Source organism: Salmo trutta, chromosome 18, assembly GCF_901001165.1.
Source record: "Salmo trutta chromosome 18, fSalTru1.1, whole genome shotgun sequence".
NCBI classification, from domain to species: domain Eukaryota; kingdom Metazoa; phylum Chordata; class Actinopteri; order Salmoniformes; family Salmonidae; genus Salmo; species Salmo trutta.
In genome coordinates this window covers 45,497,436-45,606,656 of record NC_042974.1, presented here as the reverse complement: position 1 = coordinate 45,606,656, position 109,221 = coordinate 45,497,436, and the positions used below count along the sequence as shown (strand labels likewise).

The following is a 109,221-nucleotide window of genomic DNA, read 5'->3' as shown; positions in this document are numbered from 1 at the left end:
CTCTCTCTCTTAGGTTTGTAAGCTTTAGCAAAGATAGTTACCAAGATGTATAGAATCGGTCTACCTACTGGAAACACCTCTTTGATCACACAAGTGTCATGGCAGCTGGACTCTCTCCTATTGACATGAATACAAGCAAATACAATACAACTCTACTGGCTTGTTGGCCAGTACTCCAGGCATAAGCAGTCCCTTAGGGCCCCCGGCCGCTAGAGGCCCCTTACCCCTCCAAAAAATAACTCAGTCGCGGACTCAACTTACTGTGGAGAGTTAGAAGAGTAGAATACACAAAGTGCAATTTTGAAATTTGATTGCTCATCAGCAGTTTTTCCTCTTGCTATGTCAGTCACTGACAGTCCCTCAATTAGCCATGTCAGCTAACAATTTTTAGATTGGTAAGTTAGTCTAGCCAGCTATCATGGCCGAATACCGACGAGGCACACAGGGCATGTGCCCAGGGGCCCTGACCTCTAGGGGGCCCACATTTATTTTGTTAGTCACTCTCACTCAGATATCATTGACATGGCATAAGTCTAGTCAAAATGTGTAGAATTGCAGGAAATTAGCTTTAAATCTAGAAAATAAATCTCTACCCGATGGCAAAATGAGAAGAATGGACTGAAATGCGTTATAAAATTGCTAAACTTCTCTCCACCCCATGGCAAAATGTGTAGAATTGCAGAAATCTTGCTTTAGAACTGCAACATGTTCTCTACTCCCCATGGCAAAACACGTAGAATTGCCGGAAATAAACAAAATAAATCCAAATGTTTCTCTCCGCCATCAAGAAGGGGGCCACTAAAATGTCTTGCCCGTGAGGTGTGGGGGTCCCCCAACCAAAGCTCGCTGAGGGCCCCCAAAAGTCTAGGGCCGGCCCTGCATAGCTTTCAAACATAAGCATTCAAACACACCCATCTAAAATAGGAGGAGTCTGAGAGGAAAATGGTATAAGAATAAGGTTCCAATTGAGGTTGATGAAGTCCAAAGCACAGCAGTAAATTAATTGGTGACAGGGAAATGGCAGCAAATGAAGTAAAACGGATCCAACCGCCCATCATGATGAAGTGATGACGAAATAAAGAGGAAAGAAAAACATGAGTCCACAGCTGCTGTGGTGATTTAAGGACACACACAGAAAGGGGGAGAGAGCGAGAGACAGAGAGAGAGAGATGCACAGCATAATGATAACAGACTATGCACAAACCTTGGTAAGGATACAATTCAACAAACCTTGCTTTTGTAGGCTTGGCTATCGCGCAGCAGCGGCGCAGAATAGAGGTGTCTCGCGCAGTCTGAACATTTGGTTACGACAATTAAAATATGAAAATAAAATGTAAATTCTCATCGGTCATCGACCTATGTTTTATCTAATTATTATTAATGCACACCAACATGTATGGAATCACAATCACGCCACAAATATTTCCTCATTTGTTGCATTATGTGGAAATGTCCATCTATCCACATTGAAGAGATTAGCACAGCAGATCTGCCAGCAAATGTGTGGCGAGCTGGCATATCCCCCAGCACTTTTTATTTGGTTTGATAAAAAATATTGGCACAAAAGCTTTGAAAAAACATTGGAAAAGAGGGACAAAGTACAGTTGCTTAGACTGATTTGCCTCATGATTTAAAATGTATGGGAAACAAAAACCATTGATTTCCAAGTTTAAAAAACCATACAACTCTATGCACAAGGACCACGCGTCCACGTTTTCAAAAAACTCTTAAATATCTGCTCCGAATTAAGATTCAACGATGTCTGCAGAAATCATTTTGTATCATCTATGACTTGACACACTGACTTTAAAAATATATATTTTTGGTGATTGAACTACAGTAAGTGAAGTGGATTTACACCTTGTTCCAGAATTGCGTAACATAATTTCATCATAGGTCCCTGATCTGTACTACACAGAAATGGGGTGGGTATAATTTGTGGAATGTTCCAACAGGAATCTGTTCCAAAAATGTCAAGGTTATCAACAAACAACGCATACAAAGTTGTATAGCGGCAGAATAAGATACCAGGTTGGGAGTGGGCTATTTAATTAAAGTTTTTCACTCACCACATTTATTCCGGAAAATGTCGGTCCTCCCTCTGGTAGTCTATGGACAAACATTAAGAATAACCTACGTGGTGAGTTGATGCCTATTCGTCAAATTGTTGAATTGATCATGCTACTTTGCATGCATTGTTTGTTGGCAACCTTGTACTTTACAACATTTTTGGAACAGATTCCTGTTGGAACGTTCCACAAATTATACCCACCGCAGAAATGCATAATTATGGATATGAATGCAATTCTCTTCATGCTGATGTATCCTGAATAGGTACACAAAAGGTATAAATATGCAATATCCTCCTTTGCATATTTGAGTATTATTCTACACACTGGCTATTATTTTAATAGCTCTGCCATTAAACAAGACCAAACCAATCATAGACGTCTATGTTTCACAATTTTGGACATCAAAGTAATGTAGAGCTTAGAAGAGTACTATAGACCACAGAACAGTAGAGTATAGTACAGTAGAATACAATATTATATAGTGAACTCAACTCTAGTGTGCTCAACTGGGTACTGTACTCTACTGTCCTTTACTGTACTATACACTGTTCTTTACTGTACTATACACTGTCCTTTACTGTACTATACACTGTCCTTTACTGTACTATACACTGTCCTTTACTGTACTATACACTGTCCACTGTCCTTTACTGTACTATACACTGTTCTTTACTGTACTATACACTGTCCTTTACTGTACTATACACTGTCCTTTACTGTACTATACACTGTCCTTTACTGTACTATACACTGTCCTTTACTGTACTATACACTGTCCTTTACTGTACTATACACTGTCCACTGTCCTTTACTGTACTATACACTGTTCTTTACTGTACTATACACTGTCCTTTACTGTACTATACACTGTCCACTGTCCTTTACTGTACTATACACTGTCCTTTACTGTACTATACACTGTTCTTTACTGTACTATACACTGTACCTTTACTGTACTATACACTGTTCTTTACTGTACTATACACTGTTCTTTACTGTACTGTGCTGTTCAAACTTGTGAACCCAACTGTGGTGAGTGACGAATATGATTTCTCTTTGATCCCAATTCTATTGCAGTTACTGATTTTTTTTGTCTCTGAAATTACCGTTTTGACAACGTTATTTCCAGTTTTAATCACTTAATAATTCAAAAACAAAATTGATATCAATAAAAGCACTAACTAATTGATAGGGCTACCTTGTTACTTCTGTGAACTTTCATCAGCCTCCCTCATGTATATCTTAAAGATATATGGGTTTTTGGTAATGGAATTTCAAGTCACAAGTCAATGTTTCTTAAATACAGAAGGCAGAGAAATGTCTCCAAAACTAAATATAAGTGTTGATATTAGTTGGCAGGTGTCTTTAGTTCAACATTATTGTGTTATTTTGTATTTCTAATACCTTATATGAATTTATCTAAATCCCCCTTTCCATCTGTTAGACCAGAAATCAAAGACTTTGCTTATTCCCAATTTTTCAGATAGAACATTTTTGAAAAAATGTATTGCAACAAAATAAATCTAGACTCAGCTTTCATTTGACACCCAATTTGATATGCTCCAATTAACTTCACGTTGGTGCTCATGGGTCCTTTTACATGGAAATGACCCTAGGCCTTTTCAATCCAAAGTGATTGACTGGAATGAATCAATCAACACAATAGTGATGACATACTGTGCCAGTTCCATTTTAATTACAGATGCAAAGGCCTACAGGATACAACTCTGCAAATAAAGCAAGCTCAGCCCTGTTAGTTATATGGTCCAATCACAGTTGTTGTCTCTTGGTCCCCCCATCGCCCTGTCAGTTAAGTTTTCAAATATAATTATCAAATCAAATTTTAGTTGTCACATGCGCCAAATACAACAGTGAAATGCTTACTTACAAGCCTCTAACCAACAATGCAGCTTAAAAAAACATAAGAATAAGAAATAAAAGTAACAAGTAATTAAAGAGCAGCAGTAAAATAACAATAGCGAGACTATATACAGAGAGGTACCGGTACAGAGTCAATGTGCGGGGGCACCGGTTATTTGAGGGAATATGTATATGTAGGTAGAGTTATTAAAGTGACTATGCATAGATGATAACAACAGAGAGTAGCAGCGGTGTAAAAGGGGGGGGGGGCAATGCAAATAGTCTGGGTAGCCATTTGATTAGGTGTTCAGGAGTCTTATGGCTTGGGGGTAGAAGCTGTTTAGAAGCCTCTTGGACCTAGACTTGGTGCTCCGGTACCGCTTGCCGTGCGGTAGCAAAGAGAACAGTCTATGACCAGGGTGGCTGGAGTCTTTGACAATTTTTAGGGCCTTCCTCTGACACCGCCTGGTATAGAGGTCCTGGATGGCAGGAAGCTTGGCTCCCTACCCTCTGTAGTGCCTTGCGGTCGGAGGCCAAGCAGTTGCCATACCAGGCAGTGATGCAACCAGTCAGGATGCTCTCGACGGTGCACCTATAGAACCTTTTGAGGATCTGAGGACCCATGCCGAATCTTTTCAGTCTTCTGAGGGGGAATAGGTTTTGCCGTGCCCTCTTCACAACTGTCTTGGTGTGCTTGGACCATGTTAGTTTGTTGGTGATGTGGACACCAAGGAACTTGAAGCTCTCAACCTGCTCCACTGCAGCCCCGTCGATGAAAATGGGGGAGTGCCCGGTCCTTTTTTCTTGGAGTCCACAATCATCTCCTCTGTCTTGATCACGTTGAGGGAGAGGATGTTGTCCTGGCACCACACGGCCAGGTCTCTGACCTCCTCTCTAAAGGCTGTCTCGTCGTTGTCGTAATCAGGCCTACCACTGTTGTGTCATCGACAAACTTAATGATGGTGTTGGAGTCGTACCTGGCCATGCAGTCATGAGTGAACAGGGAGTACAAGAGGGGACTGAGCACACACCCCTGAGGGGCCCCTGTGTTGAGGATCAGCGTGGCAGATGTGTTGTTACCTATCCTTATCACCTGAGGGTGGCCCATCAGGAAGTTCAAGATCCAGTTGCAGAGGGAGGTGTTTAGTCCCAGGATCCTTAGCTTATTGATGGGCTTTGAGGGGACTATGGTGTTGATCGCTGAGCTGTAGTCAATGAATAGCATTCTCACATTGGTGTTCCTTTTGTCCAGGTGGGAAAGGGCAGTGTGGAGTGCAATAGAGATTGCATCATCTGTGGATCTGTTGGGGCGGTATGCAAATTGGAGTGGGTCTAGGGTTTCTGGGATAATGGTGTTGATGTGAGCCATGACCAGCCTTTCGAAGCACTTCATGGCTACAGTCGTGAGTGCTACGGGTCGGTATTCGTTTAGGCAGGTTACCTTAGTGTTCTTGGGCACAGACACTATGGTGGTCTGCTTAAAACATGTTACTATTACAGACTCGGACAGGGAGAAGTTGAAAATGTCAGTGAAGACACTTGCCAATTGGTCAGCGCATGCTTGGAGTACACGTCCTGGTAATCCGTCTGGCCCTGCGGCCTTGACCTGTTTAAAGGTCTTACATCGGCTGCGGAGAGCGTGATCACACAGTCTTCCAGAACAGCTGGTGCTCTCATGCATGTTTCAGTGTTGCTTGCCTCAAAGCGAGCATAGAAGTAGTTTAGCTTGTCTGGTAGGCTCGTGTCACTGGGCAGCTCTCGGCTGTGCTTCCCTTTGTAGTCTGTAATGGTTTGCATGCCCTGCCACATCCGACGAGTGCCAGCGCCAGTGTAGTACGATTCGATCTTAGTCCTGTATTGAAGCTTTGTCTGTTTGATGGTTCGTCAGAGGGCATAGCGGGATTTCTTATAAGCTTCCGGGTTAGAATCCCGCTCCTTGAAAGCGGCAGCTCTAGCCTTTAGCTCAGTGCAGATGTTTCCTGTAATCCATGGCTTCTGGTTGGGGTATGTACGTACGGTCACTGTGGGGACGACGGCATCGATGCACTTATTGATGAAGCCAATGACTGATGTGGTGTACTTCTCAAAGGCATCTGAGGAATACCGGAACGTATTCCAGTCTGTGCTAGCAAAACAGTCTTGTAGCTTAGCATCTGCTTCATCTGACCACTTTTTTTATTGATCGAGTCACTGGGGCTTCCTGCTTTAATTTTTGATTGTAAAGCAGGAATCAGGAGGAAAGAATTATGGTCACATTTGCCAAATGGAGGGCGAGGGAGAGCTTTGTATGCATTTCTGTGTGTGGAGTAAAGGTGGTCCAGAGTTTTTAATCCTCTGGTTGCACATTTAACATGCTGATAGAAATTTGGTAAAAAATATTTAAGTTTCCCTACATTAAAGTCCCGGCTACTAGGAGCGCCGCCTCTGGTTGAGCGTTTTCTTGTTTGCTTATGGCGGAATACAGCTCATTCAATGCTGTCTTAGTGCCAGCCTCTGACTGTGGTGGTATGTAAACAGCTACGAAAAATACAGATGAAAACTCTAGGTAGGTAGTGTGGTCTACAATTTATCATGAGATACTCTACCTCAGGCGAGCAATAGCTTGAAACTTCCTTAGATATCGTGCACCAGCAGTTATTTACAAAAATACATAGTCCGCCACCCCTTGCCTTACCAGACGCCGCTGTTCTATCCTGCCGGTGCAACGTATAACCAGCCATCTGTATGTTGATAATGCCATCATTCAGCCACGTCTCCGTGAAGCATAAGATATTACAGTTTTGATTGTCCCGTTAGTAGTTTAATCTTCCGTGTAGGTCATCTATTTTATTGTCCAAAGATTGCCTGTTTGCTAGCAGAATGGAAGGAAGTGGTGGTTTATTCAATCGCCTATGAATTCTCAGAAGGCAGCCCGCCCTTCCGTACCGTTTTCTCCGCCTCCTCTTCACGCAAATCATGGAGATCAGTGCCTGTTCCCGAGAAATAAGTATATTGTTCGCATCAGCATCAATAAAGGAATAAAAGGATCACAGTCCTGATGCCCAGAAGTTATTTTCGGTCATAAGAGATGGAAGCGGCAACATTATGTACAAAATAAGTATAAAAATAATTTACAAACAACGCAAATAAACTAACAAAAAACACAATTGGTTGGGGGCACGTAAAACGTCTGCCTTCTTCTCCAGCGCCATCTTAACAAGTACAAGGTTGCTGTAGTTTGACAGGGTTTTAAGGGTTTCATCATCCATAGGGCCAGGAGTTTTTCCAGTTTTTTAAAAACCATTTTACCTGCTTAGAAAACAAATCTGGTCCCATCATAGCCCATATAAAACCGGTTTGTTTAACATCTGATTTATTATTGTCATACCATACAACTAGCATCCAGAGTTTTACCTGGTTAGCCTACTAGATCAGGACAAACTCTGGGCACCAGGAAAACAATTTGTACCCCACCACATATCCTATTTGTACTGCATCTCAAAATATTTACTTACATCGACATTTTCTTATTGTTTGTTTGTGGCAGGAATAGGCTTCCATACAGTAAATATGTAATGGTACATTGAAGAACAGCGCAATATTATTTAGGGTAGCCAATCCGAGAATATTCCATCTGATTATCTCACATAATCACAAATAAAGGACAATTAATGCCAACACTGGAAGAAGAATAGCCTAGTAGTGGCATTCTCAAAGAGCAGAGGAATGTGATAGAATTATTGTGCAAACAAAATAAAATCAATAACAGCAAACCTACTCGCCAACCGGACAAAACTGTATGAATACCTAGGCTATTTAGCCTTAGCTGACATGAAATATATTCAGAATAAAGCAGCTGATTCGCTATGGGTCCATATCACACATACTATAAGTAGGCTAATGTCACACCCACCTTATTTTTATGCTGTAGAAATACTGTCAGTTATGTATTTATGTAGGCTACAGTGATCGTGAAATGCAGATATTCACACAATCCGTATAGTCTCAGCTATTCCATCAAGACATGCGTCGTCTCTGTGATAATTTTTTATATAAGGCGCAGCTGTTACAATGTAGCCAGACATTCACATTTCCGAAGTTCTCCGCGGCGATGAAACGCTCACTTCCCCCGTTCAAAATACACACACGGCGCAGAGCAAAAAAAGATCACCCACCGGCGCTTTCTCCCAAGCTAAATGGTGATGATGTTTAGTATATTTCATAGCGCCCATCCGCATAAGTATGCTTCACTGACTTCCGCGTTACAATTGAGTGAAAAAAATAGGACGTGCAGAAAAAACAGGCAGGCACGTCAGAGAAGGGGGGGCTTACTTTTCTCTGCTTTTGATAGATTTAAACACAATTGGAATCACCATGGTCACAACCATAAAATGTCAACTCCATCTGCCTGATAATTAAATTAATATTGTATTTTAATCTATGTTTTAAAGTCGTAAAGCCTCTGAGGAAATACTAAACTGATACTGTGTATACCACTTGATTGAATAAGAAAAATACAATTTTTGTCAACTCAGTATGACATCGACTCCGACAGATTTTTATCCAACGTCAACTCCATCAGACAGATGAATGTGTTTATTGGGGATTTTCAAATGAATCATTTTCCCTCTATTTCATATGTTTGTAATTAACTTTTATTTTTTACAGGAAAAAAATGTCTGTTTTGAGTATCTGTTGTCAACTCTGTCAGTGGCTTGTCAACTCAGTCACTGACGACTAAACCCTTAAAATACATTTTTTGTTTATATTGTAATCACTGTTCTGCAATATATGTTAAAACAATTGAAGTATTTACAGTGCTAGACCTAAGGGATAATGTTTGCTTTATAAATGTTGTTTTATGTTCTAAATCTAGAAAAACATGCCAAAATGCGAACTAAATTAGCGTCTGAGAATTGAATATACCTATAAAACAAAACAAAAATAAGTTTGGAGATTTGTATTACATAATTGAATAATCTAATGTTAGCATTAAGCAATCGAGGCCTTTAAACACTTGTTGGACAATAATTGTAAAAATGAAATGCCTTTTATGGTGTCTGACCGAATTGACATATATCCAGTTAGTTGCATTTGATGAAAAAAAGTTTAAATTGTCCTGTCTTTCAAGAATCCTCGAACTCTAAAACAGCAACAACAAAAAATCTCAGCCTCATGGCAAAAATGTTAAAATAACATAAGATTAGCTAGGGGGTGTGGCATGAAACTGCATTAAACCACTGTTGACAGAGGCTAGTCATATTCATGTTGAGGTATTTGCATGATGATGATGAAGATTATGAAGTTGAGGATGATATAGGATTTTAGTTGACTGTTAAAATGTACATACATCTGACAATTAGAGATCAGGGTTGGTTGTCTCACAGATTGGTTGTCTCACAGGTTGGTTGTCACATTGCTGAGAATATTTTGTCAGGGGGTGGTTGGGAGATGATATCTTTTTTTGCCCACACACTACTTTTGGGAAGAAATATGTAAAAAAAAAAGCTATAATTTGTATTATTAATCAAATTTTAAAAAATCAGATTTTTCAGCAGCACCCTACTTCCCTATGTTTATGTGTATGGTTGTCATATGAAATGTGGGGTTAATTGTAACTATCCACACCATTATAATGAATCCCAAGCTCTTTTGGGCTTGTGCTATAAAAAGCTCCCTTCGTTGCCTCTATCTCACACACATATTTTTTTTGCCACACACTCACATATGCACACATGCATGTGCAAACACACATAAATGTACTGAAAATGTAATATGTTCTTCTCACGGCATAAAGTGCTACATTTTGTTAGGAATATCGTTCAATAATAAGATATGAGGTTAAAAACGGTTCCCATTTCAACCCAAGACCTTGGTCTTTCTCCTAATATTGAAAAGAGTCTTGTAAGATATACTGGTGCAGAGAAATACACAAGAGTAAAAAGCCCCGGTCTCCTCTAGCCATACTCTGACTAAGCAAGAGATGATGTATTCCTTATGTTTCTTCTTCTAAGACATATAATAAAACATACAGTACATACTGAATAAACACTATGGCTAACCTGAAAATGTTACTTTTATTCTAAACCCATAGGACTACACGTTAAAGTCTTATAGAGTTGCTAAACTGAATAGTGAGTGAATCACCCTAATCTAACAATTTATCCTCTGTTGACAGAGCGCTCCTGCTCCATCTCTGAGAGGCCTGTCATTGTGTTTGGTGTGATTAATGATTCCCAGTCTGTCTCTGTGTGGCTGGGTTCTGGGGCAGGACAACAGGGCCTCTGTGTGTGTCTGGAGTATGTGGGCACCTCACAGGGATGGGAGGGTGCCAAAGGGACGCGTGTGTCTGGGCCACGAGTGAGTTTGTGTGCGTGTGGAGTGTGTGCGTACGTTCAAGAGAGAGAGCGAGAGAAAGAGAGAGGGGAATAGAGACGGAAAGAGAGGGAAAAAGAGAGATAGCATGATTAAAAAACACTGATTGTCAAGGACAGAAATGCAGTTCAATCCATAGACTTATTGCAAGAGAGACAGAGAGAGCGACACAGAAAGAGAGAGAGAGAGTGACACAGACACACAGAGAGAGAGAGAGACACACACAGAGAGAGAGAGAGAGAGAGAGAGAGAGAGAGAGAGAGAGAGAGAGAGAGAGAGAGAGAGAGAGAGAGAGAGAAAGACACAGAGAGAGAAAGACACAGAGAGAGAAAGACACAGAGAAAGAGAGAGGGAGAGAGAGAGGGAGAGAAAGACACAGAAAGAGAGAGAGAGAGAGAGAAAGACAGAAAGAGAGAGAGAGAGAAAGACACAGAAAGAGAGAGAGGGAGAGAGAGGGAGAGAGAGAGAAAGACACAGAAAGAGAGAGAGAGAGAGAGAGAGAGAGAGAGAGAGAGGGAGAGAAAGACACATAAAGACAGAGAGAGAGAGAGAAAGACAGAGAGAGAGAGAGAGAGACAGAAAAAGAGAGAGAGAGTGACAGAAAGAGAGAAACAGAAAGAGAGAGAGAGAGACACAGAAAGAGAGAGAGAGACACAGAAAGAGAGAGAGAGAGAGAGCTCATGAGCTCCTGAAAAATGATAGAATTAGAGTTGGATAAATGTAGATAAACTGCCATTTTTTTCACAAGGACTCATACAGGATACTAACCTCAACATTAAAACCTTCAATCCAAATCACAATTCCATACCTAAAACCTTGATTTCGGACAAAATTACCTGAATGGACTACTACTACCAAGGACTATCAAGAAAAAACTTAGAACAAACCAAAACCTGCAGAAGAAACACAGCAGAACCTGGAAATACCATCCATGACAATACTGAGTGAGTAATATTCAGTCTGAAGCTACTTCTGAAGCCAAAAAGTAAAAGACAATCATCTCTAGGTAATTTTGTTACATAAAGCTAAGTAAATAAGTACACTAACCTACCAAGCTGCTAGGACAGAACAGACCTGACGGCAACTTCAATTAGTACTGAAGTGTGATGTCAGATGTGTGAAAACTATTGAGCCCAACAATGGCAGGAGAGTTTCACAAACCCCTCCCCACCCAAATGCAGAGGCCTTTGAAGCCCCAATGGCTTATTCCTGTCCAGAGGACATTACAATACAGTACCCCATGGATATTAAAAATAACACTGCAAGGAATACGTTTTTAAAAAAAGCTCCTCAAGGACAACCCAGAGACACTATTTGCTGACTGCTACAAGGAGGGGAACGTAAGCAACTTAATTTCCCACACAGACATCCCCTGGCATGGCACAGAGCTATAAGAGCACACTACCCTATGTCAAGAGAGAGGGTATTGGCCCAGGGAGGAAACTAAACTGAGAATACTAGACATTGAGGAAATTGAAACAACTTCTGTCAACGTGTACAAGTCTGGGACAGTAATGGGGCAGGGCATCCTCATGCAGTTCCAGCAGGACTTTTACGGGATCAAAGAGAGAGCAGGAATAGCTCTCTCTCTCTCTCTCTGTGACGACTCCCCCATTCTTAGTGAGTCTGATCACACCTGCACTGCACTGTCCCTTTCTAATTTTATATTTTATTTTTATTTCACCTTTATTTAACCAGGTAGGCCAGTTGAGAATAAGTTCTCATTTACAACTGCGACCTGGCCAAGATAAAGCAAAGCAGTGCGACACAAACAAACTGATCAGATCAAATGATTGACATAAAGAGCCGTTGTGTTGAACACTGTGCGATGTTTCACAGTGAGAATGGCAGAATGGTGAACTTACTAAATGACTGAGAGGTTGACTGTGTGATATTAGGTTGCTTCTTGTGTAAATATTTTCTGTCTGGATTTTAATGATTTGTATGGAATAAACAAACATACAGTCAATAACACAATAGAAAAGTTTATATACAGTGTGTGCAAATGAGGTAAGATAAGGGAGGTAAGGCAATAAATATGCCATAGTGGCGAAATAATTACAATTTAGCAATTAAACACTGGAGTGATAGATGTGCAGAAGATGAATGTGCAAGTAGAGATACTGGGGTGCAAAGGAGCAAAAAAAAAGAACAGTATGAGGATGATTTTTCCATCCTCATACTGTTGCATTCGTGATTTTGTTGCATTCGTGATTTTTGCAATTCGTTCCAGTCATTGGCAGCAGAGAACTGGAAGGAAAGGCGGCCAAAGGAGGAATTGGCTTTGGGGGTGACCAATGAAATATACCTGCTGGAGCGCGTGCTACGGGTGGGTGCTGCTATGGTGACCAGTGGGCTGAGATAAGGCGGGGCTTTACCTAGCAAAGACTTATAGATGACCTGGAGCCAGTGGGTTTGGCGACGAATATGAAGCGAGAGCCAGCCAACGAGAGCATACAGGTCGCAGTGGTGGGTAGTATAAGGGGCTTTGGTGACAAAACGGATGGCACTGTGAGACTGCATCCAATTTTCTGAGTAGTGTTGGAGGCTATTTTGTAAATCACATCGCCGAAGTCAAGGATCGGTAGGATAGTCAGTTGTACGAGGGTATGTTTGGCAGCATGAGTGAAGGAGGCTTTGTTGCGAAATAGGAAGCCGATTCTATATTTAATTTTGGATTGGAGATGCTTAATATGGGTCTGGAAGAAGAGTTTACTATCTAAACAGACACATAGGTATTTGTAGTTGTCCACATATTCTAAGTCAGAACCATCCAGAGTAGTGATGCTAGACGGGCAGGCAGGTGCGGGCAGCGATCGGTTGAAGATCATGCATTTAGCTTTACTTGCATTTAAGAGCAGTTGGAGGCCACGGAAGGAGAGTTGTATGGTGTTGAAGCTCGTCTGGAGGTTAGTTAACACAGTGTCCAAAGAAGGGCCAGAGGTATACAGAATGGTGTCGTCTGCGTAGAGGTGGATCAGAGAATCACCCGCAGCAAGAGCGACATCAATGATGTATACAGAGAAAAGACTCAGCTTGAGAATTGAACCCTGTGGCACCTCCATAGAGACTGCCAGAGGTCCGGACAACAGGCCCTCCGATTTGACACACTGAACTCTGTCTGCGAAGTAGTTGGTGAACCAGGCGAGGCAGTCATTTGAAAAACCAAGGTTGTTGTGTCTGCCGATAAGAATACGGTGATTGACAGAGTCGAAAACCTTGGCCAGGTCGATGAATACAGCTGCACAGTATTGTCTCTTATCTATGGCGGTTATGATATCATTTAGGACCTTGAGCGTGGCTGAGGTGCACCCATGACCAGCTCTGAAACCAGATTGCACAGCGGAGAAGGTACGATGGGATTCGAAATGGTCGGTGATCTGTTTCTTAACTTGGTTTTCGAAGACCTTAGAAAGGCAGGGTAGGATAGATATAGGTCTGTAACAGTTTGGGTCTAGAGTGTCTCCCCCTTTGAAGAGGGGGATGACCGTGGCAGCTTTCCAATCTTTGGGGATCTCAGACGATACAAAAGAGAGGTTGAACAGGCTAGTAATAGGGGTTGCAACAATGGCGGCGGATAATTTTAGAAAGAGAGGGTCCAGATTGTCCAGCCTTGCTGATTTGTAGGCGTCCAGATTTTGTAGCTCTTTCAGAACATCTGCTATCTGGATTTGGGTGAAGGAGAAATGGGGAAGGCTTGGGCAAGTTGCTGTGTGGGGTGCAGGGCTGTTGACCGGGGTAGGGGTAGCCAAGTGGAAAGTATGGCCAGCCGTAGAAAAATGCTTATTGAAATTCTCAATTATAGTGGATTTATTGGTGGTGACAGTGTTTCCTAGCCTCAGTGCAGTGGGCAGCTGGGAGGAGGTTCTCTTATTCTCCAGTATTTTCCAGTTTCCCAGAACTTTTTGGAGTTTGTGCTACAGGATGCAAATTTCTGTTTGAAAAAGCTAGCCTTTTCTTTCCTAACTGCCTGTGTATATTGGTTCCTAACTTCCCTGAAAAGTTGCATATCGCGGGGGCTATTCAATGCTAATGCAGTACGCCACAGGATGTTTTTGTGCTGGTAAAGGGCAGTCAGGTCTGGAGTGAACCAGGGGCTATATCTGTTCCTGGTTCTACATTTTTTGAATGGGGCATGCTTATTTAAAATGGTGAGGAAAGCACTTTTAAAGAATAACCAGGCATCCTCTACTGACGGAATGAGGTCAATATCCTTCCAGGATACCCGAGCCAGGTCGATTAGAAAGGCCTGCTCATGTAACAGTGTAGGTTCCGTCCCTCTCTTCGCCCCAACCTGGGCTCGAACCAGGGACCCTTGCACACAACAACAACTGACACCCCACGAAGCATGATTACCCATCGCGCCACAAAAGCCGCGGCCCTTGCAACGCAAGGGGAAACCCTACTTCAAGTCTCAGAGCGAGTGACGTCACTGATTGAAACGCGAAGTGTTTTATGGAGCGTTTGACAATGATGAGGGGTGGACGTTTGACCGCAGACCAATTACGGACGCAGGCAATGAGGCAGTGATCGCTGAAATCCTGGTTGAAGACAGCAGAGGTGTATTTGGAGGGCAGGTTGGTTAGGATGATATCTATGAGGGTGCCTGTGTTTACGGATTTGGGGGTTGTACCTGGTAGGTTCATTGATAATTTGTGTGAGATTGAGGGCATCAAGCTTAGATTGTAGGACGGCCGGGGTGTTAAGCACGTCCCAGTTTAGGTCACCTAACAGTACGAGCTCTGACAGTAGAGGGGGGGCAATCAATTCACATATGGTGTCCAGGGCACAACTGGGGGCAGAAGGTGGTCTATAGCAAGCGGCAACGGTGAGAGACTTGTTTCTGGAAAGGTGGATTTTTAAAAGTAGAAGCTCAAATTGTTTGGGCACAGACCTGGATAGTATGACAAAACTCTGCAGGCTATCTCTGCAGTAGATTGCAACTCAGCCCCCTTTGGCAGTTATATCTTGTCGGGAAAATGTTATAGTTAGGCATGGAAATTTCAGGGGTTTTGGTGGTCTTCCTAAGCCAGGATTCAGACACGGCTAGGACATCCAGGTTGGCATAGTGTGCTAAAGCAGTGAATAAAACAAACTTAGGGAGGAGGCTTCTAATGTTAACATGCGGGAAACCAAGGCTTTTATGGTTACAGAAGTCAACAAATGAGAGCGCCTGGGGAATGGGAGTGGAGCTAGACACTGCAGGGCCTGGATTAACCTCTACATCACCAGAGGAACAGAGGAGGAGTAGGATAAGGGTACGGCTAAAGGCTATAAGAACTGGCCGTCTAGTGCGTTCGGAACAGAGAGTAAAAGAAGCAGGTTTCTGGGCACGGAAGAATAGATTCAAGGCATAATGTACAGGCAAGGGTATGGTAGGATGTGAATACAGTGGAGGTAAACCTAGGCAGTGAGTGACAATGAGAGAGGTATTGTCTCTAGAGACACCATTTAAACCAGGTGAGGTCAACGCATGTGTGGGAGGGGGAACAAAAGGGTTAGCTAAGGCATATTGAGCAGGGCTGGAAGCTCTACAGTGAAATAAGACAATAATCACTAACCAAAACAGCAATGGACAAGGCGTATTGACATTAGGGAGAGGCATGCATAGCCGAGTGATCATGGAGTCTAGTGAGTAGCTAGGCAGGCTGGAGACACAGCGATTCAGACAGCTAGCAGGCCGGGGCTTGCAGGCTAGCAGAAGGGCCTTAAGGGGACGTCGCGATGTCAGTTGGAGCCCCCTCGTGCGGTTACGTTGGCAGATCAGTCGTGATGGATCGCCAGGGCTCCGTGTAGTAAAAGGGTCCAGGCCAATTGGCAAAATAGGTATTGTAGCCCAAGAAAATTGTCTGATGGACCTCTTCAGCTAACAGTCTGATATGCTCTAGACAGCTAGCGGGCCGCAGCTAGCAGGCTAGCAGATGGGCATTCAGGGGACGTCCCGACGGAGGAGCCCGTTGAAAACCCCCTCGGGTGGATTACGTCGGTAGACCAGTCGTGAAGGATCGGCGGGGTTCCATATCGGCAGTAAAAGGGGTCCAGGCCAATTGGCAAAATAGGTATTGTAGCACAAGGAGTGGCTGATGGACCTCTTCAGCTAGCCGGGAGATGGGCCTAGCATAGGCTAGCTCCAGGCTAATTGGTGCTTGCTTCGGTACAGAGACGTTAGCCAGGAGTAGCCACTCGAATAGCAGCTAGCTAGCTGCAATGATCCAGGTGAAAAGGTTCAGAGCTTGTGGTAGGAATCTGGAGATGTGGGGAAAAAGAGTCCGGTATGCTCAGGGTTGAATCGCGCTGTGCAGACTGGCAGGAGTTGTCCGGGCTAAAGGTTAGCTGATGACCGCTAGCAGTGGCTAGCTGACTACTAGCTAGTAGCAAGTTAGCTGGCTAGCTTCTGTTGGGGGTTCCAGTTCTAAAGTAAAGAAAATAGCAGATCCATACCACATTGGGTGTGGCGGGTTGCAGGAGAGTATGTTGGAGTTGAGGTTAAAAAATATTTTTTAAATATATACGAAATATTTGCGAAGAAAAAGACTACAGAGACCCAGATAACCTGAGCCTAAGCCTTCACTTTGGTGAATCGCTAAAACATTACAGAAATACACTACGAAAAAGAAGGAAGAGCACGTCAGAAATCAGCTCAATGTAATTGAAGAATCCATAGACTCTGACCACTTCTGGGAAAATTGGAAAACTCTAAACAAACAACAACACAAAGAGTTATCTATCCAAAACAGAGATGCATGGATAAACCACTTCTCCAATCTTTTTTGGCTCTATAACAAAGAACAAACAGCAAAAACATATACATGATCAAATACAAATCTAAGAATCAATGATTAAAGACTCCCAGAACACACTGGATTCTCTAATTACATTGAATGAAGTACAGCACAAAATACAAACCCTCCAACCCAAAAAGGCCTGTGGTGTTGATAGTATCTTAAATGAAATGATAAAATATACAAACCACAAATTCCAATTGGCTATATTTAAACTCTTTAACATTATCATCAGCTCTGGCATCTTCCACAATATTTGGAAGCAAGTGCTGATCACCCCAGTCCACAAAAGTGGAGAAAAATTTGACCCCAATAACTACCATGGGATATGCGTCAACAGCAACCCTGGGAAAATCCTCTGCATTATCATTAACAGCAGACTCATACATTTCCTCAGCGAAAACAATGTACTGAGCAAATGTCAAATTGACTTCTTACCAAATTATCACAAGACAGACCATGTATTCATCCTGCACACCGTAATTGACAAACAAACAAACAAGCCAAAACAAAGGTAAAGTCTTCTCATGCTTTGTTGATTTAAAAAAAGCTTTCAACTCAATTTGGCATGAGGGACTGCTATACAAATTGATGGAAAGTGGTGTTGGGGAGAAAACATACGACATTATTGTCACGATCCTCGTATTCTCCCTCATCGGAAGATATATCGAACTCACTCGATGACCAATACGCAGCAGGTTGACTGTTCCACATATTTATTTTAGATAGGAACGACAAAACAAAATAAATACGCAAAGGAGAAAGGTGACAGTTTCACAGGTGAAACGAAACACAGTGCAAATACAATTACCCACAAACATCGTGGGGGGAAAAGGAACTTAAATATGATTCCCCAATCAGAGGCAACTAGCGACAGCTGTCTCTGATTGGGAATCGACATAACCCAACATAGAAAATAAACTATAGAAATGCCACACCCTGACCAAAATAGAAGAGTTCACCTGGTCAGGGCGTGACAGTACCCCCCCTCCAACGGTGCGTACTCCCGGCGCACCAACCTAAAGTCTATTAGGGGGGGGACCCGGGTGGGCGCCTCACCCTCGGTGGAGGCTCTGGCCCCGGGCGTGTTTCTCCCCCTGCCTCCACCCTAGCCCTACCCCTCTGGCCCGGACTGGACCACGGTGGAGCGGCATGCTCAGGCTCCGGAGCAGAGCCGCCGACCGGAACAGGACTGATCACCGGTGGACCGGACACAGGCCGTGCCAGACTGTGGACACGCGCCGTGGGCCTGGTGCGGGGGACAGGGACGGGCCGGACAGGACCGGGGACACGCACCACCAACCTGGTGCGGGGAGCAGGGACGGGCCGGACTGGCCTGGGGACACGCACCACCAACCTGGTGCGGGGAGCAGGGACGGGCCGGACTGGACTGGGGACACGCACCACCGGCTTGGTGAGGGGAGCCGGGATGGGCCGGACAGGACTGGGGACACGCACCACTAACCTGGTGCGGGGAGCAGGAATGGGCCGGACAGGACTAGGGACATGCACTGTGGACTTGGTGCGGGGAGCAGGGACGGGCCAGACAGGACTGTGAACACGCACTGGTGAACTGAAGCGTGGAGCCGGTTTTGCCACTCGTCCTGGCTGGATGCCCTTCCTAGCACGGCATGTGCTGGGCATGTCCACCGGACGCACCGGGCTGTGCGGACGCACTGGCGACACAGCGCGCAACTCCGCCTCCCATGGCTCCTCCTCCAGATCTTCCTTCAGCAGGTCCTCAATAAACCACCTCATCTGCGTCTCCTCCTCTGCCGTCATCCCCCACGAGAGCAGTGGTCTGGGCTCCTCCTCTGCCCTTCCGGACCACCCCATTAGCCCCCCCCCAAAATTTTCTTGGGGGTGTCTTCCGGGCTTCCTCGACCGACGCCAGCGACCCCGTCTGCTGGCCGGCGTCTCCTCCATTAACCGGACCTCCCTCTTCCGCTGCTTGGTCCCTTGGTGGTGGGTAATTCTGTCACGTTCCTCGTATTCTCCCTCATCGGAAGATATATCGAACTCACTCGATAACCAATACGCAGCAGGTTGACTGTTCCACATATTTATTTTAGATAGGAACGACAAAACAAAATAAATACGCAAAGGAGAAAGGTGACAGTTTCACAGGTGAAACGAAACACAGTGCAAATACAATTACCCACAAACATCGTGGGGGGAAAAGGAACTTAAATATGATTCCCCAATCAGAGGCAACTAGCGACAGCTGTCTCTGATTGGGAATCGACATAACCCAACATAGAAAATAAACTATAGAAATGCCACACCCTGACCAAAATAGAAGAGTTCACCTGGTCAGGGCGTGACAATTATAAAATACATGTACACAAACAACAAGTGTGTGGTTAAAATTGGCAAAAAACACATTTCTTTCCACAGGGCCAGGAGGTGAGACAGGAATGCAACCCAATCCCCACCCTCTTCAACATATATATCAACGAATTGGCGAGGGCACTAGAACAGTCTGCAGCACCTGGCCTCACCCTAGTAAAATCAGAAGACAAATGTCTACTGTTTGCTGATGATCTGGTACTTCTGTCCCCAACCAAGGAGGGCCTTCAGCAGCACCTAGATCTTCTGCACAGATTCTGTCAGACCTGGACCCTGACAGTAAATTTCAGTAAGACAGAAATAACAATATTCCAAAAAAGGTCCAGTTGCCAGGACCACGAATACAAAATTCCATCTGGTCACCGTTGCCCTAGAGCACACAAAAAACTATACATACCTCGGCCAGGTAACTTCCACAAAGCTGTGAACGATCTGAGAGACAAGACAAGAAGGGTGTCACGTCCTGACCATAGAAAGCTCTTATTTTCTATGATAGAGTAGGTCAGGGCGTGACTGGGGGTTGATCTAGTTTATTTATTTCTATGTGGGGTTCTAGGTTTTATTTTCTATGTTGGTGATTTGTATGATTCCCAATTAGAGGCAGCTGGTAATCGTTGTCTCTAATTGGGGATCATACTTAAGTAGCTTGTTTTTCACTTGTGGGTGATGGGATATTGTTTATGTGTAGTTGCATTGTTAGTCATGGTTTGTTTATTCTTTATTTGTTTTGTATTTTTCTAAAGTTTCACTTTGTAATAAATTCTGTGGAACGCTACTCACGCTGCGCCTTGGTCCGATCATTATTATGACGAACGTGACAAAGGGCCTTCTATGCCATCAAAAGGAACATAAAATTTGACATGCCAATTAGGATCTGGCTAAAAATACTTGAATCAGTTATAGAACCCATTGCCCTTTATGTTTGTGAGGTCTGGGGTCTGCTCACCAACCAATAATTCACAAAATAGGACAAACACCAAATTGAGACTCATTTTGAGACTCATTTTGCAAAATTCTGCAAAAATATCCTCAGTGTACAACGTAAAACACCAAATAATGTATGCAGAGCAGAATTAGGCCGATACCCGCTAATTATCAAAATCCAGAAAAGAGCTGTTAAATTCTACAACCACCTAAAAGGAAGCGATTCACAAACCTTCCATAACAAAGCCATCACCGACAGAGAAATTAACCTGGAGAAGAGGCCCCTAAGCAAGCTGGTCCCGGGGCTCTTTTCACAAACACAAACAGACCCCACAGAGCCACAGCACAGCAACATAATTAGACCCAACCAAATCATGAGAAAACAAAAATATAATTACTTGACACATTGGAAAGAATTGACCCCCCAAAAATGGTTGGCCCTAAAGAGAAAGCACACAGTGGAAGAATACCTGAGCACTGTGACCGACCCACAATTAAGGAAATATTTGACTATGTACAGACTCAGTGAGCATAGCCTTGCTATTGAGAAAGGCCGCTGAAGGCAGACCTGGCTCTCAAGAGAAGACAGGCTATGTGCACACTACCCACAAAATGAGGTGGAGACTGAGCTGCACTTCCTAACCTCCTGCCAAATGTATGACCATATTAGAGACACATATTTCCCTCAGATTACACAGATCCATAAAGAATTTGAAAACAAATCCAAGTTTGATAAACTCCCATATCTATTGGGTGAAATATCACAGTGTGCAATCACAGCAGAAAGATTTGTGACCTGTTGCTACAAGAAAAGGGCAACCAGTGAAGAACAAACACCATTGTAAATACAACCTATATTTATGTTTATTTATTTTCCCTTTAACTATTTGCACATCATTACAACACTGTATATAGACATAATGACTTTTATAATGTCTTTATTATTTTGGATCTTTTGTGAGGGTAATGTTTAGTGTTAATTTTTTATTGTTTATTTCACTTTTGGTTATTACGTATTTCTCTTGCTTTGGCAATGTAAACATATGTTTGCCATGCCAATAAAGCCCCTTAAATTGAAATTGAGATGGAATTAAAGAGGGAAAAGAGAGTCAGTATGACAAAAAAACTGTAAAGAAAAAAGAATGAAATCCTCCTACCAGGATAAACCTGTCAGACGGGTTGTGCTTGATCATCTTGTGCTTGACCATTAATTGTTGACTCAGCAGAGCACAGCACATTCATTCCACAGAGACACATTATACCAGTGTGGCACACACTCACACACACACACCTAAATGCGTCTCTGCTACATTATCCAAGTGTCATTATTAATCTCAGACCCACCATGAATGGAAATGAGTACAGCTTTTACTGCCTTGGTGTGTTCCATCATAGTCAGTGGAGTGGAACCGTCAGAAACAGAAGGCTGAACAATTCAGAAACAGAAAGTCAAATCAAACAATTTCCTGTAAGTACGTCAGTAAATAAACACTGCGTTTCTCAGGCACGGGACACAAACAAGGGACTCTGGGGATGGTACATAAATCATAACACAAAGTGCAAAATAGACATATTACTGTATGTTTTTCTGACGTTAATGGAGACTCATTGACAGTATTTTGTCCTTCGGCACTTAGACCAGTTAAATCAATCATGGCCGTCTGTGGCCTACTCCAGTCAAGCACTCCTCTGTGCCTCGCCTTGGCAAACCTGGGAACACTTGTCGATTCTATTGACTTCATTTAGCCGGCTATTGACTTGATGTCAAACATTGCATTTATTGCTTCATTTCCTGGAATAAACTTGCTTGTCTTTTGAGATGTATGATCAAAACACTACAATGAAGAATAATTTTGGGCTGCTATTGTTACATTTTCTTCCCAAAGCACTTCCCAAAGTTGGAGGGAATTTGAAAGTGCAATGATATAACTACAGAATTCTACTCAACAATAACAAAAAGAGTAACACCAACTGATAACAATTTACTGAAAGCCTGCAGGTATAAGGAATTATAATGCAGAACCCCTTTATAATGTCTTATAACCATCTGATATATGTTTTTTGCCCAATCATAATCAATAAGGTAACGTCACCTCCACAAGAATGTTCTCTTATGGAGGGGAAAGGGGTGGAGAAATAGGGATACCCTTTTCAAGTCCCTGGCCAGAGTTAAGCTCTGCATACAGGAGAAGGATATTAGGCAGGGACAGGAGATGAGATGTGTGTGTGTGTGTGTGTGTGTGTGTGTGTGTGTGTGTGTGTGTGTGTGTGTGTGTGTGTGTGTGTGTGTGTGTGTGCGCTTGCATATGTGTGAGTGAAGGAAGGATTTGAGACTGTGGTCCACTGTAACTGCGGATGTCTTCTACAGGCCACTGTGTCTGAGGTCTACCACAATGAGCACCTTACTTTCCTCCTGCTCTAGAGGAGCTGGTTCTGTGAACTACGCTGGGATGGTGAGTAACCTTTGTCCCACACCTGCACATTGTGCTGCTTGCGTTAGCTCCCACTCAGAGATGACCCCTTGGCTTTAGCTCAGTGGGCTAGCATGATCTCGAGTTGCGCAGAAAACCTGGGCCAAAATTGAGGTACAACAGAATTGTCCAGATCTTTCACATCAGTGTGGATGAAGGAGAGTAGACAAGAAGAGGAGACAAGAGAAGGGGACAAGCAGAGGAGACAAGAAGAGGAGAGGAAACAATGAGAGAAAAGGACAAGAGGAGGCAAGGGGAGAACTCAAAGATTCAAGTCATTGCTTCTTGACAGCCAAGGCAGTTTGTTTCCAGTAAAGTGAATGCACTTGTGATCCACTTCTCCTTTCCAGGGGGCTCATTTATAAAGGTTGCTTAGGTACAAAAGAAGCCGTATGCCACTTTCTAAGCAAACTTTGGGATTTATGAAAAACAAACTTGACGGGAGAATTTGTGGACTTTGACCCATAGGTATGCACATAAACTGGAGAAATGAGAAACTGCGACTCCGATGGCAGAAGGTTGAAACTCGAGAAACGCTTGGAAATTGTTACCATTGTGTGAAATGTATCTAAATATTACCTCTCACGTATTATATGTGAAGAGTTCCCAGGAGTTCACACAAAGAAACACACAAAAAACATGATTTAGGATAAGAAATACATAAAGGAGAAATCTGTTTTTACAAATTTTAATTGGATCTGTAATTATTAAACAATACTTGCATGTTATGAAATGTATTCTCATAAATGATAAGGTGAACAGTAAGACAAATTACGTTTAAACTCATGCCGTTTTCGATGCCTCAGGCGGGAAGATACGAGTGCACAGTTTCATATATTGTTATCACATGTTCGTTGCGCAGAACTGTCAATGTGATAATGTCCCTGTCATTGTCAGTTACAATCATGGTAATTACCACAGCTGAAGGTGTTACGCATTTAGGTAGCTTTAACAATCAAATGGGTGGGTATAATTACAATGCGTAACGACGCACAATGGCTGCTTTGGCACTGTTGGAAGATTTGGCGAATGGAAGAATTCGGAGAGTGTGAATTTTCAGAGACCAGCAAGATTTACTGGCCAAAGATGATGAGTGGCTTATGAACAGGTGTAGTGCCGAAAAGCTCCCACCTGCCATAAAATAACATGGGCAACAATACCCGTAGCTCACTACTACAATATACACAACACAAAATAACATACAAACAATCTCGGACAAGGACATGAGGGGAAACAGAGGGTTAAATACACAACAGGTAATTAATGGGATTGGAACCAGGTGTGTGTGAAAACAAGACAAAACCAATGGATAATGAAAAATGGATCAGTGCTGGCTAGAAGACCAGTGACGTCGACCGCCAAGCACCACTTGAACAAGGAGGGGCATCGACTTCGGCAGAAGTCGTGACATAATAATATAAAAAATACGAAAAAATCAAATAAATGTATAATAATACAATAAACAAAACTATGACTGAATGTTCATCCATGAAGAATCCCCTCCCCAATATGTCCCTTCGCCCTAAATAGGACACCCCCAGCAACTCCACCATCCCATAAACCTCCCACCACCCCTCAACCACAAAACAAAATAATGATAATAATAATAGAAATTATTGACTACTTCAACTCACACCCTGCTGGAATCCCTGCATTCTCAGATTCCCCTCTATGAATCTCTATATTGTATTAATCGCTACACTTTATCAATAAAGTGTTTCAAAATGCTGTACTTGTATTAACATATATGTTCAGATCATTCCTGAGAGAGAAGGGGTGTAATATCTCCAGATGGGTGTGTGGTACCCTTCCTCACCCAAGATGTTACTTCTTGTGGGGTCTTTGCCTTGAAAGTAAGTATGAGAGTATAAGTAATGTACAATTAACCTACTGAAAGTATACTGACTAAAAGGCAAAACAGAACTGTCAAATTATATTATAGCTGTGTCGTTGTATACTTGCGAATTAGAATCTTCAGTGTAAAATCATTTTGTTGGGGAAAACTGAAATGCCCATAAAATAATGTACCCAGTTTGCTAAATGTGTTCTGAAGGAGAAGTCGATTGTCTTTTCAAATACGGACAAAGATGGTAACATCATGAGAGAATAAATAGCAGTAACTCTCCTCCAAAACACTGGTATGTTCAATTCCTAATTGAATATAATGTTTGATAAAAAACATTTATATGGATCTTTCAAGGTTATCTTTGATCCAACTTCTGACTAGACGGCCACTAAAACACATGTTTATGTATATTTTTTTAATATCACTTTTTTTTATATCACAACCAGGTAAGCTAGTTGAGAACAAGTTCTCATTTACAACTGCGACCTGGCCAAGATAAAGCAAAGCAGTGCGACACAAACAACAACACAGAGTTACACATGGAATAAACAAGCATACAGTCAATAACACAATAGAAAAAAAGAAAGTCTATATACAGTGTGTGCAAATGGCATGAGGAGGTAAGGCAATAAATAGGCCATAGTAGCAAAGTAATTACAATTTAGCAGATTAACACTGGAGTGATAGATGAGCAGATGATTATGATCAGATGATGGTGTGTAAGTAGTGATACTGGTGTGCAAAAGAGCAGCAAAGTGAATAAAAACAATATGGGGATGAGGTAGGTAGATTGGGTGGGCTATTTACAGATGGGCTATGTACAGCTGCAGCGATTGGTTAGCTGCTCAGATAACTGATGTTTAAAGTTAGTGAAGGAAATGTAAGTCTTCAGCTTCAGCGATTTTTGCAATTCGTTCCAGTCATTAACAGCAGAGAACTGGAAGGAAAGGCGGCCAAAGGGGGTGTTGGCTTTGGGGATGACCAGTGAGATATACCTGCTGGAGCGTGTGCTACGGGTGGGTGTTGTTATCGTGACCAGTGAGCTGAGATAAGGCGGCGCTTTACCTAGCATAGATTTATAGATGACCTGGAACCAGTGGGTCTGGCGACGAATATGTAGCGAGGGCCAGCCGACTAGAGCATACAAGTCGCAGTGGTGGGTGGTATAAGGAGCTTTGGTAACAAAACAGATGGCACTGTGATAGACTGCATCCAGTTTGCTGAGTAGAGTATTGGAAGCTATTTTGTAGATGACATCGCCAAAGTCGAGGATCGGTAGGATAGTCAGTTTTACTAGGGTAAGTTTGGTGGCGTGAGTGAAGGATGCTTTGTTGCGAAATAGAAAGCCGATTCTAGATTTCATTTTGGATTGGAGATGTTTAATATGAGTCTGGAAGGAGAGTTTACAGTCTAGCCAGACACCTAGGTATTTGTAGTTGTCCATGTATTCTAGGTCAGAACCGTCCAGAGTAGTGATGCTAGTCGGGCGGGCGGGTGTGGACAGCGAACGGTTGAAGAGCATGCATTTGGTTTTACTAGCGTTTAAGAGCAGTTGGAGGCCACGGAAGGAGTGTTGCATGGCATTGAAACTTGTTTGGAGGTTAGTTAACACAGTGTCCAAAGAAGGGCCAGATGTATACAGAATGGTGTCGTCTGCGTAGAGGTGGATCAGGGAATCACCCGCAGCAAGAGCGTCATCGTTGATGAATACAGAGAAGAGAGCCAGCCCGAGAATTGAACCCTGTGGCACCCCCATAGAGACTGCCAGAGGTCCGGACAACAGGCCCTCCAATTTGACACACTAATGAGGGAAATAAGTATTTGACCCCTCTGCAAAACATGACTTAGTACTTGGTGGCAAAACCCTTGTAGGCAATCACAGAGGTCAGACGTTTCTTGTAGTTGGCCACCAGGTTTGCATACATCTCAGGAGGGATTCTGGCCCACTCCTCTTTGCAGATATTCTCGAAGTCATTAAGGTTTCGAGGCTGACGTTTGGCAACTCGAACCTTCAGCTCCCTCCACAGATTTTCTATGGGATTAAGGTCTGGAGACTGGCTAGGCCACTCCAGGACCTTAATGTGCTTCTTCTTGAGCCACTCCTTTGTTGCCTTGGCTCTGTGTTTTGGGTCATTGTCATGCTGGAATACCCATCCATGACCCATTTTCAATGCCCTGGCTGAGGGAAGGAGGTTCTCACCAACGATTTGACGGTACATGGCCCCTTCCATCGTCCCGTTGATGCAGTGAAGTTGTCCTGTCCCGTTAGCAGAAAAACACCCCCAAAGCATAATGTTTCCACCTCCATGTTTGACAGTGGGGATGGTGTTCTTGGGGTCATAGGCAGCATTCCTCCTCCTTCAAACACGGTGAGTTGAGTTGATGCCAAAGAGCTCCATTTTGGTCTCATCTGACCACAACACTTTCACCCAGTTGTCCTCTGAATCATTCAGATGTTCATTGGCAAACTTCAGACGGGCATGTATATGTGCTTTCTTGAGCAGGGGGACCTTGCGGGCGCTGCAGGATTTCAGTCCTTCACGGCGTAGTGTGTTACCAATTGTTTTCTTGGTGACAATGGTCCCAGCTGCCTTGAGATAATTGACAAGATCCTCCCGTGTAGTTCTGGGCTGATTCCTTACGGTTCTCATGATCATTGCAACTCCACGAGGTGAGATCTTGCATGGAGCCCCAGGCCGAGGGAGATTGACAGTTCTTTTGTGTTTCTTCTATTTGCGAATAATCGCACCGACTGTTATCACCTTCTCACCAAGCTGCTTGGCGATGGTCTTGTAGCCCATCTCAGCCTTGTGTAGGTCTACAATCTTGTCCCTGACATCCTTGGAGAGCTCTTTGGTCTTGGCCATGGTGGAGAGTTTGGAATCTAATTGATTGATTTCTTCTGTGGACAGGTGTCTTTTATACAGGTAACAAACTGAGATTAGGAGCACTCCCTTTAAGAGTGTGCTCCTAATCTCAGCTCGTTACCTGTATAAAAGATACCTGGGAGCCAGAAATCTTTCTGATTGAGAGGGGGTCAAATACTTATTTCCCTCATTAAAATGCAAATCAATTTATAACATTTTTGACATGTGTTTTTCTGGATTTTTTTGTTGTTATTCTGTCTCTCACTGTTCAAATAAACCTACCATTAAAATGATAGACTGATAATTTCTTTGTCAGTGGGCAAACGTACAAAATCAGCAGGGGATCAAATACTTTTTTCCCTCACTGTACCTAGGTGTCTGGTTAGACTGTAAACTCTCCTTCCAGACCCATATTAAATATCTCCAATCCAAAATTAAATCTAGAATCGGCTTCCTATTTCGCAAACAAAGCATCCTTCACTCATGCTGCCAAACATACCCTCGAAAAACTGACTATCCTACCGATCCTTGACTTCGGCGATGTAATTTACAAAATAGCCTCCAACACTCTACTCAGCAAATTGGATGCAGTCTATCACAGTGTCATCCGTTTTGTCACCAATGCCCCATATACTTCCCACCACTGCGACCTGTATGCTCTCGTTGGCTGGCCCTCGCTTCATATTCGTCGCCAAACCCACTGGCTCCAGGTCATCTATAAGTCTTTGCTAGGTAAAGCCCCGCCTTATCTCAGCTCACTGATCACCATAGCAGCACCCACCCGTAGCACATTCTCCAGCAGGTATATTTCACTGGTCACCTCCAAAGCCAATTCCTCCTTTGGCCGCCTTTCCTTCCAGTTCTCTGCTGCCAATGACTGGAACGAATTGCAAAAATCACTGAAGCTGGAGACTCATATCTCCCTCACTAATTTTAAGCATCAACTTTAAGCATCTGAAGCTTACAGATCATTGCACCCGTACATAGCCCATATGTAAATAGCCCATCCAACTACCTCATCCCCATATTGTTATTTATTTTATTTATATATTTTTTATTTGCTCCTTTGCACCCAAGTATCTCTACTTGCACATTCATCTTCTACACGTCTATCACTTTATTTGCGAAATTGTAATTATTTTGCCACTACGGCCTATTTATTGCCTTACCTCCCTAATCTTACTTCATTTGCACACACTGTATATGGACTTTTCTATTGTGTTATTGACTGTACGTTTGTTTATTCCATGTGTAACTGTGTTGTTGTTTGTGTCACACTGCTTTGCTTTATCTTGGCCAGGTCGCAGTTGTAAATGAGAACTTGTTCTCAACTGGCCTACCTGGTTAAATAAAGGTGAAAAATATATATGTATTTTTTAAAGACACGGTTGTTGCATTCATCCATGTTCAGTCCTGTGGCCTTCACCAAGTGAGATCCTAAGTGAATATGTTATCATTAAAATGACATTATTTAACTCAATAAAATATGTATTCCATAAGGCCTTATTTTGAGGGCCGAGTTTTACCCTAATACAGTGGCTTGAAACATGTTTACAGTCCACATCAGGCCTGCAAGTAGGGTTTGAAAATTCCAGTAACTTTCCCAAAATTACCAGATGTTTTCACAGAAAACCTGGGAATTTTGGAAAAGTTATCAGAATTTTGCAACCCTACCTGCAAGTCACATAATGCTGACCGATTGAAATCCAGCCAGAGTTAGGATATCCAACAGTTGGAATTTATTCACCCGCAACCTGCATTTAGAATGACTGTTAGGGTTAGGAACATTGTAAGGTGACTACTTACACCTCAAGTCACTGGAACAACCCTTTCAGTAACAGGTGCAAAAAATCTAACTAACTGGATTAGTTTAGAAACATGCATGTTATTTATCTTTGGGTAGCATACAATAAATCAAAAACAGATATTAAAAACAATTCCCAAAAATCTATTGTTGTTTTACAGTAACTTGGATGCCAGTAAGTTACGGGAAGAAAATATGTTTTATGGTGTTTGCTGTTACTGTAATCCAGTGATGGTACCATTACTGGTACTGTAATCTATTGTAATAAAATATTACATTTATAATATTTTTTCTCTTGCTTCAGAGGATGTGCTTTGATTTTGTTGCCCGTGTGCTTTTTGTATGGCTTTCTAGTTTGAATATTCACAAATACAGTAAGTGAACTGATAGTGTTTTATGTAGTATTTTTTTTACCCACAATGCTATGTAATTTACGGTAATCTACTGTATTCAGTTTATACAGTATATTACTGTTGATTATACAGTAATTTACTGTGAACATTATAGGATTTTTTGTTGTTGTGTAGCTGTCTGTTAGAATATAACAAATATGAGAGACAGTGCCCTGCTTTTTAAAATGAACATAAAATGAAGTAGAGCACACTCACATAACAAATGTTTTGCTGTATACCGTGGCACATCCTCAACAGATAACTCAACTTCAACTGGATTTCAATCGATTGAGAATGTTTCCTCCTTTATCTGATTGGTTGGAATAGCAGCTTTGTGAGCCCGTTTCACAGCAACTCTCCTGGCTTACTGATATGAATTGCCTTTGCAAATGAACCCTGCAGCACACATACACAATACAGCATGTAAACTCATGATAATAATCAATATGAAAATATTCATAACAAAGCTCAGTTAATAAATTACATAGGTTACCAAAGTAAATTATCTATTGTCTTCCTATTGATCTAAACTATCGTTACCATGAATATCACATTTCGGTCACAAACCATTGCACTGGAGGTTGGACATATTTTAGAGGAGTATCAACCAGAGACCAAGGATGCGTCCCAAATGGCACCGTATTCCCTTTATAGTGCACTACTTATGACTGGGGCCTATAGGCTCTAGGCTCTCATTATAGGCTTTCATTTGAGACGCAAACCCAAGAGCCAAGCCTTTAGTCCAGACTGGGAGGATCAGCCCTGAGTAGTACCGTCCAAACATCTGGGCTGTTCTGGCACTATTAGAAACAGACTGCCTGGCCATGGTCTACATCTGGGGAGTGTGTGTGTGTGTGTGTGGATCAACCATGTGAATCCATTTATGGAGACATTAGATCTTTTCCTAATTTTCCCACCAGTGAGATTTGGAGCAGTGTTCTACCTTTCCCATGGTAATGGAATACTGATTTTGTAACGATAGCACGTTATAAGATGTGAGTGGTTAACGGATGCTTTCCTTTCCCCTTGCCTAAGAACGGCTTGATTATATTTCTCTCACAGACGCACACACACTGCTATGACAAGTTGTTGAGGTCAAGAGTGTATAACAGAGTTCTTATATCTGCAGATAAGATCTAGACCCTGTAATGAGAGAGCCTTGAGTGCAGAAATCTGTTTCCCAGCCACTGTATCTCTACTCAGAGACAACTTATTCAGGAAACTATCCAAATCAATTTCCTGAATGAGTTGTGGCTAATTACACTTTGAATAAAAATGTCCCATAACCATAGATCTAGGATTAGCTGTCCCTCCCAAACCCTAACCTCAATGATTAGGTGGTAAACACATAACCAACCTTGGATTATGATGTCCTTCCAATGGTGGATGCAGAACCAGGCCAGCCTAGTACAGCTCAGTTTGGCGCTATAGTGTGAATCACGCACAACAGTATTGGGTCTGAGAATAAAGCTTTAGCCTTTGACATTGTTTCATTGACAGGATGAACCCTTTAAGAAGCTCCATCTCCATATCAAGGGGTGCTGCAATATGCTCTCCCCCTGTCTGACCCTTTCTCCTGTTCAAATTGCCATCGATAAAATGCAATTGTGTTCATTGTCCATAGCTTATGCCTGCCCATACCCTAACCCCACCGCCACAATGGGGCACTCTGTTCACAACGTTGACATCAGCAAACCACTCGCCCACACAACGCCATACACAGTCTGCAGTTGTGAGGCCGGTTGGACGTTCTGCGAAATTCTCTAAAATGACGTTGGAGGCATTAAATTAACATGAAATTATCTGGCAACAGCTCTGGTGGACATTCCAGCAGTCAGCATGACAATTCCAAACTTCGCCAAAACTTGAAACATTGTGTTGTGTGACAAAACGGAATATTTTAGTGGCCTTTTGTCCCCAGCACAAGGTGCACCTGTGTAATTATCATGCTGTTTCATCAGCTTCTTGATATGCCACACCTGTCAGGTGGAAGGATTATCTTGGCAAAGGAGAAACGCTCACTAAGGGATGTAAACAAATTTCTGAACAACATTTTAGAGAAATATGCTTTTTGTGCATATGGACACTTTCTGGGATTTTGTATTTCAGCTCATGAAACCAACACTTTACATGTTGTGTTTATATTTTTGTTCAGTGTAGGTTCTACTACAGTACTACCACTACTAGTATAGGGCACTACATTTGACCAGAGCCCAACCCCCTGTTCCCTACCGTGCACATATTTTGACCAGAGCCCTAGTAGCCAGTAAGTAAGCCTTGACTAAGTAAGCCTTGTCCAAGCCAGAACATCTCATAGGCTCCTGCCCTATCTCCTGTTTCTGTAGCATGAAGCAGATTGATGTACGTGTACACCCCCTAGACAGGCTGCTAGTCTGTCACGGGGGCTTACCCCCAAGCCATCTCCCAATTGCTGAGTACCAAGCAAAGGCATCAGGTCCCATTTTTAAAGTCTTTGGTGTGACTCGGCCGGGGATCGAACACCAAACCTTCCAATCTCAAAGCAGACACTAACCACAAGGTTACCGAGTTGGTCACCTACTAGCTTGTGAACTAGAATAATACCCAAGAGTCAATTGCAGACGCAGTCATCCTCTCACTTCTCCAGAAATTTCCAAGGAACATTGTTAAGAGTTGTGGCACGTGGAGGAGAGGTCCATTCAGTACTGTAGTGCTTGAGGAACAAAATTAGGCCATGGATTATTGGAAGCTCTCACACGGTAGACAGGGACAAAAAAATGTATTACAAGACATGTTGATACAATTAGGCTGAGGGAATGAGGTATGCTAAGTAGTGAAATGGAGGTATAGTAAGTAATGACATTTAGCAGATGCTTTGGGTGGCCTTGGGAATTGAACCCAAAATCCTGGCTTTGCAAGTGCCATGATATACCAACTGCGCAAATACAGCAGATATGGATAGATGTCAGAATTCACATGCTGTTATCAAGCAAAATTATAGCTTATTTTAAATGCCCAATGCAGTCAAAAACTAGATTTTCCTGTGTAATTAAAAAATATATATATTTCCACAATATGAGGTTGGAAAAATACTGTGAAAATTATGATAATGCCCTTTTAGTGTAAGATCTATTTGAAGAGGCCGCATTAAATTTCAGCCTGTTTTGATGGGATGGCGTTTTGGCCTGACATCACCTGATGGTAAATTATATAATAGACCAATAAGAAGAGTTCCAAGCCTCTAAGCCAATAACAGCACATTTTCAGTTTTCCCCTCCCCACTCAGACAGTCTTAGCAAAATTCTTGCTTGAGAAATTGCACTTCGCTAAGAAGCTATTTTAGTTTATTTTTGATAATTTTAATTTAAAACAATCACTCTAAAGGTACTTAATTGTTAGCCAGAAATGATTTGATATTGAGTTAAAACTGCTGCATTGGACCTTTAAGCTACATCCAAGTACAATGACAACTGCTGAACCTGTAATGGCTGCATCCACATTAGACATTTCACAGATGCTCTTTACACAGACAAACGACCAGTTCTTGTAATCATTTTTTTTTTACTATTCATTCAAACAAGTTAAGACAGCCATATGTTAGATTATTCCAGCCCTCCAATATAGTAATTAAAAGTTTTTCTGCAACAGCTGTGCAATTTAAAAGAAATACAAAAAAAAGAGAAATGGCAACCATAAACCAAAATTCTATATGCCCTTCCCCTGCTACCATACAGCATGTTTGACATGCTATTTGCATACTTATGTCAAAGCTGATCTTGAATGAACATGAAAGTAATCCATTTTATAGTTTCTCATCAACGGGGAGTGTTCAGTATTAGATCATTTAGTAAAAGATGCGTTGTAACATTGATGCCAGAATGCATGTGCCCATAGAAGAGGTGGCGAGGAGAGAGTGCCTTCAGAAAGTATTCACGCCACTTGACTTTTTCCACATTTTGTTGTGTTAGTCTGCATTTAAAATGGATTAAATTGAGATTTGTTTGTCACTCGCCTACACACAGTACCCCATAATGTCAAATTGGAATTATGTTTTTAGAAATTTTTACAAATGAATATAAAATTATAAGCTGAAATATCTTGAGTCATTAAATATTCAACCCCTTTGTTATGGCAAAACTAAATAAGTTCAGGAGTAAAACTGTGCTTAAGTCACAAACTGCATGAATTCACTGTGTGCAATAATATTGTTTAACATGATTTTTGAATGACTACCTCATCTCTGTACCACACACACGTACAATTATCTGTAAGGTACCTCAGTCGAGCAGAGACCTTCAAACAAAGATTCAACAACAAAGGCCAGGGAGTTTTTCCAATGCCTGGCAGAGGCACCTATTGGTACATAATTGGGGTATATATCTTTTGGCCATGTGAAACCACTCTTAAATTTGGCCCATGGAGCTGGTAGGCAGCCATATTGGAAAACTGCTGCCCTAGAGTGTTTCAGCTACTGTAGATACGGAAAAATAAAAAAAGCAGACATTGAATATCCCTTTGAGCATGGTGAAGTAAATTACACTTTGGATGGTGTATCAATACACCCAGTCACTACAAAAATACAGGCGCTCTTCCTAACCCATTTGCCGGAGAGGAAGGAAACCGCAAAGGATTTCACCATGAGGCCAATGGTGACTTTAAAACAGTTACACAGTTTAATGGCTGTGATAGGGGGAAAAAAACTGAGGATGTATCAACAACATTGTAGTTACTCCACAATACTAACCTATTTGCTGAGTGCAAAGAAGGAATGCTGTACAGAAGAAAAATATTTTCCAAACATGCATTCTGTTTGCAACAAGGCACTAAAGTAATACTGCAAAACATGTGGCAAAGAAATTTACTTTATGTCCTGAATACAAAGCGTTAGATTTGGGGCAAATCCAATGCAACACATTACTGATTACCACTCTCCATATCTTCAAGCATAGTGGTAGTTACATCATGTTATGGGTATGCTTGTAATCGTTAAGGCCTGGAGAGTTTATCAGGATAAAAACATTTACTAAATGGAGCTAAGGGTAAGCAAAATCCTAGAGGAAAACCTGGTTCAGTCTGCTTTCCAACAGATACTGGAAGATTAATTCACCCTTCCACAGGATAATAACCTAAAACAAGGCTTAAATCTGCTTAAATCTATGGCAAGACCTGAAAATGGTTGTCTAGCAATAATCAACAACCAAATTTGACAGAGCTTGAAGAATTCTTAAAAGAATAATGCGCAAATATTGTACAATCCAGGTGTGCAAAGCTCTTAAGAGACTTACAGCTGTAATAGCTGCCAAAGGCGATTCTAACATCTATTGACTCAGGGGTGTGAATACTTAAGTAAATGAGATATTTCTGTATTTCATTTTCAATAAAAGGTGCAGAAATGTCTAAAAACATGTTTTCACTTTGTCAATTTGGGATATTGTGTGTAGATGGGTGTAACAACAAAATGTGGAATAATTCAAGGGTTTTTTTACTTTCTGAGGGTACTGGATATAAAAACATGATGATTGACAGTAAGACAACATAAAAACACTTCATTAAAACAACAAACACAGAACTGCAAGAGCCTACAAAAAAAACAAAGTCAAACATTGGTATATAAATATGATAATTCTAAAGTACATCTCTCAAAGACTTGTCCCATGAAAACGTGATCTGCAGTCCTATTTTAAGAAACAAACAAATCTGACAATTAAAGAAACAAAAAAATACGGATAACGTTTACGCTTGGAGATGTGCACTTCTGTTCCGTTAAAACATGAAATAAACTGACATCTTCTGCTTTAAGAAAACATCTATGTATAGTACATGCAATACTTTTTTGCTAAGGAAAAAGATCAAGGTTACAATATACGAAGAAAGTGGATCAACAGTTTGTTCACATTGTCCGGAGCAGAGGCGATAGCTAGCTAATAGAGTTTGTGTGCTAATATTCTCTGTTCTCTGTTTTATTCACACTTGGCATTTCGATGTCATTAAGTCAAACTTGGTGATTAAAAAGCACACAATGGTGATCAAGATCCTTCCTTCCTTTTAGTTTTTAATCATTCAGGTAAATCGAGGAAGGAGGAGTGCAGGGATACAGGGGGGGACAGGGGGAGGGGCTCAGATCTTGGGCAGCTTGGGAGCGTTGACGATGGGGTTAGTTTCCTGGAGGAAGCGGCGTCCGGCGCTCTTATAGTTGTACGTGCAGTCATGGGTCTCTGCGTAGCGGTGGGTGGCGCAGAAGTTGTTACCACACCTGAGAAAACAGAGGAACACAACAGCCCTATTTATATATGCCACTCGGGACTGTTATCCAAAGTGACTTACAGTACAATGAGTGCATACCTTTTTAATTATAGTACATACTTAGTACATACTTACATTTTTTGGGGGTGTTTAGGAGGTCACAGCAGGAATTGAACCCACAAATTTAGCCTTGCTAGTGCCGTGCTCTTACCAACTGAGCGACACAAAATGATTAGAAACCCATCTTTTATGGCCATATGGAATCTGGCTGGTAAAGGGTCCTTCTAAACATCATCAACACCTTGATGTGTTGTCTGCATTTTCAATCAATTACAAAATGGATTACATCTCAGTTGACACATTGTCAATTACGAGCCCAGTACTGAAACACCTTATTATCTACAGATTCTTGAGGACACTTATCTCTAACTTTTTTTTAATAGCTCTAACCCTTCTCTATCCCAGAGGAACTGAAATAGAGATAACAATCCACTTGTGTAGAAAAACTGGACTTCGGCCTCCCGAGTGGTACAGCGGTCTAAGGCACTGCATCTCAGTGCGTCACTGCAGTCCCTGGTTTGAATCTAGGCTGTATCACAACTGGCCGTGATTGAGAGTTCCACAGGGCGACTCACAATTGGCCCAGCGTCGTCCAGGTTTGGCCGGGGTAGGCCGTCATTGTAAATAAGAATTTGTTCTTAACTGACTTGCCTAGTTAAATAAAAGTTAAATTAAAAAAAGAAGGCCCACTCCACATTGCTTTAACTGTGACTCATCGGTTTTCAGATAAGGGAGAGACAATAGACCAGGGATCAACCAGAGTCAGCCGCGGGAGGAGTTTTTCTTGAGCGGATGGTCAGGGGGCCGGAACATAATTACAAATCATTTGCAGACTGAAAACTGACCGCAAGAAGCCCAAACATATATAATATTTGACTAAAACATAATTTCAAACCTTGCATACATTTGTATACAATCACATATCTCTCTATTATTCGCGGGAATACTTTGGAAAAGATTTTGCAAATTACTTGGAGTTGATTTGCTGGTGTTTTACAAGAAGCCTACTAAAGATAGTCTATTGAGACACACACACACACCAAGTGGAACACTTATCACAGTTTGAAATTGTGATAGATTACTCAGCACTAACCAATCTTTTGAACACAGCTTGACTCCAACATTAGACGGTTATAGTGTTATGATGAGAGATTACACAGTTCCAGTACACCTAAGCAATGACAGGGGAGGTTGTTATACTTGATACTGGGGTTGTGGTGGTGACTGGTGAGGGACAATGCGATATCGTGCTGTTGATGACATGAACACTACTGGACAGGAAAAACTCCTGGCATAGTCTAGGCATACCTAGCAGTAGTAAAGAGACACACATAAAACAGACATATTGAATTAGAATGAGTAATGAGGGAGGGAATAAGGGGGGAGAAAGAGGCTGGTAGGGAGTGAGAGAGAGAGAGGGTGAGGAGAGAGAGAGAGAGAGCTGGCACAGACAAGTGTTTTTTCCAACCTTGAATTCTTAGCTGGTAGCGAGGGCAGACTTTTAGACAAATAGGAAGAATGGAAGATGGAGTGTGAGAGAGTGATGGAGGGAGGGAGAGAGAGAGAGAACGATAGAGGGATTGAGAGATGTACCTGCACTCGTAGCTGGTGGCGAGACCAGTCTTCTTGCCACAGAGGAAGCAGTGTTTAGAGCTCTTCTTCTTCCTGCTCAGCGGGACCTTGACTGGAGGAAGGTGATATGTCGGGGTACCTGGAAGAGATAGTAACACAGGATAGTTGTGTTCTACTTTGAGGAAAGAAGTTCTGGTTTACTTTGAGTAATCTAAATAATATAGTAAGCCAAGAACACTGAATTAAACTAAAACATATCAGGAGCAGTCAGTCAGGCCTGGTGTACCAACATTTTTTTTTTTTGTCATTTAGCAGACGCTCTTATCCAGAGCGACTTACAGTAGTGAATGCATACATTTCATACATTTTTTTTTCTCCGCGCTGGGCCCCCGTGGGAATCGAACCCACAACCCTGGCGTTGCAAACACCATGCTCTACCAAATAGTTACCTAACTATTACTAAGGCAACATGTAAACGAAGAGACGATTAAAAGAAATGTATCAATTGGGTCTGGTGAGGGAATTGTGATCATATCTTAGACTCCTCACATCGCATGGAAATTGTTATTTCCTACTATTAGTAGCTTAGAAACTAAAACTTGTTTTAAAAAATATATGGAAATAATAACCGAAGGATATCCCTAGCTCCAGTGCGGAAATATTTAATTATATACACATTGTAAACAGTTTTTTCCCCCCCAAACACATATTTCACACTCGTTCACAAGCTGTGAAAACGCTGTTCTCTTTTCCAGCTCATAACTATTCCAACACAAGCCACTCTCTGCCCAAGACAATCACACCCGTGGATGCAACCTTATTCAGTTTACGAGGTGTGGAGATAAGGTTCATGGGCAAGGGTAACAGGACAAAGAGAGAGAAGGGGGAGGGGGGAAGAGACAGCAAGAGTCAGCAAGAAAGACAAACAGCAGACAGAGAGAGAGATGGACAGACAGAGAAACAGAAAAAGAGAAACAGAAAGAGAGAGTTCACAGAACTGGAGAGAGACATGGTGGAGCTCAGAGAGCTAGTCCACACAATCCAGACAGAACAAACACACAAAACAGACCAGGACAACAACACCCCCCCAACAAGACCTGGAGGGCAGAAGGTGGAGATGGACGTCAGAGATCCAGCTGCTCTACGGACTGAGGTGGGAGAACTTCATTATTAAAAAGAGGCACACATGGCACTGCAGGATGAGGTCAGAAAGCCAGCAGAACAACCCACTTCAGACCAGAACCACAATGGGACAGACAACACAGGACCCACCAACCCAGCCACACACCCAACCAGCTGAGACCGTGAGTAGAGCAATAGGCCCAACCTCCACTATTACACCCGCCCAAGCCCCATCCTGCAACCTAAGAGGTATGTATCAGATGCTCTGCTCACGTTACTGTGATGGTCCGGGCCTAAACCACACAAAAACAACACTAGACACGATGGAACACAAAGCTCTCTCATCCTGGAATATACTATATACTATACTATAATATAAGGTCTGAGGTCATCTGCCTTTGGCCTAAAGAGCAGGAACCCAGACTTCAAAGAAATTGGAAATACTGACATTGTCATCCTACAAGAAACATGGTATAGAGGAGACGGACCCACTCATTGCCCTCTAGGTTACAGAGAGCTGGTAGTCCCATCTACCAATCTACCAGGTGTGAAACAGGGAAGAGACTCAGGGGGTATGCTAATTTTGTATTGAGCAGACCTAACCCCACTCTATTAAATTAGTCAAAACAGGAACAATTTACATCTGGCTAGAAATGAATATGTGCTACCTATACCCCCCCAGTAGCATTCCCATACTTTAATGAAGACAGCTTCTCCATCCTAGAGAGGGAGATCAACCATTTCCAGGCCCAGGGACATGTACTAGTCTGTAGCGACCTACATGCTAGAATTGGACAAGAACCCGACATCCTCAGCACACAGGGGGACAGATGCATACCTGGAGGTGACAGCATTCCCTCCCCCATATACCGCCCTAGACACAACTATGACAACATAGCCAACAAAAATGGGTCACAACTCCTGCAGCTCTGTCGCATGCTGGGTCTGTACATAGTCAATGGTAGGCTTCGAGGGGACTCCTATGGTAGGTACACCTGTAGCTCATCTCTTGGCAGTAGTACTGTAGACTACTCCGTGTACAATGTAAAACACCAAATAATGCATGCAGAGCAGAAATAATCTGTTACCCGCTAATTATCAAAATCCAGAAAAGAGCCGTTAAATTCTACAACCACCTAAAAGGAAGCGATTCACAAACCTTCTATAACAAAGTCATCACCGACAGAGAGATGAACCCGGAGAAGAGTCCCCTAAACAAGCTGGTCCTGGGGCTCTGTTCACAAACACAAACAGACCCCACAGAGCCCCAGGACAGCAACACAATTAGACCCAACCAATTCATGAGAAAACAAAAAGATAATTACTTGACACATTGGAAAGATTGAGAAAAAAACAGGAGCAAACTACAGTATAATGCTATTTGGCCCTAAACAGAGAGTACACAGCGGCAGAATACCTGACCATTGTGACTTACCCAAAATTAAGGAAAGCTTTGACTATGTACAGACTCAGTGAGCATAGCCTTGTTATTGAGAAAGGCCGCTGAAGGCAGACCTGGCACTCAAGAGAAGACAGGCTATGTGCACACTGCCCACAAAATGAGGTGAAAACTGAGCTGCACTTCCTAACCTTCAGCCAAATGTATGACCATATTAGAGACACATATTTGCCTCAGATTACACAGATCCACAAAGAATTTGAAAACAAATCCAAGTTTGGTAACTCCCATATCTATTGGGTGAAATATCACAGCAGCAAGATTTGTGACCTGTTGACACAAGAAAAGGGCAACCAGTGAAGAACAAACACCATTGTAAATACAACCTATATTTATTTTCCCTTTTGTACTTTAACTATTTGCACATCATGACATTTGTAATGTCTTTATTCTTTTGGACATTTTGTGAGTGTAATGTTTACTGTTACCGACCGACCGAGACCGGCCAGCAGACAGGCAGAGACCGGCCGACCGACCGAGACCGACAGACAGGCAGAGACCGACAGGCAGACAGAGACCGACAGGCAGACAGAGACCGACAGGCAGATAATAGGGATGAAGGCCTAACAGGACTGATATAAAAAGGGAGGTTAGTGTGACAGCAGACAGGAGAACCTCCCACCCAGGCAATGGGCCATGAGATTGGATGTCGAGTTGTCCTCCTCACTAATCTGCTCTGATATACTGCTACAGAACATACTCAAAAGGCCATCCACACGAAGACGAGCTGTTTGAAAGGAAACAGTTTGAGCAAGGCGAGACACATAATAGCTAATCTTGATTACATAATGAGTAGTTATTTGGGATGCAAGGTAATTTGTAGATTAGTGAAGTTCGACTGCAATGTAGCCAAAGACTTTCTGCTGTCCTTGGCTCATTGTGTGGTGTGTATGGGTTATTGTGTCTGTGCACAAACTTGTGTGTGTGTGTAAACATGAACGTAAATCTCATCTCCTGTTGATGGTGCTCATTCTGCAGCTGAATGGTATTAATACTGAATGCCATTGCCGTGCAACGCTGCAATGCTCATATAACATGCATTGGCTGCTTTCACATAATACTCCCCTGTGTGTGTGCGCTATATGTGTGGTGTGTGTGCCCTTACTGGCACTAACCCTAGGTCAGTGAGCGGTTTTGTTACTGTGTACATGTGTGAGTGTGGTGTGTTTGTCCATGCGTCAATTTGTGTATGTGGCCTCAGTCTGCCTCTACCCCCTAGGTCTGTCAGAGAACTGTTCCGTCTCTTTCTGACAGTGTGTGTGTGTGAGTCTTCGCCACGTGGCAGTGTGTTGGTGACCGCCCACCCTGCCTCACCAGGCCAGACACACAAAGGCAACAATCTGCAGGGCAGCCTAATGCTGCAGACAACAGGCCTGGTGCTAGGCTACTAGCGTAATAATGTTGCTTTCACAAAGATTTGGGTGGAAAACACACCAGCAACAAGCAGCTTTCTTTATCTCAATAAACAGAGTATAAATAGAACCACCAACCCTGGGTGATTTTGATTATATTTGGATAAAAAATGCATCACATTCCCTCTTGGATTCAATGAGATGAGGATCTGAGAATGACTCATTACTCTATTCTTATTTTCTTAATATGATTAAAGGACAAAAAAAAAACATATATTAAAGACTTGTTCTGCTTTTGAAATGACACCCTATTCCCTAGTATATAGCGCACTACTTTTGATTGGGGCTTGCATTTGAAATGGCATGCTATTTCCTAGTCCACTACTCAAGACTACTTTTGACCAGACCCAGGCCCCTGGGATTTTAGGGTTGTCCCACTCACCTAGTCTTCTTATTGAACTGGAGCCTCCAGCTGATCCCAGGCTGTTGGTGGACTGAAACGATGAGAAGAGGTTTCAGACAAGGTCAATAGAATACCACGAAGCACAGTCCTTATTTTAAGTGTTTCTAAAATCCCCTAAGGGAAAAAGGAATGGTGGAAAATCAATTGGAACCATTTCCCTGTTTGACCGCTAGGTTTTATGGGTATTATGACACCTCCACTGTGGGACTCTATCAACACCGCACAAAATAGTCTGGGTACCAGTCTGTTTAGTGATTGTTCTACTCCTTAAAACTCCTTGTCATGCTAAACATTATTTGGCAATGACAGAGTACAAGGCGTGGAATGTTAGAAAAACAGGTTATGGATTTCAGGCTACGCAAAAACTATACAGTTTACAACAGTACAGTACCTCACAATACAACACAAATGCACTATCACTGTGCTTCTTTGATTTGCTTATTCCTATTTAGGCAGTTTATCATTGAGTCCTTATTTGTGGATAGTGCCCATTTTCCATCCTAGCTGGGTTGTAGTATCTCAATAGTCTGTCCTTACTACTTACCATGTAGGAGGTGGCTGCTCTTCGTATCAGGTCCTCCTGGAGTAGCTGGATGTTGGCTGGGAGGGAGAGGGCCGTGGAGCCTAGCGAGCCAAGCCCGGAGGCCCCAACAGCAGGAAGCCCCAACCCGAGTCCCAGGCTCGGTTCTAGGACTCCCCTGCTGCTGCCTAGGGACCTGGAGGAGGACAGGGAGGCCAGGAGCTCTGTGTTGCGGAGGGACCCGAGAGGCTCCTTACAGGCCTGGTTGGCCAGCTTGGTGATGCCACGCGCCTCGCTTTTACTGATCATCTCCGGCCACTTGCCTGGGGAGTCCACATTGATGCCTCGCAAATGAGAGCTGTGAGGAGGAGAGGAGGGGCTAGCAGGAGGAGGAGGGGCGAGAAGAGTGGTGGGGTGGGAGGAGGAGTGGAGATTGGGTCGTAGGGGTGACGTTGCTGAGCCGGAAAACTCAAAGGGTTGTGGTAGTCTTGGTCTACTTGAGGGGGAGGATGATGAGGAAGGAGAGTCAGGAATATGATGAAGGGTGTTGGCAAGTAAAGGTGTCCTCTCCCCTTTCCAAGCTAGCCTATCAGTACCACCCATTGCCCAGTTGTTTAAAGAGTTCATCCCCACAGCTTGGGAGAGCAGAGAGGGGGTGGAAGGGAGCTGGAGCTCTGCTCCAACCCCCAGGGCTCCGAGCCCATCCAACCCACCCAGATCTATCTCTGGCTGGGAGGAGATATCCAGGCTGAGGGGATCTGAGAGCAGGTCTCCTCCGTACAAAGCTCTAGGCGGTGTGGGCTCCAGCAGGCCCACCGCCTCCTCCAGCAACCCCAGGCCCAGCGCCTCTCTTCTGGGTTCAGGCAGCTCCGTGGCCCCACCAACCTGACCCCTGCTGGAGAGCACGGGGAGCTGCGGGTACACACAGTCCCTCATGAGCCTGGCGTTGCCGATCTCCAACCGGGACACTTTGGGAGGGGGTCTGATCGACTTGGGGATGGACTCCCATGGCTCCTCCTCCTGGAGCATGTAACAGGACGAGGAAGAGAAATAGGGTAGAGCTCGGCCGCTGCTTGACAGGTGGGTGGAGGCAGAGGCAGCAGCGGGAGGGGAGGGAGTTGTGGATCCCTGGTCCCTGATTGGAGGTAAGTGTGAGGCAGAATGATGGGATTGGTTGATCTCAGGCAGGACGCGGAAGAGGCGGTGGTGTCGCGGTCCAGAGGGGTCCAGAGAGCTGCTGCAGGGCCGGGGACCGACTGGGGGAAGAGGTTCCAACTTGGCAGACTTCTTAGGCTGGAGGGTGGAGACAGAAAGTCATACAGTGTGTTTGAGGGCTTCAATTTGAGCAAGGCGAGGAAGAGAATCACTCATTTTGATTAGATAATGAGTAGTTACTTAAGATGCAAGTTCATTGGTAAATCGTTGAGTCACACATTGAGGCTGTCACAAGTGGGCTTGCATTTTGAAGTTTTAGGTTTAGGATGCAGTTAGGCACTTTGCCAATAAAATGCTTTGGACAATAAATATGTATTTTCTCTTCCTTGCTAACTGTGTTAATGGCTAGAAATCAATTACATCCTATGGAAAGAATTAGGAAGTAAAATCTGTCTACCTTCTTGTTTATGTTCATGTCCTCCATCTTGGCTTTGAGCAGCTTCATCTTGTTCATGGTGATACAGTTCTCCAGGGTTGGCTGGACCAAAGCCAAGCCCTCACTGTCGTTGTCCTCCTCCTCAGAGAACATGTTGTACACCGAGCCACCACTGGAACACACACATGTTAACAAAGATCACACATGGACAGGCTTTTTACGAGGGAGAGATCAACAGCTTGACAGTCACAATCAGAATAAGACATCCTGTTCTAAACTGTCCTGTCCTAAACTGCTTCAGTTCAGAATGATGACACGTTCACCCATGCTGACCTTGACCAGTGATCTATTGAGGAAGAATATAAACCTGGTCTATTTTTTAGACTCTGTGTATGGGAACTACACAACATGACCAAAAGTATGTGGACACCTTCTCATCGAACGTCTCATTCCAAAATCATGGGCACTGATAAGAAGTTGGACCCGCTTTGCTGCTTATAACAGCCTCCACTAATTTGGGAAGGCTTTCCCCTATATGTTGGAACATTGCTGCAGGGACTTGCTTCCATTCATCCACCAGAGCATTAGTGAGGTTGGGCGATAAGGCATTACAATTCATTCCAAAGGTGATCGATGGGGTTGAGGTCAGGGCTCTGTGCAGGCCAGTCAAGTTTGTCCACACCAATGTCGATGAAACATTTCTGTATGGATCTCACTTTGTACACAATGGCATTGTCATGCTGAAACAGGAAAGGGCCTTCCCCAACCTGTTCACACAAAGTTGGAAGCACAGAATTGTCTAGAATGTCATTGTATGCCATAGCTTAAAGACTTGCCTTCACTGGAACTAAGGGGCCTAGCTCGATCCATGAAAAACAGCCCTGAACCACTATACCTCTTCTACTGAACTTCACAGTTGGTACTATGCATTCAAGGCAGGTAGTGTTCTCCTGTCATCCTCCAAACCCATATTCGTCCGTCTGACTGCCAGATGGTGAAGCGTGATTCATCACTCCAGAGAAGGCGTTTCCACTGCTCCAGAGTCCAATGGCAGTGAGCTTTGCACCACTCCAGCCGACACTTGGCATTACACATGGTGATCTTTGGCTAGTGTGCGGCTGCTCAGCCATGGAAACCCATTTCATGAAGCTCCCGACAAACAGTTCTTGTGCTGATGTTGCTTCCAGAGGCAATTTGGAACTCAGTAGGGAGTGTTGCAACCGAGGACATCATTCTTTTGTTATGTGCAACGCACTTCAGCACTCAGCGGCCCCGTTCTGTGAGCTTGTGTGGCCTACCACTTCACGGTAGAGCCTCCGTTGCTCCTAAACATTTCCACTTCACAATAACAGCACTTACAGATTAGTTGTGCAGCTCTAGCAGGGCAGAAATTTGACAAACTCCCTTGTTGGAAAGGTGGCATCCTATGGCGGTGCCATGTTGAAAGCCACTGATCTGTTCAGTACAGGCTATTCTACTGCCAATGTTAGCCTATGGAGATTGCATGGCGGTGTGCTCGATTTTATACACCCGTGTGGCTGAAATAGCATAATAGGGTAATTTGAATGGGGTGTCCACATACTTTTGTGTGTGTGTCATTTTGCCACCTACCCAAATAAAGCACACTGATCTAAAATGTGTACAGTGTCTGAGTGGAAAGTGCTTTAAAAATAATGTAGTTGAATTGGGACTGGAACATTTTTATTGCACTTCGAAGCGCACTTATCTGGAGTGGCCTGTATTCACCTGAATGATTCTGAGACAGGGGTCAGAGTTCCGTCCCCTCGGTCGACGACCCGGAAGAAGTTGAGCTGGTCTCCCTCTCGGTACACCAGGAAGGTGACCTGCTTGTTGCTAGGCATACTCTTCTCCCAGCCCTCCTCCCTGCCTCCCTCCATCAGCTCTGCCATATCCTTCACTGGGTCCTCCACAGACACTGAGGGAGAGAGAAACCGGTCAGTCAATAAGCCAGTCAGTCAATCAATCAATCAATCAACAACCAAGTCTTTCATGGACACTGTACAAGAGAGAATCAACCAATCACTGAGTCCTTCATAGACATGAGGGTGAGAGACTGTTTGGACAGGGTTCATCTCAACATGTTGCTACAGAGGTTACAGGGCTAAAACGGCCACAAATAGGTGAATTTAATCTGTGTGAATACTTATGGGTGTACAGCAGTGAACGCTGAGAAATCCAAACCCATCTCAACCTACCTCTCCTGGTGTTGATGGGTCCTCCTCTCATGGCCAGGACCAGCTTCAGTGTACAGCCCTCAGCAATACTGCAGACACACAGAAAGACAAGATAAATGTCAGCAATGATGGTTGGTAGAAACTGTCCCAAGTCCTTTGGAAGGCTAGGTTAAGCTACCATCGTATTGCTTTGCCTTACAGCTAGCTGGATTGTTCATGCATGGGTCATGTTCATTACGTCACGCAGCGGAAAAAAACTTAAATCACTCCCCGTTTGGTGCCTAATGAACACGACCCTGGAAACACAGACCAGGCAAACGATAATCATTCTGGAACAAACATCCTTCCTCCGTCAGTCTGCGCTCCAGATGAACTTATGTACATGTCTGGGAATTCCGCTGGAAGTCTAGCGGAACGTCAGTTCTATGCAAATCCAACCCCTCGCACCCTCCATTTCTAAGACTTCAAAGGATGTTTTGTTGATCCTCAGACCTAACTAAATCTCACCAGGGAACGATCATGTGGAAAATTAAGTGACAAGCGTTCATGACGCAACCACCATCTGCAACCTGTAGACCGGGTCTGTATCTAATAAAACTGAGAACTCACTACTGGGATAGGCTAGCTCTCCAAACACATTCAATACGTGACTGTCTGTCTTATATCAATCAACCAAAGATGTAGAATTAGCTAAGGGAAATGTATTTACTACAAGGGGAATTACTTTAAGCAAATAGCCCTTTAAAAGTTACCCACTACTACACTCATTTCAGTTAAACATAAATTACAAGATCAAAGTCGATGGTACGTTTACAGGGCATTGCTGTATATGAAAAAGGGTTCCCATTCAACTGAAGAGGGAAAAAAAAGTTTATATACATAAAAAAAACAAAGGAAAACAGTTTTACTGTTCATTAAGGCACGGAGCAAGAAATATGTTAACATGCTTTGCAACGGAAAACAAAAATGAACGATTCAGTCAGTTTGGTTCAAAATGAACACAACATTGGTAAACTCACCTGTAGTCATGCAGACAGTACTCATCCTCCAGCTCCAAGTTGTTCCAGATCAGGTGTTGCTGGGCAACGGGGATACCTGCAAAGAGATTTAAACACATTTACATACACAGCCCTGATAGGCGAACAGGATCGTCTAGACTAGGGCTATTCAACTGGCGGCCCGCAGACCCGGCCTGTTTATCAATTTAGAATGGCGCTTTGATTAATTCTGAAATTAAGAACATACATCAGCAAAAAAAATCCCTGCAAAAATCCAATGTTTAGTACCAACAGAAGCCCACGTTCAATATTTTCCAATGGGAGAATCTGCTTTCCTGTAGTCCTGCCCATTAAGTGCTGTCAATAAATATCACCTAACATACCAGTTACAGATAATCAATCATAGCTGCTAACAGTGGTACAGGGTCTGTCTGCCCACCTATTGGCACTTCCACTGCAGATGAGATGACTACACTGCCTGATACACAGAGCGTGCTTTGTGTTCAACTCAGAGGCACCATGGACTCCGTTATGGCCATTATACACTATTATATACATTATACACTACATTATTTGATCAGCCTGCAATATTCCTTGTTTCGTAGTCTGCTGAGCATCGTGATCTACTTTTACATAATGATGTTCAGTGGCTAAGCAATGGTAATAATGCACTCAAGAGCAGCCTGTGTGAGCTTAGGGAAAAGATGGTTTTCTTGTGTTAGCAATCACAGAGAAGAGCAATTAACACATAACTAGTGAAATTGGTTGAGGAGTTCATAGAGGTTTGTTTTTTACAGACATCTTCAATCAATTGAATGGACTTCATTTGGGACTACAGGGGAGCGATAAAAACAGTGACATGATTGAAAAACAGACATTTTTCAAAATAAATTATTTTCTCCGGGGATTTGAGCCCAAACAAAACCCTCCATTGGGCAACAATAGTCATCAGTACAGATCACTCACTCCCATGAAGTCAGAGTTTTTACATAAACTGAAAGCGAACTTTGCAACTATATTTGATGAGTTTAAGTCCCCACAGAGGTGCTGCAGTTTATTATAGGGATCCATTCTCAACTGAGATATGCCATGCATAAAAAAGGTTTCTATGTGTAAAAAAACTAAACAAAGAAATAGAAACAGAATGTGATGCTGGTCAACAGATGCCATGCATAAAAGGTGTCCTATTTGTAAATAAAAACAAAAGATGAAGCTTTGCATGTAAAACGGACAGGAAAGTACAGTGAAACAAAAATATAAATGCAACATTTTCAAAGATTTTATTTATTTATTTTATTTATTTCACCTTTATTTAACCAGGTAGGCAAGTTGAGAACAAGTTCTCATTTACAATTGCGACCTGGCCAAGATAAAGCAAAGCAGTTCGACAACATACAACAACACAGTTACACATGGAGTAAAACAACATGCAATCAATGATGCAGTAGAAAAAAATAAGACTATATACAATGTGAGCAAATGATGTGAGATAAGGGAGGTAAAGGCAAAAAAATGCCATGGTGGCAAAGTAAATAAAGTATAGCAAGAAAAACACTGGAATGGTAGATTTGTAGTTTGAAGAAAGTTCAAAGTTAAAATATAAATAATATGGTGCAAAGGAGCAAAATAAATAAAATAAATAAATACAGTAGGGGAAGAGGTAGTAGTTTGGGCTAAATTATAGATGGGCTATGTACAGGTGCAGTGATCTGTGAGCTGCTCTGACAGCTGGTGCTTAAAGCTAGTGAGGGAGATAAGTGTTTCCAGTTTCAGAGATTTTTGTAGTTCGTTCCAGTCATTGGCAGCAGAGAACTGGAAGGAGAGACGACCAAAGGAGGAGTTGGCTTTAGGGGTGACCAGAGAGATATACCTGCTGGAGCGCGTGCTACAGGTGGGTGCTGCTATGGTGACCAGTGAGCGGAGATAAGGGGGGACTTTACCTAGCAGGGTCTTGTAGATGACCTGGAGCCAATGTGTTTGGCGACGATTATGAAGCGAAGGCCAGCCAACGAGAGCGTACAGGTCGCAGTGGTGGGTAGTATATGGGGCTTTGGTGACAAAACGGATGGCACTGTGATAGACTGCATCCAGCTTGTTGAGTAGGGTATTGGAGGCTATTTTGTAAATGACATCGCCGAAGTCGAGGATTGGTAGGATGGTCAGTTTTACGAGGGTATGTTTGGCAGCATGAGTGAAGGATGCTTTGTTGCGAAATAGGAGGCCAATTCTAGATTTCACTTTGGATTGGAGATGATTGATGTGAGTCTGGAAGGAGAGTTTACAGTCTAACCAGACACCTAGGTATTTGTAGTTGTCCACAAATTCTAAGTTAGAACCGTCCAGAGAAGTTATGCTGGACGGGCGGGCAGGTGCAGGCAGCGATCGGTTGAAGAGCATGCATTTAGTTTTACTTGTGTTTAGGAGCAGTTGGAGACCACGGAAGGAGAGTTGAATGGCATTGAAGCTCGTCTGGAGGGTTGTTAACACAGTGTCCAAAGAAGGGCCAGAAGTATACAGAATGGTGTCGTCTGCGTAGAGGTGGATCAGAGATTCACCAGCAGCAAGAGCGACATCATTTATGTATACAGAGAAAAGAGTTGGCCCAAGAATTGAACCCTGTGGTACCCCCATAGAGACTGCCAGAGGTCCAGACAGTAGGCCCTCCGATTTAACACACTGAACTCTATCAGAGAAGTAGTTGGTGAACCAGGCGACGCAATCGTTTGAGAAACCAAGGCTACTGAGTCTGCCGATGAGGATGTGGTGATTAACAGAGTCAAAAGCTTTGGTCAGGTCAATGAATACGGCCGCACAGTATTGTTTCTTATCGATGGCGGTTACGATGTCGTTTAGGACCTTGAGCGTGGCTGAGGTGCACCCATGACCAGCTCTGAAACCAGATTGCATAGCGGAGAGGGTGCGGTGGGATTCGAAATAGTCGGTAATCTGTTTGTTGACTTGGCTTTCGAAAACCTTAGAAAGGCAGGGTAGGATGGATATAGGTCTGTAGCAATTTTACTGCGTTTCAGTTCATATAAAGAAATCAGTCAATTTAAATAAATTAGGCCCGACTATGGATTCCACAACTAGGAATACAAATATGTATCTGTTGGTCAGATACATACCTTAAAGATGGAGGAGCGGTGGTTTCAACACAGCGCCCCCTATCAGTCATCTAGTGTGTATATATAAATCATTGGTTCCAATCCCCAAGCTGAAAAGATGAATATCTGTCGATGTGCCCTTGAGCCAGGCACTTGACCCTAATTATTCCTGTAAAACACTCTTGATAAGAGCATCTGCTAAATGTCAAAAATTCTAAGTAGGAGTGCTAATCCAGGATCAGCCTGGATCTATATAATATTATTCATTATAACCTAAAAGGCAAAACTGACCTCATACTCTGAGGCGCTTTATGAATACAGGCTCAGATGTGTTGTTTGCAGGGGAAACACATTTTCTGCTTATTTGTTGAGAGGTTATTTTCAGACAGACAGTCGATGTTCCGCTCCAGCAGACAGCCAGGCTCGATGAAACTCTGCCCAGCAGAAACACAATCACCACTATTACAGACCAGGGAGATGACTCATGCCCCCTAAAGGACATCGCATGCTACAACACACCGACGCAGGCCAAAATGCAAACTACACTCTGAAGACCATGATACAATGCATCTTTATTTAACTAGGCAAGTCAGTTAAGAACAAATTCTTATTTACAATGGACGGCCAAACCCAGACGACGCTGTGTTAATTGTGCGCTGCCCTATGGGACTCCCAATCACGGCCGGTTGCGATACAGACTGCATTCGAACCAGGGTGTCTGTAGTGACACCTCTAGCACTGAGATGCAGTGCCTTAGACAGCTGTGCGACTCGGAAGCCCCTATACATAGTCATTCACATTAACAGAACATGCAAGTCCAGGATGCAATGATGTGCGGTCCTTAACGAATTCTGCTGTGCACTTTGGACATGTTAGAATAACTGTTCACGTATACTTTTCCTCAGCCAACAAGACAAGTAGCGCACAACAAAATCACTAGCCTGTCAATCTACAATAGGAGAAAAGTTTAGGCTACCTATTCTATTAGTCAACTTGTGGAGAAATAAATAGCCTACTCCAAACTGACTCTGGGACAGTTGTGGGAGTCAGACGATAGATCCCAAAAATAAATAAATAAATAATACAAAAATAAAAATAAGCATTAAGTCTGATGCAACAGAACGTTCATGATAAAATGTTGATAAACTATTATTTCTTCAAAATTATAAATGCAGCAATGCACACAAGGCAGTGGGCTACACGTGAATGTTCGTTCCATAATGCAATTAGCAGGAAAACACCATTGGCAAAAGGGCACTGAACATACAAGCGGTTTCATGTGACAAGAAAATATCCGTGAGAAATGTTGAAAAAGAGGAGCCCTAATATGCTACTTTGAAGCAAGGTAAAACATACCTCATTTTATGTATTAAAACGTTCAGGTTTCAAACAAAGTACGGTACCAGTCAAAAGTTTGGACAAACCTACTCATTCAAGGGTTTTTCTTTATTTTTACTATTTTCTACATTGTAGAATAATAGAAGACATCAAAACTAAGAAATAACACATGGAATCATGTAGTAACCCCCCCCCAAAAAAAATATATATATTTGAAATTATTCAAATTAGCCACATTTTGCCTTGATGACAGCTTTGCACACTCTTGGCATTCTCTCAACCAGCTTCATGAGGTAGTCACCTGGAATGCATTTCAATTAACAGGTGTGCCTTGTAAAAAGTTCATTTGTGGAATTTCTTTCCTTCTTAATGCGTTTGAGCCAATCAGTTGTGTTGTGACAAGGTAGGGGGGTATACAGAAGATGGCCCTACTTGGTAAAAGACCAAGTCCATATTATGGCAAGAACAGGTCAAATAAGCAAAGGGAAACGACAGTCCATCATTACTAAGACATGAAGGTCAGTTAATCCAGAAAATTTCAAGAACTTTGAAAGTTTCTACAAGTGCATTTGCAAAAACCATGAAGTGCTATGATGAAAATGGCTCTCATGAGGACTGCCACAGGAAAGGAAGACCCAGAGTTACCTCTGCTGCAGAGGATACGTTCATTAGAGTTACCAGCCCCAGAAATAAACAAATGCTTCACAGAGTTCAAGTAACAGACATCAACTGTTCAGAGGAGACTGCGTGAAATCAGGCCTTCATGGTCAAATTGCTGCAAAGAAACCACTACTAAAAGGACACCAATAAGAAGAGACTTGCTTGGGCCAAGAAACATGAGCAATGGACATTAAACCGGTGGAAAATCAGTCCTTTGGCAAATGTGAGATTTTTGTTTCCAACCGCTGTGTCGTTGAGATGCAGAGTAGATGAAAGGATGATCTACGCATGTGTGCTCCCACCATGAAGCATTGAGGAGGTGGTGTGATGGTGCTTTGCTGGTGACACAGTCTGTGATGCAGAAACCAAGCCATAAGGTTGAAGGAATTGTCCGTAGAGCTCCGAGACAGGATTGTGACGAGGCACAGATCAGGGGAAGGGTAGCAAAAAAATTGAGTTTGCCAAACGGCCCCTAAAAGGACTCTCAGACCATGAGAAACAAGATTCTCTGGTCTGATGAAACCAAGATTGAACTCATTAGCCTGAATGCCAAGTGTCACGTCTGGAGGAAACCTTGCACCATCCCTACGGTGAAGCATGGTGGCAGAATCATGCTGTGGGGTTGTTTTACAGCGGCAGGGACTGGGAGACTAGTCAGTATCGAGAAAAAGATGAATGGAGCAAAGTACAGAGAGATCCTTGATGAACCTGCTCCAGAGTGCTCAGGACCTCAGACTGGGGCGAAGGTTCACCTTCCAACAGGAAAATGACCCTAAGCACATAACCAAGACAAGGCAGGAGTGGCTTTGGGAAGAGTTTCTGCATGTCCTTGAGTGGCCCAGCCGTAGCCCGAGCCCGAAACCAATCAAAGATCTCTGGAGAGACGTGAAAATAGCTGTGCAGCGATCCTCCCCATCCAACCTGACAGAGCTTGAGAGGATCTGCAGAGAAAGAGAGAAACTCCCAAATACAGGTGTGCCAAGCTTGTAGCGTCATACCCAAGAAGACTCAAGGCTGTAATTGCTGCCAAAGGTGCTTCAACAAAGTAGTGAGTCAAGGGTTTGAATAGGGAGGAGGTCAGAGACCTGGCAGTGTGGTGCCAGGACAACAGCCTCTCCCTCAATGTGTTTCAACACCTTTGGGTCTGAATACTAGTTATTTATTGTTTTGCAAAAAAAAAAATTGCTTTGTCATTTTGGGGTACTGTTTGTAGATTGAGGGGGGAAAACAATTCAATCAATTTTAAATAAGGCTGTAACGTAACAAAATGTGGAAAAAGTGGAAGTTTGAATAATTTCCAAATACACTGTAGGTATTACAGACTGGGTCAGGGAAGACACTTGCCAGCTGGTCAGCGTGTGATCCAAGTATTGCATCCTGGTAATCCGTCTGGCCTTGCGGTCTTGTGAATGTTGACCTGTTTAAAAGGTCTTACTCACATCGGCTACGGAGAACGTGATCAGTCTTCTGGAACAGCTGGTTATCTCATGCATGGTTCAGTGTTACTTGCCTCGAAGCAAGCATAGAAAGCATTTAGCTCGTCTGGTAGGCTTGCGTCACTGGGCAGCTCACGGCTGTCCTTCCCTTTGTCGTGTGCAATAGTTGCCCTGCCACATCCGACGAGCGTCGGAGCCAGTGTAGTACGATTCAATCTTAGTCCTGTGTTGACGCTTTGCCTGTTTGATGGTTCGTCAGAGGGCATAGCGGGATTTCTTATAAGCTTCCAGGTTAGAGTCCCGCTCCTAGCTCTAGCCTTTAGCTCAGGGCGGATATTGCCTGTAGTCCATGACTTCTGGTTGGGGTATGTACGTACAGTCACTGTGGGGACGACGTCATCAACACACTTATTGATGAAGCCAGTAACTGGTATACTCCTCAATACCATTGTGGTGTACTCCTCAATGCCATTGGAAGAATCCCGGAACATATTCCAGTCTGTGCTAGAAAAACAGTCCTGTAGCTTAGCGCCATCTGACCACTTTCTTATTGACCGAGTCACTGGTGCTTCCTGTTTTAATTTTTGCTTCTAAGCAGGAATCAGGAGGATAGAATTATGGTCAGATTTGCCAAATGGAGGGCGAGGGAGAGCTTTGTACGTGTCTCTGTGTGTGGAGTAAAGCAGCTCTAGAGTTTTTTTCCCTCTGGTTGCACATGTAACATGCTGGTAGAAATGATGTGAAACGGATTTAAGTTTCCCTGCATTAAAGTTCCCGGCTACTAGGAGCGACACCTTTGGATGAGCGTTTTCCTGTTTGTTTATGGCCTTTTACAGCTCATTGAGTGCGGACTTAGTGCTAGCATCGGTTTGTGGTGGTAAATAGTCAGTTACAACAAAAAAAAGATGAAAACTCCTGGTAAATAGTGTGGTCTATAGTTTATCATGAGATACTCTACCTCATGCGAACAAAACCGAGACTTCATTAATATTAGATTTCGTGCACCAGCTGTTGTTTACAAACATACACAGACCGCCACCCGTTGTCTTACCGGAGGCAGCTGTCCCATCTTGCCGATGCAGCGTAAACCCTGCCAGCTGTATGTTATCCATGTTGTCGTTCAGCCACGACTTGGTGTAACATAAGATATTACAGCTTTTAATGTCCCGTTGGTAGGATATATGTGATCGTAGCTCGTCTATTTTGTTATCCAATGGTAGGACTGATAGGTAGGACTTGGACTAATAGTAGGACTAATAGGACTGATGGTAGAGGCAGATGACCCAGTCGCCTTCGGATCCTTACAAGGCACCCCGATCTACATCCCCGATATCTCTGTCTCTTTCTCATGCGAATGACTGGGTCGTTGGCCTTGTCGGGTGTTTGAAGTAAATCCTTTGCGTCCGACTCGTTAAAGAAAAAAATCTTTGTCCAGTACGAGGTGAGTAATTGCTGTCCTGACATCCAGAAGCTCTTTTCAGTCATAATAAACGGGAGCAGAAACATAATGTACAAAATAAGTTGCAAAAAACACACACAATAGCACAATTGGTTAAGAGCCCGTAAAACGGCAGCCATCTCCTCCAGCGCCAATCAGTCATTCAGAAACATAGGATATTAAAGTTCTTCAGATCACATTGTTAGGATAGACTTGAACGGAGCTCGTCCAGTTTATCCTCCAGTGATTGCACGTTCGACAATAGAACGATCAAGTATTCTGTACGAGTGTCGAGATTTGGGCCTGGTCCAGGATTAGCAGTATGTCCTTCGCCGCCGACTCACAAAGTATAAATCTTCATCCAAATCAAGGTTAGTGATCGCTGTTCTGATGTCCACAAGCTCTTTTTGGTCATAGAAAACAATGGCGGAAACATTATTTACAAAAAAAGTTAAGATCAGCTGAAAAAAAAAAAAAATGCCACAATTGGTCCTCCTGTAAAAAGGCTGCTATTCCCTGCAGCGCCATTCTGAAACACAGCTCTGTATGGGTTTTGACTGACAGCCGTTCTGAACTTGAGCACCACATGCGACAAGAAGTTGCCCACATCCCTCTCAGTAATTAGGCAACTTTTGCAAATGTTTTGTCTGAGTGAAGGAAATGCTGCAAATTATAAATACCACTGATGTCATGTCACACAAGCAAGCCATCAATACACAGAAGTATATATTTTTTTAAACCTGCATATTTAGTTAAAAGAAATTCATGTTAGCAGGCAATATTAAACTAGGGAAATTGTGTCACTTCTCTTGCATTCATTGCACGCAGAGTCAGGGTATATGCAACAGTTTGGGTCGCCTGGCTCGTTGCGAACTAATTTGCCAGAATTTTACGTAATTATGACATAACATTGAAGGTTGTGCAATGTAACAGCAATATTTAGACTTACGGATGCCACCCATTAGATAAAATACGGAACGTTCCGTATTTCACTGAAAGAATAAACGTGTTTTCAAAATGATAGTTTCCGGATTTGACCATATTAATGACCTAAGGCTCGTATTTGTGTGTTATTACATTATAATTAAGTCTATGATTTGATAGAGCAGTCTGACTGAGCGGTGGTAGGCAGCAGCAGTAAGCGTTCATTCAAACAGCACTTTACTGCGTTTGCCAGCAGCTCTTCGCAATGTTTCAAGCATTGCGCTGTTTATGACTTCAAGCCTATCAACTCCCGAGATTAGGCTGGCAATACTAAAGTACCTATTAGAACATCCAATAGTCAAAGGTATATGAAATACAAATGGTATAGAGAGAAATAGTCCTATAATAACTACAACCTAAAACTTCTTACCTGGGAATATTGAAGACTCATGTTAAAAGGAACCACCAGCTTTCATATGTTCTCATGTTCTGAGCAAGGAACTTAAACGTTAGCTTTTTTACATGGCACATATTGCACTTTTACTTTCTTCTCCAACACTTTGTTTTTGCATTATTTAAACCAAATTGAACATGTTTCATTATTTATTTGAGACTAAATTGATTTTATTGATGTATTATATTAAGTTAAAATAAAAGTGTTCATTCAGTATTTTTGTAATTGTCATTATTACAAATGTATATATATATAAAAAAATAAAAAATAATTAAAAAACGGCAGATTAATCGGTATCGGCTTTTTTTAGTCCTCCAATAAATCGGTATCGATTTAGCCCTGTCAATATAGGCCAATTCCCACAAGGGTAAAGGGTTAATGTGTGTGTGGAAAATCAACTACACAGATCCTTAATCTTTGCTTAGCGGATGAGCAGGGAGATATAGTGAGTTTGATGCTGTGAGGATATTTCTTTTTCCAGCACTACTAAAACAGAACAGCTATTCTTTGCAATGGAATACAATTGTATGAGTCTGAGCTTTTGATTACTCACAGATAGATCATCACTCAAAGATTATTTCAAATTTTGAAGTGGAGCCAGTCCTGCTTAAGTAATGTTAGGGGAAGCTGTATAGACACCTACATGCTGGGTCAGTAAGAGTGACTACTGTTATGTACCATACCTTCCAGCCTCTGGATCTTGGCCTTGACAGAAATGACTGTCTCAAAGGGCGAGACGCGCAGCTCGAAGCAGGTCCCAGTCAACGTTTCGATGAACAGCTCCATGGTCTCGTAGAACGGCAACTTGTACCGGAAGGCCCCCACGCTGTCATCATTATAGATTGGTGGCTCCTTCCTGTCCGCCATCTTTATGTGGTTAGGACTGCTTTAGGGTGAGGGGGGTGTGGGAGGGGCAGCAGCCCAGGGGAAGGGAGAGAGGGATGGGTGCTCTCTGTTGTCACCACGGTTACACATCATGCAGGAAGCCCAAAGCTCTGAGGGAGAGAGAGGGCGAGAGAGTGATGGCTCAGTACCTTGCCCTTTCTTCCGAGTCTAAGGTCATCGATGTTTGTTCCTCATACACTGACACCGTGAGGCATAACAGTTGACCAAAAAAAACCAGCTATGCTGAGGGGAGTTGGAAAGGGGGAGTTGAGTTGACATGCACCTGGTAGGTAAGGAGACCTTTACTTCCCTGACAACACAAACTACTATCAATATGAAACAACTATGGCCTACAATGTGCAAGGAAGCCTAACCCCCTCTGCTAACACTAGTGAGCAGAACGCAAAGCATTCCTTTAATTTGGAAGAAGTGCGTATTAAAATCTTAACACACAGACACACTGAAATGTCACCAACTCTGTCACTTTAGACCCGGCCTATACAATTAGAGAGCAATAGTTTCAGAAAAAAAAATACAGAATTGAAGAGACAAGTGTAAGGGTTCATAAGTGCCTTCATAAAACATTCAGCAGGCCACAAGGCCCAGGCCACAGCTCTTGGCTGCAGTATAGTCTAGCTAGCTGAAGCTGACCAGCTGTTAGCCTATGTAATGCCATCAGGAGAAGTGTATGGTATCAAACACACAGACAACTCCATGCAGGCATAGGGGACTGGAGGCCTCTTGACAGTTAACCTGTATGTCATGTGACTACATTAATATTTCATTTTAAAAGCATGCAAATGTAAAGTTGTGGGCTGATTGATACTCGGAACGACATGAGATGTGGTGAGATTGGAAATCTGTTTAGTGTACTACTAGGGAGAGATGGGATTTATGTATTTGTTGTGGTTTTAAGCAGATTAGATTCGTTTCACACAAACACTGTAAAGACCAAGTCTACTGTATCCCTAGCTGAATTTCTCAGCACCACAAATGAGAAAAACGGCTACTGTATTCCCAATGTTAAGGGCCTACACTATAACCATTAGGCTTTGATCTCTGCCAAGAAAGAAAACCTGGAAACCTCAACAGGACAGGCGGTGTGCAATGTGAAGTGAGCTGAATCTGGTTTCAGTAAAACAAGACTGACTAGCCAGCTACCAACCCAGTGTTACATTATAACATTTGAACCGATATACCATTTGTGTCAATCGTGAAAAACAAAGTCTTGATCTTTCCTATCAGCGCTTACAAGACAGAAATGTGGCTACACTTAGCAAATACTAGACAAAGGATGCAGCTAGATAACTAATACATGACCAGACAGGAATCTTTCCTGGCTCTGTCTCACCAGAGCCCCCTTTTATTGTTTTACTCACCGTAAGAGCATCCAAGAGAGGGTCCCTATAGCTGGCACGAGTATACCAATGAACAACTGGCTGGCGTCCCAAGACTAGAACCACTCCGTCTTTAACTAGCTGGACATAGAACAATAGCACAAATATAGATAGTAACGTTATTATCAAAGCAAATGCATATATTATCTAGCTAGCTATTTCGTATACCTAACTAAATAGGTTGTGACTCTAGCTAACCAGAACCAGTTAGCTCACTAGCGTTAGCTAACTAGCTAACCACTTTAGCAACCCAAACAATGGCTACCTTGCTTGGGTCGATGGCTGCTGTAAGCTGCTACGCGTACTCTCCTTTTCAGATTCGGCATTCTAGATTATAATGAAACGGTTCTACTTATCTCCATGTTTTAAAATAAAAAGGAAAGCTATCCTTATTGCCCATGAACAGTGGTAGATCGGTAACCCTTGGGATTTTCCTGAACTCAACTCACCTGTCAAAAAAAACAGCGGCTCCTGACCAGCCCATTGTGACTTCTCTTGATTGACAACAAAGGCTTATGACGTAACGTGTTCTCTCTCTGTAGGTGAACCAATGAGGAGTACACAGAGGCGGGACAAATATATTGTTCGGTCACAGTGATTGACCATTTCTCCAAGAAAAGAACACTGGCTTCGAGCGAGTTATTAAAAAGATACTGGTAGCCTTACACACTAACCTTTCATTTGTGTAATAATGGTTGTCTTTGTATTAGACTTGAATAAGTTGATTTAAAAGTGTACAAATTATAATTAAGCAATCATAAAATCCCATCAGTGATGAATGAATGGATCAAAATATAGCTTTTACTTTTTATAAAATGTAGGCTCCTATATCAATGATGCAGAATCCTCTTTAAAATATATCAGTGCAGTTACTCAACATTTAAAGTCGACTAGCAGTCAAGACATGGCAGTGAAGTCCATCCTTAAAGCACAGAAGTAGAATTTTAATTAAAGGGAAGGAACCGTGTAAATCTAGAATCACACAGAGGTGCTAAGAACAGCCCTGTTCCTCTTTCAGGCCATCTTCCTTATTTCGGCTGCATTCATAATTCCACTACTCATGATCTTAAAAGGCTTTAAAAGTAGTGCTGCAGATATTTGAAACAAACTTTCAACACACATTTCAAATTTCATAAAATATCATTATTTTAGTTTAAAAAACTGAAATGTCATTCATCACAGGCAAAGTTGACAAATTTAACATTAATTGAAAAACAAAAACATTTGCTTGTTGTTGCTAGGATAGTCAGTCAGTTAAGAATTACTTCATAACTATGAAATGGCACAGCCCAAAACTTAAACAGAGCTCTCCAACTATATTTATAAATCATTTACTATTTATTTATTATCAGCTGGTCTAATGACAGCTAAGAATATGCTTATAAAGTGCTGCTATCATGGCTATTAAATAAAGACAAATAGCATTTAATAACTATTACTTTGTCTGTTATCAATCATAGATGAAGATGTGAAGTGTATATCAGAATCATCCCCTTCAACATTTCTTGCTGTGTTTTAATTTCCGTCTGAGGTTATGTCGATCAATCAATTGTTTTTATATAAATAGTCTCTATATGAACAGTTTTAATATCGCCAACCCTTTTTTCAGTCCTCCAAAACAACATGTTATTGGGCACACCTGTACAATTAGGACACCAAATGGCACCTTATAACCCCACATAGTGCACTGAACTATCTAGGGAATAAGGTGCCATTTGGGATGCACCCAAAGTTTTAGCTCCTCAGGAACGGTCCACGCTTCAGTTCCCGCCCAGAGCGTTGAGAGGGTCATCAAAGATGTTTCCCGAGTCGTCCGCTGCACTGGTGTCCTGGGAGGGAGGGTTCTTCTTGGACTTGGATGGAGGCTGCTTGGGCACTGGCTTTACAGTGCTGGGAGAGAAGATGTCATCTGTGGAGAGAGAAGCATGGACAGTACTGTAAAATGTGTCAGTTCAACCTGGTGGCAATGGCATTGTCAGACTGCATGTGTGTTTGTTTTTGTGTGTGCACCATTGGAGGCTGCTGAGGGGAGGATGGCTCATAATAATGGCTGGAAAGGAGCGAATGGGATGGTGTTCGATACCATTCCACCGATTCTGCTCCAGTCATTACCACAAACCTGTCCTCCCCAATTAAGCTGCCACCAACCTCCTGTGGTATGCACACATACCTGTATTTGTCTGTGTGTGGTGAATTTCCACATACATGTTGAAACAGTTAAGGAACAACAATGCAAGTTCTAGATATTCTGAAATATGTGCTCTGCAAATACTCACCCATATCATCATCAAATATTGATTTAGTTTCCACCTTCTTGGACTTCTTCTCTTTTGGTTTTGAAGTGGACGTCATATCAGCAAAGATGTCAACGTTGTCATCAAACAGACTGGCATCCAAGGATTTCTCTTTGTGCTTTTTGGGTGGAGTCGCTGCTTCATCCTGTGAAAACGGTAACAGACATATATATTCAGACAAGAAGCAGACAGACACATGCACGTGCGCACACACACTTTCCAAGGAATATATTGATTTCTCTCTACCTCCTGTTGCAGAGATCGTGACTGTTGGATAAACAGACGTGCTGACCCAGCATGCTCTGTGACAGACCAACTGCATTTACACTATTATAATGAAAAGTTCGTAAATTCCGGGCTGCAAAATTAATTTAAAAAACTGAAATCATAAACAGACTGACTGTTCAATTGACTGACACAATTGATCATCATGACCAATACCTGGAATATGTTTTGCTTGGGAGTAGAGTTGCTCCCAGCCTTAGAGTCTTTACCACCAGCAGTAGTGGGAGTGGAGCTCTTTCCTAGCCCGAAGATATCCTCTTCACCCTCCTCCTCATCCTCCAGGAAGGAAGATGCCTTGGCCTTCTTAGCTGACCTCGGCTTCACCTTCTTGAACAGGTCACCCATGGGGTCGTCAAAGAGGGACTGAGGGGTCGTCTCTTTCTCCTTCTCACTCTCATTCTTTGATGTCACTTTACCCCCTGTAGTCTTTGTTGTGGGATTGGGGGATGGAGTGGTGAGTATGGGTGAGGGGATGGTGGGGTTGAGACCTGGGGCAGGGGCAGACCCAAAGAGGCTGTCAGACCCAAACAGGTCATCCTCGTCAAGAGAAGGCAGCACCTTCACCTTGCTACCCTTAGAAGAGTCTTTATTTAGAGGGGTGTTTGACACTGGTAGTGTTAGCACTGACGGTCTGACAGAGAAATCGGTGAGCAGGGGTTTGGAGGGTAAGGAAGCAGGTAAGGAGGAGGGTAAGGCAGAGGTTGGGGCTTGGTTAGGTAGACTAGACCTAGGCAGAGTTAGGTTAGGTAGTCCCGGGCTAGGCTGGGTTGGGTTAGATAGTGCTGGGCTAGGCAAGGTTGGGCTGGGTCCGGCCTGGTCCTCTCCATGGTTCTCGTCTCTCTGCTCCACAGATCTCTGAGCTGACGTCTGCCGTGCTGCCCTGGTCTGGGGCCTGCGGCGGATGGAGCCTTTAGCTCGACCCTACAGGAAAAGAAGACACATGGAGTCATAACAGGGGCTTATTTTGGAAGTTACAAGGTTAGAGCTTTATACATTACATTTCTATAATTTAAGGATCAAATGTAGGTGTTCCATGTTTCCCTCACCCTGTTCCATTATGTCCACCCTACCCCAGTGCCAGACCCCTGACCCACCTTGTTCGCACTCTGTAGCGTGGACACCTGTACCGGGTTCTCGAAGCTAACCCCTTTGTTGCTGTGGGGCTTGGTCCCTGCTGTACTGAGGCTAGCGCTGGGGCCTGAGGAGCTGGGGCTGGGGCTCAAGCCTGGGAGTACACTGACCCCCCCTGGGATCCGAGAGAAGGCGTCGGGCAGGAGGGCAGCAGGGTTGATCACCAGGTTGGCCTGAGAGTGAGGAACACATTTGTTCACAAGTGTTGACCCAATTTCATACCAACTAAAGGCCTTTATAAAGAGAGGGTTTTGTAATCAGAGCACAGTGAATATACATGCAAATGGATATAATTTGGATTGGTCCTCAATTGGATTTACAAGTAATTTTGTTCATGCAGTCCCTCATGATCATCAGAACCAAGCAGTAGACAAAACAGAGGAAGTGAGATCAATAATAAAAGATAAAGAAAGTAATAAAATGTAGAAGAAGGAATAATATCTATTCATGAGGTTTCAGGAAGAATAAAGGCTGAGCATTCGCTTTCAGTTTGACGATAAAAAACAAAACCTTGTGAGAATCAATTTGACAGCCACGCGGTCTCAGTTTAGCTTTAAAGCCAGCAGTGGAAAAGAAAAAGAAGACATGTTTCACGTCAAAAGTGGAGGTTCAAAGATGACTGGCAGAAAACATGTTGGGAGAATGAAAGCTCATTCAGAAAGATTAAAGAAAGAGTAAAATATTGAGTAATAAAAAGACTGATTTAACATTTTAGAAGATTACTTGGAGTTTCCCAATCCGTGAAGGCTCTTTAGATTTTACAGGACTTGGTGTCGGCTTCTGTGCAGTTGAATGAAGATCATGTTAAGTAATCTAGACAGGAGTATCTCCAAAAGCAATGTAACAGTATAATAACTATCAACTGAGGAGAGAACATTACTGTCCACAGATATCCTTCAAATTCAGAAAAAATGTAAGGCAACAATACCAGTCAAAAGTTTGGACACCTACTCATTCAAGGGTTTTTGTTTATTATTCTACAATGTAAAAATTGTTAGGACATTAAAGCTAAAAAAAAAGAACATATGGAACCATGTAGTAACCAACAACAAAAAAATTGTTAAATCAAATATATTTGAGATTCTTCAAAGTAGCCACCCTTTGCCTTTATGACAGCTTTGAGCACTCTTGGCATTCTCTCAACCAGCTTCACCTGGAATGCTTTTCCAACAGTCTTGAAGGAGTTCCCACATATGCTGAGAACTTGTTGGCTGCTTTTCCTTCACTCGGTGGTCCAACACATCCAAAACCATCTCAATTGGGTTGAGGTTGGGGGATTGTGGAGGCCAAGTCATCTACATTTACATTTACATTTTAGTCATTTAGCAGACGCTCTTATCCAGAGCGACTTACAGTAGTGAATGCATACATTTCATACATTTTTTTTCTGTGCTGGCCCCCCGTGGGAATCGAACCCACAACCCTGGTGTTGCAAACACCATGCTCTACCAACTGAGCTACAGGGAAGGCTACATCTGATGCAGCACTCCATTTATTTCACCTTTATTTAACCAGGTAGGCAAGTTGAGAACAAGTTCTCATTTACAACTGCGACCTGGCCAAGATAAAGCAAAGCAGTTCGACACATACAACAACACAGAGTTACACATGGAGTAAAACAAACATACAGTCAATAATACAGTAGAAAAATAAGTCTATATACAATGAGAGCAAATAAAGTGAGATAAGGGAGGTAAAGGCAAAAAAGGCCATGGTGGCAAAGTACCGTAATTTCCGGACTATTAAGCGCACCTGAATATAAGCCGCACCCACTGAAGTTAAAAATATATATATTATTTTGAACATAAATAAGCCGCAGGTGCCTACCGGTACATTGAAACAAATGAACTTTACACAGGCTTTAACGAAACACGGCTTGTAACAAAAAAATAATAATTTGCAGTAAGCTTTAGTCTTTTTGCACTGAGTCAATTCCTCACGCTGCTGTTTCCAACGTCTTATCATCGACTCATTAAGAACAAGCTCCCGTGCAGCAGCTCTATTTCCTTTTCCAACAGCCAGATCAATCGCCTTCAACTTGAAAGCTGCATCATATGCATTTCGCCGTGGCTTTGCCATGATGAGGATGACAAAATGACTAACGTAATCAGAATGATGGGAAGTTTGAGAGCGCTCGATTTAATCTAAACAGTAAGCAAAAAAGTTGCTTGACCTGAACCCGTTCGGCAATTTCATTGGTCTAATGAAAGCTTCATCCCGCCAAAAAACTGAGCACGTCACAGAATGTGATTATTTGGAGAAAAAAATTGAAAGCGGGAAAAATCCATATATTAGCCACGTCATTGTTTAAGGCACGAGGTTCAAAGCCTGGGAAAAAAGTTGCGGCTTATAGTCCGAAATTTACGGTAAATACAATATAGCAAGTAAAACACTGGAATGGTAGATTTGCAGTGGAAGAAAGTGCAAAGTAGATATAGAAATAATGGGGTGCAAAGGAGCAAAATAAATAAAAAAATACAGTAGGGGAAGAGGTAGTTGTATGGGCTAAATAATAGATGGGCTATGTACAGGTGCAGTGATCTGTGAGCTGCTCTGACAGCTGGTGCTTAAAGCTAGTGAGGGAGATAAGTGTTTCCAGCTTCAGAGATTTTTGTAGTTCGTTCCAGTCATTGGCAGCAGAGAACTGAAGGAGAGACGGCCAAAGGAGGAATTGGCTTTGGGGGTGACCAGAGAGATATACCTGCTGGAGCGCGTGCTACAGGTGGGTGCTGCTATGGTGACCAGCGAGCGGAGATAAGGGGGGACTTTACCTAGCAGGGTCTTGTAGATGACCTGGAGCAAGTGGGTTTGGCGACGAGTATGAAGCGAGGGCCAGCCAACGAGAGCGTACAGGTCGCAGTGGTGGGAAGTATATGGGGCTTTGGTGACAAAACGGATGGCACTGTGATAAACTGGATGCAGTTTATCGAGTAGGGTATTGGAGGTTATTTTGTAAATTACATCACCGAAGTCGAGGATCGGTAGGATGGTCAGTTTTACGAGGGTATGTTTGGCAGCATGAGTGAAGGATGCTTTGCTGTGAAATAGGAAGCCAATTCTAGATTTAACTTTGGATTGGAGATGTTTGATGTGAGTCTGGAAGGAGAGTTTACAGTCTAACAAGACACCTAGGTATTTGTAGTTGTCCACATATTCTAAGTAAGAACCATCCAGAGTAGTGATGCTGGACGGGCGGGCAGGTGCGGGCAGCGATCGGTTGAAGAGCATGCATTTAGTTTTACTTGTATTTAAGAGCAGTTGGAGGCCACGGAAGGAGAGTTGTATGGCATTGAAGCTTGTCTGGAGGGTTGTTAACACAGTGTCCAAAGAAGGGCCAGAAGTATACAGAATGGTGTCGTCTGCGTAGAGGTGGATCAGAGATTCACCAGCAGCAAGAGCGACATCATTGATGTATACAGAGAAAAGAGTTGGCCCAAGAATTGAACCCTGTGGCACCCCCATAGACCCTGCCAGAGGCCCGGACAACAGGCCCTCCGATTTGACACACTGAACTCTATCTGAGAAATAGTTGGTGAACCAGGCGATGCAATCATTTGAGAAACCAAGGCTATTGTGTCTGCCGATGAGGATGTGGTGATTGACAGAGTTGAAAGCCTTGGCCAGGTCAATGAATACGGCAGCACAGTATTGTTTCTTATCGATGGCGGTTACGATATCATTTAGGACCTTGAGCGTGGCTAAGGTGCACCCATGACCAGCTCTGAAACCAGATTGCATAGCAGAGAAGGTGCGGTGGGATTCAAAAATGGTCGGTAATCTGTTTGTTGACTTGGCTTTCGAAGACCTTAGAAAGGCAGGGTAGGATAGATATAGGTCGGTAGCAGTTTGGGTCAAGAGTGTCCCCTCCTTTGAAGAGGGGGATGACAGCAGCTGCTTTCCAAACTTTTGAAATCTTAGACGACACGAAAGAGGTTCAACAGGTTAGTAATAGGGGTTGCAACAATTTCGGCAGATAATTTTAGAAAGAAAGGGTCCAGGTGGTCTAGCTTTGTCTGATTTGTAGGGGTCCAGATTTTGCAGCTCTTTCAGAACATCGGCTGACTGGATTTGGGAGAAGGAGAAATGGGGAAGGCTTGGGCGAGTAGCTGTGGGGGGTGCAGTGCTGGTCAAATAGCCCTTACACAGCCTGGAGGTGTGTTGGGTCATTGTCCTGTTGAAAAACAAATCATTTTCCAACTAAGCGAAAACCAGATGGAATAGCGTATCGCAGCAGAATGCTGTGGTAGCCATGCTGGTTAAGTATGCCTTGAATTCTAAATAAATCAGACAGTGTCACCAGCAAAGCACCATCACACCACCTCCTCCATGCTTCACGGTGGGAACCACAAATGCGAAGATTATCCGTTCATCTACTCTGCGTCTCACAAAGCCACGGTGGTTAGAACCAAAAATCTCACATTTGGACTCATCAGACCAAAGGACAGATATCCACCGGTGTAATGTCCATTGCTCGTTTTTCTTTGCCCAAGCAAGTCTCTTCTTTGTGTCCTTTAATTGTGGTTTCTTTGCAGCAATCCAAGCATGAAGGCCTGATTCATGCAGTCTCCTCTGAACAGTTGATGTTGAGATGTCTGTTACTAGAACTCTGAAGCATTTATTTGGGCTGCAATTTCTGAGGCTGGTAACTAATGAACTTATCCTCTGAAACAGAACTCTGGCTCTTCCTTTACTGTGGCGGTCCTCATGAGAGCCAGTTTCATCATAGCACTTGATGGTTTTTGCGACTGCACTTTAAGTAACTTTCAAGTTCTTGACATTTTCCGGATTAACTGACCTTCATTTCTTAAAGTAATAATGGACTGTCGTTTCTCTTTTCTTATTTGAGCTGTTCTTGCCATAATATAGACTTGAGCTGTGTTCGAATACCCATACTAACATACTGTATACTTAATGGGTATATATACCATACCATTAGTTCATTTTAACCGAACCGTATCCTTTCAGTTGAGCGTACTAAATCTTGGCATGTCTACCAGAAGTTGATGCTGTTGCTTTGCAACCTCTTGCTAGCTAGTTAGCATAACAAATTACTAGTTAGACATTTTACGACTTCGGGTGTGTTCTTAAATTCAAATCTGGAGTGCCAGAGTGTGCTCATAATTCAGAGCGTAAACAGATTGTCCGTTTGTGAATTAAGACGGTTTCGCTCTCGGAGAGTACACTGGACGCTTAGGCCAGGAGTAGAATTGATTTGAGCGTTCCGGCCGTACAACGGCAGTCAAGCACCCAAGCTAACGTTGGCTTCCAGACACAAATGAGACCACTCTGACCATTTTACTCGCCTTAGCAGAGCTGGTTAGGCAGTTTTCATGATACCCAGAGCGTTGGTGACAAACTGTGCTGCTGGAAACAATTGAATTACGCTTTTTTGTCAACGTTTACTGACACCGGCCATATTCAACGGGTGTCGTAAATGTCTTATTCTGCGCTCTGGTACACTAAAACAAGAGTGCTCTGAAATCGGAATGGATAGCCAGAGCAAATTTACAAAAGCACCGAATGTCCATTGAGAACGCACAACGACGACACAATTTAGCTATGCTAAGAATGACAGGAAAAATCAAGTCACTAAATGTTGGGTAGTTAGATAGCCTATAGTTAATATACTGGCAAGTTTGATGTATAAGTAGCCAACTAACGTTAGGTAGCTAACTAACATACCGGTACATACTGCTGTAATGATATGCTATGTGGTTCACAAGGACAGCGTAGCTAACAAATTATCTGCCAACATAACGTGTAAGGTAACCTATTTGAAAAGTCATAATTTTATTACATTGCTCAACATTTGTCATAATCAGCAATGCATTTCTATCCGCTCTCGTTGGACTTAGACTGCATATTTTCCGCCATTATCTTCAAATCACAAAAGCATGTGAAGCCACGGCCATTTCCCGAAGAATTGCATTACGGTCCCTAAAGTACGGAAATAGTGTCCTTTTTTCTTCTCTTTTTTAATCATTTTATTTATAATTCAAAATACAGAGCAACAATTTACATTCTTACATCATACAAAACAGAACGCAGGCATTAACGAAAAAAATACTGGACCAAACCAAAAATAATAAAAAATAAAAACATTTAATGCAATTGTAATCACTCTGAAAAATGTTTATTGTAATGATTTAGGAAAATGTTATTCTTGTTATTGTTCACTAGGGTTAATGTTTTAATAAAATAGTTAAATTCAATAAAAAGGTAATTTTGGTATAGAATTTTGGAATTTTTGTTTGTGTATGAAGTATTTGGCAACAAGAATAAAAAATTCACAATCATTTTAGTGGTCTTGTTATCATTGCAATAGGAACATATATCTTTCATGTCATGAACATAGGTAGTGTTCATAATGGTAATTAAGTATTTTGCAAAGTTTTCCCAAAATTCAGACAAATTTACATTCAATGAACAAGTGAGACGGATTCTCACCCTTTTCACAGAAATAGTGTCCTCTGCATGTATACTTCCTATTCGTGACGTAAAATATGATTGGGAGTATGCGTATTCGAACACAGCTCATGTCTTTTACCAAATAGGGCTAGCTTCCGTATACCACCCCTACCTTGTCACAACAAGGAAAGAAATTCTACAAATTAACAAGGCACACCAGTTAATTGAAATGTATTCCATGTGACTACCTCATAAAGCTAGTTGAGAGAATGCCAAGAGTGTGCAAAGCTGTCAAGGTAATAGTTGTCTACTTCGAAGAATATCAAATATATTTTGATTTATTTAACACTATTTTGGTTACTACATGATGTCTTAACTATTATTATACAATGTATAAAATAGTCAAAATAAAAACTTGAATGAGTAGATGTGTCATTTATGACTGGTACTGTACGCACTCCAGAGGCAGCGGGTGGGAGGAGTTATTTTGGACGGGCTCATTGTAACGGTTGGAATGGAATCAATGGAACGAAGTCAAACGTGGTTTCCGTATGTTTGATGTGTTCCATTTAAGCCATTACAATGAGCCTATCCTCCTATAACTCCTTCCACCAGCCTCCTCGGACACCCTTTAATCATAAGCACATGGGCAATCACATTCTGTATAGACTAAGACTCTTAGTTTCATCAGCCTTACCTCACTCTCTGTGACTGGTGCTGTCACAGCAGGTTTTGAGGATGGCTCGTCTTTAGTGGGTTTACTGGGCTTCTCCGATACCTTCTGAGGATGCAGGTCAAAGAAAGGACAAGGACTGAGGATGTACAGTCCCCGGTAAAGTCATCAAGTTGTATTCATATTGTATTGATTGAGGTGATTTAGAATAGGGTACCGGAGGAGCTGCTTTGGGCTTGACAGAGCTGAAGAGGTCATCTTCATCATCACCAAACAGTGTTGGAGCTGCCGACTTCACTGAGCTAGGCCTGGAGCTCTGAGACAGGAACACAGCATTTTATCATCACTACTATCATTCGTACAATTGATTTATCACTCAAAGGGGTAGCAAGTAGTACGCGCGTCAATGTGCTGATGCAATACAAGACATCCACCCTGGTCCTGGTGAGTGCAGGTGTTTTGCTCTAGCTCAATACTAACACATATACCCTCTCACTAAGCCTACTGTCCGTAGAACTCACCAAAGACTTGTCAGGTGTTGCGAAGATGTCAACGTCAGGGTCGTTGTCCCTCTGCTGAGTCTGACTGAAGAGCAGTTCCTCATCCTGGAACACCCCGGTACTACTCTTGGTACGAGGACGCTCCTCCGCAGGCTAACAGACAGACACAGGATTTACAGACACACACAGGAATTGTCAGTAATATGAATAAAATAATTCAAACCTTTAGTGTGTTTCTGGCAACTGGTTTGGTCGGTATGGAGATAGGGGCAGTCCAGTCAGCACCCTCCTCTTCCACATCATCAAACAGACTGAGGGTGTTCTTCTTTGTTTTGGCCTCCTTCTCCATGGGGGGCGGGCCCTCAGACAGGAAGTCATCACCATCCGGGTCGTCCAATGGGCTCTTAGTCTGCTTGTTTAGGCACAGGAAGACAGAAAGGCGTCAAAGTGAGTACAGCACCTCACACTCACAGGCATAGGAGCAGGGCTCCATCTCAATTCACCTTCCTCTCTTTTTGCCTCTTTCTCAACTATATTGGAGGAAAAGGTCCAAGGTCCCTCACCTCAGGTCTTTATTGTCCAATGGGTTTTGAGAAAGAGACGAGGAGAGAATGTGAGGAATCACAGAAAGATTAATTGAGAAAGGTCCCAAATGGCCAAATGTTAGGTTATGGTTAGGATTGGGTGAGTTTAGCTGATCCTAGATCTGAGCTTAGGGGGAATTTCTACCCTAAGTCTTATGTAGCATCTCACCTTGGCTGCTCCCAGTCTGTCTCCCAGCACGTTGATCCCTCCAAACAGACTGACGGCCCCAACTGGCTTTTTCTTACTCTCTCTGCCCTCTAGTGGAGAGGACAGGGATGGCACCTCAGGACTCTTGTATTTCGCTACCCTCTCCTCCTCTGTAGGTTTCTCTACCACTAGGGGAGGAGGTGGTGCCGTCACCTCTGGTTTGTCTATCTGGAGCAGCGAGGGGGCTGGGGAGGCTACAACAGGTGCCTAGAGAAGAGGATAAGGGCACAGGAGAAAAGGGTATGAGCTGGGGGGTAAAGGACTGAAATAGCATTGATTACAGACATAGCTATCAATGCAGGGATGTTACCACATATACACTATATTTATATGAACAGTACGTCAAAACAGTACTTTCTTACGACAACGATATTCATTCAATATTTTTATTGTTGTAAAATAATAGACAAGAGCCTAGACATTACTGAAGTATTATCTTTAACAATTCCATTGTTACCTTGAAGGCTTTTCACCTATAGGTTATTCATACATGCCCAAATGGCACCCTATTCACTATATAGTGCACTAAATAGGGAATAGGCTGTGGACAGACAATCTGTAAACCAGGCTTACTTTAGGGTCAGCTGTAGTAGAGCTGTTGTTGACGTTTGTTTTGAAGCCGAAGAGGGATCCCTTATCTTCATCATCCTCATCTTCAAACAGGAGAGAGACTCTCTGGTGCTTCTTCTGACTGCACCAACACATAGACATTTACACCACACCGTCATACTACAGATTGAGTATTTTTGTCTATTGCTATGACGTTTACCTCGACTCCTTGGTAGCAGCAAAGAGATCATCATCATCCTCATCGAACAGGCTGTCTTTAGGAACTGCTTTGACACTGGGTAGACTAGATGGGGCACTAGTACTGGACTTCATCCCTCCAGTCTTACCCTCCGTCTTACCAGCACTAGGCTTGGAGCTCATCCACTGGTCCTAATACAGAAAGAAAAGGGTTAAATAGATATCATCTGTTGAAGTAACAGAAACAACCTTCACAAGTAAGCCTGGTTCAAAATCTACCTTTCTGGTGTTTGCAGATTTGTAGGAATAGGATGGGTGTAAGCTATATTAAATCAAACTTTATTTGTCACATGCGCCGAATAAAACAAGTGTAGACTTCACCGTGAAATGCTTACTTACAAGCCCTTAACCAACAGTGCAGTTAAAGAAGAAAATATTTACCAAGTAGATTAAAATAAAAGTAATAATGAAAAGTAACACAATAAGAATAACATAAGGAGGCTATATACAGGGGGCACCAGTACCAAGTCAGTGTGCGTGGGCACAGGCTAGTTGAGGTAATCTGTACATTTAGGTGGGGGCAAAGTGACTATGCATAGGTAACAAACAAAACAGTGAACATGTAAATTGTCCGGTGGCGATTTTAGGAATTGCTCAGCAGTCTTACGGCTTGGGGGTAGAAGCTGTTGAGGAGCCTTTTGGTCCTAGACTTGGCGCTCCGGTACCGCTTGCCGTGAGGTAGCAGAGAAACCAGTCTATAACTTGGGTGACTGGAGTCTCTGACAATTTTATGGGCTTTCCTCTGACACCTCCTATTATATAGGTCCTGGATGGCAGGAGGCTTGGCCCCAGTGATGTACTGGGCTGTTCGCACTACCATCTGTAGCACCTTACGGTCAGATGCCGAGCAGTTGCCATACCAGGCGGTGATGCAACCGGTCAGAATGCGCTCGATGTTGCAGCTGTAGAACCTTTTGAGGATCTGGGGACCTATGCCAAATCTTTTCAGTCTCCTGAGGGGGAAAAGGTGTTGTCGTGCCCTCTTCAAGACTGTCTTGGTATGTTTCGACCATGATAGTTCGTTGGTGATGTGGACCCCAAGGAACTTGAAACTCTCGACCCGCTCCACTTCAGCCCCGTCGATGTTAATGGGGGCCTGTTCGGCCCTCCTTTTCCTGTAGTCCACGATCAGCTCCTTTGTCTTGCTCACACTGAGGGACAAGTTGTTGTCCTGGCGCCACACTGCCAGTTTTCAGAACTCCTCCCTATTGGCCGTCTCATTGTTGTCGGTGATCAGGCCTACCACTGTTGTGTCGTCAGCAAACTTAATGATGATGTTGGCGTCGTGTTTGGCCACACAGTCCTGGGTGAACAGCGAATACAGGAGGGGACAAAATACACACCCCTGAGGGGCCCCTGTGTTAAGGATCAGCGTGGCAGACGTGTTGTTGCCCATCCTTACCACCTGGGGGGTGGCCCGTCAGGAAGTCCAGGACCCAGTTGCAGAGGGAGGTGTTTAGTCCCAGGATCCTTAGCTTATTGATGAGCTTCGTGGGCACTATGGTGTTGAACGCTGAGCTGTAGTCAATGAACAGCATTCTCACATAGGTGTTCCTTTTGTCCAGGTGAGAAAGGGCAGTGTGGAGTGCGATTGAGATTGCGTCATCTGTGGATCTGTTGGGGTGTTATTCGAATTGGAGTGGGTCTAGCGTGTCTGGGAGGATGCTGTTGATGTGAGCCATGACCAGCCTTTCAAAGCACTTCATGGCTACTGACGTGAGTGCCACGGGGTGGTAATCCTTGGGCACAGGGACTATGGTGGTCTGCTTGAAACATGTAGGTATTACAGACTCGATCAGGGAGAGGTTGAAACTGTCAGTGAAGACACCTGACAGTTGGTCCGCGCATGCTTTGAGTAAACGTCCTTGTAATCCGTCTGGCCCAGCGGCTTCGTGAATGTTGACCTGTTTAAAGGTCTTGCTCACATCAGCAACCGAGAGCGTTACCACAGTCATCCAGAACAGCTGGTGCTCTCGTGCATGCTTCAGTGTTGCTTGCCTCGAAGCGAGCATAAAAGGCATTTAGCTCGTCTGGTAAGCTCGCGTCACTGGGCAGCTCGCGTCTGGGTTTCCCTTTGTAGACCATAACAGTTTTCAAGCCCTATCTGAAGCGGTCCTAAGCCCATTTGATGGCAGAGCCATCACCATATTGCTTACGTCTCCAGGTATTTCAGATCTGTGAATACCAAAGGGGTAGTGGCTAACGGAGGGGGCTAAGGGCTATTTTCTGACAGGCTGAAGTTGAACTGAAGATTATGTTGCAAGGTTCCCTTCCCTCCCATTACCTCGTCATCACTGAAGAGGGAGCTAGAGACAGGTTTCTTGACTTTTGGAGTGGCGGCATTAGCTTGGCTTGGTTTAGACTTCTTCGCAGACGCAAACAGATCCTGCATGACGAAAGAAAGTGGTTAGGTATGAAGACGCAGTTACAAATTATAATATTTTGGGGACCGAAATAGGTCAGGCTCATTTTCTCACTTCTTCCTCCTCGTCATCGAAGATGGACAGAGGAGCTTTGCTCTGAGTTGTGGGTTCAGGTTTAGACGGACTCTTAGGGATGGTTTGAAATATCTAGAAAGACAGGGACAGAGAAAGGTGAGGTTACATCTGTAAAACAATACCATGCTTCATGATCAACCTAAGGTTCTAAGCACTAATTGTACGGCTCATGTAGATATTGATGTAATTGATAAGCATGAGAAGTACCTCCAACAACATTCAGGAAATGGATGCATACTTGAGAATGAGTGTTAAAAAAGAAGAAGCACACCTGTGAGTCCTCATCGTCAGAGAACAGACTCTTCGCCTGGGGTTTTTCTGTCTGCTTAGTAGGGGTTTTCACCACGTCTGGAGGAGGGCCGTTCTGTAATGAACAACATGGGGGGGAAGAAAAGGAGCGCAAGAGAAACAAAGAGAGAGTTAGGAAGAAAGAGTGAGGGAGATATAGATAAGAGAGAGATTGTAGATAGACAAATATAGATAAAGAGATGGATGAGGGAGATGATGGGTAGATGAAAGAGGAGTCCCACCTCCTCTGACTCTTCGCTGGTGGAGGGCTGTCGTTTCTTCAGTGCCTCAGTTAGTAGGCTCTTGGTACCAGGACCAAACATGGAGACGCCTCCTGCTGGCATCTAAACACAAATAACACAACTCATCACTATAACCAACAACCATCAGCATAATTCATTACTAAAACCAAAAATCATCAACAGCACAACTCATCAACACTGCTGTAAGTAAGCAACTTATAATCATGATAACCAAGTATCCCAAATCCATTACTGTAATCACTCTAAAATCATGAGTCAATCAACACTTGTTAATATGGAAACACAATGTACACATGTGAGTATTCACCTTCTTCTGAGGAGCCTGTTTCACCTCTTCTTCCTCCACTACCACCTCCTTCCTGCTCTGTAGAGTGGGCGGGGCGACAGAGCTCTCACTAAAGATGTCACCATCCTCATCTTCATCATCTCCTCCAAACAGATCCACTGTCTTCTTTTGCTTGGATTTCTTCTGTCCAGCTGAACACAGGTTACACATTAGTGCTTGCGCTGAATACAGTTTTAGTGCTTCATTCTATAGCTAGATGACTCCTGATATCTCCAGGTGTGATAAGTATCATTTGGTCTTAAACTGTTGTCTAGTACTGTCTTTTTGCTAGCTAGTGCCATCTGCTTTAAGTGCTGTCTGTCTTCTCAGTAGCCTACTTGGTTTGTGAACGGCTGACAACTTGCAGCTGATTGTTGACACACCAACCACTATTAAAAGGGATATTTCAGTTTAGATTTCCACTTACTTTTCATTTCATTTTCAGCTTTCAGGAATTGAGTACAGATCCTTGTGACATTGCGCCGTGCGTTATCATGCTGAAACATGAGGTGATAGCGGTGGATGAATGGCACGAGAATGGGTCTCAGGATCTCGTCGCAGTATATCTGTGCATTCAACTTGCCAAAGAAAAAAATCGGTTACGACGCCAAACTGCCATCAGGTCAAGACCCTGGTGAGGATGACGAGCACGCAGTTAGGCTTCCCTGAGACGGTTTCTGAGAGTTTGTGCTAACCCACAGTTTCAAATGCCGTGTGGCTGGTCTCAGACAATCCCGCATGTGAAGAAGCCGGATGTGGAGGTCCTGGGCTGGAGTGGTTACACGTGGTCTGCAGTTATGGGGCCGGTTGAACGTACTGCCAAATTGTCTTAAATGATGTTGGGAGGCGGCTTATGGTAGAGAAATGAAAATGTTTTTCTGTGGCAACAGCTCGGGTGGACATTCTTGCAGTCAGCATGCCAATCGCATTCTCCCTCAAAACTTGAGACATCTGTTGCATTGTCTTGTGTGACAAAAGTGCACATTTTCAAGTGGCCTTTTGTCCCCAGCACAAGGTGCACCTGTGTAATGATCATGCTGTTTAAATCAGCTTCTTGATATGCCACACCTGTCAGGTGGATGGATTATCTCATCAAAGGAGAAATGCTCACGAACAGGGATGTAAACCAATTTGTGCACATTTTACAGAAATACAGTAAGCTTCTTGTGCGTATGGAACATTTCTGGGATCTTTTATTTCTAGCTCATGAAACGTGATCACAACTTTACATGTGTTTATATTTTTGTTCAGTATATTTAAAGAATCAAATTTAGCTATTTTGTCAGTTTTTTTCAACTATGTGCGTGTTTTCTATACATGTTCGCTCCTCTCCCTGTAGGCTTTTTACAGAAGCTCCCCACCCCTTGCCTGCAACCTTTCTACATTTAGTGTACACTGCACTCACAACCTATGTAGAATTCTTGGTCTCAGCGTTCGGAAATGCCGATCTGTGGTCAAGAACGCCGAGTTCATCTCAGCCTATGCTGCTCTTCAGTCCCTCGACGTTTTGGCCATGACAGAGACATGGATCACCCCAGAGAACACTGCTACTCCAGCTCCTCTCTGCCTACGTGCTCTGTCATAGTCCAAGACAGGGCTACTTATTTGTGGAGATTCTCTTTTCTCCCTGACTCAGTTGTCTAGCTCCTCATTTCAATTCCATGCGGTCACCGTCACTTGTCCACTCAAGCTTAACATTGTGAGTTCCTCAATGAGTTTGACATTGTGGTAAGCGCATTTCCTGCCAATTGCTAACCGCTTTTCGTACTAGGTGACTTCTACCTCCCGATGTCTGCCATCGATTCATTTCTTTCCCCAACTTGGCTCTTTTGATCTCACCATTTCCCAGTCCCCTGCCACTCAAGGCAGGCAATACTCTTGACCTCATCTTTACTAGAGACTGTTAGCCTACTAATCTCACTGCAACCCCCCCCCCAGGTATCTTACTACTTTGTTTCCTTTTCTGTCTCCCTCTCCTCCAATCCTACCCACTCAGACCCTACCCAGATTGTCATGTGCAGATGCAATATTCTCTCCCACTACTCTCGTCTATCCCTTCTGATAAATCCTTCTCCCTCCTTTCTCCTGATTCTGCCTCTCCTCCCTTTCCACATCATGACACGCACTGTCCCCTTTCCTTCCGTCTCGGCCCTCCCCTCCTGTTCCATGGCTCATTGCAAGGTTACAGAAACTTCCGGGGGACCCATCATTTTTTCACTCCGTCCTCTCTACCTTCTCTTCCTCTGTATACGCTGCTAAAACCACTTTCTATCACTTAAAATGTCAAGCTTCTGCCTCTAACCCTATGAAATTATTTTCCACCTTCCCATCCCTCCTTAATACTCCACACGGATTACTTTGTCAACACTTTGAAAATAAGGTTGACGACATCCGCTCCTCATTCACTCAGCCTATTGAGTCCACTGGCCACACACAAAGAACTACCCCATGCCTTGTCCGCTTTCTCCCGTTTCCAGATTAAATCCTGCGACTAGTGAAGTCTGGCTGCCCAAGAACCTGCCCGCTTGACCCCATCCCCTCCAGACCATCTCTGGAGACCTTCTCCCATTCCTAACTTCCCTGACCACTGGCTGCGTCCCCTCTGACTTCAAAATGTCAAGAGTCGATCCACTCAAGAAACCAAGACTAATCAAAAACTACAGATCGATATCACTTCTTACTTTTCTTTCAAAAACACTTGAGCGTGCTGTCTCTGACCAACTCCCTCGCTATTGCTCTCAGAACGATCTTCTTAACCCTAACCAGTCAGGCTTCAAGAGGGGTCACTCAGAGACAGCTCTCCTCTGTGACACAGAGGCTCTCCGCACTGCAAAAGCTGACCCTCTCCTCTGTTCTCATCCTCCTAGATCTATCCACTGCCTTCGACACTGAACTATCTTATCCTCCTCTCCACCCTCTCAGGGCTGGGTGTCTCAGAATCTGCACACTCGTGGATTGCATCCCACCTGCCAGGCCGTTCCTATCAGGTGACGTGGAGAGGATCTGTTTCTGCACCACGTACTCTCACTACTGGTGTCCCCCAGGGCTCAGATTTAGGCTCTCTCCTCTTCTCTCTATACACGAAATCACTCGGCACCGTCATATCGTCTCTCCTATCATTGCTATGTGAGTGATACAACTACTTTTCTCCTCCCCCCCTTCTGACACCCAGGTGGCGACACACATCTCTGTGTGCCTGGCAGATATCTCATCTTGGACGTCTACCCACTACCTCAAGCTCAACAAGACAGAGCTGCTCTTCTATCCAGGGAAGGCCTGCCCGCTCCAAGTCCTCTCCATCACTGTTGACAACCCCACGGTTCTCTGCAAACATCAAAGCAGTGACTCACTCCTGCAGGTTCATGCTCTACAACATCTGTAATGTACGACCCTAACTCACACAGGAAGCGGCGCAGGTCCTAATCCAGGCACATGTCATTTCCTGTCTGGACTACTGCAACTCGCTGTTGGCTGGGATCCCTGCTTATGCCATCAAACCCCTACAAATTATCCAGAATTCTGCAGCCCGCCTGGTGTTCAACCTTCTCAAGTTCTCCCATGTCACTCCCCTCCTCCGCACACTCCACTGGCTTCCATTCAAAGCTCGCTATGCTCAAAACCTCCACCCCAACCAGAGTACTCCATTCTGCCACCTCTGGTCCCTCCCAAAGGCCTTTTGTGAACTAACACTCGCACTTTACTTTTTTTCCTCCTTACTAGCTCTGACTTTGTTGATAGTAAGTACATTAATACTCAAAGTAGCTATGACTGAGATATGGGATTGTCCCACATGCCCATCTTAAGACGAATGCACTAACTAAGTTGCTCTGGATAAAAGCGTCTGCTAAATGACTAAAATGTAAAATGTAGTGAGGCAAAATGTTAGATGTGAAACTCATTGCATGAATGAAAATAGGGTGAAAATAGGCTGACTCCTAACTTGAGATTCACATGCCTAAGAGTAAATTACGTACTTGCGATTTTCACTGATATTTTACAATCGTTGATTTCAAGTTTGGATCTCACCCAACGTGCTAGAGAGAAGTCAGTCAAACAGTAACCTACCTGAGCTGGACTTCTTAAGGCTTTTGCCAGTGAAGAAGTCATCCTCTTCATCGTCATCAAACAGCCCCCCTCCTCCTCCCCCTAAAGAGGTGTTTCTAGGGGCTGATGTCTGGGTCTTGTTGGGTTTGGCTAAACTGCCGTTCTCTCTGCCCTCCACTGAATCAGAGTTCTTGGGAATGCCAAACAGGCTGTTCTCTATGGGAAAAGAGGAGGACAGGATAGACTCAGAGGATGATCTTCTCAATACCATTACAGAATTGTCAACATGTAGTCATGTTATGTTGCAGTATTTAGTTTGAATTGAACAAATTCCATTTCCAGTGAATAAATTCCAATTCCATTTCAAAAGGGTAAGAGTGAATCTGTAGAGGCATTATGTCCTCAAGCCCCAAAAGTGTCCGACAGTTATTACTATGTTATAATCAATGTCATCTTTGAAAGGCCTTTGCTGTCCTTGGGGCATGTTTCTGTTACCTGGGAATATTGACACAGCCACTGAAGGAATCTTCTTAGCAGAGTTGACAGGTTCTGGCAGAAACATAAGAGAAATACAAGTTCTGTAAACAGGTCCAAGTCTGAATACTGTCCAGAAAAAAGCATCTAAAAATGAAGACGGTAACCCACGACAACTAAATTAGAAACCGTGACCACAGCCATAGCACAAAATTAACAACATTCTCAGTTAATAACATGCCCAAACTGAGAGAAAGGGGAAGCTACTTTTTGAACTTGCCCAACAAGAAATGTTGGTTTACAAGTGCCCTAAATAAAGTGCCCTAAATAAAAAAAACGGCCTTGGTGTTTCAACGGTTAGTTGTAGGGCCATTATTACCTGTGGCGTGAGCTGTGTTCCTGGTCTTCTCCTCTGCCACAGGCTGTTTAGGTGCATCAGAGAATAGATCCCCCTGGACAACAAACATATCATTAGGTCTGCTATGGTTTCAGACAAAACTAATTAAAATATACTCTTTGGGAGCCTTTAACAGCCAGATAGATTTTGTCCTATCATATTAAATGAAATTACAATTGGTAAGTCACATTTAAAAATTAAGATATGGAAGCTACAAAAAGGAATTCAGGTGAGTATACTTCATCGTCATCATCAAACAGTCCTCTTCCTCCGCTGAAGAGGCCTCCTTTCCCTCCGAACGGAGAGAAGTCCTCGTCCTCCATCTTCGGCGGCCCAAACAACTCCTCACTGTCATCTTCAATAGCTACAACAACACAAACAAATCAGGTCTTGTGTCTACAAGAAACATATAAAGATAAAAGAAATAAAACAAATGGAATGTCATTTTATTCTAAAATTACTTAGTTATGACAAATGATATTTAATTCAGTTACTTTGAAGCGAGACTACCTCCACTGATGTTCTTCTGACTGAAGAGTTAGTGTATATTCTCCCTGCTGAAGAGTTAGTGTATATTCTCCCTGCTGAAGAGTTAGTGTATATTCTCCCTGCTGAAGAGTTAGTGTATATTCTCCCTGCTGAAGAGTTAGTGTATATTCTCCCTGCTAAGCTGAGTGTACAAACATTCAGAACACCTGCTCTTTCCATGACAGACTAAACAGGTGTATCCAGATGAAAGCCATGATCCCTTATTGATGTCACTAGTTAAATCCAATTAAAATCAGTGTAGATGAAAGGGAGGAGACAGGTTAAAGATGGATTTTTAAGCCATTCAGAGGGTGAATGGGCAAGACAAAGGATTTAAGTGCCTTTGAACAGGGTATGCCAGTTGGTGCCAGGCATTGGGGTCAACATGAGCCAGCATCCCTGTGGAACGCTTTCGTCACCTTGTAGAGTCCATGCCACGATGAATGAGGGCAAAGGGGGGGGGGGGACACAATATTAGGAAAGTGTTCCTAATGTTTGGTATACTCAGTGTAATTGGATGCATAGAGTGTGAGATTAGGTGCTTGTTCACAACGCAAAGTAACTGAAATCCTCCTTTACATAAGTGAGTGAATGAATGTCCTACCCTGTGGCCTCTCAGGCTTGGGCTCTTTCTTTGTTTTACTCTTCTTCTTAGAGGCAGACGATAACGCTTCATGGAGGTGACATGGGAAAGGAAACATGAGCATGCAGAACAATACGGTAATATGAAGTGAAACATCTATGTACTCTTGTAATTCGCAAAGACAGACATGTTGTGCTGCATGACATCACATTTGATGTATGGCCTACATAAACTGAAAACACATCTTCAAGTCTATATGGAGCAAACAGTGATGATAGGATTCAAACAAGGAGGAAAGATGATTGACTTTAGGCAGATTTTTCTTCAAGTGCCAAATGGTTTCTGTATACAAATTAGGGCCAGGTGTTTTGCGCAATCACATAACACAGCAAGATTTTCTGTATTTTAAGCATGAATTGAAAATTACACCAAAAATTTAAGCAATTGTCTGAGGATGGTGCTGGACCATCTGACATAAAAAGGAAACAAGTTTGGCAAGGCAACAAGTTATCAACAGCAGAAACACACTGGTACCCAGGCTAGTAGAGAAGATCATACAGAAACAGGGAGTGCGTGCAGGGCCGGCCCGTCCATCAAGCAGGATTAGAGCGGCAGATTGACAAGGGCAGTATTTTCCAAGCTAAACTGACCAAGACGCACCCACTTTGACGAAGACAGGGGTGCACAATATCTATCTTCTCCATGCCCAGCGCGCCTCTCCAATGCTGCTGCTGGAGAGACACAGCGCAGCGGCACTCCACCAAAGCTCCGTCAATTTTCTAACAGGTAGAGTGTCTACAGCCTCTGGTGCCCTATCAAATAGCAATGTGCTTCGATGTGAATATGAACTAACATGTTTACACACCATATCCTAAAAACAGGACAGGTCAAAATACAATTTTCCAACAGGTAGAGTCTCTATAGCCCTGGCAGATGGCCTTGCCCCTAAAACTATTCAATTTCTACTTGGCGGGTATAGGAGGAGGGCGTTTTTTTGTTGTTGTCTAGCCTAGTGCGTCATATACGCCATTGCTTCTATCTATAAGAAAGTAGAACTATAAGAAATCTAAGATGTGTCAAATAAATGATATCCAGCTCAGGGCTCCAGCTATGCATTTGGCTTGCTAGCTAAGTGGCTATGTCAAGATGAAGCTTATTGGTTACAGCAGAGACTTTCAATCCCCTCCTGTTGCCTAAATTGTTTTGTGCATTAAAAATCAAAATAAAATATACTTTTTTAAGATATGGTACATTCGGTAATATTGTATGCCCCGGTATGGTACAGAAACGGTATGACAATCTGGATACCGCCCAACTTTAGTATTGAACAGTTTGTAATACAGGTCATCACAGCTGCGGGAAGTACCCCCTGATAAATCATAATTTAAAAAAAAAAAAATTCAATACAAAATGTGCGCACTGGACCTTTATTACCCCTGTATGATCGGACAAAAATAGTTGTCAGCAGCACAGGAAAACACTCTCTCTCTGCAGCCCCACCCCTAAACATCTTCCTGCAGCCATGCAGGTTATATCAAGTCAACTTACATGTGCGATCTCCCTCCGGCTTGCTGATAGGTTCTCCTTTGATTCTGGCGGCCAGCTCATCAGCAAAGGATGATGGTCCTGTGTTCTGAATGTGACACAAAGACTTACGTAAAAGAGGTGGAATAAAACATTTAATATTCATGCAAGGGGACATGTAAACATGCAATTAACTAACATGTTATATTCACTTAAATCATACATATAAAGTATTAGCAATGTTGACTTAACTGGATGAATAAAGGTTGTAATATTTAATAAATGACCTGTTTGTAATAATGTTAGTATCATTATCCAGCAGTAAACTTTAATCACAAGCATACCGTTATGCAATCCTCATCGTCGTCGTCTTTGTCCGATTCTCCAAATATGTCTGATTCTTCCCCCTCGTCGTCATCACTCAACATGGACGACTTCTGCAGAGGAAATCATTCAATGTCATCCATGCTGTTGCAAATTGCATTTACATTCCTGACTAAGATAAGAGCGTTTGCTAAATGACATCATTACCATCGTCACCATAAACAATAGCATTCTTATGGCCAGTGTCCAGAGTAGGTAGGATTCAATCAATCGCACACTTCTCTGTTTCGTCTTTGATTAAAATTGGCAAATACCCTAATCATCCCTTGTCAGAATTGTTCACACAGAGATACAATCCTGTGCGTGTGTTATTGTTATGACAAAGATATCCACCAACTCTGGGTTTGAACGTTGACCCTGACAGTCAAGAGTAAAATTGTCCTCACCTTCTTAATGCTGCTTGGCCCCTCCTCGTCCTGGTCAAAGTCTTCGTCTGACTGCTGTTCACAAACACCACAGGGATAATACAATTATCTGAATCAAATAGAATTTTCTGTATTTTCACCTCGTTTGGATCAAGATTTAAAATTATGCCAACTTCACTCTCTAAAAAACATCTGTTTCTTTCTGGATGAGTAGAGAGAGAAAAAAAGTCTTACATCAGCATCTTTGCCATCTTCGCTGTCGATAACACTGTCCCGATCGCTGTCGATTGATATTTCTGTATAGTAAAAAAAACACAATAGTTTCACAAAAAATACATGACAGAGGTTCTTCGACAGAGGTTACTCTTCCCAGCAGGGGTTGGAACCAGTTCTGGGAAGAGAAACAAATATCGGAAAATAACATTTTTCAGGGAACAGAATCAGAACTGGGAACGAAAGTGATCTATACTGTCGTGAAACAGAACAGTTAATTTAAAAGCATGGGAACTGGTTAATAAAGTTATTTTACATTGCGGGCATTTTTTTTGCAGTCCCACAAAAAAAACAGAACAAAAGCACCTATGCAAAGCCCTCCCTCTGTCAATCAGAAACTTCTTCCAGTGTCTGGCTGCCAGCTGAGAATCTTTGAAGTGTACGTGTAGGCTACTTGCTCCTCCAAAGCAGAGCTGTAGCCTACTGATGTTACAAGCATGATTCAAAAGATAAGGAGAGGGCTTTTTAATTAATTAACTTTTCAATGCTAGTTAGGGATACTATATTTATCGCATTGGATTTATTAACTACAAAAACTTAAAGGTGTTATTAATTCTGGTGTCGCGCTTCACGCACAAGATTGTTAGCTAGCTAAGCCAACTTTAAAGTTCGAAGACATTCAAAGTTTCCATAGAAGCCCTCCTCCGTATGTATAATAACGGGCCTAATTCAAATAATGCATGTCATCACAAGACCCCAAGCGCTTCAATCTATGGCTCCGCTCCTCTTCCACCCATCCCCAAGACTGCACCCTATAATTGTCTTTACATCACGCATTTAAACAACTCATTGAGCTATAGCTTGCCTGCTCCATAGCAAGCTGCTCTATCAGCACTGCATGATTGGGGAAGTAATTTAATGTTGAGCTAAATGTAAAAAAGTATGATTTCAGAAGTTTAAAAAGGAACGATATAAACCAGTACTTTGGGGTTTGAAGCGGTTCAGAACTTTATTTTACTGGTCGGACCTGTGGAACGGAACAAAAAAAAGGATACAATTTAATTTCCAATCCCTGCTTCCCAGTACGTGGAGGAAGCGTATTGTGATGCACTCTCCAAACTATGCCAAGAGTTGCTGGGCAAAAGTGTGAAAACGGCTTTGTTACATGTAGAACCACATTTACCCCTAAAGCATATATGATCAAACATTCTGTGATGCAGCACTGGCATCTACTTACATCTGATCCTACCCTGAGCCAACTATTAAAAAATTCCCCTCTTTTTGTTTATAAACAATGTTCAAACTTCAGCAATAAAAACTTGCTAGAGCAAGCATTAACTCTGGCTCCAAACAAACCCTCCTTGCGCCTCTCAGAAATGGCAATCATCCCTGTGGCAATTGCGCAGTGTAAAGTAAAAAGCTCTGACTTTAGACACCCTCGGTCTGGTAAAAGGTTTAACGTTAAAGGCTTTATTACATGTTACACTATGAATGTTAATTGCATCTTATGTTGCCCATGTGATATGGCCATAACATTTTTATTGACGAGTTCATCTGACTGAGAAAGTAGACAAAGGGCTTCATTGCCAAAATCCTGAAGTATCCCTTTAAGCAAAGAATTAGTGAGCATAAGAGCACCATAAGGCGTAATGATGACAATTACCCTGTTGCCTGCCACTTGAACAAAATGTTCAGTGTCTTTACGTTTTCAGGGTATTAAAAAAGTTTAACTTTCACCCAGAGGAGATAGAGTTGTCACTATCAAGGAGCGGGAAACTAATCCGCATGCTTATAAGAAATCCCACTACGCCTTCAACGAACCATCAAAGAGGAAAAGCATCAATACACGACGAAGACCGTCTCTGACGCTCGTCGAATGTGGATTACAGGGAAACACACCCACGAGCTGCCCAGTTATGCAAACCTACGTGACGAGATACACGTTTTCTATGCTCACTTCGAGGAAAGCAACGCTGAACCATGCATGAGAGCACCAGCTGTTCCAGACGACTTTGTGATCAAGCCAATGTAGGTAAGACCGTTAAACAGGTTAACATTCACAAGGCCGCAGGACCATACATATTACCAGGACGTGTACTCAGAGCATTCGCTGACCAGCTGGCAAGTGGCTTCACTGACATTTTTTATTTCTCCCTGACCCAGTCTGTAACACCTACAGATGAAGTTGGAAGTTTACATACACTTAAGTTGGAGTCATTAAAATTTGTTTTTCAACCACTCCACAAATTTCTTGTTAACAAACTATAGTTTTGGCAAGTTGGTTAGGACATCTACTTTGTGCATGACACAAGTCATTTTTCCAACAATTGTTTACAGACAGATTTCACTTACAATTCACTGTATCACAATTCCAATGGGTCAGAAGTTTACATACACTAAGTTGACTGTGCCTTTAACCTCCCTGGGCAAACGTCCCACCTAGTCAACAGCCAGTGGAATCACGTGGCGCGAAATACAAATACCTAAAAAATGCTATAACTTCAATTTCTCAAACATATGACTATTTTACACCATTTTAAAAGACTCTCGTTAATCTAACCACATTGTCTGATTTCAAAAAGGCTTTACAGCGAAAGCAAAACATTAGATTATGTCAGGAGAGTACCCTGCCAAAAATAATCAGACAGCCATTTTCAAAGCAAGCATATATGTCACAAAAACCCAGAAGACAGCTAAATGCAGCACTAACCTTTGATGATCTTCATCAGATGACACACCTAGGACATTATGTTATACAATACATGCATGTTTTGTTCAATCAAGTTCATATTTATATCAAAAAATAGCTTTTTACATTAGCACGTGATGTTCAGAACCAGCATACCCACCGCAAACTTCCGGTGAATTTACTAAATTACGCATGATAAAACGTTGACAAAATACATAACAATTATTTAAAGAATTATAGATACAGAACTAGAGGTCAACCGATTAATCGGAATGGCCAATTAATTAGGGCCGATTTCAAGTTTTCATAACAATCGGTAATCGGTATTTTTGGCCACCGATTTGCCAATTTTTTTTATTTTTATTTTTTAAACCTTCATTTAACTAGGCAAGTCAGTTAAAGAACACATTCCTATTTTCAATGACGGACTAGGAACGGTGGGTTAACTGCCTTGTTCAGGGGCAGAACGACAGATTTTGACCTTGTCAGCTTGGGGATGCAACCTTACGTTAACTCGCCCAACGCTCTAACCACCTGCTTTACGTTGCCAAGGTAAGTTGCTAGCTAGCATTAAACTTATCTTATAAAAAACAATCAATCAATCATAAACACTAGTTTACTACACATGGTTGATGATATTACTAGTTTATCTAGCCTGTCCTGCATATAATCGATGTGGTGCGCATTCGCGAAAAAGGACTGTCTTTGCTCCGACGTGTACCTAACCATAAAGATCAATGTCTTTCTTAAAATCAATACACAAGTATATCTTTTTAAACCTGCATATTTAGTTAATATTGCCTGCTAACATGAATTTCTTTTAACTAGGGAAAATGTGTCACTTCTCCTGCAAACAGAGTCAGGGTATATGCAGCAGTTTGGGCCGCCTGGCTCGTTGCGAACTGTGAAGACTATTTCTTCCTAACAAAGACAGCCGACTTCGCCAAACGGGGATGATTTAACAAAAGCGCATTTGCGAAAAAAAAGCACAATCGTTGCACGACTGTACCTAACCATAAACATCAATGCCTTTCTTAAAATCAATACACAGAAGTATATATTTTTAAACCTGCATATTTAGCTAAAAGAAATCCAGGTTAACAGGCAATATTAACCAAGTGAAATTGTGTCAGTTCTCTTGCGTTCGTTGCACGCAGAATCAGGGTATACAGACTCTGGCTCATTGCGAACTAATATGCCAGAATTTTACGGAACTATGAAATAACATTGTAGGTTGTGCGATGTAACAGGAATATTTAGACTTATGGATGCCACCCGTTAGATAAAATATGGAACGGTTCCGTATGTCACTGAAAGAATAATGTTTTCGAGATGATAGGTCATTAATATGGTCAAATCCGGAAACTAAGGTTTATTATATTATAGTTAAGTCTATGATTTGATATTTGATAGAGCAGTCTGACTGAGCGGTGGTAGGCAGCAGCAGGCTTGTAATAGTCAAAGGTATATGGTTTAGAGAGAAATAGTCGACGCATCATAATTCCTGTAATAACTTGCGGCTGAACTTGAAAGGGGTTCCTTCGTTATTTTACCGTTCATGTCTTCCATAGAGAATGTCTTGATCTACTTCAAATAAGGTCTGTGTTTTGTGCTTAAACCGCCTCGGCGTTTTGATACCCGTGTAAATCTCACTAGGTAATGTTTGTCAACATATTTTCATAAATCCACTCTACAAAAGAAATTATCTTCGCTTATATTGATCAGAGTTATTTTCTATGGATATCTACACAGTTATAAAATTGGCAAGGTGGTGTAAGCCTAAACCAAACACAGACCTTATTTTAAATTAATCTAAAAATATCCTATGGAATAAATGAAGGAACCGCTTTTCAGATTTTGCTAGAAGGTATCATGGGAATTATGACTCGCACTTTGGTAGTCAATTCTTACCATGCCCATTATTGAAATAGGATTTCCTGCATATAGAAATTACAGTTTTTGTTTTCAGCATTCATCACAGGTAACTTAAACTCTATTTTGTTGAGAGTATTTGTCTCCTAAGCAGACTCTTCAGTATTGTTGTCACTTCAGAGCTGTGTGTGTGTGTGTGTGTGTATAAATATATATATTTAAATCATTATAAAATCGGCATCGGCTTTTTTGGTCCTCCAATAATCGGTATTGACGTTGAAAAATCATAATCGGTCGACCTCTATACAGAACTCCTTTATGCAATCGCGGTGTCAGATTTTAAAATAGCTTTTCGGCGAAAGCACATTTTGCAATATTCTGAGTATATAGCTCGGCCATCACAAGCTAGCTAATTTGACACCCACCAAGTTTGGTGCTCACTAAACTCAGAATTACTATAAGAAAAATTGGATTACCTTTGCTGTTCTTCATCAGAATGCACTCCCAGGACTTCTACTTCAACAACAAATGTTGTTTTGGTTCCAAATAATCCATAGTTATATTCAAATACCTCCGTTTTGTTCGTGCGTTCAGGTCAGTATCCGAAGGGTGACGCGCGGACGCGTATCGTGACGACAAAATTCTAAATATTCCATTACTGTACTTCGAAGCATGTCAAACGCTGTTTAACCTAAGTGGTCGATCTGAGAACAATGAGACGGGCGCGCACGTGCATGTCAAGAGGCCATTTTCAACTGAGTCTTTGAACGAAAACAGGGTTTCCCGGTCGGAATATTATCGCTTTTTTACGAGAAAAATCGCATAAAAATTGATTTTAAACAGCGTTTGACATGCTTCGAAGTACGGTAATGGAATATTTAGAATTTTGTCGTCACGATACGCGTCCGCGCGTCACCCTTCGGATAGTGTCTTGAACGCAAGAACAAAACAGAGGATATTTGAACATAACTATGGATTATTCTGAACCAAAACAACATTTGTTATTGAAGTAGAAGTCCTGGGAGTGCATGCTGACGAAGAACAGCAAAGGTAATCAAACTTTTCTAATAGTAAATCGGAGTTTGGTGAAAGCTAAACTTGCTGGGTGTCAAAATAGCTAGCCCGTGATGGCGAGCTATCTACTGAGAATATTGCAAAATGTGCTTTTGCCGAAAAGCTACTTTTAAAATCGGACACCGCGATTGCATAAAGGAGTTCTGTATCTATAATTCTTAAAATAATTGTAATGTTTTTTGTGAACGTTTATCGTGAGTAATTTAGTAAATTCACCGGAAGTTTGCGGTGGGTATGCTAGTTCTGAACGTCACATGCTAATGTAAAAAGCTGTTTTTTGATATAAATATGAACTTGATTGAACAAAACATGCATGTATTGTATAACATAATGTCCTAGGAGTGTCATCTGATGAAGATCATCAAGGTTAGTGCTGCATTTAGCTGTGGTTTTGGTTTTTGTGACATTTATGCTTGCTTTGAAAATGGGTGTCTGATTATTTCTGGCTGGGTACTCTCCTGACATAATCTAATGTTTTGCTTTCGTTGTAAAGCCTTTTTGAAATCGGACAGTGTGGTTAGATTAACGAGAGTCTTGTCTTTAAAATGGTGTAAAATAGTCATATGTTAGAGAAATTGAAGTAATAGCATTTCTAAGGTATTTGAATATCGCGCCACGGGATTCCACTGGCTGTTGAGTAGGTGGGACTATTTCGTCCCACATACCCTAGAGAGGTTAAACTCAGTTTATGTAAACTTCTGACTTCAACTGTACATGTTTCAAGCAGACTACCATAGTCCCTGTGCTCAAGAACACTAAGGTAACCTGCCAAAATGACTATTGTCCCGTAGCACTCACATCTGTAGCCATGAAATGCTTTGAAAGGCTGGTCATGGCTCAAATCAATACCATCATCCTAGACACCCTGGACCCACTCCAATTCGCATACTGCCACAACAGATGCACAGATGACGCAATCTCTATTGCAGTACACACTGTCCTCTCCCACTTGGAAAAGAGGAACACCTATGTAAAAAGCTTTTCATTGAATGCTGAGCTGTAGTCAACACCATTGTGCCCTACAAGCTCAATTAACTAAGGACCCTAGGACTGGACACATCCCTCTGCAACTGGATCCTTGACTTCCTGACGGCCGCCCCCAGGTGGTGGGTAGGCAGCAACACATCCGCCACTCTGACCCTCAACACGGGGGCCCCTCAGGGGTGCGTGCTTAGTCCCCTCCTGTACTCCCTGTTCACCCACGACTGATTTGCCACGCACGACTCCAACACCATCCTTAAATTTGTAGACGACACGACGGTGGTAAGCCTGATCACCGACGACGATGAGACACCCTGTAGGGAGGAGGTCAGAGACCTGGCAGTGTGGTGCCAGAACAACAACCTCCCTCTCAATATCAGCAAGACAAAGGAGCTGATCGTGGACTACAGCAAACGGATTCACATCTACGAGGCTGTAGTGGAACGGGTCGAGAGCTTCAAGTTCCTCAGTGTGCACATAACTAAGGGTCTATCATGGTCGACACACACCAACTAAGTCATGAAGAGGGCATGACAACAGCTCTTCCCCTTCAGGAGGCTGAAAATACTTGGCAGGGGCCCTCAGATCCTCATAAAAGTCTACAGCTGCACAACCAGAAAAACCCCTTTAATGTTAGCTAAGTGGCTAACATTAGCTTGCAAGATCAAGCTTCTTGGATTAAGATCCCTGCTGTCTAATATTTGTTTTGTGCATGCTGCAAACTGCGTTTCGAGATACTTGCATTAGCTGGATTGTCTGTCTTAGTAGTGAATGTTTGTATGCGGTCGTTAGCATTTACCTAGCATCCACTATGGTGGTTCCGTTGTACTTGTTAACATTTTGTGAGCATTGTGGTAAGTATATTTAATTTTTTAACGTTTGTAAAATAAAAGTGCGCCCCTTGTGTGCACTACCGTTATTACTGTATATCCCAGGATGGCACAGGCATGGTATGGAAATCTGAGTACTGTCCTCCAACAGAGGGTATCCAGGACCTCTATACCAGGCGGTGTCAGAGGAAGACCCTAAAAATTGTCAAAGACTCCAGCCACCCTTGTCAGACTGTTCTCTCTGCTACCGCACAGCAAGCGGTACTAGTGCACCAAGTCTGGAACTAACAGGACCCTGAACAGCTTCTACCCCAAGCCATAAGACTGCTAAATAGTTAGTTAAATAGTTAACCAATAGCTACCCAGACTAGCTGCATTTACCTTTTTTTTCTCATCACATACGCTGCTGCTACTGTTTAATATCTGTCACTATATAGTCAAGTTATCATTACTCATTGTGTATGTATTATATGGTTTTACTTTCTATTATTTCTCTCTGCATTGTTGGCAAGTAAGCACTTCACTGTTAGTCTACACCTGTTAACAAAGCATGTAACAAATAAAATGTGATTTGAACACTGAGAAAACACGGTGCAAAAGAGAACTCTTTTGGACTCAAACACTTGGTACTTTACATCCATCAGGGCTTACTGATTTTGACATGAGGGCCATGCTTTAATATGTTTCCCCCTAACCCCTGGCTTTATGTGGTTCCTGTCATTTATGACTTTTTTTAGCCTGGCTTTTCCTGGTTTTTAGCCAGGCTTTTCCTGGTCTTAAAACGAAAAAATATAAATTGTTTCGAATTCAGACTTCTTCTGAGATAACTGATTATTCATGTGCCTCCTGGCGTTTGTGTTTTACACAGGTTTTGCTCATCATGTCTGATTGCATTGACGCACGTTGCCTATATGTGGTCTCTGTCATGTGTTTTGTATGCTCTGATGAAGGTCTGACAACCAAAAGCGCAGCCTAAATAAGTAGAAAATTGTGCATTGATCCAGAGTGTGCAGAGATTTCTTTTCATTACAAAAAAATACATGAGAAACATTAATGTTACACAACAAACACTATGCTTGGAAGAGAGTATTGAACACTAACAATATAAAACACATGCTAAGAATATACACAGACTTTCTTTCAGTAGAAATAGTATATTAAGAACAAAGTTGAAGTGACCTACCTTCACTGGAAAGGTCTCCCAGTCCTACGTCGTCTTGCTCCATAAAAAGTTGAGAGCCAATAAGATACGGTAAAGGCCTGTCCACGTACAGGTCCTACAGACACAGCAAGAGGGGGGTTGGAGAAAGAAAGAGGGGGGAGAAAGCAGACAGATAACATTGGTCTACACGGGCAGAACCATTCAAATGTTACTCAAAAACACGCCTTTTACATCAACAATTGTCACAAAGTAGTTATTACGACCTAGACCCAAAAGAGAAATCAGAAGCAGAGTGGCAAGGAAAGATCAGCCAGGGAAGAAAACTTGAGAGGAACCAGACTCAGAGGAGTGCCAATCCTCCCTTAGATATACTGGATACCTATTAGGGGTGTAACAGTTAACCAAACCCACAGTTTCGGTACGTATTGCAGTTTTGGGAACACGGATTGGTTTTGTTTCGGAAATGCCAACAGTTACTGTAGTTAATATTTGTTGACTTACGAAAATACAAAGTGTTAGTATTCCTGATTACATATACACTACATGGCCAAGAACATCTCATTCCAAATTCATGGGCATTGATATGGCGTTAGTCCCCCCTTTGCTGCTTTAACAGCCTCCACTCTTCTGGGAAGGCTTTTCACTAGATGTTGGAACATTGCTGTAGCGTTAAGATTTCCCTTCACTGGAACTAAAGGGCCTAGCACGAACCATGAAAAACAGCCCCAGACCATTATTCCTCACCACCGAACTTTACAGTTGGCACTATGAATTGCGGCAGGTAGCATTGTCCTGGCATCCGCCAAGCCAGATTCGTCAGTTGGAATGCCAGATTTATCACTCCAGAGAACGGGTTGACTGCTCCAAAGTCCAATGGCGGCGAGCTTTATACCACTCCAGCCGACGCTTGGCATTGCGCATGGTGCTCCTAGACGTTTCCACTTCACAATAACAGCACTTACAGTTAACCGGGGCAGCTCTAGCAGGGCATAAATTTTACGAACTGACTAGTTGGAAAGGTGGCATCCTATGACGGTGCAACGTTGAAAGGCACTGAGCTCTTCAGTACGAGCCAATGTTTGTCTATGGAGATTGCATGGCTGTGTGCTCGATTTTATACACCTGTCAGCAAAGGGTGTAGCCGAATCCACTAATTTGAAGCAGTGTTAACATACTTTTGGCCATTTAGTGTAGGATTATGAGTCATATAATTAAGCAATAAGGCACCAGGGGGTGTGGTATATAGCCAATATACCACTGCTTAGGGCTGTTCTTAAACTCGAGCGCAATGCAGAGTTCCTGGATACAGCCCTTAGCTGTGGTATATAGGTCATATAACACAAACCCCCGAGGTGCATTATTGCTATAATAAACTGGTTAGAGCAGTAACAAGTAACAAGAAATGTTTTGTCATACATGTGGTATACGGTCTGATATACCACTGTCAGCCAATCAGCATTCAAGGCTCGAACCATCCAGTTTATAATGCCTGATAAGAGCACAATCAGGAATACCACACGTTGTATTTTCTTAACTGAAAACACACGATTTCTCATCAACAACGATAAAACAAAGTGCAATATGTGTGTGAAATCAATATGTAAACATGGCTCAGATATTGTATAGGCCTATGCTATAATGTTCTCTAACAAAGACAAAAATATGCGCACTAGTGTGACTCTCATAAAGGGGGTGTGTCTGTTGCACGGTCCTTCTCATTTCCCACTCTGGCGTAACATGACGGGCTGTGACTGTGAAGTAGCTCTCTGTAGCCCTGGAGGTCCATCCATCTGTAGTAAGCGCAACACTGGGTGCGTTGGCCAATTCTTTGACAACTTCTGCTTTCTTATATAGAGTGGGTACTACCTGTTTGATGAAATGGGTACAAGAGCGCGAATTTCATAATGTGGCTCGAGCACTTTCACGAGGTGTTAAAAGCCCCCATTCTTCTCAACCACCGAGAATGTGCGCATATTCATGGCTATAAGCATACCTAACCGCCCTTGTAATTTCTTTGGCCAGGTCAGAATCAGCTGCGAAGAGCTACTTGAATGCAGAGGGAAGACAAAGTTGTGTTGTTTTTTTGCTCCGGTGGTAGGAATACTGGAGTGAAGTTCGCATAAATGTGTCAACATGTTTGAGGTGATGGCAGCTACATAGGCCATTCTCGTTGAGCAGTGGCGACATACTCTCTCTGTTCATCGCCGTTGTAATCTACTGGAAGACCAAAATGTTCCCAAACTGGAAACGATGGAGAATCCTCCTGGTTTGTCGACCCCACCACTAGCCATCATACAGAACAAGTTTCCAGGTGTGCCTCACAAAAGGACAGTTTGAAATGTGCCAATTAAGACATACATTTTGATTACAACGTGCCCATAGACTCTAGTTGTTTTAACAGAATAGCGTGAAATGTTTTTTCAGCTCAGATTTACTCAAGAGGCATAGGTTAGGTAGGGACCGAATAGGTAAGCCTAGGTCTTTTTTTAATGTATCAAGGTCCCTGTACCAAACGGTTCGGTACGAATACACATATTACACCCCTAGTATTAATCCTAACATGATATCCGCAGGCATAAGTAACTTGAATTTCGTCTGTAATCCTGTATGTTTCCAGATGATTCCACCCTCACCTTGGGCTCTAGTATTGGCTCCACTCTGTCTGTGGCCTCCTCGTCCTCCGAGTCAGAGTTTCCTGCTTTGATGTCCAATTGTTCAAAGGCAGAGTCTAGCACCCTCAGACCGAAGTTCACTGCTTCCTGGACTTTAGGGATAAGCTCAGCTTCCTTCTGCTCACGAGTCTTCTCCTGAGGGGGAATTGAATTTAACATTAACCCAAGGGAGGATATTAAGATGTTATGTGTAGACCTGTGACATCACAAAAACCGACATACCCGGGAAGGAACAGGTAGATTATTTACCAGTTCAGGTTGTCTCTCCAAGGTCTCAGCCTTTGGCACTGGCTCCTCCACCTCCTCATCATACACTCTCTGAGATCAACAAACAAAGATCAGTAACATCACACTATCAATACAAGAATGAGTTAAAATCTATGAAACATAACACCCTCTGTGATAGTCAGCAAATAGCGGAGCCACCATCAGTAACCACATGATTAAATACAAGAGGACTCAGTTCCTGATAGTCCCAGGGGGATGACTTACATTTTCCTTACCATGTAACACGATTAATATTTTCTTAATTAGGTTAAAAGCTTGTTAAATTTCAAAAGGTCTGGAAAATGTCCAACACAGCACAACCATCATCGAAAGAAGAGGGGCACCTAGCTCAACAGAGGAACAAGACATGGGTAGTGTTCATTTGGGCACACCATAGTAAAATTAAAGAAATGTTAAAAAAATCTGTAACAAAGCATCTTAGAGTAGGAGTGCTGATCTTGGATCTGTCAAATTACTCTTATTCATTATGAACTAAAAAGCTCAACTGATCCTAGATCAGTACTCCTACTCAGAAGCTTTGTGGACAAGGTCCTGTGACAAGACTCTGTGTCCATTTTCTTCCGTTAAAATTATCTAACGAATACAACCATGGTATTTCCTGTTCACACCACAACATACGTTTTCAATGAACTGTGTGTTGGAGAGCATGAGGAAGTCGTTGAAGACAGTATGCAGGCAGCAGTCTGTGGCCTTCGTGTCCCTGATCAGTCCATCCAGCTGCTTCTCTATCTCATGAGTCTTTGACAGCATTCTCTGGGAGAAGTCTTGCAGGAACAGGAAGAGCTGTGGAGGAGGTGATACTAACATCGGTTTCATCTTCATCTATTCAATAGTGTATCTACATTTACATTTTAGTCATTTAGCAGACGCTCTTATCCAGAGCGACTTACAGTAGTGAATGCATACATTTCATTTCAGGCATTTTTTTTTGTACTGGCCCCCGTGGGAATCGAATCCACAACCTTGGTGTTGCACACACCATGCTCTACCAACTGAGCTACACAAGCATCCATTGTGTTTGGCCCTAAGATAAATAGTTAGTAATGCATTCGCATGGAAGAGATTATGTTTACAATGCTGTGTGATTCCTCTACCCATAATATGTAGATTAAGAGGATTACACATTGCTGAATGCAGACAAAACTGGCAGGTAATCAGAGACTGAATAATAACTCAGGAGATACTAGCCTAAATGAAGGCCATAGACATATGCCAATTAGCCTACCCCTGAGTCTGCAGCCAGGGACCAGTTGGCGCTGGTCTGTCGCATTTCTTCCAGGGTCCAGGCTCTCTCCCACACCTGGCCATCCTCCCCGGCGTGGTTGCTCTGGCTGGGGACATTCGCCATGCCATCAGGCAACCCGCTCATCTGAAACAATATTTGGGGCTTGTTCAATGGTAATAAACAGGAGAAAACATTTCAAACGGGGGTTCAGCGTGACAATTGCAAAAGCCAATTCTGTTGCAAAAAGTTTCGCCTTTTGGAAACTGTTTAAGCCAAACGGAAAACTAAAGTTTCTATTGGATAAATTCTGTTAGGTGCTTCCCCGTTTCGTTCGGCTCTTAAACAATAAACGGTTTCCGTTGCAAGACGTAATGCATAACTTACATCCCTGATCTGTCGAAAATAACCCCAAATTATAACTTAATAGCGACAGGTATGCATTGTCAAATGCGAACTAAATGAGCTGCCACCGCCGGCCTCTTTCTTGCATGCAAGCCATATTAGCTAGTTAGCAAACTACGAACACAGCAGTGCAAGGTTTCATTGGGAAGTCACAAGCTTTCGCAAAATGTTCTTTGGAATGCTAGTTAGATAGTTAGTTGAGTGAATGTTTATGCACCGCCTGAGACAGGCTTGTTAAAGTCAAAGATATGTATAAACCCTTCTATATGCGTTATCACCCGAGCTAACAGTTAGCTAGCTAACGTTAGCTAGGCAGTGATTCATTGAGAGCCTACACTCGCACTTACATGGATCTTCTTATTAAACTCACCTTAATTACTGTTGGCAAATGTTGTCCACGATAGTAAAATATGAGCCCAAACCAAACGGCGTGAAAAGAGAATCGATTATGCTAAACTCGACCGTTTCCTCATTGGGCTTCTGACAGGTCGGCCATGTTCTGTCTGTCTGGAGACAATCAGCTGACCGCAGTCACCTGACTAATGTGGCGGGGCAACACCAACGCAATACCGCATAACATTCTCTAACGTGATCAATACATTATGGTGGATGTCAATAATAGACAACAGCCACGTAGGCGCGGGTGGGCCTGGGTCACCCACCGGGGAGCCAAGCCCACCCAATCAGATTGAACAAAAAAAGCTCTCTACTTGTCAGTGTTCCGAACGAGACATTATTTGTCTTTTTACCTAAACATGCAAACACCATCAGATAGAATTCATAGTTCGCAGTGTACTGTAAAAAAAATAAAAAATAATCCAAGAAGGCTCAAGGTCATTGGCCACAGATACATTTACATACATTTACATTTTAGCAGACGCTCTTATCCAGAGCGACTTACAGTAGTGAATGCATACATGTCATTAAAAAAAGTATATTTTTCGTACTGGTCCCCCATGGGAATCGAACCCACAACCCTGGCGTTGCAAACACCATGCTCTACCAACTGAGCCACACGGGACCACGTCAAATCACGTTATATCTACCTAGCTTTGATTGGACTGATCATGTCAACATACATACTTTCAAAATCTTAGCTAGCAAGTCAGCAGTCATCATCATGAATCAAGTCGATAATCTACTGGCAAATCCTTGTCATATGAAGATCAATTATAGAGCCATTGGACATTACACAATACACAATAAATTAGAAATCGCAAATTCAACAATGAGTGGTTTGGAAGGAATCAGTGGCTAACTGCAAGCATTGCAAAACAATCACTAGCCTGCTATTCAGTGGAGTGCGTGTGTGGTCCAAGTCTGGGTTTAAGGGTCTCTTTTTCAAGATTAAAAGGAGAAACATTCAACATTGGCCATGCTGTCAATCCAGCATGACTTCTTCTGCGTTCAAAACAACTGGAAACTCGGAATTGGGAAATCTCAAACTTGGGAAATCCCAGCTCAGACTGGGAAAATACGTTTTGAACGTCATCCAACTCGGAATTCCAAGTCAGGAACTAGGACCTCTTTCTAGAGCTCCGACCTGAAGATCACTGACATTATGATTCAACCTTGTTTGTTTCCGAGTTCCCAGTTGTCTTGAAAGCACCATAAATCCAGAGAATGCCAGACTTTGATGACAGTTTGATGACAAAATTTGCCCACGAAGGACCGCCGTGCCACCTTCCTCTTCAAGTGAGCACAACACGGGGCCTCTCGAGTGGCGTAGTGGTCTAACTGCCACTAGAGATCCTGGTTCGCGTCCAGGTTCTGACGCGACTGGGAGATCCATGGGGCGGCGCACAATTGGTCGAGCGTCGTCTAGATTAGGGCAGGGTTTGGCCAGCAGGGATGTTCTTGTCTCATCGTGTCTCACCTGGCGACGCTGACACGGTCGCCAGGTGTACGGTGTTTCCCCCAACACATTGGCTGGGTTGTGTTTCGGAGGACGCATGGCTCACGACCTTCGCCTCTCCTGAGTTTGTATGGGAGTTGCAGCGATGAGACAAGACTGTAACTACCAATTGGATACCACAAAATTGGAGAGAAAAGGCATAAAAGTAAGAACTACAAAAAAAGTGAACACAGCACAACAAGGTGAGTCCCAAAATATATTGTGTGCTGCTGCATAAATTATGTAATATGCCGGGGAGATATGTATACTGTAGCTAAGAAAATAAAACTAAGTGTATGTTGTGTAGTAAGCTGTTAGTAGCCCACATACAATATACAAATGCCATGATGATCTGGACACGACTGCCAAATCGAGGCAAAATTAAGAATCTTTGGATTAACTATCTAATATTAGCTAAATATAGTAATTAATAAATTGGCTCAGTTTCTTTAAATTGACAATTCTGTGAACTGTCTTGTTCACGTTTTAAATTGACACAATATTTGTTAGCAAATGTGTCAGCAGGGATTTGTAGTTTTGCATGATGTCTACTTTGACTCTAATTAGCATTTTTGAATCTGAGAGTAAATAGAGCTGAATATAATGATAAAAGTCACCTTGTCCAAGAGAGATTTACATGGTTATCAAAATGTCACAACAGGGTAAGCCTACACAAAACACAGCCCTTATTTGAAACACACCCCCAGGTGGTGAGGTTAGGCAACAACACATCTGCCATGCTGATCCTCAACACGGGGGCGCCTCAGGGGTGCGTGCTTAGTCCGATCCTGTACTCTCTGTTCACCCACGACTGCGTAGCCAAAGCACGACTCCAACACAATCTTTAAGTTTTCCAACGACACAACGGTGATCACTGACAACGATGATCAGAGGACACTTCTCCAGTGTGCCAATGGCCATCGAAGATGAGCATTTGCCCACAGATCAAGAACCTGGTGAGGACAACGAGCACACAAGTGAGCTTCCCTGAGACAGTTTCTGACAGTTTGTGAAGAAATTCTTCGGCTGTGCAAACCCACAGTTTCATCAGCTGCCCAGGTGGCTGGTCTCAGACAAGTCCACAGGAGAAGAAGACAGATGTGGAGGTCCTGGGCTGGCGTGGTTACACGTGGTCTACTGTTGTGAGGCCGGTTGGACGTACTGCCAAATTCTATAAAGTGACGTTGGAGGCGGCTAATGATAGAGAAATTAACATTCAATTATCTGGCAACAGCTCTGGTGGACATTCCAGCAGTCAGCATGCCAATTGCATGCTCCCTCAAAACTTGAGACATCTGTGGCATTGTGTTGTGTGACAAAACTGCACATTTTAGAGTGGTCTTTTATTGTCCCCAGCACATGGTGCACCTGTGTAATGAGCACAAGTGATATTTAGATTTCTATACAGGCTATTGTTAAAAAATAGGATAGTCTTAGTTTGGAACAGTGCTGAAGTTGTCTTTCAACTGTAAAAATTGAGCACAACAGAACCAGTTACAACTGAAGTATCTGATCATCAATGAATTCGAGAAAATGCCATTCATTTTTTACAACAGCAGCTGCATATCATCAGATAGGCCTATATGCACTTTTTTTCATTTGGGAAAATATCATTTTCAAATGTCTTCTATTTTATTCCATGATATTGTTCTTACAAAATAGATTTGTGTTGACTGTGGGCATGGGAATATAAGATCATCTGCTAGGCTAAATTAACAAACAAGGCTCACTGCATGATCCCCAAAACAGAGACTGGCCAAACTCGTTTTTCTAAAAGTGATTTCAAAGGCATTTTAAAATGACTGTATAGCCTAATAAGGAATTTTTGCTTCAGTATTTAATAAAATGTCGGGTTTTTTTACATTTCATTTTATACAGCCTAAAGGCGAAATGTATAGGTATGTTGCCTAGTTAAATAAAGGTTAAATAAAAATATTAAAAATAAATGGATAAATGCTATTGATGTGTTGTTGAAATGCTGAGCGCTCCTGCCAGCCTGTGGCGTGTCACAAATGCTTCACTATTTATTTCTTAAATGGCAGGATATAGCCTTGAAATCATAATAATATAGCCTAAATGATTTTTAGACTATCTGGCTTGTTCCTGACTGATTTAGAGTTGATATGTTGTTTAATAGCCTGTTGAAATGTCAAACGTCAATTGATAGTGACAGAATCACACACTACTTCCCAAGCAAAGTACATTTTTTGTCTCCTCAGCCACAGAAGGTTGTAGTGCGGCAGACAAACCAAAGATACCCCATATATACATTGCAGTCACGTCTTTCCCCGGCATTTTACAGCTTGTTTCTAGCATAAATCATTGCGGACTAAAGCGTTATTGTAGATTAATTTATATAATCAGGTCCGTTGAATTTGCTTCTAACTCTTAAGCTCTCTCCCTCTCAAACTGAACAGGACATCCGATATCGAATTTTTGTACAAATAAAAAATATATTTTGGAAGAAGCCTTTGACTCGCTTCCTGAAGTGCCACCTTACACAGCATAGCCATTGGTTAGGCAGCACAAAAGGCTTTAGGCCTACATTAGTAAGAGCAGGGCTGGCCAGGGCTCATGATTGAGATACAGTGCCTTGCGAAAGTATTCGGCCCCCTTGAACTTTTCAAACTTTTGCCACATTTCAGGCTTCAAACATAAAGATATAAAACTGTATTTTTTTGTGAAGAATCAACAACAAGTGGGACACAATCATGAAGTGGAACGAAATTTATTGGATATTTCAAACTTTTTTAACAAATAAAAAACGGAAAAATTGGGCGTGCAAAATTATTCAGCCCCCTTAAGTTAATACTTTGTAGCGCCACCTTTTGCTGCGATTACAGCTGTAAATCGCTTGGGGTATGTCTCTATCAGTTTTGCACATCGAGAGACTGACATTTTTGCCCATTCCTCCTTGCAAAACAGCTCGAGCTCAGTGAGGTTGGATGGAGAGCGTTTGTGAACAGCAGTTTTCAGTTCTTTCCACAGATTCTCGATTGGATTCAGGTCTGGACTTTGACTTGGCCATTCTAACACCTGGATATGTTTATTTGTGAACCATTCCATTGTAGATTTTGCTTTATATTTTGGATCATTGTCTTGTTGGAAGACAAATCTCCGTCCCAGTCTCAGGTCTTTTGCAGACTCCATCAGGTTTACTTCCAGAATGGTCCTGTATTTGGCTCCATCCATCTTCCCATCAATTTTAAACATCTTCCCTGCCCCTGCTGAAGAAAATCAGGCCCAAACCATGATGCTGCCACCACCATGTTTGACAGTGGGGATGGTGTGTTCAGGGTGATGAGCTGTGTTGCTTTTACGCCAAACATAACGTTTTGCATTGTTGCCAAAAAGTTTGATTTTGGTTTCACCTGACAAGAGCACCTTCTTCCACATGTTTGGTGTGTCTCCCAGGTGGCTAGTGGCAAACTTTAAACAACACTTTTTATGGATATCTTTAAGAAATGGCTTTCTTCTTGCCACTCGTCCATAAAGGTCAGATTTGTGCAGTATACGACTGATTGTTGTCCTATGGACAGAGTCTCCCACCTCAGCTGTAGATCTCTGCAGTTCATCCAGAGGGATCATGGGCCTGTTGGCTGCATCTCTGATCAGTCTTCTCCTTGTATGAGCTGAAAGTTTAGAGGGACGGCCGGGTCTTCGTAGATTTGCAGTGGTCTGATACTCCTTCCATTTCAATATTATCGCTTGCACAGTGCTCCTTGGGATGTTTAAAGCTTGGGAAATCTTTTTGTATCCAAATCCGGCTTTAAACTTCTCCACAACAGTATCTCGGACCTGCCTGGTGTGTTCCTTGTTCTTCATGATGCTCTCTGCGCTTTAAACGGACCTCTGAGACTATCACAGAGCAAGTGCATTTATACGGAGACTTGATTACACACAGGTGGATTCTATTTATCATCATTAGTCATTTAGGTAAACATTGCATCATTCAGAGATCCTCACTGAACTTCTGGAGAGAGTTTGCTGCACTGAAAGTAAAGGGGCTGAATAATTTTGCACGGACAATTTTTCAGTTTTTTATTTGTTAAAAAAGTTTGAAATATCCAATAAATTTCGTTCCACTTCATAATTGTGTCCCACTTGTTGTTGATTCTTCACAAAAAATTACAGTTTTATATCTTTATGTTTGAAGCCTGAAATGTGGCAAAAGGTCGAAAAGTTCAAGGGGGCCGAATACTTTCGCAAGGCACTGTAGCTTATTCATTGAGGTATGTAATGCAGTGTATCCTAGTTTTACACTATCCCAGCAGTACAAAAACTCAGGAAAGTATATTTTCTTAGAAATATAATTTTGTTTTGTGCTTCTCCGAGCATGATCTTCATATAGCCTAGGACGATAGTATAGGCTATTGATCATTTGATTGAGACCACACTAGGCGCACTTGATATTGCACGCCAAGCAGAGAGTCAGGGATGAGGGGCAGCATTGGTCACACATCGAGATATAATAAGCAACTAATTCTCAAACACTGAGCAATATGACATTTCATCGATTGCATTACCCTCCCCTGGACTAAATAAAAAAATGATATTCCCTCCCCCTGACTGAAATTGAAAAAGCATGACCCTCCCCCATTTTCCTCTGGGTAACAATTGTGTACATTTCGACCGCTCCCTTAGCTATAAAACTGCACATTTCCCTCTCTGCCCCATAGCAAAATTTGGAGAATTACATGAATTTAGCTTTAAAACAGCAATTGAACTGATCAAAACCAAGTAAGTATGCATCTGATGTGGTCCCCTATAGGTATATTTTCAGAATTTGATTTCATTTTATGTATAGCTCAGTGGATAACGTACAGTCACAACCAAAATTATTGCCACCCTTGATAAAGATGAACAAAAAAGACTGTATAAAATAAATAAAACAAATACTGACCTAATTGTATGATTCCCAAAAATGTAAAATTACATTATTTGAAAGAAAAATTGGTTATTTAACAACTAAGAAAAACAATTCTCAACAAGATAGGGGTCAAAATTATTGGCACCACAGTTTTCGATACTTGGGCACCCTCCCTTTGCGAGGATAACGGCACTGAGCATTTTTCTAAAATGTTTTATGAGATTAGATAACACATTGGGAAGGATCTTTGACCATTCCTCCATACAGAATCTTTTCAGATCCTTGATATCTTTTGTCTGCGCTTGTGGACTGCCCTCTTCAATTCAACCCACAGGTTTTCAATGGGGTTCAAGTACAAAGACTGAGATGGCCATTGCAAAAAAAATATTTAGTCGTCAATTAACCATTTCTTTGTGGGTTTTGATGTGTGCTTGGGGTTATTGTATTGCAGGAAGATCCACTTGCGGCCAAGTTTCAGCCTACTTGCAGAGGCAAAAATGTCAAAAATGTCCTGCAGTGTTAATTTTGGCATATTTTTTTAAGTTTTAGTTTTAGTCATAAAATACCTTTTTAGTAATTGAATCTTTTGTTAGTTTTAGTTATTACCAGTCGACTAAAACTCCGGACAATTTTAGTCTACTGTTATTCACAGACATTTTAGTCACATAGTTAATTTTTATCCTATTAGATAATGAATATTTAGGCTACCTTTAACTTCCATCATGTGCACATTCATTAAACTAGGCCTACTATCCCCTCCTATACCTAAGCTGGCAACATTGATATTGTGGCAGATTGTAACCAATGCTAGCCATAATGCTAGCCATAATTAAGCATATAGGTTTTAAAGCAAGGGGGAAATTTTCTGGGTATCCAATTGGCAGTTACAGTCTTGTCCCATCGCTGCAACTCCCATTTTTAACTCCTGCCCTCCCGGTTTTAATGAACAATTGGTCCCCAAAACAATGCATCCCTCCGTTGAATTTCAAAATCCCGATGTGGCCCTCGAGCCAAAAAGTTTGCCCACCCTTGCTTTAAAGCCTTGGCTACAGGTTATTAAACAATTTACAGCTCTGATTTTCTCCCCATCATAAACATCAAGTGGGGTAAGGGGTTTTCTTGAAAAGGGGAGAATTTCAGCTTACTGTACTCCTATTATTCAACAAATGGCATTCATTTTTCCCATAGGAGAAAAGCAACCGCAACTCGCATTTGTGGACTGCACCGCAAGAGCGGCAGCACAGATTAATGAATAACCATGCACATTGTCATGCCCTGACCTGAGAGCTGTTTTTTTCTCTGTTTAGTTAGGTCAGGGTGTGATAGGGGGGTGGGCATTCTATGTTTGTGTTTCTATGTTTTGGCAGGGTATGGTTTCCAATCAGAGGCAGCTGTCTATCGTTGTCTCTGATTGGAAGCCATACTTAGGCAGCCTTTTCCCACTTGGTTTTCGTGGGTAGTTGTTTTCTGTTTCGTTAATGTAACCTGACAGAACTGTTGGCTGTCGTTTTGTTTCTTTTGTCAAAATGTTCGTTTTCAATACAATTATGACCACTCAACACGCTGCGCCTTGGTCCCCTCTATACGATGCCCGTTACACACATGGAAAATAGACCTTCTGATGTGATCAAAGCAAATATAGCCTACATGAAAGTAAGTGATAGAGTAAACATTATCGTTCTTTTTTTACATCCGTTATTAGACAGTGGTAACGCGGAACACTAATTTAACCCACACATTTTCTAGAGGGACGGCTTTGGGCGGAACACAGCAATATCGTACCACATGCAAAATGATATGACAACAATAATGTCTAATGTAACTGGCCCCTCTAACAGTACAACTGGCCCCAGTTTGCCCCCCCCCAGTTGAAATGGTCTAGAACCGCCACTGCCTCACAACCCTGAGCTGCACACTCCACTCCCATCCTCCACAACCAGAGCATGAGTGTCTAGGGGTACCATAAATCTGCCTCTCAAACTCTCCCTGACCTGTGTCCTGATAGGTTGCTAGGGATGTAACTATGGGCCGGTCATCTGCTTATCCGAGTTTCCCGTGTCCCATGATGCCTTGCGTGAATTATGGGCATTATTTCAGGCTCGAAGTAAACGAATGGTTTCTTCATTCATTCATGAAGAGCTTGCCAAACTAATAATGATGTGGGAACACAACCTGACGGAGATCAAGAAGGATAATATTAGCCTCCCTTAAGACGCCTTATTGTTCGTTGCACTTGAATACGGACATTAGCAACGCGCCGTGTGCGAGTGACCTGCTCATTTGTCAACTGGCATTGCTTGCGTGCAAATGCTGATACGACCAAGCGTACATTACGTTCCTCTAGCAAGTCCCTAATTGTGAAGCCACGGTCCCCCATCACCTCATCTCCAGCACGCAAATGGTCGAGAAACCCTGAGTTCTGTGTTACATTTCCCACCATAAGCCTGTAAAATGAACACAACCATTCCTGATGGAGCAGTTGAAACAAGATATTTTACAGCATTACAGGCATAGTAGTTGTCATGTGTGCTCCCTCTCCGGCCTCTAGGTCACCAGGCCGCTCGTTATGGCGCACACCTGTCACCATCGTTAGGCACACCTGCGCGTCCTCAGAATCACCTGGATTTCATCACTTCCTTGATTACCTGCCCTATATATGTCACTCCCTTTGGTTTCTTCCCAGGGGCGAAAATCTGATATCAACTTTGAAGGGGACAATTACATGAAATTTTCTCAAGAGCAATTCCTGAGGGGGACACCAAAAGTAGTGCTGTAAATCATAGCCTACATTGTAATATGGTAAATGTATATTGAGGAACCAAAGAAATAAGGTGTTTGCCGTACTCCTAACTACCGGTACCCAAAACTTCACAACTAATCACAACAGCAATACCATTGCCTTTAACAAATCTTAGTTCAGTCACCAGTTTAAGTTGAGAGTGGGGGTATCCATGGCATTTTCCAATTATGTTCCTATTTTACAAGTCAAAAAAATTGAGAACCTTTCATAATGTTGCCAAACAAAGACTCAACAAACTTACCTGAGACTCCCTGTCTCTGCCAGTCTGTCCCTGCATATCTGTCCCCAACTCTGCTGTCTGTGTGCCATCTGTTGCCTGCTCTGCCTAATGACATCATTGTGAAACATTTCCATTAGAATTTCATTTCTTTCTTATGAACATTTTATCAACTAGTCTTTGAGATATTAGGCTACTAGGGTTCTTACTATGCGTTTTGGTGTATTGAAAAATACTCTGATGTCCGTCTTTTATTTTTCTGCCATTTTTCTACCTGGCTGTCTGGCTGGCTACACACACAGTGTGTAGGTTATTTACAGTAGGAGATGGGCTTCAATCATTCTATTTGGGCTTCGATCTAAAAAGGTAGCTAGCAAATGTGAAACGGATTAAAATGACAAGAGTTGACAGCTGTATGAGTTCACCATTTACACAACATATGCTGCAACCTTTTGTAATTTTAATAGTTTGTTTCATATTGGCTGGCTTCCAACAATAGCTGAATTTGCAAAGCTAGCGAGCACCAATTCAGTTTCAGTGGTGTTTGCTATAATCTTTGCTACCCGGGTTAAATAAAGGTGAAATAAAATAAATACATAAAAGTTCACTTGCGACAATTTAGCTTTTGTAACGAGACCATTAAATATATTTAAGACAATGGTAGAAGAGAGTGTAGTTCTGTTCAGTTTGGATTTCAGTTTATCGCTAACCTTATCACAGGGACTTTGAAGCACTAACTTACATCATCTGCATGCTGATTCCATCTTTGACGACGCCACATAAATGGAATAGGTACTAGCTAGCTTAATAATTAATATTTGCGCGCTAGCTCTGCATATTCAGCTAGTGTGTGTGCGCGATTGACTGGATTAACCTCACATCAGTTACGTGCATTGAGTGCCTTTCAGACAGTATATACGACCTCTCTGTTACCTAGCAAGCTAAGGAACTGGCAGTGGATCAAACCATTGTGAGGCAAAGGGTGGGGGGGGTTGCAATCTTTTGAAACTTAAAACCGCGCTATTAAGTGTCTATAATCAGCACAATTGCTTTCATTGCGTATTATTAATATTATTTAAATTACATAGTTATGTTTCAGTGATATATTGGGGGGGACAAATCATATTTTTTCCAGGATGGGGGGGTCGTGTCCCCCCCGGGATTTCCGCCCGTTTCTTCCCCAGGTGTCATTGTTTCTGTTTCTTGTCTGTGTCTTGGTTTGTATTATGCTCTATTTATTTTATTGAAACACTCACTCCCTGAACTTGCTTTCTGACTCTCAGCGCACGTTATAGCAGTGACTAAGATTCAGTTCTTGAGTCCAGATTTTAAGCCTTCTGCAAAACACTTTCTGTGCAGTCAATAACACAAGTTGTGTTTGAAAAATTATCCTGAAAAACCTGTGGCATAGTAGCCTTTGTCTCACAAGGCAGCCATGGAATGAGATCCTTTGTGTGCTCAGCAATGACATCTATCCAGAATGTCAATGTTTTACAGAACTGACCGGGTGACCTTTTGAAGAGTCTGGCTAAATCAGCTACAACAAAGTTCTAAGTTTCATTAGTGTCAACAGAATTTGGTCTACAACCGGCATTGTTGATGATGTGGGGGCAAAACCTTGTAAGCAAGACACAAGTGTTGAATTCTAGTAGTGGAATCGCTGTGTTGAGCAGACAGTCTGCATCTTCTTTCAATGTAACATCTGTAGTGGAATCCCTGTGTTCAGCTGACAGTCTGCATCATCTTTCAATGTAACATCTGTAGTGGAATCCCTGTGTTCAGCTGACAGTCTGCATCTTCTTTCAATGTAACATCTGTAGTGGAATCCCTGTGTTCAGCTGACAGTCTGCATCATCTTTCAATGTAACATCTGTAGTGGAATCCCTGTGTTCAGCTGACAGTCTGCATCTTCTTTCAATGTAACATCTGTTGTGTAATCCCTGTGTTCAGCTGACAGTCTGCATCATCTTTCAATGTAACATCTGCAACAGACAGTGACCTCTCGGGCTGGTGCAGTCGTCATGCCACATGTAATGATAGGTCCTTTGGAGTAGGTGTGGTCCTCCATTGCTGGGTCTGACCGCTGTGTTTGGGCATCATGGAAGGTCTTTGAAATAGGACCTGGCTCATCTGCAGGTGATTAGTTGAAAATGAATGTGAATATAGATGATTTGCTCATGAGATTATTTGGTAAGGATCTGGAAAAGCAAATACACATTTGGGATACTTTTTTAAACATTTTAAACTCCCTGTGCCTTAAAGTGTTTATCAAACTATTCTCTACTGCAAATAAGCACAATAAACCCAGTGGGATACATAGAATATTTATTTAGAAAATATTAAACCAAGTCTATCTATTAGCTAGAACAGGGAATGAAATTAACACTTGCCAAATACAGGGTAAATGTTGGATGCGGCAGGCAAACCTTTCAGGTCACTTGCCACCATGGCAGATAGAAGAATGACCTATTAATGTTATTATACTTTAAGAATAATCATGGATTAAGGTTACACAAAATGTACCATATTTCTAATGTCAAGTAGCCTACCACTGACTC

At 42.6% G+C, this 109,221-nt stretch overlaps 2 protein-coding genes and 1 long non-coding RNA gene across 11 annotated transcripts in view; all 3 read right to left on the bottom strand.

Annotated features, from left to right (window-relative positions):
- LOC115153371 (uncharacterized) overlaps positions 1–8,174 on the bottom strand; it is a 24,974-nt gene extending 16,800 nt beyond the window's left edge. Inside the window, exon 1 of the long non-coding RNA XR_003867687.1 lies at positions 7,825–8,174. This is a non-coding gene — a long non-coding RNA (uncharacterized LOC115153371). The remainder of the gene's footprint in view (positions 1–7,824) is intronic.
- Positions 8,175–35,161: 26,987 nt separating this feature from the next.
- Positions 35,162–59,440, bottom strand: zfand4 (zinc finger, AN1-type domain 4). 2 transcript variants are annotated; one of them, XM_029698766.1, is made up of 11 exons: positions 59,361–59,440; positions 58,894–58,992; positions 57,313–57,624; positions 47,297–47,372; positions 46,299–46,366; positions 45,829–46,018; positions 44,104–44,254; positions 42,516–43,784; positions 41,951–42,002; positions 37,597–37,714; positions 35,162–35,953 (listed from the first exon to the last, which is right to left on the bottom strand). In XM_029698766.1, exons 3-11 carry the CDS (start codon positions 57,494–57,496, stop codon positions 35,818–35,820), a joined length of 2,244 nt encoding a protein of 747 aa, XP_029554626.1. In that variant the 5' UTR covers positions 57,497–57,624; positions 58,894–58,992; positions 59,361–59,440; the 3' UTR covers positions 35,162–35,817. The 2 variants fall into 2 exon arrangements, with proteins under 2 accessions (XP_029554626.1, XP_029554625.1); XM_029698765.1 differs by having other exon boundaries at positions 59,177–59,412.
- A 394-nt stretch (positions 59,441–59,834) lies between these two features.
- Positions 59,835–97,403, bottom strand: washc2c (WASH complex subunit 2C). 8 transcript variants are annotated; one of them, XM_029698756.1, is made up of 32 exons: positions 97,253–97,403; positions 96,481–96,624; positions 95,874–96,038; positions 95,190–95,285; positions 94,929–95,102; positions 92,317–92,410; positions 83,709–83,770; positions 83,496–83,549; positions 83,070–83,162; positions 82,750–82,834; positions 81,223–81,288; positions 80,330–80,454; positions 80,073–80,145; positions 79,715–79,768; positions 79,241–79,435; positions 75,158–75,327; positions 74,830–74,931; positions 74,571–74,663; positions 74,279–74,371; positions 74,086–74,187; positions 71,764–71,933; positions 71,568–71,685; positions 70,956–71,201; positions 70,426–70,614; positions 70,224–70,355; positions 69,920–70,018; positions 69,727–69,810; positions 63,345–63,401; positions 62,585–62,794; positions 61,647–62,411; positions 61,188–61,350; positions 59,835–60,820 (listed from the first exon to the last, which is right to left on the bottom strand). In XM_029698756.1, the coding sequence occupies exons 2-32, from the start codon at positions 96,622–96,624 to the stop codon at positions 60,672–60,674; spliced, it is 4,422 nt and encodes a 1,473-aa protein (XP_029554616.1). In that variant the 5' UTR covers positions 97,253–97,403; the 3' UTR covers positions 59,835–60,671. The 8 variants fall into 8 exon arrangements, with proteins under 8 accessions (XP_029554616.1, XP_029554619.1, XP_029554618.1 ...); XM_029698759.1 differs by having other exon boundaries at positions 69,727–69,807; XM_029698758.1 differs by having other exon boundaries at positions 70,426–70,611.
- Between the last annotated feature and the right edge of the window lie 11,818 nt (positions 97,404–109,221).

Excerpts from the sequence above, each read along its gene's own strand:
- zfand4 (XM_029698766.1), bottom strand. The coding sequence starts at position 57,496 with ATGGCGGACAGGAAGGAGCCACCAATCTATAATGATGACAGCGTGGGG. Across the intron at positions 47,373-57,312 it reads CAAGATCCAGAGGCTGGAAG|GTATCCCCGTTGCCCAGCAA; the intron begins GTATGGTACATA and ends ATCTCTTTGCAG. Across the intron at positions 35,954-37,596 it reads GCCACCAGCTACGAGTGCAG|GTGTGGTAACAACTTCTGCG; the intron begins GTACATCTCTCA and ends CTGTTTTCTCAG.
- washc2c (XM_029698756.1), bottom strand. The coding sequence starts at position 96,624 with ATGAGCGGGTTGCCTGATGGCATGGCGAATGTCCCCAGCCAGAGCAAC. Across the intron at positions 95,286-95,873 it reads ACACACAGTTCATTGAAAAC|AGAGTGTATGATGAGGAGGT; the intron begins GTATGTTGTGGT and ends TGTTGATCTCAG. Across the intron at positions 83,550-83,708 it reads AAGATGGCAAAGATGCTGAT|CAGTCAGACGAAGACTTTGA; the intron begins GTAAGACTTTTT and ends GTTTGTGAACAG.